General features: G+C 45.3%; 5 protein-coding genes across 5 annotated transcripts; all 5 read right to left on the bottom strand.

Annotated features, from left to right (window-relative positions):
- On the bottom strand, nt 3065–6037 carry LOC100737926 (PRAME family member 27-like). The gene is made up of 3 exons (XM_003481967.1): nt 5751–6037; nt 4671–5249; nt 3065–3647 (listed from the first exon to the last, which is right to left on the bottom strand). Exons 1-3 carry the CDS (start codon nt 6035–6037, stop codon nt 3065–3067), a joined length of 1449 nt encoding a protein of 482 aa, XP_003482015.1.
- Nucleotides 18572–21203, bottom strand: LOC100737881 (PRAME family member 12). Its single transcript, XM_005665016.2, has 3 exons — nt 20917–21203; nt 19933–20505; nt 18572–19145 (listed from the first exon to the last, which is right to left on the bottom strand). The coding sequence occupies exons 1-3, from the start codon at nt 21201–21203 to the stop codon at nt 18572–18574; spliced, it is 1434 nt and encodes a 477-aa protein (XP_005665073.2).
- C6H1orf158 (chromosome 6 C1orf158 homolog) lies at nt 35801–47783 on the bottom strand. Its single transcript, XM_003481965.4, is given in 5 exon segments — nt 35801–36162; nt 37382–37559; nt 41135–41226; nt 41229–41247; nt 47455–47783. Coding segments are annotated over 5 exon segments (588 nt in total). The 5' UTR covers nt 47569–47783; the 3' UTR covers nt 35801–35977.
- AADACL3 (arylacetamide deacetylase like 3) lies at nt 67205–72915 on the bottom strand. The gene is made up of 4 exons (XM_003127596.4): nt 72745–72915; nt 70515–70731; nt 69047–69110; nt 67205–67979 (listed from the first exon to the last, which is right to left on the bottom strand). Exons 1-4 carry the CDS (start codon nt 72913–72915, stop codon nt 67205–67207), a joined length of 1227 nt encoding a protein of 408 aa, XP_003127644.1.
- Nucleotides 102671–117928, bottom strand: AADACL4 (arylacetamide deacetylase like 4). The gene is made up of 4 exons (XM_003127603.4): nt 117761–117928; nt 112443–112659; nt 109580–109643; nt 102671–103448 (listed from the first exon to the last, which is right to left on the bottom strand). Exons 1-4 carry the CDS (start codon nt 117926–117928, stop codon nt 102671–102673), a joined length of 1227 nt encoding a protein of 408 aa, XP_003127651.1.

The following is a 119955-nucleotide window of genomic DNA, read 5'->3' as shown; positions in this document are numbered from 1 at the left end:
ATCTTCCCTCAGTCTGTGGATTAAAATGCTAGTCTCGGAGTTCCTGTCGTGGCTCAGTGGTTAACGAATCCGACTAGGAACCATGAGGTTGCGGGTTCGGTCCCTGCCCTTGCTCAGTGGGTTAACGATCCGGCGTGCCGTGAGCTGTGATGTAGGTTGCAGACGCGGCTCGGATCCCGAGTTGCTGTGGCTCTGGTGTAGGCCAGTGGCTACAGCTCCGATTGGACTCCTGGCCTGGGAACCTCCATATGCCACGGAAGCGGCCCAAAGAAATAGCAAAAAGACAAAACAAATAAATATCCTGTGAACAGTGGGGAGCAGAGAAAGCTGATCTGCCAAGAAACAAGGGGTTTTCCTGCAGAGAGAAGAGACTGCACTGTAAGAGGGAAAGACTGAAAAACAGACTGACTAAAGAGGACTTAAAAAGAGAAGTAGTCAGAGAAAGAGTTTGATAAGTAGAACATATAGAGCAAGCAAGACTGAGTTCTATGAGAATGATGAAATAAAATTCCGATTTAAAAAATAAATAAATAAAAAATAAAATAAAATGCTAGTCTCTTCAAAAAACATCCTCCCAGGCACACCCCATATTGTTTTACTGGTTATCTGGGCATCCCTTCACCCAGCTGACTCATAAAATTAACCATCACAGTGGCTCTAAATAAAAGGTACCCACATGAAGTCTCCCTGTTAAGGAATCCGAGGCTAGTGTTGTGGGCTCAGGAGAGGAATGAGCATATAAGGGTGAAAGGACTTTAGGCAATAGCCTCCTTTTCTCATAAAATGAAGATAATAATGCATAATCATGTTATGGGATCTTAGCAGGATTCAATGTGATGTTGCTTATTGATGGCTTGGCAACAGACCTGGCATAGAGTAAGAGCTTAGCAATGGGGTTTTTTCCTTCTTTTATTATCTCTATCCCTCCAGTTTATCATCTATTCCTTACAACACCAAGGAGAGCAGAATCCAGGATGTGGAATGGGACCCAGCTTATAGCCTGTAGCCACCAATGAATCCTGATTCACCCAGGGTGCTTTAGCCAGTTCAGAGAAGGGGATGGGAAGGGCATAGAAAGAGAGTGGACTCATCTCTACTGATTATTTCATAAACATTCTGAGACTCAGACTTGCGGGCACCTGCTAGTAGATTAGACCAGAGGCTATAAATTAGTTTTGCAAGTAGGACTATATAGTTTAGTATTTTTCAAAAAGTCTGCTGTTATGTAAAGGACAGTTGAGTAAATAATGCACTGTGATTTATACAAATGATAAAGATATTAAAATTTTAATTATAAAGATAATTTAGTACTTTTGAAGATTTTTTTTTTTTTTTTTTTTTTTTGTCTTTTAGGACTGCGCCCAAGGCATATGGAGGTTCCCAGGCTAGGGATTGAATCGGCGCTGTGGCTGCTAGCCTACGCCAGAGCCACAGCAACACGGGATCTGAGCTGAGTCTGCGACCTATACCACAGCTCACAGCAACACCAGATATTTAACCCCCTGGGCGAGGCCAGAGATCAAACCCACATACTAATGGATGCTAGTCAGGTTCATTAACCGCTGAGCTGTATAGATACAGCTGAATCTTGAACAACTCATGACGGAACTGTTCAGGTTCCCTTAAAGGCAGATTTTTAAAATATTAGATATAGTTCTACACCATCAATAGTTGATTGCATCCATGGATGTGAAACTGAGGACCGGGAGGGATCACTGTGAGATATATGTTTTGTAATAGGTATTTTGTTATATATCCTGAAATGGAAGTCAAAACATGCCATACTAGCCTTCCCTGATAGGAAGATAGGAGGTATAATGGGATTAATATCAATCTCTTAATGGCAACACCTAGCATCCCCAAAAGATGCAATTATTAAAACATATACAAAAGTGCTAAAAGCAGTGTACATGCCTGGGAGATTTTAGTATTTTGCTAAAATGAATTTGGATGTCTTTACTGGCCACAACCAGAGTAATAGAAAAAGGACCACTACCCACCCATGACAGGCATGCATGGGTGAAGACCTGAGTCTGCAGCTAATCTGCAGTGTAGACAACGTCATCTTGAACTGGGGGTCTCGTCTTGTGCCTTGGAATCTTTTCTCAGCACACACAAAGCCAGAAACTGTGACTAATGGACCCACCATGAGAACCATAAGGAATGCTTGTGTACAGGGTCATGGCCTGAGTCAGCACTGAGGGCCCTGCCAAGATCTCTTCATTCCAGTGGTTCACTGAACACAGAGTAAGTTCTACTTTATGGGTATTAATCCACTGGACAGCCACAAGAACGAGTAAAGGGGGGAAGACACCACCTGGAAAGAAAAAAGAACTGATGGCAATGGTAGTATTTCAGATCATAGACAGCTCGGTGCCTTTTTTTTTTTTTTTTTTTTTTTGGTGTCTCAACAGTAGCTGGGAGTTCCCATCATGGCATAGTGGTTAATGAATCCAACTAGGAACCATGAGGTTGCAGGTTCGATCCCTGGCCTCGCTCAGTGGGTTAAGGATCCGGCGTTGCCATGAGCTGTGGTGTAGATTGCAGACGCAGGTCGGATCCCTCGTTGCTGTGGCTCTGGTGTAGGCTGGCAGCTACAGCTCTGATTATACCCCTAGCCTGGGAATCTCCATATACCAGCAGGAGCAGCCCTAGAAAAGGCCAAAAAAAAGGAAAAAAAAAAAAGTAGCTGGGGATTCCTGAGGTATAAACTGAGAAAACAAATTAGATCATGGAAGGCAGAAGTCTTTTTACACTGAGGGTCTCTTTATTCCTGACTATGTTTTTTATAACCATCCACAGAGGGATAATTCCAACATGTGTGTCTCAAGTCCATACCGCCCCCCAATGTAATTTAGGTTCATCTTGGTGATTCTAGAGGACACATGTTCCCCAAAGTAACATCAACGCCCCAAGTGAACATTTCCTCCTGCAATTCCGCACCCCCTCTGGATCACCTTAAGTTTTCCCATTCACACTGAGCAGATGTCTGAAACAATGGGTCACTGTGCCCTCAAGATGCAACTGGGCTTTTAGTGCCCAAGTTCCCAGAAGAAAGCTTTTGTTAGAGACGAGGCGGGCGTTTATTACAGTGGTATGTAACAAGCTCCATGTGATAGAATGTATCATCACCACAGTGAAGACAGGGGCTGGAGCTAAGCCAGATGATCCTGGGTCGTCCTAAAGTTCTCATAATCTCAATCAACTCAGCCTTAAGCTTAGCAAGTCTTCCCACGTGGAGAGTTCCCTGAGAGCCATAACTCTCCTGAGGGGCAGGATAAAACTCTTCAGTTAAGCTGGGCAGCCCATCAGTATGGCACAGCAGCTTCTCAATGATGGCCATAGAGAGAGGGTTCCCACGAATACTGAAGGAGCTGAGCTGGGAGCAGTGGCTCAGGGCAGGCAGGATGGCTTCCAGTTGGGAGTCCATGATCCCACACTCATCTAAGCCAAGCTCCTGGATGGTGGCTGCAACATTCTCCAGCAGATCTTTGAGGAGCTTGGGATTAAAGTTGGTCAGCTTGATGCCACTCAGATCCAGACTCTTTAGCTGACTGATGTTGGGGCACTGGGACAGATATGTCAAGTCTGACTCCATAAGCAGGAAGTGAGTTATTGAGAGGGTGTCCAAGGGGGTCTTCAGGCACCTAGGGAGAAATCAAAGAATTACTTCTGGGAAAGTGGGGTGGCAGGTGACCTCAAGTTGGGAAAGAAGTGATTTTCCCAAGACCAAGGTCATTCTGACCCTGTGATGAAGATCAATACTCAGGATACTCAGTCTCACTTTAGCCTGAGTCTTTTCACCTGCATTGTGTGACTGGGTCAAGTTTACCAAGTCTAGAAAGCTCTCTTTCCTCGTCTGTCAAGCAGGGTACAACATACTCCACTTCCTAATGGGGATAAATGAAAATAATGGAATATCTGGAACATGTTCAGAGGAGAGTCTGACCCCTGTGGACATCATGGGTGGACATCACTGAATTTTCACACAGGAAAGAAATCAAGGCAAAAAATGCTCTCAGCCCAGGCTTTCTTCAGCTCATTGCTTGGGCCCAACGTTTTGTCAACTCTGGGTCAGATAAGGAACCTGGATAACATGAATAATTAACCAGCCTGGGCAAGATCCCACAAGATCCTGGCTAAGGTCACCAGTCTGCAGGGGTTGACTTACATCCCTGCATCATCTGCAAACCACCCATCACTTTTTAGTATCCTTGGGTTTCAGCTCTCTTACCATCATTTCCAGAATCATGCATTTCCCATGTATTAATTACCTTATCTGTAGCAGAAAACAATATTTAATGGACAGGAATTTTGAGACAGACTGATTGTCACAAAGGCAGTGAGCACAGAGCTCCTCTTTAGAAATACTCGGGTCTGAGGTGGTTTCCCCTCGTCAGTGCCCTCTTTTCTCACTTATTTTTAGTCACCTGAATGAACACAGGCATCTCTAAGAAGAAACAGAAGAAACGGACAAACCCTCCCTCAGGACATATGAATCCCCTGATCTATAGCTTCCTAGCATGAGTCTCTCTATCCCACTTTGTCTCTCTAATTTGATTTGTGCAGTTATGTGATACCACACATCAGGTCATAGCAGCAAAGGAAAGAGTTCATCTGACATTCTAGTGTTGTGTTCATTGTAAAGGGGCCAGTGGTGCCATCCTCACCTGAGCATCTGGTCCAGGCGACCTTGGAGGAAGGAGGGAGTTTCCAGGTAGAGATCCCGGAGGTGGTGCAGCCTGAGGAACTGAGAGGTAAATTGGTCCATCTGCTGCTGCTGCTCCTCCTGCTCCTCCGAGGGAGACACGTGAAGAGGGGAGAAGAGGAGCCTCTGCACATTGCTCATCTGACCCAGGAAAGGAGCAAACCTGGCGAGGGTGGCCAGCTGCCACGTGCAGTTCACTTGCACCTCCTGGAGACAGTCCAGTGGCATCATACTCAGAAACTGCACAGTGCTTTCTATGGGCATTGACTCAATCTTCAGCTTCTTACAGCACAGGTGTATTGAATCTTTTCTTCTCGCCACCCACAGGAGGAGGTAGAGGAGGCATTCATCCATGGCTGCTTCACTGAGGCAAAGCTCTATGAACACTTCCAAGGGAGCCATGGCATGTTCTTTCCTTGAACTGTCCTCAGTCACTGGTGCCATCAGGGAGCCTGAGGACACATGGTCCTTGTCTCCTGACCACATGCTCCAGAAGTACTGTCCAGTATTCCTCAAATCCAGCACCCGCAGTTTGCACCTCCTATGGAGAGAGAGCAGATCAGTTGGGATGCTTTAAGATCCACATTGAACATGGAATGAAAACAGCTTTGAGATCCACATTGAACACAGAATGAAAACACAGTCTCAGAATTTAGGCAACACTCAGACTGCCCACCTGTGCCTTTATGTCACATGCCCGACATGGTCACATTCCTGACATCGGGTACTCCCTTGCCCTCTTCTTCTCTCTCTGCCTTGCTTACCTCCAGCTCCATTTCCCCTTCCAGCCTTCCTGTTCTCCACTTCTAGTGCCTTTAAACATTCCCGGGAGGACATGCGGGCATGTTCTTTCAGGTTCCCCTACATCTTAGGCATTCCTACACTTCTGTGTGTGTCTTCTTTCTTTCTTTTTTTTTGGGGGGGGGGCTGCACCTGAGGCATGTGAAAGTTCCCAGGCTAGCTGCCTGTCTATGCCACAACACCACCAACTGTCTCTTCAGGGACTCTCGGGACCCTACTAGGCTACCTGAATCAGACTCACCTGGGGTGAACCTTCTGGGCAAGCAAGGCATTAAGCCCATCCAGCACTGCTTTTAAAGTTCCCATGTGAGGCACATTCATCAGGCCCCCCAGTGGCAGGCGGACAAAGGGCCAGGCTTGCACCATGGCTGTCAGTGTCTCCCTGTGTCTTCCATAGAAGGCCTCCATGAACAGTGGTGGGAAGAGCTCCGTGGGTAGAAACTCCAGTGCAGCGATGGCTGAGGCCTCATCTCTCAGCAGATTCATTCCAGCCAGTTCCAGGAGTCTGAGTGGGGTCTGGACATTCATCCTGACTCTCTCGCTAAGGGAATCCTGTGGAAACTACCTGGGAATAAGGCATCTTTCTCAGGCCAAGCATGAGCATACCTTAGTCTGCCTCCCCCCCCCCATTCAGAGGAACCAAATCAGGACCAAGGTCATGGAGAGTAGAAGAGCATCCTCATTTTGCTCCAATTAAATTCGGAGCTCAGTGGGTACAAAGCCATAACTTTGCTTCTTCTGGCACCAGAACAGGCATCTCACATGTACCAAGGAAGAAGAACAGCAACCACTAGGCTCTTCATTTCCTTTCACTGTTTTGCCAAATCATATCCCACTGGGAAGGGGATGCCAAGAAGCCTGAAAGCTGACCCCATCTTTCCTGGGGGAAATCTTTCAATCCATTATTTAGGGCCATAACTATGGGAGTTGGAATGTCATGAAGACCAACAAACCCTGCATCCTCACTTACCATAGGTAACCTGACGGGTAAAGATAAAGAAGATACCTCAAATGAAGGCCATATATGCACAAAGGAAATATTTTAAATTTCTAGAAATGAAATTCCAGGAGTTCCCATGTGGCACTGTGGAGATGAATCAAACTAATAACAATGAAGTTGCAGGTTTGATCTCTGGCTTTGGTCAGTGGTAATGGGATCCAGTGTTGCCGTGAGCTGTGGTGTAGGTCACAGACATGGCTCAGATCCTACATTGCTGTGGCTGTGGCTGTGGCTGTCATCTGTAGCTTTTATCAACCCCTAGTCTGGAAACCTCCATATGCCACGTGTGTGGTCCTAAAAGGCAAAAAAAAAAAAAAAAAAAAGAGAGAGAGAGAGAGAGAGAGAAAAGAAACAAAATTCCAAACAGGGAGATTATTTTCATTAAAAAGAATATGTGATTGATTAAGACATTTAACAATGAAGTAAGTGAGTACACAAATCAATATGTTGGGGCTTAAGGCAAAACTAAATTTATAGGCAAAACCAAAGCCTTAAATATGTTTATCTGAAAAGAAAGACTCTTGCTTCCATCTTGAGTTGAATGCCACCATTCAAGACCCACCCATGGGTAAGATGAGGGTGTCCTTAACTGAAGCCAATAATTTACCAGTTCTGATGAGGTGGGCAGGGTGTTCAGACCTCAGATCTGGTGCAGAGCCCAGGCAGTGACTCCAGAGGGAGAAGTTTCTGAATCTCTTCCTTGGTGCCTGAGGGTTTTATAGACTTTTCTAAACACTTCTTCTCCCTTTCCAACTACTAATGTCCAATCAGAAAGTGATACCTGATTAGATCCTCGACTATCCTGGGGGCGGGGGGGGGGGGGTTTAATCCTGATTGGATTTTTGTCTTTCTTCAGATGAATTGACTGAATCAGAAAGAATAGGGAGAAAGGAGGGCATCAAGGCATTGTCCACTGAAGCTCTCCACAAACCTTCATTCAGTTTCACCAATAGTTGTAGCCCTGGGTATTAGATAGGGAAGGGTTTAATCTGTTCCTGTGGTTAGAAATAAAAACAAAAACATAATACCCAAGGCAATCTACAGATTCAGTGAAATCCCTATCAAATTACCAGGGGTATTCTTCACAGAACTAGAACAGTATATTTTAAAATTTGCTTGGAAACACAAGAGACCCCAAATAGCAAAAGCAATATCGAAAAAGAAAAACAGAAATGGAGGCATCAAGCTCCCTGACCTCAGACAAAACTGCAAAGCTACAATTATCAAAACAATATGGTACTGGCACAAAAACAGAAATATGTATCAATGGAACAGGATAGAAAGCCCAGAAATAAACCCAAGCACCTATGGTCGACTAATCTATGATAAAGGAGGCAAGAACATACAGTAGAAAAAAAGTCTCTTCAATAAGTGGTGCTGGGAAAACTGGACAGATACTTGCCAAAGAATATTAAAAGTCTTTAACATCATACACAAAAATAAACCCTAAATGGGTTAAAGACCTAAATATAAGGCCAGATACTATACAATTCCTTGAGGAAAACATAGACAGAATGCTCTTTGACATAAATCACTGTAGCATCTTTTTTGATTCACTCCCTAGAATAATGACAATAAAGACATAAATAAACCAGTGGGACCTAGTTAAACCCAAAAGCCTTTGCACAGCAAAAGAAGCCACTGGGGGGAAAAAAAAGATAACCTCACAGAATGGGAGAAAATCTTTGTAAATGATGTGACAGTCAAGGGCCTCATCTCCAAAATATACAAACAGGTCATACAACTCGACAGCAAAAAATCAAACAACCCAATTGAAAAATGAGCAGAAGACCTAGTCATTTCTCCAAAGAAAACATACAGATGGCCAAATGCTCAACATCACTAATGACTGAGAAATGCAAATCAAAACTACAATGAGGTACCACCTCACTCCAGTCAGAATGGCCATCATTAAGAAGTCAACAAATAACAAATGCTAGAGAGGGTGTGGAAAAAATGGTACCCTCAGAGTTCCCGTCGTGGCGCAGTGGTTAACGAATCCGACTAGGAACCATGAGGTTGCTGGTTTGATCCCTGGCCTTGCTCAGTGGGTTAAGGATCTGGTGTTGCCGTGAGCTGTGGTGTAGGTTGCAGACGCGGCTCCGATCCCGCGTTGCTGTGGCTCTGGTGTAGGCCGGTGGCTACAGCTCCGATTGGACCCCTAGCCTGGGAACCTCCATATGCTGAGGAAGCGGCCCAAGAAATAGCAACAACAACAACAACAAAAAGACAAAAAAAAAAAAAAAAATGGTACCCTCCTTCACTGTTGGTGGGAATGTAAATTGGTACAACCACTGTGGAAAACAGGATGGAGGTACCTCAGAATATAGAATTACCATATGATCCAGCAACCCCATTCCTGGGCATACATCCAGACAAAACTTTCATTGAAAAAGATACAGGCACCCATTATGCTCATCACAGCGCTATTCACAATAGCCAAGGCATGGAAACAATTTAAATGTCCATTTACAGATGAATGGATTAAGAAGATGTGGTACATATATACAATAGAATAGTACTCACCCATTGAAAATACAAACTAACGCCATTTGCCATTTGTAGCAACGTGGATGGAACTAGAGATTCTAATACCAAGTGATTCTAATACCAGAAAAAGAAAGACAAATACCATATCACTTATTTGTAGACTCTAAAATATGGTACAAATGATCTCTACAAAATAGAAACAGATCATGGCCGAGCAGAACAGACCTGTGGTTCAGGTGGTGAGGGTGGGGGTTTGGGGTTTTGTTGTTGTTGCTGTTTGCCATTTCTTGGGCCGCTCCTGCGGCATATGGAGGTTCCCAGGCTAGGGGTCGAATTGGAGCTGTAGTGACAGGGGGCCTATGCCAGAGCCACATCAACGAGGGATCTGAGCCGTGTCTGCAAATTACACCACAGCTCACTGGCAACTCCAGATCCTTAACCCACTGAGCAAGGCCAGGGATCAAACCCGCAACCTCAGGGTTCCTAGTCGGATTCGTTAACCACTGAGCCAAAACCCCAATTCGGATTTGGGGTTTTGGATGCAAACTGTTACGTTTGGAATGGATGGGCAATGGGGCGCTACTGTACAGCCCAGGGAACTATGTGTGACTGGGTCACTTTGCTGTACAACAGAACTTGAAGAAACATTGTATACCAACTATACTTTAACAAAAAAATAACACACACAAAGAAACAAAAAAAACATAATAGGATTATGGTGCTTTCCAAGGTAGGTGAAAGTAAAATGCAGGTCATACGATTGATTTTTAAATGGAATTATGCTCATATAATATTCCATACAAAAATATAATCAGATTATATTAAATTCTTTATTTGAAGAGACCTCTAAATCGGAAACATTTTAAATAACTTTTATAAAAAGTTGTTTTATTAGTATCTTTAAAAAATTAGAAAGTGGGTTTTTTTTAATATATATATATATATATATACACATATACTTTTATACTTATATAATGATTAACCTAAGATGTCGCTTAAAACTAATGAAATAAAAACTGGTAGTTGCTGTTGTGGCTCAGTGGGTTAAGGAACAAATGTTTTCTTGATGAGGATGCAGTTTCAATCTCTGGCCTCACACAGTGGGTTAAAGATCCAGCATTGCCAAAAGCTGCGGCTCAGATCTGGTGTTGCTGTGGCTGTGGCATAGGCATCAGCAATTCCTACTGGTGGAATTTCCATATGCCACAGATGCGGCTGTAAAAAGAAAACACACACACATAAACAAACAGAAACCAAAAAAACCCACAAAAACCTGTTTGGAAAGCTTTGTTTATAGTCTCAACTTCACCTCAGTGATTCTTACACAAGGTAATACTAGTTTTTGTTTCCCTAAAAAAAAAGACATCTTTTCTCTTTAACTACTACCTACAACAAGCTAGCAAAGTATACCTTTGTAAACAAAGATGAAGTTTACATCCCCCACTTTTTTGTTTTTTGTTTTTTTTTTTTTGCTTTTTAGGGCCCCACACACAGCATATGGAAGGAAGTTCCCAGGCTAAGGGTCGATGGGCTAGGGGTTGAATCAGAGCTTCAGCTGCCAGCCTACACCACAGCCATAGCAACATGGGATCCTTAACCCACTGAGCGAGGCCAGGGATTGAACCTGCATCTTCATGGATACTAGTCGGTTCATTACAGCTGAGCCACAGTGGGAACTCTGAAGCATTTATCTTTTTTTCTCTCGACCTGATCCCTCCAGAATTTGGCCCCTGACTTGGCTCCCCTGTGGACTTGCTTGTTTACTGTGACAAGATTACACCTTGTTCTACTAATCATTAATTTGTTCTCTCAGTTTTCAAATTATTTATGCCTTGTGCCTCTCTCTGCTGTACTATGAATTTATTAACGTTAAGCTTTATAACATATCTCACATGTTTTAAAAGATTATTGACTCTTGGGAGTTCCCATCCTGGCTCAATGGTTAATGAACATGACTAGTATCCATGAGGATGTGGGTTTGATCCCTGGCCTCACTCAGTAGGTTAAGGATCCGACCTTACCGTGAGCTGTGGTGTAGGTCCCAGCCGCGGCTCGGATCCCGTGTTGCTGTGGCTCTGGTGTAGGCTGGCAGCTACAGCTCCATTTGGTCTCCTAGCCTGGGAACTTCCATATGCTGCGGATGTGGTCCTAAAAAGCCAAAAAAAAAAAAAAAAGAGGAAAGAAAGAAAAAGGAAAAAACATTCCAAACAGGTTTTTCATTAAGAAGAAAAGCTTCTTGATAAAACTTTTTCAAATGACATAAACCAAAATACAAATGAAAAGATTTGGGATGAAGGCAAAATTACAGGCTTGAGGCAAAACCAAAACCTTAAATTGCTTCATCCAGAATGACGGAAGAAGGGAAACTCTCCGTGGCGTCTTGGGCTGCAGTCTACCTTTAAGACACACTTGCCATAGATGAGAGGTTGTCCTTAGCTGACCTCCGTAACTTACCAGGTCAGACGGTGATTGGTGGGTTCTCAGACCTCGACTCAGACGTAGGGGAGAATCCAGGCAGCTGACTAAGAAGTGTTGGCATCCCTTCTAGGTGGCCTGAGGCTTTTATAAAACTTCCTAATCCCATTTTCTCTCTTTGCAACTACTCACTTCCAATCAGAAAGCCTATAAGATTGAATTCCAGAATGCCCCTCAGGTAAATGCTGATTAGTTCTCTGTCAATTTCCATATGAACTGATGGAGCCAGATCTCCCTTCATGAAAGAGGAAGACTAAAGGGTGGGGAAATAGGACTCCCAACACTCATTACATTGGATCCACAAAATTGGATTCGTTTTGCAAATATGGACAGTTACAGCCCTGGGTGTGAGACAGGGAAAGGATTATCAGTTACTCACATTATACAAAAGCAAAACCAAAAAGATACACAAAAACTTGAAGGTATCCTCCTTGTTGGGGATCTTTGGCCATCTCAAACTTGGAAATGTCTCAAAACTAAATCAGCTTCATAAAAACAGTGTGTCATTTCCAAAGGAAACAAAATAAGCATCTATTTGAAATTGTTCTTTTAGTGCCATGTCTAAAACTTAGCAGATCATGAGTCAATTCAGGTACCAAAGCAAGTGCAATTGGGGATGTGATTGGTCATCCAGGCTTAACTCAGGGCTTTTCTGAAGGACATCAAGTCAAAATCACCATGAGAGTAAGAGTGTGTGCTGGGCAGTGTGGAGTTGGCCATTCCTAAAGGATGACTCAAACATCATATACCCTTTCCCCGCCTTGGGGAAGAGGAACATTAAAAGACTTCTCTAGATGGCTTTTAGAATCTAAACAGGACTGTCTAAGAGGAGACAGGGTCATCTTCAAGTGTGTTTCCTCCTAGAAATTTGGGATCAGGATAGCATATTGACATGAAAACACATGTGAGCAGAGGGAGACATGGCCACCCCTGTAAAAATAAGGGCATTTCCAAAACTGAAAGCCTCTGAGGGTGCTTTGGGAATTTGGAGCTGGGGGAGGGGGGGAAATAAACACGGATCTGTCACACCTAACCTGTTCTCTTTATGGCAGCTGCTGCCACTCAGCCTTTTCTTTTAAGTTCTTCCCCAGGAGATGCAATGCTGATGGCAATTACCTTCAGGTACATTCTAGGGCCTGGGGGCTGAAGCATAATCCCATTAACCCCTTTGAAGAATTTTTGATAGTCTTTACTCAAATATAGGTAAGGTCAACACAAATTCTGATCAAAGTGACACCATTAGGCACAGAAATAAAATTCTGGCTTTCTCTACATATGCAGCAGTGTTCACAAATTTCAACATGTTTCCCCACAAAATTCAGAAGGTTTATTTATGTTTAAAGATCTGCCATGGTGAGTTGAGGGAGGTCTCCCATCCTGGGCTGCATCATATGGAGATTCTTTTGAAGTTTCAGGACACAAAGAAAGCAAAACCCTTTCTCCACAGCCCTCAAATTTTCCATGTGTCTCTCTCCACACTCCCATTCAATGTGATGCTCAAACCATTCCTATAGACCACTGCCCACCAAGGCTCCAGTATTTGAAAAATAGTCTCCATCTTGGTACTTCCTGGAAGACCCCATTCAAATTGTATTTCTACCCCAAGTAAAAGTGGCCTTTGAATAAATTGGATTAAGCTGGATTGTACTCAAGAGACAGTTTAACTCCCAGGATAGCCACCACCTTTGTTAATGAGCTGTGGTAAAGTGAGATTGGGAACAGTAGTAATCATTATTGAACACAACCCAGGAGCAATGATGTCAGCCCTTGTCACTCACTACTTCAAATAGCCTTCCCAGAAAATGTAAATTTCACTGCTCTTTCCCCATTGGTAGGCTTGTGAATTCAGATCTGGGCTTGGGTGGGGAAGCTGTCTGCTTCCACCCAGTGAATAAGTGGTAGAGTCCTTGGGGTGAGGGGCTCAGAAGGACCCCCCTGTTCTCAGACTTCCTCAGTGTGGGAAAGAACTGACCTAGAGATTTCACATGAAGGTCAGTGGAAATGGGAAATTGCAGAGTCCAAGCTGGAGATGTTTCTATGGGATGCCAGCTTCTGTGAGATTCAGGGAGACAGGAGGATCAAAGCATTGGCATGTTCCAGAAATTATAAAAGCCCAACACTCTGCCTTCCCCCTGGGGTAAGGGGATCTCCTCCGTCCACCTCCACATAGAGCCTCTACTCAGAGGACACACAGGTCACACAGATGAGGCAAGAGCACATGTGCACAGAGATGCCCCCCTCCCCACCCAATATTTGGCCCAGCAGGACTCCCAGTTTCTGGTGAGAAGTCTGGATTGGTTTTTGCTGTTGCTGTTGCTGTTTTATGGCTGCACATGCAGCATACGGAAGTTTCTGGGCCAGGGACTGAATCCAAGCCATGACCTGTGCCATAGCTGCGGCAATGCTAGATCCTTTAAGGCACTGCTCTTGGGTGAGGATTGAACCCATACCTCTGCAGTGCCCCAAGCTGCTGCAGTCAGATTCTTCCCCCACTGGTTAAGCAATGAGGTCCTACTGTACAGCATAGGGAACTGTATCCAAACTCTTGGGATAGAACAAAATGGAACATAATATGAGAAAAAAATATAAATATATATATGATATATCACTATGCTGTACAACAGAAATTGACACAACAGTAAATCAATTATAAAATAAAATAAAATACTGTACCTAGTTAGCTAAGATGCAGAGCAAATGAATGACTTCAATAAGCCCAGGCTCTTGCATTTTTCCCATACATAGAAAGGCATGAAAATCATGAACTTGAGATGTATCATTTTTGTCACAGGCAAAAATCTTTTGACGTTTTTCTAATGTTTTTTCTTTAGCAAAAGATTCTGTATGTCTGGCTGCTCCCTTATCTCTTTAGAGCAGTTCCTCAGAGCTATCTCAGAGGCTACCTTTCTGTGCTGCAATGCTCTGTAAGGACACACACACACACACACACACACACACAAAACATATTTCTCAACGGTAAGGCTGTACGTTTTTTGTCTGTGGACATGCTCTCCCAAGAACTAATCTCAGTCCAAAATGCCCTGTCCTCACTCACCTGATTTCCAAGAGTTGGATGGAAATTCTCTGTACTTTCCATTCAGTTTTACTGTGACTCTAAAGCTGCTCTTAAAAGCAAAGTCTGCTTTAAAAAATATCATTGCAAAGCCTTTCAGCTCTAAAATTACAGTGATTTGTACATATATATATTTTAAAAGAAACCGTTCTTGTTTATTGATCATTAAGCCAAGTTAAACATTTTAAAAAGCACTCATGTGATTTTTTTTGCCATTTCCAAGGCATGCAGGAGCTCCCAGCTCAGGAATCAAACCCAAAAATACAGCAGTGACATCCCAAAAGCTTAACCTCTAAGCCAGCAATAAATTTCCTCCCAAGTAGTCTTTAAAAGTACTAATTACCTACTAACCCCACGCAAACTATTATTTTTGGAATGGATAAGCAATGAGATCCTACTGTATATCACAGGGAACTATACAAAATCTCTTAGGATAGAACATGATGGACGATGATATGAAAAAAGAACATGTATGCCTGGATAGATTTGCTGACAAAACATTGTAAATGCACTATATTTTTAAAAATAATATAAATAAATAATAAATAAATTTAATTAAAAAATACTAATTACCTTTATAATTTTAATTCTGTTTATAATTTTCAAAAAAATTTGTATTTTAATATTTCCATAAATCACTGTGCAAAATATTTATACTGAAGTAGCATTTATGAAATACAACATTTTTTTTTGTCTTTTCTGTCTTTTTAGGGCTGCACCCACAGCATATGGAGGTTCCGAGGCTAGGGGTCTAGTCAGAGCTGTTGCTGCCGGCCTAGGCCACACCCATAGCAAGGCCAAATCCGAGCCTCATCCGCAACCTACGCCATAGCTCGCAGCAACGCCGGATCCTTAACCCACTTAGCGAGGCCAGGGATCGAACCCACAACCTCATGATTCCTAGTGGGTTTCATTTCTGCTGCGCCACGATGGGAACTCCTGAAATACAACATTTTTTAAAATACTGAACTTTATAGTCCTGCTTGCAAAATTAATTTAAATCCCCTGGTCTGATCTACCAGCAGGTAGACCTGAGCCACTGAATATCTATCCTTAGAGATGAATCCAGTTTCTCCTATGCCCTCACTGCCCGCTCCTTGCACTGGCTGCTTGAGCAGCTTAGGTGGATAGGATTCAATGGTGGTCCCATGTAATAGCTGAGTCTCATTTTAGGACCCTGGGTTTTGCTATCGTCCCTGTTATAAGGACCCGAGGGTAAGCTAGAGAGATGAAGATACAGGTGGTGTCCACTAGGAGGGAAAAGAATGAAAAGGTCCTTCTATTTGAGCACTTACTCTGTGCTAGCTCCAGGGCCAAGCTTTCAACCACTGTCATCTCATTGGATCCCATTAAAATTCCCTAAACTGAGGGTGCATCACTATTCTCGTTGTAGGGGAAACTGACACTCTTGCCTCAGATCCCGTCAGCACATGTCCCTTCCCTCCTCCGAGTCAAGGATCCCAGCATCTGGATCCTTAGCAGGGAGCCTCCATTTCCGTGCGCTTTGTTTACGGCCACTGTGATGGTAAACTTGGTGTGTCAGCCTCACTGTGGGACGGCATGCCCGGACAGCAGGTCACACATTAATTCTGGGAGGATCTGTAAGGGCATTTCTGGAAGAGATCAGACTGGAATCAGTAGACTGGGTGAAGACACTCGACAATGGGAATGGCCTGGTCCTACCCTGTGGGGGCCTGAATGGAACAGGTAGGGCAAATGCTCTCCTCTCTCTTCTTGCTCATGACCATTGGAGCTTCTGACTCTTGACCTTGAGACTCCTGGATGAACACCGGTGGTCCCCTGGTTCTCAGGTCTTCAGCTTTGACTTGGAGCTACACCCTCAGTTCCACTGCTTTCCAGCCTTAAGACGTGGCTGAACTTACACCACTGGCTTTGCTAGTTCTCTGGCTTCCAGACAACCGAATGTGGGACTCCCCAGCCTCTATAGCTGTGCAGGCCTCTCCCAATAATGCATATCTGTCTCTACACATACACGCAACTCTCCAACAACATGCAATTGAACTGCTCAGGTTCGCTTACCCACAGATACCTTTCCACAGTAAACAGAGTTCTACAGCATCTGTAGCTGGCTGATTCTGAGAGTGTTGAACTGAGGATGGAGTGGGCCAACTATGAGTTGTATACAATACATAACAGGTACATTGTATATACAATATATAACATTGTACCTTCTGACATGCTGATGTCAAGACAAGATATACAAGTCTTCCCTGATATGAGAAACAGGAGTTGTAATGATAATAATGTCAATTCCTCATTGACATAACCCCTCCCTGAAAGCATAAAACTTTTGTATATTTTTAAAATTTTTTGCTAAACCCATGGCCTTCAGAAGTTCCTAGGCAAGAATGAAACCTGGGCCACAGCAAGGATTTTTTTTTCCCCTTTTTTTAGGGCTGTGGTTGTGACATATGGAAGTTCCCAGGCTAGGGGTCGAATCAGAGCTACAGTCGCCAGCCTGCACCACAGCCACAGTACTGAGGGATCCCAGCTGCATCTGCCACCTACACCATAGCTCACAGCAACACCGTATCCTTAACCCACTGAGCAAGGCCAAGGATCACACTTGCATCTTCATGGATACTAGTCAGATTCATTTTCGCTGCACCACAACAGGAATTCCTATATACATATTGCCAAACTTATGGCATATGGAAGTTCCTGGAGCTAGGGGTCAAAGCGGAGCTGCAGCTGCCAGCCTACATCACAGCAATGCCACAGCAATGCCGGATCTGAGCAGCATCTGCAACCTATGCTGCAGCTTGCAGCAGCAGCAGACCCTTAACACACTGAATAAGGCCACGGGTAGAACCTGCATCCTCATGGATAGTACTCGGGTTCTTGACCTGCTGAGTCACAACAGGAGCTCCAGATATAATTTTTAAGTGTGGTATAGTAATATTAAAACCATGTTAAATACCTGTACTACTTTGGGATTTTGCGATGGAATTTGGGTGTCTTTACTGGCCACAACAAGGTTAACTCAAGATGGACAATTGTCAACCCATCATAGGCAAGAGGTAGTAAGAACCAGAATATGAAGTTTATCTAGACTGTGGACAACACCTTCCAGAACTGGGGGCCTTGTCTTGTGCTCTGAAGTTCTTTGCTAAACATACAAAGGCCAGAAACATACAAAGGCCAGAAACAGTAATGGAGTCACCAGGACAATCATGAGGAACGCTCAGGACCAAGGTCATGGCCCGAGCCAGCAGTGAGGGCCCTACCAAGGCTTCTCACGCCAGTAGCTCATTGGCCACAGAGGATGGTCCCCTATGTGTGTGATAATCCAATGACCAACCACAGAAAAAAGGAAGGAGGTAAGAGATGCCCCAGAAACATTAGAGAACTTGCAGAAATGGGCAGATTGCAGGCCATAGACGATGTAGTGTCCTTTTGTTTTTTATTATTACTTTTTTTGATGTCAGCAACTGTAAACACTGAAGTATAAACTGAGAAAACAGAATCATACATCACAGAAGGCAGCAGGTATTTTACACGGAGGGTCTCTTTATTTCTCACCATTACGTTACAAACACCCACCCAGTGATAACTGAAACATGGATCGCAAGCCCATATCCACGTCCATAACATAGGCTATTTCTTTTTTTTTTTTTAATTTTTAAAATTTTTTTGTCTTTTTGCAATTTCTTGGGCTGCTCCTGTGGCATATGGAGGTTCCCAGACTAGGGGTCTAATTGGACCCCTAGCCGCCGGCCTACACCAGAGCCACAGCAACGTTTTTTTTTTTTTTTTGGTTTTTTTTTGGGTTTTTTTTGTTTGTTTGTTTTGTTTTTTTTCATAGGCTATTTCTGACTCTGTAAACACACATCCCTGAAAGTCCCATCATATCCCAGGGTCAACTGTTCCCCCTGCAATATTGAATGGCCTTCCTTTTTCCCATTCACATGGAGCATCAGTCTGTTTCCCCTTCAAGATGGACCGATGTCCTTGATGTCAGATTCCCAGCACCCAGAAGAAAGCATTTGATAGCAGCAATCACCTAGGCATGGGTATCAGGGCAGTACACGATGGGCTCCAAGTGATCACATATGTCATCGCCACAGTGGGGACAGGGGCTGGGGCTGATCCGAATGGTCCTGGTACGTCCTAGGTCTTTCAGAATCTCCAGCACTTCAGCCTGGATCTCCTTAAGTCTCCCTTCAAGGGGAACTCCCTGAGGGCTGTAACTCTCCTGAGGGGCGGGATACCACTCATGACTTAAATTGGGCAGCCGTGCCACATGTCGCAATATCTTCTCCATGTTGGCCATGGAGAGAAAGTTCCCACGTAGGCTGAAGTACCTGAGCTGGGAGCAGTGGCACAGAGCTGGCAGGATGGCCTCAAACTGGGAGTCCGTGATCCCACACAGATCTAAGTCCAGTTCCTGCAGGGTGGCTGCAACTTTCTCCAGCAGAACTTGGAGGAGCTCAGGGCTAAACTTGGCCAGCATGACACCACTCAGATCCAAGCCTTTTAGCTGCCTGATGTTTGAGCTCTGGGACAGATGGGTCATGTCTGATTCCGTAAGCAGGGTGTAGGTGATCGAGAGGTTGTCCAAGGGGTGATCCAGGCACCTGGGGACAAACCAAGCCATTAGTTCCTAGATAGCAGAGTGCCGGGTTACCTCCAGGCAAGAGACAAGCATTTCCCCAAGCTGAGGTTGTTCCGACCACCTGATGAAGGTCAACACACACGATGCCCAATCTGATTTGAGGCTGAGTCCCATCCCATTCCCTGTGGGACTGGGTCATGCTCTCAGAGACTTGAAACTCTCTTTCCCCATCATCAAGCAGAGTACAACATCCTCCACTTGCTTGAGGATGAATGCAGATGTTGGCATGTCTGAAATCTGCTCAGAGGAGAGCCTCACACAAAACCTCAATCAAGTCTGGGCATCACCGAGTATTAATATTGGGAGATAAGACAAAATATGCTTTGGATTCAGGTTCCTTCCATTCACGCTTGGCCCCTAGATACACTGATCTCAGCCCAGGTGGGGCTCCTGAGTCACGTGCCTAAGGAACCCACCTGGACAAGATCCCACAGCAGCAGCTGGAGTTGCCAGTCTGCAGGGGCTCACGTACACCCCTGCATCACCTGCCAACCTTCTACCACTTGTTATTCTCCTGTTGGCCCCAGCTCCCTTACCATCCTCTCCAGGACCACGTATTTCTTATCCAGTGATTGTCCTATCTGGGGCAAAACATCAACTTTTACAGACAGGGAATTTGAGACACACTTGTTGTGGTCACAAACCTGGTGAGCAGAGAGATTCTTTTAGAAGTGCTCTAGTCTGAGGTGCATTCCCTCCTCAGTGGACAGTTTGTGATCACTGTTCCCTAGCCCCTGGTCCACTCTCACCTGAGCATCTGGTCCAGGCGGCCTTCGAGGAAGGAGGCACATTCCAGATGGAGATCCCGGAGGTGGTGCAGCCTGAGGAACTGAGAGAGAATTTGGACAACATGCTGCTGCTCATGCTCCTCAAGTGCAGACATGAAGATGAGGGACAGAAGCAGTTTCTGCACGTTGGTCATCTGGCCCAGGAGAGGAGCAAACCTGGCCAAGGTGGACAGCTTCCAGGTGCAATTCACTTGGACCTCTTGGATACAGTCCAGCTGCACCTGAGCCAGGACCTTCATAATATTTTCCATGGGCATGGCAGAGATGCTCAGCTTCCTGCAGCACAGGAGTATGGAATCTTTTCTCCTCTCCACCCATCTGCTGAGGTAGGTGAGGAAGGGATCCAGGGTCCTTCTCTTCAGGGAAAGATCTATGAGCACCTTCAAGGGAGCCAAGGACCGCTTTGTCCTTGACCTGTCCGCAGCCACTGGTGCCATCTGGGAGTCTGGGGACACCTGAGTGCTGGATCCAGACCACATGTTCCAGAAGCTCTGGCCAGTATCCCGTAAATCCAGCACTCGCAGTTTGCACCTCCTACGGGCAAAGAGGTGATAGGTGAGGATGCATTAAAATGTGACACAGAATGAGAAGGCAGCCTCAGAATTTGACACAGATGTGCCTGCCTGTGCTTTTACTTCACCTGACCCTTGCCCCCTTCCTCCCTCTTGCCTCACTCTCCTCCATTTCCATTTGCACCTCCATCCTTTCTGGGTCTCAGTTTTTAATACCTTGAGCTTCACTGGGGCATGTTCTTTCAGGCCCCCGTGCATCTCAGGCACTCCTCCTCTTCCAGAAGGTATTTCCCACCGTGAGCCAAGGCCTCTGAGTTTCTTCACTGGCCTCGTCAGAACCCTCTGGTCCATCCCTTGTCCATCCACTTTCCCTCAACACAATTATCTCCTCGAGGATGCCCAAACCCCAGCAGGCTCCCCGGACCAGACTCACCTGGGGCGAACTTTCTGGGCAAGTAGGAGGTCAATGCCCTCCAGCACTGCCTGTAAGGGCCCCATATAAGGCATGTCTATCAGGCCCCCCAGAGGCAGGCGGACAAAGGGCCAGACTTGCACCATGGCCTTCAGGGTCTCGATGTGTCTCCCATCAAAGGCCTCCATGAACAGTGGTGGGAAGAGCTCCGTGGGCAGATCCTCCAGAACAGAAATGGCCAAAGCCTCTTCCCTCAGCAGGCTGGTTCCTGCCAGGTCAAGGAGTTTCCGTGGGGTCTGGACACTCATCGTGATTCTGCTCCTAAAGGAATCCTCTGGAAGCTGCCAGGAAACAGGGCACTCATTTCAGGCCAATCATGAGCACAGGGTCTCCCCACCCTTCAGAGAACCTCCCCAAGGTCACTGCTTTTGCAGGTATGGAAATGCCCCATTTAGCTCAAATTCCACTCTGAGGTTGGTGGGCACAGACCTATAATTCCCTATGAGATCCACAACGGCCTCTCACAAGCACCAGTGACAAAGAAAGGCCACCACTGGAGCATGTACTTCCATCTACTGCTTTGCCAAATTCATGTCACACTGGGACATGGGTACTAAGGACCCAGGATTTCTTGGGGAAGATTTTCAGACCATCACTTAAAGCCCTACTGAAACTGTGGGAATTGGAGTGACCCGGGAACCAGCACAGCCTATATTGTCAGTTACTGCAGTTAATCTGGCTGGTAATGTTTAAGGGGATACTCCTAAAATGAATGCTATTTGTGCACAATTATTTTAGGTCCGTGCCTGTGGCATATGGAATTCCCACGCTAGGGGTCAAATCAGAGCTGCAGCTGCCAGCCCAAGCCAGAGCCACAGCAACTAGAGATATGAGCCTATGTCTGCAACCTATGCTGCAACTCTAGGCAACACCAGATCCCTAACCCACTGAGGGAGGCTAGGGATGGAACCCACATCCTCATGGATACTAGTTGGGCTCCTAACCTGCTGAGCTACAACGGGAACTCCCAGAGTTTTTTGTTTGTTTTTTCTGATCTGTGCCATATGGAAGTTCCTAAGCAAGGGGTCAAGTTGCAGCTGCAGCTACCAGCCTATACTGCCATAGCCACATCTCATCCAGGCGATATCTGCAATCTTTGCTGAAGCTGATGGCAATACCAGAGTCTTACTCCTGAGCACAGATCCAACCTGCATCCTCATAGACACTATACTGGGTTCTTAACCTGCTGAGTCACAATAGGAGCTCCAAAAATAAGTATTTTAAATATCAAGAAATTAAATTCCAGATAGATGTTTTTCATTAAGAATATTTGCTTGGGGAGTTCCCATCGTGGCTCAGTGGTTAACGAATTCAACTAGGAACCATGAGGTTGGGGGTTCAATTCCTGGCCTTGCTCAGTGGGTTAAGGATCCGGCGTTGCCATGAGCTATGGTATAGGTCGCAGATGCGGTTCAGATCCCCCGTTGCTGTGGCTCTGGCATAGGCCGGTGGCTGCAGCTCCGATTGGACCCCTAGCCTGGGAACCTCCATATGCTGCAGGAGTGGCCCTAGAAAAAGGCAAAAAGACCGAAAAAAAAAAAAAAGAATATTTGCTTGGTTAAGACATTGAAAAATTATGTAAACGAAGCACAAATCAAAATGTCTGGGATTCAGGCAAACCTACACTTTGAGGCACAACCAAAATCTTAAATCTTGTCTGAAAACAAATAATTTTTCAAAAAGCTCCTCCTGCCATTCTGAGCTACATGCTCTCTCTTAAGGCCAGCTGACCATGGGGAAGAAGAGGGTGTCCTTACCTGAGCCTGGTAACATACAACTCTGAAGTGGCTGGCGGGGTGCTCGGACCTCGACCTCGACCTCGGACCTCGGACCTCAGACCTGAGGGACAACCCAGCTGACTGGGAGACTCCAAATCCAGAAGATTCTGTAGCTCTTCCTTGGTGACTGGGGCTTTTATAAACCTTTTTAATCAAATCATCCTTTTTGCATCTACCAACTTCCAATCAGGAAGGGATACCTGATGAGATTCCAGACGGCCCATCAGATGAGTCCTGATTGGATCAGATGAATCCTGATTGGATCATTTTCCCTCAGATCACTTGATTGAATCAGATATCCATTCAGGAGAGAGAAAAGCATGATGGAGGGGTGACCACAAACGCATTCATGGATTTGCGCCACAAGCACTGATCGAATTCTACCAACAAGGACCATTATATTCTGGGGTGTGAGATAGGGAAGGGATTATTGGTTCCTGACATCGGAAAATAAAAGAATAATTAAAAGCGTCATTGTTGGACAATCTTCGGCCATATTAATTGTCAAACTATCTGAGAATTGAAACACCTTCATGGAGATAGTGGTGTTGTTCTCAAAGGAAACAAAATTAAAGCATCCCTGTATCAACGTGTCACTTAGGTATGATGTTGGAAACAAGAGATCATGAGCCTAGTCGGGCGGCAGGGAAGTGCTGTTGGAGATGCGGTTGTTTTTGCAGCCTTAAGCCTCACTTTCTCTGATGGTGGACATGTCAAAATTCCCAAGAGATGCAAGGGTGGGGGCTGGACAGTGTGCAGCTGGGCATTCCTAAGGGACCGAGGGAGTGACACGGTCTGCAGTGTAAAATCAAAGTTTAAAATTTTTCCCTCTGAGGGAAGAGGGAGATTTAAAGACATTTCCGGTGGTATTTAAAAGTAAACGAGAGGAGTTCCCGTCATGGCGCAGTGGTTAATGAATCCGACTAGGAACCATGAGGTTGCGGGTTCGGTCCCTGCCCTTGCTCAGTGGGTTAACGATCCGGCGTTGCCGTGAGCTGTGGTGTAGGTTGCAGACGCGGCTCGGATCCCGCGTTGCTGTGGCTCTGGTGTAGGCTGGTGGCTACAGCTCCGATTGGACCCCTAGCCTGGGAACCTCCATATGCCGCGGGAGCGGCCCAAGAAATAGCAAAAAGACAAAAAAAAAAAAAAAGTAAACGAGAAAGGCTAAGAGGAGACAGTGTCATCTTTGAGAATGCTTCCTCTGAAAAAGTTGGAATCAGCACAGTAATCTGACACAGAAAGACTGGAGTTCCCGTTGTGCGAGACTCAGTGGAAACGAATCAGACTAGTATCCGTGAGAACACAGGTTCAATCCCTGGCCTCACTCAGTGAGTTAAGGATCCAGTGTTGCCATGAGCTGTGGTGTAGGTTGCAGATGTGGCTCAGATCTCACGTTGCTGTGGGTGTGGCGTAGGCCAGCGGCTACACTTCAATTCAATCCCTAGCCTGGGAACCTCCATATGCGGCAGGTACAACCCTAAAAAGACAGAAAACAAAAAAGCAAAAAATTAAATCTAGAGTGCCGGCTGTGACACAGTGGGATTGGAAGTTGGCAGAGTCTCTGTAGGCTTGGACACAAGTTCAGTCCCAGGCCCAGCACAGTAGGTTAAGGATCTGGTGTAGATTGGAACTGATCCCTGGCCCAGGAACTCTATATGCTGCGGTTTGGCCAAAAAGGAACAAAAGAGAGAGAGAGAGAGACTAAAAATGAGAAGGAGAGCAGAGGGAGAATTGTGAGCCTTGGGAAATCAGACATTCCCAGGACTGAGAGTCACTGAGGGTGAGCACGGTGGGCTCTTTGGGAGTGTGGATCCAGTGGAGGAATGACCATGGTTCATGCACACCAACCCTGTCATCAGGCGGCAGCTGCTACCTGGAGATATTTTCTTTAATTTATTTTTCCCCCCACGAAGAACACTTTCCAGATGGCACATAGCCCCAGCCATTTTCTGGGTACCTTGGCAGCCAAAATGTAAGCCCTGGCCCCTTTCCAAGTATATTTTGATAATTTCTGTTTCCTCAAACTTAGTAGTTGACACAGATTCTGACCAAGGAGACACCCTTAGGCACAGATATAAAACTGTTTTTCCTTTCATGTGAAGCACTGTTCACAAACACCAACACCTTTCCCACACTAAATTCAGAAGCTCTGTTTGGCGTTTAAGGATCTGCCATATTCAGGGATGACGCCTGCTTTGGTCTGCATCACCCGCAGATTCTGTTGAAATTTAAAGTCACGTACAATGGGAGACCCTTTCTCCACTCCTAAGAATTTTCTGTGCCCCTCTCCCATCCCATTTATTGACACCCAAACAATTCTTATGTACCACTGGTCACCAAGGCAGGGATTCTTTTAAGGGGGTTCTTCCTCTTGGTCACTCTCCAGAAGGTTTCTTTCACCACATTTCTGCCAAGGGTGTAAACAGCCTTTGCGTAAAAACGGTACAGCATAGGGAACTCTGTCCAATCTCTTGGGGTAGAACATGATGGAAGGTAGTATGAGAAAAAGATGTGTGTGTGTGTGTGTGTGTGTGTGTGTGTGTGTGTGTGTGACTGGGTCACTATGCTGGACAGCAGAAATTGACACAACACTGTGAATCAACTATACTCTAATTTAAAAAAATGGGTTTGAGTTCCCATTGTGGCTCCCAGCTAGTATCCATGGGGGGACAGGGAATGGAGTTCCTATCATGGCTCCGTGGTAGTGAACTTGACTAGTATCCATGAGAACTCGGTTTGGATCCCTGACCTTGCTCAGTGGGTTAAGGACCCTGCATTGCCACAGCTGTAGCATAGGCCAGCAGCCACAGCTCCAGTTCGACCCCTAGCCTGGAAATTTCCAAATGCCATACATGTGGCCCTAAAAAAAAAAAAAAATCATGTTTAAACTAGATTCTACTCAATAGACATTTAAACTCCCAGACCATCAATCTCTTTTATTAATGACATCCAATAGAGTGAGATTTGTAACAATGATAATCATAAACTTTTCTGTTTATTGGACACGAAGTGGGTGAGCACTTTGTATCCACCACAAATAACCTTCAGAGAAAATCTAAGCATCCATACTGTTCTCATGTTTAGTTTCATGAATCAAGGTCTCTGCTAGAGAGTCTCCTGCTCACATCCCTGTGGTGAACAACTGGTACATTCTCTTAAGTGACAGGGTCAGAAGACCCCCTTCTCCAAGGTGTCAGGTAACCTACATGTTGGAAAGGACGGAGAGTCTTCACGTCAGTGGAAATGGGGAAATGCCAGCGTCTCAGATGGGCATGTTTCTACGGGATCCCAGCTTCCACGAGATCCAAAAAGACAATTGGAGTTCCCATCGTGGCACAGTGGAAACAAATCCAACTAGGAACCATGAGGTTGTGGGTTCAGTCCCTGGCATTGACGTGAGCTGTGGTGTAGGTCGCAGACGCGGCTCAGATTTGGTGTGGCTCTGGCTGTGGAGGCTGTAGCTCCGATTAGACCCCTACCCTGGGAACCTCCATATGATGTGGGTGTGGCCCTAAAAACAAACAAACAAACAAAAAAAAAAAAAAAAGACAATTGTCTTAAAGTGGCAAGTTGTAACTAATGCTGTGGGGAAAAAATAAAAAACTCAAGGGATAATATGGAAAGCCACAAAAACCATCAGACTCCAAGTCGCTTACTCTCAGATATGTGGGAATTGAAGGAATATTCAGAATGAGCGTTCCTGCATGAGCAGGAATCAACTATGGGAGTTAGTGTCAGAGAAAACCAGAGACAGGCATATGTTTAACTGGTGCAGGCAAATTTTATTCAGGACTATTGCAATAGAGGAAAACATACCTCAAGGTGGAACTGGGCTTCATTCACAACTCAAGAGATACAAGTGGGAATTCTCAGCCGAGGAAAATTACTAAGAGGGGAATCAGGGGTGCAAAGAATTCTGGCTGAACTAATCTAACAGAATTCTTGCTGAAAGAAGTCTTGTATGATCCAGTACAAGAGAGAGCGTGAGGAATTTAGAGCAGATATGGTGGGTGGTCCGATATCAAGGATGGGGATTTTTGCAGAACTGCTCAAGGGTTCTTGTTAAAACTGGCTTTCGCAAAGAAGTGCACAGATAATCCTAGGAAAAGTTTCAGGATCCTGAATAAATTGTGGTCAAAGAAAGTTTGTCAGTTGAGGGGACTGTGTTGGGGCTCAGGCTGGACTGTGCAAACCTTAATGCAGTGACATGCCTGCACAATTAGGAACAGGATGGAGGGTGCAGACAGGTCCTGGGGATTTGGAACAAAGAGGGAATCATTTGGAAGCTTTCCATGATCTAATTAGTGCTCTCATCCTCACTGTGTTGGTTGCATGAAAATCAGCTATAGAGGAAAAATGGGGCAGGAAGGGAGGGGGGGATTAAAACACAACCCTCACCCAGGCGTATGGGCAAAGCTGCCATGTTGAAGACCCATGGAGGGGGGCAGATAAGGGAGGCACAGTAGCACTGGCCATTTGCAGGAGGTTTGGGTGTGGGTGTGGGAGAGGAGGATGCCCGTGGAATGCTGACCTGGTCCACTGCGATCTTGTCCCCTCTTTTTGGTGATGGGTTGCTATGAACTGAATTCATAACTTGAAAGCTTATTCATAACTTGAAAGCTTATTCCCTAATTTGATGGAAAATGGAGGGGCGCCCCTCCAGGAGGAGGTCATTAAGTCTGGATGAGGTCATGGAGCCCCATGATGGGGATAGTGTCCTTATCAGGGAATGAAGATATTTGACCTCCTCTACCCCCACCATGTGAGGAACCAAAGAAGCTGTCTCCCTCCACAACCCAACCTTGCTGCCTCCCTGATCTTAGACTTCCAGCCTGCAGAACTGTAAGAAATCAATTTTCCTTCTTCAAGCTACCCACAATACCCAGTCTATGCTATTCTGTTGTAAGAGCCTGAATCAACTGAGTCACAGATAAATGGGATAGAAACCGTGTGCAGGAGGCAAAATGGGCTTTGTGAGCTCATGATTTTTTAAGGGGGAGGGGGAGACAAGGTAAACAAGGTAAGGTGGTGCTGTCCATGGCAGGTTAATGTAAATTACAGGACACATAATTGACTTTATAATGTAATCCATTCTTATATAAAATTCTGAATGAATATAACAACTATTTCTTTCACTATTTTTGATCTTTTATTTCTCCCCCACTTTTCAGGGCAGAACCTACAGCACCTGGAAGTTCCCAATTTGATCCCTAGGGGTCAACTTGGAGCTGGAGCTGCAGCTGCCAGTCTACACCACAGCGACAGCAAAACAGATCCCACCTGTGTCTGCGATCTGCACCACAGCTCATGGCAACACCAGATCCTTAAACCACTGAGGGAGGCCAGGGATCAAACCTGCATCCTCATGGATAAGAGTCAGGTTCGTTACCACGGAGCCATGATGGGAACTGCTTGATCATATCTTATACATGTTTACCCTATTCCCCGGGGTTCCAGTAGGCTTGGATAGAGTTTAGGATGTGAAAGTTACATGGGTCCCATCTTTGTGGAAATGATGCCTCATAAGGCTAACTGAAACTAGTAACCAATAGAAATTCGTGGGAGTTCCTATTGTGGCTCAGCAGGTTATGAAGCCAACTAGTATCCGTGACAATGCAGGTTCAATCCCTGGCTTCATTTAGTGGGTTGAAGATCTAGCATTGCTGTAAGCTGTGGTGTAGGTCACAGACTCAGCTCCGATCCTGCATTGCTGTGGCTGTAGTGTAGGCTGGCATCTGCAGCTCCAATGTGAACCCTAACCTGGGAACTTCCATATGCTACAGGTCTGATTTGACTCCTAGCCTAGGAACTTCCATAAGGTGCTAAAAAAAAAAAAAAGAATCTTCCATGAGGAAAGAAAAATGGGAGTTCAGGTTTTTAGATTCCACATGTAAATGAGAATATACTGTATTTCTTTTTCTCTGACATAGTCTATTTTGTGTAAAGTCCTCAAAGTCCATCTTTTTGTGGAATGTGGTAGGATTTCCTTCCTTTAAGACATAATATATCCTATATTTATATACATTTGTGTATATATGCATACTTAAGATATTAAGAATTTCTAGCCCAGAATAACCTAGAACAAGAATTGCAATAAAGTCAACAGAACACCCATAAAAGCTAAAAGAATAAGGACATAGAGCAGATATAAAAGATTCCGTTCTCTTTGCAGCGCTGGCAAAACATTTTAATTACCACTTTAGAATAAAGAAATTAAGTATGCTGCATTCACAAATAGGCTCCATAGTATACATACTTCATATGTACATATATATTTAAAAGATTTACCATATATCAATAACTTTATCTTGAATAAGGTCATTATTGTTATTACATAACCCCATGTCATGATTAAATTGGAACACATCTTAATTATCAGGGTCAAAAAATTTAAAAAAAGAAAGAAAATGAAAAGACAAGTCACAGCCTGGGAGAAAATATTTGCAAGTCACTTTCTTAAAAGGATTTGTATCCATTATATACAAAGACCTAAATGAATTTTTTTTTTGTCTTTTTGCCATTTCTAGGGCCACTCCCACAGCATATGGAGATTCCCAGGCTAGGGGTCAAATTGGAGCTGTAGCCGCCAGCTTACACCACAGCCACAGCAACGCGGGATTTGAGCCGCATCTGCAACCTATACCACAGCTCACGGCAACGCCAGATCCTTAACCCACTGAGCAAGGCCAGGGATCGAACCCGCAACCTCATGGTTCCTAGTCGGATTCGTTAACTACTGCGCCACAACGGGAACTCCCTAAATGAATTATTGAAATGGGTCAATTTTATCATTTGTAAATTAAATCTCAATAAAATTTAAAAAAAGATTCCACATACAAATGAAACTACACAGTATCTTTCTCTGACATATCCTGCTTTGCATAAAGTCTTCAAAGTCCATTCATTTTATGAAATGTGCTAGGATTTCCTTCTTTTAAAAAAATATATCTCTATATTTATATATATATTATATATACGTATATAATACATATATATATTCCCTCCTCTCATATTTTCTCCAACATCCATTGAGGGGCGCTTAGGATGTTTCCATATCTTGGCTATTGTAAATGATGCTGCAGTGAATTTGGGGCTGCAGATATCTTTTTGAGAAAGTGATTTCATTTCCTTCAACGTATACCCAGAAACGGAATTGCTGGATCTTGTGGCAGTCCTATTTTTATTTTTTGAGGAACCGCCATCTCATTTTCCACAGTGATGGCACCCACTTTCATTTCCAACGACAGAGCACAAGGGCTCCCTTTTCTCCACCCCCCCCCCCAATACATGGTATCTCTTGTATTTTTGGTAACAGCTACTCTAAAAGGTGTGAGGTAATATCTCTTCGTGATTTGATTTGCATTTCCCTGATCAGTGATGCTGAGCATCTTTTCAGTACTTGGCCAACTGCATGTCTTTTTCTGCCAGAATGATACTTAGTATTAGAATGATTGTGAGGTCAGCAACATGCAGGTGGACTGTAGAAACATACGAGATGCAGGGTACACTGGGGTGTGTTTTCTGTAGGATAAGATAAACCAGGCAGAGAAATTGGGGTGGGGTGGGGGAGTTGCTTGCACTTTATGGTGAGACCCAGGAGATTCGGTTCATGCCCCGGCTGACACAGAACGGCACATGCAGCCAGACAGTGCCTGAGCTGGTCATCTGCTTTGCCTTCATCATAGTGCTTTCCTCTTGGAATACACACCAAGTCACAGGACAAAAAAAGCAGTCAACCAAAGTCACAGGGATCTGGGGGGGGGGTAATGATGCCCCCAAACTGCTGAAAAGAAGCCCCAGTCCTTGTCTCTAAAACAGGAATTTCCTCCCCAGCAGCCCCAGTTCTCACTGTGCACAGTCTCTGAGGCCACTCTTCCCACCCAGGTTGTCAGGACCTTGGAGAAGTGGACACTTGGGGCAGGCTGGGATGCTGCAAGGTTGTCTTTGGGGGCATCTCAGTCCCAAATCCCCACCCGTCATTTCTGTTAGTGTCACGGATCCCCCATGTCCCTGAGATGCCACATCTCTCTCTCTCTCCAGGGGCCCCTCACATCCAGACTCTGCCCACAGAAGAGAGGAGCCAGCAGGAAGGAGGTGGCTCAGAATCTAGGATCCAGGATGCTCAGTGTCCAGTCCTGCACAGACTGGACAAAGCTCTGATTGAAGGCCCTGGATTTGCACCTTAGGCCCATGCTAAAGCCAGCTGCTCTCCAGTTCCAGCCCCATTTCCATAACCCCCATATCAGGAGCCATCCCCGAGGGGCAGGGATTAGACTTTCCGTTCTCAATAACACATGTGGTCTTCTCCTAAGCTTTCACTCTTTCAAAACATTTTCAAATCCAGTGGCCTGTCTTCCTCCCCGTCTCACTCTTTGCCCAGCCGCCCAGAAGAGCTTGAGGCTCTGGCCACCAGGGGACACTGTGGGCCCAGAATTGGCTGCTGTCCATGGTCTCACAGGAAGGAGAGAGGATCTGTCTGGCCAGGGAGGAAAGCTGGGGGGGTAGGGTGTGACCACCCAGGCAGGGGCTTGCAAGGGGACCCCTGGAAGTTTGTGAGCAGGGTTTTGGCACGACATGATGCATATTTCCCTGGTCGCTGTTGGACCCTGCTGGGGAGTTAACAAGGAAGCAGGGACACCAGCAGAAAACCCTTCCATGCTCCTGGCATCTGGAAACAGTTTTGTGCACATCCTGGAGGCACACTCAGCAGCACTTGGCTTTCAGAGTGACAGTGAGGCAGCAGGGTAAGGCAGGGTTCCAGGAACCTCCTAGACCTTGATTGCGACTTCCTGAGACTGAGAGGAAAGGGAAAGAAATACATATGAAAAAGAAAGTGAGGGGTCTGTTGGGCCATTTTAGATTTCAGGTGATTACATCATTGAACGAAAGAAAAATCGAGTACAGAATAGCACATGCCATATAACTGTACTTATACAAAAGTCAAGATCAATTGGCAAATGATTCCCATGGACTTTGTATTCTACATCTGGGGTTGCAGGATTGTGGGGTACAAGGGCCATTCTAGCCCCAGCGATATCAAAGCCAGGCTTCTGACCAAGGTGAGTCTCAGGTCCAGAAGAGAAAAAGGTTGGGATTTCTCTTCCCACATCATCAGAGTCATTGTGAGTCAGGTCAGAGGCCATTTTGGGCGGTTTCCCTGTGTCAGAGGCTGCAGGGCGGCATCTCAAAAGCCAAATATGTCCCATAGACATCTTTCGGGATAATGTTTTTAAAAGTAAAATTCACAGCCAGAGGTTAAAAATTAAGTTTTATGGCAAAAGTTATTTTCCAATATTCCTTGAGGAAAAAGAAATATTAAAAAGAAAATGTTAAAAAAAAAAAGAAAGAAAGAAAAGAAAGAAAGAAAATGTAGCAACACTGAAGCTACATTCCTAAAGGGCATTGCTGACATGAACTCAGAGGCTGCATCATTGACATGGGTCCCTTGACCTCCAAGTCTCCCTGGTTCCTGTCTGGAATCCTTCACTCTTCCCCTCCCCCTGCCATCCCCCGCCCCCGGGGCCCTGGGAGAGGTGGGGTTCCTGTCTCTTGGAGGAAGATGCCAGACAGTTTACCTTGAGGCTTGAGGCTGCAGTGGGCAGTGGGTGGGAAGATCCCAGGGTGAGAGCTGGGAACTTGGGTTTCAGGAACCACATGCAGTCCAGCTTCTCCTTCTGCAGTGGCTGTGCGAGTCCAAGTTCAGAGAAAACCAAATCCAGCGTGAAAGCCAGATTCAGGAGTAACAGGGGCACCTACAGTGCCCCTGGAACCTTAGAAACCCTTCCTTTCCCAAACAAAGAACCTGAGCCCAGGGCATGAAGTGAGCTGTCAAGAAGGTAATGTCTGGCTGGAACTGGGACCTCAGAGTGAACCCCAAAGGGTTGCAGGTCAATAGGGCTTAGCCTTCCAATTCGGGCATGAATTCTCTGAGCATCCGTACACCTACATTCACCAACAGGCCCCAGATGTTTTCAAACAAACAAACAAAAAACCCAGAAAATCCCTGGGTGTGGAAATCTGATTCTGATTTATGTTTACATCTGCTCCCTTGGCCAGAGAATCCCTGAACCTGAAGCTAGAGCCACCAATAAATAATTGTCAAATTGGCCACTAGGGGGCAGGCTTGTCCCAGCCAATGGGCTCAACTCCAGGTGAGTGCATCCAAGCTTGACTCCTACCTTGCTGGGTTCCACAGTCAAGCCATAGCTTCTTGGCAGGGGAAAGCGCTGGCACGTGAGTGGACCCTGCCTCAGGTCTGCATCATCTGATGTGGCTTTGGCTGTTTTCTTGATTATGCTTCTGGTCTTTGAATGTCAAACAGCCCTGCCATTTATGGAGGATTTATTCTACACCAAATTCTGGGCTCAGTGTTTTATCTGAGTTAGAGATTATATGGATTCAGTAGCAGAAAAGAGGTAGATTCATCGAAGGACAGCAACTTCTTCCAAGTCACCCAGCCCTGTCAGTGGTGGAAGTGGAAGCTCTGTTCATCAGTGCTCTTGAATATTGCACTATGCCGTGCCAGCACCTGGCAGTGTGCTGCCCTTTTTAACTTTGTAATGAAATTCTGGCATCATGGGCTCTCTTGCTGGAGGAAGCCTGAGAGAGGGTGAGGTCCAGATGTTTACCACATGATTTTCCCTGCAGAATCTGTTATTCCAAAAATTGCTCAGGGTGTGTCCGTCATGGCTCAGCAGTAATGAACCTGACTAGCATCCCTGAGGACGGGGGTTCGATCCCTGGCCTCACTCAGTGGGTTAAGGATCCGGTGTTGCCATGAACTCTGGTGTAGGCTGCAGATGAGGATCAGATCCCGCGTTGCTGTGGCTGTGGTGTGGGCTGGCAGCTGCAGCTCTGATTCAACCCTTAGCCTGGGAACCTCCATATCATGTGGGTGATGCCCTAAAAAGAAAAAAATTGATCAGATAAAATAAAAGTGGATTAGCTCCACCTACTGCAGTGGTGCCCAGCATGAGCATCCCTGAGAACTTGTTAGAAATGTGTTTCTTCAGCCCCACCCAGACCTGCTGATCCAGAAACACAGAGCCTGGGGCCAATGTCTGTGTTTTGATAAGCATCTCTTGGGACTTCCCTTTTGTGCATTGGGTTAAGGATCCCGCGTTTTCGCTGCAGTGGCTCAGCTCGCTGCTCAGGAACTGCCTCGGGTGTGGCCAAAAATAAAAAGCATCTCTTGGAGTTCCCGTCGTGGCGCAGTGGTTAACGAATCCGACTAGGAACCATGAGGTTGCGGGTTCGGTCCCTGCCCTTGCCCAGTGGGTTAATGATCCGGCGTTGCCGTGAGCTGTGGTGTAGGTTGCAGATGTGGCTCGGATCCCGCGTTGCTGTGGCTCTGGCGTAGGCCGGTGGCTACAGCTCCGATTAGACCCCTAGCCTGGGAACCTCCATATGCCGCGGGAGCGGCCCAAGAAATAGCAACAACAACAAAAAAAAAAAGACAAAAAAAATAAATAAATAAATAAATAAAATAAAAATAAAAAGCATCTCTTTCCATCTCCTGCTACTCCCACCAGCAATTCTGAAGCTCCTCACCTTTGAAAGTCCAGGTGAAACAAGGATGCCAGAAAAAGACCTTCAGCATCTCCATTCCTCCCACCTTCTCTCTCCTTTAGAGAAGGTAAGAAAATCCTCCCTTGGCTGGGCCACTCCTTTTGGTTGGGGAGCCCAGCTGTTCATCTGGTAGCAAAGTTTAGTCTGACATTGAACACTTAGTAATCCAGCTCAAGAAATTCTGGGCCCTGCTGTGTTAACAGTCACTTTTCAGACTGTGTGTCCATGTGTGTAAGCTCCCAGAGTGCTGACCAGGTGTGGGCAGCCAGAGGTCCTGGGATCGATGCCAGCCATTGTACCTCCACTTTCTCAATAGCCTGGAAAGGACTAGAAGGATTGAGGGTTAAGTGATGGAACCTGTGTTGAGCACAGAGAACTCCCGCCTGGCATGCAGGCTCCAGATGAAAAGATCCACATCCCTCATCCCTGGCACCTGGAAATACGTTCATTTATATTCAAAAGGAACTCTGTGGTTGTGATGGAGGGTTTTCATATGGGGTGGGGATTGTGCTGTTTTATCCAGGGGGCTGATGTAAGCACAAGGGTCCTTGTAGAGGGAGACAGAGGGAAAGGAACGTACCCTGATGCTGGCTCTGGAAGTAGAGGAAGGGGCCACGAGCCAAGGAATGTAGGTGCCCCCTGGAAGCTGGAAAGGCAAGGAAATAATTCACCCCTAGAGCCTCCAGGAGGAATAGGGCCCCAGGATCCCCTCTGGTCATGTCACCACTAGAGCAGTAGGGGAACAAGCTTGTGTTACTTGTAAGACACTAAGTTTATGGTATTTGCGACAGCAGCAATAAGACCTAATACAGCATTGTTCTGGGCCTTTAACAAACCTGCCAAATTTCTTCCCAAGTCAGAGGTGACACAAGCCATTCTTGCAGCCTGAGCCACCCTATCCTCCCTTCCACCTGTTCTGACACCTGGCTCATCCCTCTTAGAATTCTGACCTCAGCTTACATGTCCTCTTTCCTGACTAGGTCATGTCTGCATGGCCCCCTACTGCTCTTTCATGCACCCATTTATTTAATAACATTCTCAGGGATCCCCCTCATGACCCACTGGCCAAGTTCCCCACATCTGTAAGCCCATCCCCAACATCATGCTGTCCTATCAGTATTTGTTCAGCGTCCCTTTCCCGCTGGACTGAAGGCTCTGAAGCCAGAGCCTGGCTTGCTTATGGCTCAGTGGATGTGTGTAGGATGGACAGAGGACTGCAGGAGGTGTGAGGAGGTCAGCTGGCTCCACCCCAAGCTGTCACTTTGGTCTCCTACCACAACCTTCCTCTATTGCCCATTTATTTATCAGTTATTCATTCAACAAACATGGTACCTCCTGGAGGGGGGTACCAAGATGTGAGAACTTGGAGTCATGTGACTTCTCTGGGCCTCAGTTTCCCCTTGTGTGAAATGCGGGAACTCAGGGGTCCTTCCACCTTCTCCTAATGCTCAAGCCTCTCTTCTGCACACACATGGCACTCCTTGTGGCAAAGGGCTTTATTTGTGGGCTGGAAAAGAAAGGCATCTGTGAATTGGGAGGAGGTGCAGGAACCATAAAACACAGATCATGATTTGTGTTTGGGGATCCCAAGGGCCCCCAAGATGGGCTGGGTTAAAAACTCTGCAGGTGGAGTGGGTCTCCAGGTGATTCCCCCTGTGCTGGGTGGGTGGCAAGTCTCAGAAGCGTGGGACCGGCTGCAGGCGAGGGGGAGGCACCGGAATCGCATGCTCCCGCCGGGACATAGCACCTGACGGTGGTCTGGGGTAGGAGCAAGTGTACATGCTTTCCCTCAGGGTGGCCTCGGGTGGTGGGAGCCATCGCTGCTTCAAGCGCTCATAGAGTCCGTAGTTTGTAGGCGGAGCTGCAAGACAAACCAGGGTCTGAGTGAACAGGGCTTCGTGGAGCAGGCCAGCCTTGACTAGGCAGAGGGAGGCAGGGCCCTGGAGGGCCTCCCGGGCCGCTGTACCAGGGAGCTGAGCAGGCAGGGCACTGGAGGGAGAGGCTTCAGGAGAGTTTTGGTTCTGCCGAGCCCTGATGCCTCGGGGTGCCGCTGCTCCCTATGTACTCAGGAGGGACCAGGCACTGCCAGAGGCCTTGACAAGTCAGCCCCATGACCTGACTGAGGGTGGCCGCATCAGCTCTCAGGCACCTAACTGTCTGACCCGAGGGCCAGGAACAGTGAGCCTGTGAGAACCATCTCCTGAGAAACCCTTGCAAAAGTCACGCATTGTGACAAGCAGCTCACTCTCTGCCACGTGTCCCTTTGCACTAAAGGGTAGAACTGCCACAAGATGCAAAGGATGGGGACAGTGTGAAATGTACCTCAGATCAAGGCACGCTCCTGGTAAATCTGATCAGTCTTGTTACTGCAGGAAGAACAAAATCCACATTCCCTCTCTTGGCCAGTGAGCCCCTATGTGGACTTCCTCCACCCCTGCCTTGCAGCTTTTTCACTCGCCATCACCTCCTCTGGAATGCTCTCTCTGCCAATTCCTGCATGGCCCCCTCTTTCCCAACTCTGCTCTCTCCTCCAGAAAATTATCCTAAAGGAGATTCAACATACCCACTTCATTTTCTCTCCATCACCCGTTTTCTTTACTTCATCCCACATACCCCAGTCCAGCATGATGGTATTTACTGGATCTTTGGTTATGTTATTCATTAATGGGGTTTTCTCTGTGTCCCATCCCCCCGGGATGTCAACTCTCTGAGGGCAGGAATTCCTCCCTCTTTGTCGCTGCTATGGCTCCAGGTGCTGCAATAGGGCAATACTCAGTATTTATGGAATGGATGACTGTTGTGAGCATGTGTGATGTTCTCCCCATCACCTGTGCTCCAGGTAAACACCCTGCTGCAGGTGAGGGCTTCGTCACACAGCGACATCCTCCAGTGTCACAGGGAGAGGGCAGGTGGCCTGGAGGGCAAATAGGGCTCTTCCCCTATCTTCTCATTCTCATGTTGAGCTGCGGCCAGGGTCACCTGCATGGGTCCTCCCGCATAAGGCAGGCCAATCTCAGCCCTTTGTGGTTATGGATCCCTTAGAGCCCAAGGCAGGGGGCAATGAGGGATTATAAAAATACCAAGCAGGGGGAAGTCGGCTTTCTCTGGGAGCCACAGCAACTTATGTTTATTCCACGTGCGGAGGAGGGGTAGGCCCGGGTTATAGTTGTGCCGGTTGTAATGGTCATCATAGGTGCTGATCAGATGGTGGTGCGAGGGCTCCTGGTGGTGGGTGATCAGGTGTTTGTACGGGAGCCCCTACAAGGACAAACACAGTGCACATGTCAGTGGCCCAAGCCAGGCATCTACCTGGCTGTGGATGGAGGCAGAAACTGCTCCCCATGGAGGACTATGATGCTGATGGAGAGGGGGTCTCCACTGGGGGTCTCCATGGGGGTGCGACTGCCTCAGCCAATGGGAGACATGCTGATCAGTCTTACCCTGACCCACCTCCCAGCTCAGCTGCAGTCAGTTCCCGCTCTGTATGAGCGGCCCCCAGCCTACGCCAACTCAACTCATTCCTAGAATGAGCTATGGGGACACATTAGAATGACAGCCAGGACACCCAGCGGAACAGGAAGAGTCCAAGCCACCTCACTGCGTGCCCTCGTGTGCTGTCATTACCTCCCTTGATTTGTCTCAAGTCTCACCCATCCAAGTGCCTGTTTCCATGGCAAGTGAAAGGGGCTGAATACGGAGCCCCATGTCTGCACTGTCTATTTCAATCCATTACTGTGGGAAGAGTCAGAGAATGCTCCATAAATTGCCTTCCCCTGCAAAGGATTTATGGCTCCCCCAGCTGGAAGCTCAGGGAGTGATTTCTTTGGTGGGGAGTTATTTACAGGGAGAAGAAAGTTGAGTTCTCCTGACTCTGGGACATTTGCCTGATTCAGTGCTTTTCCTAAGAAAATCTTTTGGCGCTGGAAGGGAGTCCTAGGGGACTGGGCTGATTTACAGGGGAGGATAATGTGGATTTCCATGCTCGCCCTCTTGTCTGGAGCAGGACGGGGAGATCTGTGTCTGCTCTGGCCCCCAAACACTGACTGCACCCAATATTTCACGTGGCAGTCCTATAGATCAGTCAGATCACAATGCTGGAGGGAGACGAGGGGGATGGGCACGGATATCAAGAAGGGTTCCCAAAAGCCACATCACCGGGTGTCCGGAGTATATTTCCAAGGTCAGGGAAAGCAAGTTGGAGGGGTTCCCACCAACCACAGGATGTTCTGAGGAGGCAACACAGCAGGGAAAAAAAGAGAGGCCAAGAGGGATTTTCTTGCTGTTTCTCTTGGTTTGGGGCACAGCTCTGCTGTCTTGACCGTGTACACAGGATTTGGGTTTTGATCAGGAATGGTAAGCCGACAGCCCTTGGAAGAAGAGTGTGTTACTGACAATGCCCAAGAGAAGGGGGCAGGGCACATCACACAGGGCCACAGGGTAAGCCCCAGGGTCCATCAGGAGGCAGGAATGGAAAGAGAGAGTGTCCCTGAACCTTCGTTGTGCTTTCCAACAAAGGCGTGGGCAAGGCAGGGTAGGCAAGTTTGAGAAGTGTAGGGCTGCACCGTTTGAACACTTTCAGCAGGCTCTGGATCACAGACTGTCTCTGGTCATTGGTACCTGGCCCTGGAGTGACTTAGGGCCGGAGAATGTTGGCCAAGTATGGGAGATAAAGGAGGTGGTTGGAAAAATGGGCTCTCGACTGGTTGGTGTGCATCCGAGAGGGATGATGGTGGATGAGTTATTTATTGTCCCTAGGAATTAGCTAGCCCTGCCATGGGAAGGCTCTCCAGGATTAGCAAGGCCCCTACAACATCAAAGTAGCATAAAATACAGACAATAAAAAGCAGGACTAACACACCTGCCTAGGGGATGAAAAACCCCATCTACCCATGGTCAATTTGAAGAGTAGATGCAGCGTTTGCTTAAGAAGGGAGTTCCTGTTGTGGTGCAGCGGAAATTAATCCAACTAGTATCCATGAGGATGCATGCTTGATCCCTGGCCTCGCTCCGTGGGTCAGGGGATCCTGCATTGCAGTGAGCTGTGATGTAGGCTAATAGGAATAGCTTTGATTTGACCCTGATTTGACCCCTAACCTGGTAACTTCTTATGCCATGGGAGTGGCCCTAAATACAAGCAAAAAAAAAAAAGAAGGGAGAAGGCTGAAGTGGGGTGAGAAGAAAGGAAAGCCATCCCAAGAGGGAAGCACAGGATGCAACACACAGAAGAGGTGGCAGAACAGAGGCAGCGTGCGGAAGTGCTGCTGTGCCCAGGGTCCTCTGCACACAAACAGACTATTTGAACAGAGTCCCTAGGAACAAATATCCAATTGATTGATTCTATGTTTTGTGCATGTCAGAGGAGGTATCTTCATTTTAACTAAGGTTATCCTTTCATCAGGTTTGTGATGGGCCAACAAAAGTCTTCAAGAAAGGGCACCTAACGTGTGTTGAGAGCCAGGCTAAATGTCTCATATGCACTGATGGCTGGGGCCTCGGAGTCCCAGGGTGTGAGTTCTAATTTTGCTTTCCTTGTATTGAAATGCATTTGCATGTTTGCTGAACACTGATGCTAATGGTTCGCAGCCCCAGAGCATCAGCATGGTCTGAGGATGCCAGTGTGACCCAGAGATGACAGCACCGTCCAGGGTTGCCAGTGTGGTCCAGGGATGCCAGCACAGAACTGAGAAGCGGCACTGTTTTCCCTGACATGAATCCCCAAATGTGTAAGATGAAGAGTCAACACCAGCGAGTGATAAAGAGGAATCTGAGGAGACTCCTGGATTGATTTCTTGATTTGTCAGGCAGCCCCCAGCCTAGACCCTGACCAACATGCTACACGACTTCAGACAGGACACTCACCCACCGGCAACTTTTACCTGAAAACGAGAGTGCTGAGCTGGACAACCCCTTGGGTCCCTTCCAGCTCTAAAGTCCTCCATCCTGACCAATGTCCATCCCTCATTCCATGTCTTCCTGCACCCACCCTGAATTTGGGCAGAGGTAGAGTTATGTGGGGTGAGAGTAGGGGGGACAGAAATCACCTCTATGAGCAGCGGGCTGGCAAAAAGAAGCAATTTGGGGGAACACCCAAAGCGTAGAAGGGACATGGCTCAGCTGTGCTGCCCGTGGAAGAGCGCCTACAAGCTTACTCTCCTCAAGCTGAGCCTGGTAAGCAGTACCCACAAGGACTGATACAGGAGGAGGCTCTCTCTCCTCTTGCTGCAAAACCAGGATCTCTGCGCTTCCGACACACCTCTCATGTAATTTAATGAATGTCTTGAATGCCTGGTTTTGGGCGTCGGAGGTGTGCTCTGAGTGCCCTGCTCCTCCCTGGAAAAACTGGGAAGCCTGGAACACAACCACACACACACAAACAAGCCTCTAACCAGTGAAAGCGTGCTGATCAGTCCTTTACTTTTCATACAGAAGAACGGGAAGCTTATGCATAGACAATGCACACACTGTCCATATCTCCACTGCTTACTACTGGGGCACCTTGCGTGACGCCCAACTACATTCACCTTAGCACTTACCTTTGTCTGTTTGTTTCCCCACATCCTTTGCCTGTATCCTATCGGAAGAGTGTGGAAATGGGGGAAATGGTGCAGGGAAGTGCTGGGATGTGGGAGAAGGGGAACTTTACCAGCTCCAGATTAGAGGGACATCTGCTCATCCAGGAAATAAGGGTAAATGATACCGGCAGTCCCTTGGCTGGGGAAGGTATTAACGAGACCACTCCTGTGTTCCCAAGGAGGAGCTGGGCCTGGAAGAGTCTGGCTGTTGGAGTGCTGGGAGGAACCCAGGCCTGAGTGTGGGGCCCCGAGCCCTCTTACCTCAACTCTCCTCTTGCTGTACCACCTGGAGATCTGGTCGGGTCTGTGGCCTGGGAAGGGAACGTACTCTTTTCTGTAAATGCTCTGGGGGTCTTCTCAGTGGCTTTAGTGAACTGGAAGAGACCAAATATTCAGGACTGTTTCTGTGATGCCTCTTCTCAAACTTCTACTGCATCCCCTCAGCTCCCGGCCGCTGGAAGCTGGACAGAGTGAGGGTAAATAAGAACACCAGCGCATCCCGAGCAACCCAGGCTCAACTCCCTGACCCCAACCCTCCCTTTCAGTACTTGGAAAGGAGTGTGTTCAGGAACTTGGCACCCCTCCCTCCAAGACCCCTCGGAAAAGCTGTTTTGGTGCCATGTGACCACGTGTCAGGTGTGCACCTGTTCCCTTCTCCTCTCTCCGTGCTCCTCCCTCCTGCTTGCCTTCTCCCTTTCTTTTCCCCTTTACTCCTCACTCTTTCCCAATGTACTCCTTCTTTCCCCTATTAGATTACATTTTTGGTTGATTTTTTAAAATTCCTTACCATCAAATATGCCAAATAGAATTAGCCATTTAAATCATTTTTCAGTGTACAGTTTGTTCAGTGGCATTAAGCACATTCTCACTATTGTACAACCATTATCAACCATCCTTTCCAGAACTTTTTCATCTTCTCAAACAGAAACTCTGTTCCCGTTAAGCAACAGTTTCCCATTCATTCTTCACTAGATTCTTTCTGCCTTTCAGCTACTGTGAATAATGCTGCTAAGAACATGAATGTGCAAATATCTCCTCTTTTCAAGACCCTGTTTTCATTCTGTTGGTAGTGTTGATGGTATTCTGTGATGTATAAAATTTTTGATTTTGGTGATTCCAGTATATCTTTTTTTCTTTTTTGCTTTTTAGTGCTGCATCTGCGACATATGAAGGTTCCCAGACTAGGGGTCGAATCAGAGCTGTACCTGGGGGCCACAGCCACAGCCACAGCAGCGTGGGATTCGAGCTGCATCTCTGATCTACACCACAGCTCACGGCAACGCCAGATCCTTAACCCACTGAGTGAGGCCAGGGATCGATGGAACCTACATCCTCGTGAATCCTAGCTGGGTTTGTTAACCGCTGAGCCTCAAAGGGAACTCCTCCAATTTATCTATTTTTTCTTTTGCTGCCTGTGTTTTTTATTGTCACATCCAAGAAATCACTGCCAAATTCATATGTCATGAAACTTTTTCCATATGTTTGCTTTTAAGAGTTTTATAGTTTTAAGTCTTACATCTAGGTCTTTGATCCCTTTTGAATTAATTTTTTTTTTTTTTTGTCTTTTTGCCATTTTCTTGGGCCGCTTCAGCGGCATATGGAGGTTCCCAGGCTAGGGGTCAAATCGGAGCTGTAGCCGCCGGCCTATACCAGAGCCACAGCAACTCGGGATCCAAGCCGCGTCTGTGACCTACACCACAGCTCACGGCAACGCCAGATCCTTAACCCACTGAGCAAGGCCAGGGACCGAACCCGCAACCTCATGGTTCCTAGTTGGATTCGTTAACCACTGCGCCATGATGGGAACTCCTGAATTAATTTTTGTATGTGGTGCAAGGTATGGGTCCAACTGCCTTCTTTTGGACAAGTATGATATTTGCCGAGGGCATTTCATATATGGTCTTTACTAAGTTAAAGTAGTTAAATGCTAAGTAGAATTTACCAGTGAAGCCACATAGTCCTGGGCTTTTATATGGGGGAGGTTTTTGATTATGGATTTAATTTCCTCACTAGTTATAGGTCTATTCATATTTTCTATTTTTTCATAAACTTTTCTTCAATACACACTTTGGTTCTTGCAATTTTTTTTTTTTTACTTAAAGTCTATTTTTTATGTCAGTAGAGTCACTCCATTCTCTTTCGGTTAGTATTTGCAGGAGATGTCTCTTTCTCTCCTTTCCTTTTAACCTTTACACGTCCTTAGATTTAAAGGCAGCCTCATAGATAGCATATGGGTGAATCTAGGACTTTTTTCCCTAATCTGCCAAAATCTATGCCTTTTGATGAGTATTTAACCTATTTACATTTAAAAAAATTACTGTGGCTTCCTTTTGCCATATTGTTATTTGTTTCCTTTTTTGTCTTATAGGGCTTTTGTCCCTCATTTTCTCCATTATCACTGTCTTTCTTGGTGTTTAGTTGATTTTTTCGGTAGCAGCACATTTTTTTTTTTTTTTGGTTCCTTTCTTATAGATTCTAGAGATATTTTCTTTGCAGTTATCGTGGGGATTACATATAACTTCTTAAATTCATAACAATCTATTTTAAATTGATACTGACTTAACTCCTTAATGAAAATTCTACTCCATTATACCTGCATCCTCTCCTGTTTTGTGTTACTGATGTGACAAATTACATCTTGATACACTGCACACCCATTAACGTGCTGTGTTAACTTGTTTTATGCAATCATTTTTTTAACCATGTAGAAAAGAGTGGAATTACAAAACAAAGCTACATTAATAATGCTTTTTATATTTGCCCGTGCATGTATATTTACCAGAGGGCCTTATATGTTCATGCGGTTTCAGGTTACTATCTAGCATTGTTCCATTTTCAACTTCAAGGGCTCTCCTTAGCATTTCTTATAGAGCAGATCCAGTGGTAATGAAGTCCCTCAGCTTTTGTTGATCTGGGTATGTTTTAACTTCTCCATTTTTGAAGGATAGTTTTGTTGGCTAATGCAGTCTCAGTTGATTAGCGGGTTTTTTTTTTTTTTTTTTTTGAGCCCTTTAAATATATCACCCTACTATCTTTTTTTTTTTTTTTTTTGTCTTTTTGCCATTTCTTGGGCCACTCCTGCGGCATATGGAGGTTCCCGGGCTAGGGGTCGAATTGGAGCTGCAGCTGCCAGCCTACGCCAGAGCCATGGCAACGCAGTATCCGAGCCGCGTCTTCGACCTACACCACAGCTCACGGCAACGCCAGATCCTTAACCCACTGAGCAAGGGCAGGGATCGAACCCTCAACCTCATGGTTCCTAGTTGGATTCATTAACCACTGTGCCACGACGGGAACTCCCCTACTGCCTTTTTAAAATTTTTATTTTTATTTTTTTTGTCTTTTGTCTTTTAGGGCCCCACTCGTGGCATATGGAGATTCCCAGGCTAGGGGTCAAATCAGAACTGTAGCTGCTGGTCTTTGCCACAGCCACAGCAATGCCACATCCGAGATGCGTCTGTGACCTATACAACATCTCATGGCAAGGCCAGATCTTTAACCCACTGAGGGAGGCCATGGATGGAACCTGCCACCTCATGGTTACTAGTCGGGCTCGTTTTACCACTGAGCCACAACAGGAACTCCACCCCACTGCCTTTTGACCTGCAAAGTTTCTGCTGAGAAATTTAATGATACCCTTATTAGGGCTCCCTTTTATGTGATAAGTATTTTTCTCTTGCTGCTTTCAAGATTCTTTGTCTTTGACTTTCAACAATTTGATTATAATTGTCTCTGTGTGGGTCTCTTCGGGAATTTATTTTTTCTTTTTTTGTCTTTTTAAGGCTGCACCCTTGGCGTATGGTGGTTCCCAGGCTAGGGGTTGAATCGGAGCTGTACCTGCTGGCCTACACCACAGCCACAGCAACACAATATCCAAACCACTTCTGTGACCTACACCACAGCTCATAGCAATGCCAGATCCTTAACCCACTGAGCAAGGCCAGGGATCAAACCTGCATCCTCATGGATGCTAGTCAGTCATTTCCGCTGAGCCATGACAGGAACTCCCAGGAATTTCTTATTTGGACTCCACTCAGACTCTTGGATCTGTGTCTTTTCTTCCAGTTTGTGAAAGGTAACAGCCATTATTTTTTCAAGTAATCTCTCTGCCCGTTCTCACTCTCTTTTCTTTCTCATAATCTGTGTATTGGTCAACTTGATGGTTCCCTGTAAGACTTTGGGTTCATGTTCCTTTATCCTTTTTTTTTTTTTTCCTCTCTCTCTGGACTCAGTAATTTCAAATGATCTGCCTTCAAGTTCTCTGATTCTTTCCTCTTCCTGTCCAAGTTGAATGCCTCTAGTGAAATTTTTCAATTTAGTTATTTTATTTTTCACCTCCATCATGTTTGTTTTGTTCCTTTTTATAATTTCTATCTTTCATTAATATTCTCACTTCGCTCACATATCATTTTCCTGATTTCCTTTAGTTCTTTGTCCAGATTTTCTTTTTGATCTTTAACCATATTTAAGTTTTTTTTTTTAAGTTTTTGTCTAATACTCCTGCTGCCTGTATTTCTTCAGGGACTGTTTCTGCCACTTTATTTTCTTTCTTTGAGTAAGCCAGATTTTCCTATTTCTTTGCATGTCTCATTTTTTTTCTGTTATTGTAGAACATTGAGGATTTGGAAAAAAAAAAAAAAAACACAAAAAAACAGCCATCTCTCCTAGTCTTTGCAAACAAATTCCATTCAAGGAAAAATCTCCACTAAGTACCAGGGCATGTTCTAAGTCTTGAAATCAGCCAAGTATGAAGGTTTAAGTTCTTCTTGGAACATTTCAGACCAAGAGCATGCATCCTGCCTAGGCGCGTGTGTGTGTGTATGTACACACACACTTTTTATTTCCCCTGTATACATGGATATGGCTACTTTAAAATGCCTTAATTTCCCAAGGCATCTCTCCTCAGCTTCTTTTCGGGGCCTTAGAGGTTCTGTGCCTTCTTTGCCTGTAATTCCCTGTCTCAGACATTTGCAAGTCTGTAGTCCCCTGGCAGCTTTCACTATCTGTGACCACTGCTGCTTTCTATAGCTTTTCCTAGCCTGAAATAGAAACAGTCCACTTTTCCCTGTCTGAGATCTGCATTAGGCAAAACAGAGACCAATCCATCAAGCAGCTTTCAGACAGGTTACAACGTTGCTCCATTTCCTCTGGACTGGGATCTGGGCCACTGCTTCCCCACACTGCACCATCACGTGCTGGGAAGGGAATGGAGAAAAGGTAACTAAAAATATCATGAGATTTCCAACCATTTTGAATGTGGCTTTTTCTAAATTGTGCATTTGATTTTTTTGCTATAGACCTTTGATTGTTTTCCAGAACACCTATATAGTCGTTTCAGTGTGGCTACAGTTGCTTTTTTAAGGTTTCCGTGGGAGAGCAAGGACCTGGAGCTTCTTAGTCTGCCATCTTTCTCACATCGCTCCAACTCTGCTCTTTCTCTCTCTCTCTCTTTTTAAGTGATTTTTATTTTTTCCATCATAGCTGGTTTACAGTGTTCTGTCAGTTTTCTAGGAGACAACAAGGTGACCCAGTCACACATACATATTCACATTCTTTTTCTCACATTATCATGCTCCATCATAAGTGACAGGATATAGTTCCCAGTGCTACACAGCAGGATCTCATTGCTTATCCATTCCAAAGGCAATAGTTTGCATCTTTTCAACTCTGTTCTCTTTATGCAATCTCATCTAGGTGTAGCACCAGCCTGTAATATCCCTAGGTACTTCTTTGCCCACAGAAGCCTGAAGGGATTGCTCAGCCAGTCCTCCTGACCTTGAATTACACACACCTGATCTCCACATGCAGTCAGAGCTTAAACTGGCCACAAGCCACATCTGGCCACAGGGGTGGTAAATACTTGTGTTCCCCATGAAGACAACTTTTTTCCAGTTCTCAGAAGTCAGCACCAACCTTCTCCACACTTACACCGAAGCTGCCAATTCTATCTCACTCTCTTTCCCTTGCCTATTTTCCAAGAAGACATGAGGATGTCTAGATATCCTTACATATATTTAAGGGGGTCAGTCTTGATTTCCACGAATGAATGTATTCCATTTTAAGTCTGGCAGTTGAGGCAAAGTATTTTGTGATGGCCTTTAAATCACACGGGAACACCAAGAGCCCATTTGTTCTGTTCTGAAAGTGAAAACTGAAATGAACAGGTAGGGCAAGTTTGTGCGCCAGCTGCCAGGGAGCAACAGTTGATCCCTGGACATCATTGTTATGAGTATTAAGTCTACCTTGACAGCTAACACATTCTGGGGGAGCAGATGTTCTTCAAATCAAGGTGCAGCAGAATTAGGGACAGGGAACATCAGATGCCTCAGAACACTCCTCTGAATATACTACTGTGAGGCACAGCCATATTGACACCTGTGCTGTGATGTTTTCCAGATATAACAGGGACCTTGACAGTTGCTTGAATGTAACACCCCTATGTATAGCGTAGAGTTCCTGATGCCACTTTCCAAAGATGCAAGCACCTACGACCCTTGCTTTGGAAATAACAATGCCCTCACCCCTACCTCTCCCTACCTAGGTCTCCCTATGAGCCCTCTGTCCACCTTCTCTTTTCTTACCTTCCTCCTCTCCTCCACCCAGTTTCCAGTGAGCACTCTGGTCGAATACTTGGTCTCAACCTTCCAGCTTGGAGTGGAGAATGACTGAGGGTTTACTGCCATGAAATACTGCATGGTAAGGACTTGCCCTGAGTTTCTTTGACTCGACACAGTTCAAGGTTTTGAGGATGGGGTGATGTTATATACGTGCTGAGTTTGGGGTGCCTTTTTTTTCTTTTTAGCAGTCCTGCCGTGTGGTAGAAGATGGCACCTGAAGTTAGTTATGCTAACTTCACAGCATAAAAGGGCCCTGAAAGTCCACTTTGAGCCTCCAGGGAGAGGTGACTTGATCTTGGATTCCTTATTGTTGACTGTCTCCATGGTGATAGACTCTAAGTATAAACACTCTCTTTAAGGGAGCAGCTGATTCTTCAGAAGCAAAATTGATTCCACAGAAGCAAATCAAGCCAACAAAGATCACCACCAAAGCAGGAGCCAGAAGGACTTGGTTTCTGTGTTGTCACCCCCTAGGAGTCATCATCCTTGCTGCATTTTCACAACCAGAATGAGTGGAGATGATCAGGTTCTACTATTTAATGAGTGATGCTGTGCTAGGCCCATGCTGACATGTTTACATGTATTCACCTATTTAATCCTCAAAGCAGCCCTATGAAGCCAATGCCATGATTATACCCATTTTATGGATGAGGGCACTGAAGCAGATTAAGTAGCTACCTCAAGTCACGCATGTGGAGAGCTGGGATTTAAATCCACTCGGATCTGATCCCTGGCTGGGAACACCATATGCCTTGGGGAAGCACCTCCCTAAAAAAAACTTTCAAATTTGGAGTTCCCATTGTTGTTCCGTGGATTAAGAAACTGGCACAGTGTCCATGAGGATGAGGGTTCAATCTCTGGCCTCACTCAGTCAGTGGGGTAAAGACCCAGCATTGTTATGAGCTGCGGTGTGGGTCACGGATGCAGCTTGGATCCTGGGCTTCTGTGGCTGTGCCCATGGCTGGCAGCTGCAGCTCCAATTCGACCCCTAGCCTGGGAACTTCCATATGCCCCAGGTGCAGACTTAAAAAGAAAAAAAAAGAAGAAGAAAGGAAAAGAAATTGTGGCATATCGTATACCAAAATACTTTGTAGCTGTTAAAAATATGCTGACATAGAAAAATGCCTGCTATACATCTTAAGTTAAAAAGGCAGTATACTGTAGCCTTGCTTGTCACAAATGAAGGCATTCAATTTCAAGCAGGCACTTCAGAGAAAGTTTTTCCCAATAGCCTTTAAACAAAAGCAGAGGAGCTTCAGGAAACTATTTGTTCCCACATTGAAATTAACCCTGTGGCAGGGGCAGAACATGGAAGACAGCAGAGCAAACCTCTTTTTAGCAGGGACCATAGTTGGGGCAGGGCTCAAGCCAGGAAGAAGGGTATCCTTCCAATCAAAATTCCGGAGAGCCATGTCTTCTGTACAATTCCACTTTTTAAATTTTATTGTAAATAGTAACACAAACCTAAAAAATAAATGTACAGAAAAAATGAATTAAAAAAAAAAGCCACAAAGCCAGCAGATAGGTCAAGAAACAAAACATGGCCAGCATCCCAAAATGTTCCCACATGCCTCCTTCCACTCCAACCCGACTCCTATGGCGATCTCTTCCTTGATTTCCCATACATGCTTAGCACAAAACGATGCGTCCCTAAACACTAAAGCTTAGTATTGCCCATATGTGGACTTTGAATAAATAGAATACTATAGCATGAATTCATTTGAATCTGGTTTCTTTTCCTCACTGTGGTTAATGTTTTTAAGAATCATCCATGTTGCATCTAGCTGTGGTTCCTATAAATTTCTGGACACAGAATATGTCTCCTGGTACCAAGATATCACCATTTCTCTAAAACAGTGGTTCTGAAATTTTCTAGTCTCTTAAAAATTATTGGGAACCCAAAAACTTTTTAAAATGTGGATAATATTAGTGGTCTAGAGCCAGATCATACCAGTTCATGAGAGCCAGTTATGCACATCCCTTCTCAAAACTCCATTCTTACAGCAGAAATTATCACAACTTTGTAAATCAACCATACTTCAATAAAACTTTTAAAAATAGGGGGAGGAAAAGCAGGAGTCGCAACACTCATATCAGACAAAATAGACTTTAAAACAAAAGACATAAAGAAAGACAAAGAAGGACACTATTTAATGATTAAGGGATCCATCCAAGGAGAGGATGTTACTATCATCAACATATATGCCCCAAACATAGGAGCACCCAGATACATACAACAAATATTAACAGACATAAAGGGAGATATTGATGAGAATACAATCATAGTAGGAGACCTAAATACCCCCCTCACATCAATGGACAGATCCTCTAGACAGAAAACCAATAAAGCAACAGAGATCCTAAAGGAAACAATAGAAAAGTTAGACTTAATTGATATCTTCAGGACACTACATCCAAAAACATCAGAATACACATTCTTCTCAAATGCTCATGGAACATTCTCAAGAATCGACCACATATTGGGACACAAAGCGAATCTCAATAAATTTAGGAGCGTAGAAATTATCTCAAGTATCTTCTCTGACAACAATGCCATGAAATTAGAAATCAACCATGGGAAAAGCAAAGAGAAAAAACCTACTACATGGAGACTAAACAACATGCTACTAAAAAACCAATGGGTCAATGAGGAAATCAAGAAGGAAATTAAAAACTACCTTGAAACAAATGATAATGAAGACACAACCTCTCAAAATCTATGGGATGCTGCAAAAGCAGTGCTCAGAGGGAAATTTATAGCAATACAGGCCTTTCTCAAAAAAGAAGAAAGATCCCAAATTGACAACTTAACCCTCCACCTAAATGAATTAGAGAAAGAAGAACAAAAAAGTCCTGAAGTCAGCAGAAGGAAGGAAATTATAAAGATCAAAGAAGAAATCAATAAAATAGAGACTCAAAAAACAAGAGAGAAAATTAATAAAACCAAGAGCTGGTTCTTTGAAAAGGTGAACAAAATTGACAAACCCCTGGCCAGACTCACTAAAAAGAGGAGAGAAAGAACCCAAATAACCAAAATTATAAATGAAAAAGGAGAAATCACAACGGATACAGCAGAAATACAAAAAACCATAAGAGAATACTATGAACAACTGTATGGCAACAAGTTTGACAATCTGGAAGAAATGGACAATTTTCTAGAATCTTACAGCCTGCCAAAACTGAATCAAGCAGAAACAGACCAACTGAACAGACCGATCACTAGAAATGAAATTGAAGAGGTCATAAAATCACTCCCTACAAATAAAAGTCCAGGACCAGATGGCTTCACAGGTGAATTCTATCAAACATATAAAGAGGAATTGGTGCCCATCCTCCTTAAACTCTTTCAAAAGGTTGAAGAAGAAGGAATACTCCCAAAGACATTCTATGAGGCCACCATCACCCTCATTCCAAAACCAGACAGAGATACCACCAAAAAAGAAAACTATCGGCCAATATCATTGATGAATATAGATGCAAAAATTCTCAACAAAATCTTAGCCAACCGAATCCAACAACATACCAAAAAAATTATACACCATGACCAGGTTGGGTTCATCCCAGGTTCACAAGGATGGTTCAACATATGCAAATCAATCAGCATCATACACCACATTAACAAAAAAAAAGTCAAAAATCATATGATCATCTCAATAGACGCAGAAAAAGCATTTGACAAAGTCCAACATCTATTCATGATCAAGACCCTCACCAAAGTGGGTATAGAGGGAACATTCCTGAATATAATCAAAGCCATTTATGATAAACCCACAGCAAATATAATCCTCAATGGGGAAAAACTGAAAGCCTTCTCACTCAAATCTGGAACAAGACAGGGATGCCCACTCTCACCACTGCTCTTGAACATCGTTTTGGAAGTCTTAGCCACAGCAATTAGACAAACAAAAGAAATAAAAGGCATCCATATAGGAAGAGAAGAGATCAAACTGTCACTGTATGCAGATGACATGATACTATACATAGAAAACCCTAAGGACTCAACCCCAAAACTCCTTGAACTGATTAATAAATTCAGCAAAGTGGCAGGATATAAGATTAACATTCAGAAGTCAGTTGCATTTCTGTATACCAGCAATGAAACACTAGAAAAGGAATACAAAAATACGATACCTTTTAAAATTGTACCTCACAAAATCAAATACCTCAGAATACACCTGACCAAAGAGGTAAAGGACCTATATGCCGAGAACTATAAAACTTTAATCAAAGAAATCAAAGAAGATGTAAAGAAATGGAAAGATATTCCATGTTCCTGGATTGGAAAAATCAATATTGTGAAAATGGCCATCCTACCCAAAGCAATCTACAGATTCAATGCAATCCCTATCAAATTACCCATGACATTGTTCACAGAACTAGAACAAACAATCCAAACATTTATATGGAACCACAAAAGACCCAGAATCGCCAAAGCAATCCTGAGAAACAAAAACCAAGCAGGAGGCATAACTCTCCCAGACTTCAAGAAATACTACAAAGCCACAGTCATCAAAACAGTGTGGTACTGGTACCAAAACAGACAGACAGACCAATGGAACAGAATAGAGAATCCGGAAATAAACCCTGACACCTATGGTCAATTAATCTTTGACAAGGGAGGCAAGAACATCAAATGGGAAAAGGAAAGTCTATTCAGCAAGCATTGCTGGGAAACCTGGACAGCTGCATGCAAAGCAATGAAACTAGAACACACCCTCACACCATGCACAAAAATAAACTCCAAATGGCTCAAAGACTTAAATATACGACAGGACACCATCAAACTCCTAGAAGAAAACATAGGCAAAACACTCTCTGACATCAACATCATGAATATTTTCTCAGGTCAGTCTCCCAAAGCAATAGAAACTAGAGCAAAAATAAACCCATGGGACCTCATCAAACTGAAAAGCTTTTGCACAGCAAAGGAAACCAAAAAGAAAACAAAAAGACAACTTTCAGAATGGGAGAAAATAGTTTCAAATGATGCAACTGACAAGGGCTTAATCTCTAGAATATATAAGCAACTTATACAACTCAACAGCAAAAAAACCAATCAATCAATGGAAAAATGGGCAAAAGACCTGAATAGACATTTCTCCAAAGAAGATATACAGATGGCCAACAAACACATGAAAAAATGCTCAACATCGCTGATTATAAGAGAAATGCAAATCAAAACTACCATGAGATACCACCTCACACCAGTCAGAATGGCCATCATTAATAAATCCACAAATAACAAGTGCTGGAGGGGCTGTGGAGAAAAGGGAACCCTCCTGCACTGCTGGTGGGAATGTAAACTGGTTCAGCCACTATGCAGAACAGTTTGGAGATACCTTAGAAATCTATACATAGACCTTCCATATGACCCTGCAATCCCACTCTTGGGCATCTATCCGGACAAAGCTCTACTTAAAAGAGACACATGCACCCACATGTTCATTGCAGCCCTATTCACAATAGCCAGGACATGGAAACAACCTAAATGTCCATCGACAGATGATTGGATTCATTGGATTCGGAAGATGTGGTATATATACACAATGGAATACTACTCAGCCATAAAAAAGAATGACATAATGCCATTTGCAGCAACATGGATGGAGCTAGAGAATCTCATACTGAGTGAAATGAGCCAGAAAGACAAAGACAAATACCATATGATATCACTTATAAGTGGAATCTAATATCCAGCACAAATGAACATCTCCTCAGAAAAGAAAATCATGGACTTGGAGAAGAGACTTGTGGCTGCCTGATGGGAGGCGGAGGGAGTGGGAGGGATCGGGAGCTTGGGCTTATCAGACACAACTTAGAATAAATTTACAAGGAGATCCTGCTGAATAGCATTGAGAACTATGTCTAGATACTCATGTTGCAACAGAAGAAAGGGTGGGGGAAAAACTGTAATTGCAATGTATACATCTAAGGATAACCTGACCCCCTTGCTGTACAGTGGGAAAATAAAATTTTAAAAAAAAATGGGGGGAGGATGTACATTCTGTAATCACCTTTGTAGACTGGAATCAGTCATGGCAGGAATATTTACACCACAGAATTGGCCAGCCGGATGAATTATATTCTATATTAATTAGTATTTATTAATGTGTAGTTAGATGTGTAGATGTGTAGTTAGAAGAGAGGGAAGTATTTTAACAGCCTTTGCAATTAATTGCGGATATTCTTTTGCTACTATACCAAAACTCAACTAGTGGCAGTTTCCTAAAGGTTAGTTGCAACATAAAATCTGAAAATATTCAGTGCACTCTTTGCGCTTCATTACATTAAAATTCACTGGTTAATCTTGGATAGATCTTTCACCCTTTAGTAATTTTGTAACATCATCGTGGTCATTTGGAAAATATTATTTTACTGAGCTGTGAGATCTTCCAAATGCTGACACCTTTCATTACACAATATCAAAATTTCCATTTTTTTAGTATCCCTGCTGACCTCATCAGAAAAGCACGTATTAGGAAGTTGACAAGCTCACATGGTAGACACAAGTTTTCCAAAAGTCCAGTTTTAGCTTGAAACCCCAAATTTTGTCTTCAGCAATAACTACTGTCCTTTATTTTCCTTGAAATGACAGCTTTCCATTACTCATTTTCTTCAGAATGTATCTGTCATATGTTCCCTTTGGAATAATCATGATTTGTCTGCTGTCATTCTTTCAGGTAAAAATGGTATTTCATTAAAAAAAATACTTAATTTCACTCATGACTCTTAACAATCTCATACACAGTGATTTTTCTCAAGCGAACCACTGAGCGTGGGTATGCAACAGCCAAGCTTTCTCCTGTATCCTTCCCATTTCATCATATAGCACGTGAAAAGACATCTGCTCAAGGGTCAAGATTTAATAAAATTAATCATCTTTACTTCTTCGTCAAGGACACTCTTTTTTTTTTTAAACATCCACACCTATGGCATAGGGAAGTTCCCAGGCTAGGGGTTGAATTGAAGGTGCAGCTGAAGCCTATGCCACAACCAGGGCAACACGGGATCCTTAACCCACAGATTGAGGCCAGGGATTGAACCCACATCCTCACAGAGACAATGCCGTGTCTTAACCAAGTCACTATGTGAATTCCTCATTAAGGACACTCATGTGAAACTAGCAATGTTTTTATGTGACGGTGAAGAATATGACTATTAATGGCACTGCCTTGATTTATGCACAGGCTCCAGCAAAGTTTACCCATCATCACTTTTGCACCGTCAGTGCAAATGTGAACACTGTGGAAAAAGGCAAATAATATCTTAATGCTACTAAGAAAATAGCATTGACCTTTCAGAGCCCCTAAAAGGAGCCTGGGAATCCCCAGGGGTCGGTGGACCATACTTTGAAAACCTCTGCTCTTAGGTATACACCTAGGAGTGAAATTTCTAGGTCACAGGGTATGTGTGTTAACTTTGCTAGAAAACACCAAACTATTTTCCAAAGTGTTACGTCAATTTACCTTCCTCCCCATCAGTGTATGAGTATTTGTTTCTATTACTTCGAACTTTTTTATCATCCCAAATTAAAACTCTATACCCATTAAGCATAACTCCCAGGAGTTCCCATTGTGGCTCAGGGGAAATGAACCCAGCTCTCCATGAGGATACGGGTTCGATCCCTGGTCTTGTTCAGTACGTTAAGGATCTGGTATTGCCACAAGCTGTGGTATAGTTTGCAGACATGGCTCAGATCCCACATTGCTATGGCTGTGGCATAGTCCAGCAGCTGCAGCTCTGATTCCACCCCTGGTCTGAGAATTCCCATATGCTGTGGGTGTGCCCCTCCCCCCAAAAAAGGAATAACTCCCCATTCCTTCTTCCTCCAGGTCCTGGTAACCTCTATTCTACTTTCTTATCTCTAAAAATTTGCCTACTCCAGGTACCTCATAAGAGTAGAGTCATACAAGTAGTTCCCATCATGACTCAGCAGTAATGAGCCCGACTAGGATCCATGAGGATGCAGGTTTGATCCCTGGCCTTGCTCAGTGGGTTAAGGATCTGGCATTGCCGTGAGTGTGGTATGGGTGGCAGATTCAGCTTGGGTCTGGCGTTGCTGTGGCTGTGGTGTAGGCCAGCAGCTATAGCACTGATTGAATCCCTAGCCTAGGAATTTCCGTATGCTTCAGGTGCAGCCCTAAAAAAAAAAGCAAAAAAAAAAAAAAATGAGTAGAATCATACAATATTTATCTTTTTGTCTTTGGCTTATTTCACTTGATCTAATATTTTCAAGGTTTATCCATGTTATAGCAACCTTGTTAAGTATCAATTCTAATAATTTCCCCATATATTCTTTGAGAATCTGCATGCAGGAGAACGACAAGTGCAAATAATAACGATTTTATTTCCTCTTTGCAATACTGTTTTCTCCTTGTCCTTTGCTTTGGCTAGGACCACCAGTACAATGCTGAATAAAAATGATATTGAGCAACTCTCATCCTATTCCAAATATCAATGGAAAAAAGCTCAATATTTACCATGAAATGCCATTTATTGAGCTCAAGAAATTTCTTTTTATTCTAAATTTGCTGAGACTTTTTCATGAATAAATGCTTAATTTTTTTCTTCTATTAAGATAATCACACACAAAAAAGATAATCCTACAGTTTCTTTCATTGAGTCCAATGTGATAGTGTGTTGATTGATTCTGAAATGTTAAACTGATCTTGCATTTCTAGTACAAACAACTTGATCACGATACAGTATCCTTTTTATGTATTTCTAGATTCTGCTTGCTAAATATTTTTTGGCCACACATGAGGCAAAGATGGAACACGCACCACGGCACCGACCCAAGCTGAAACAGTGACAATGCCCGATCCTTAACCCTCTGAGCCACAAGAGAACTCCTTGTTAAATATTTTTTAGAAATAGTTTTGTCCTATATCCAAGAGAAAGATTTTCATAGCCTGCAATTTTCATTTCCACTGTTTTTGTGGGGTTTTATTATTGTTAACTTCATAGAAAGAACATGCTTGCTTTTTACATTCTCTAGGACAGTTCATGTAAGATTAATGTATTTCTTCCCTGAATATTAAGTCAAGTCATCTGGGCCAGGAGATTTCTGTTTGTTTGGTTTTTTCTTTTTCTTTTTATAGCCGCACCTGTGGCATATGGAAGTTCCAGGGCCGGGGATCAAATCAGAGCTGCAGCTAGGACCTACACCGCAGCCACGGCAACAGCAGATCTGAGATGCATCTGTGACCTACACCACAGCTTGCAGCAACACCAGATCCTTAACCCACTGAGCAAGGCCAAGGATCAAACCAGCATCCTCACGGACACTATGTTGGGTTCTTAAGCCACTGAGACACAGCAGGAACTGGGAGATTTCTGTTTTGTTTTGTTTATCTTTCTTTTAAGGTTTTCATTTTGGAGTTAATATCTTTCATTAGTTACAAAATTAATCAGATGTTTTTCCCCTTTCTTTTTGTGTAAGTTTAGTGAGTTGCATTTTTCTAGGAATTTACACGTTGCACCTAAATTTTCAAATTTGGAGGCATATGTTGTTCATAATATCTCCTTATATCTCTAGGATCTGTTATGAAGGCCCTTCTTATTCCTAGCATTTACTATTTCTGCTTCTGCCTTTTTCCCTCTATTTGTCTCATGAGATATATCAATTTCATCCGTCTTTTCAAAGAGCCAAAATGGGGAATAGTTGATCTCGTCTATTGTAGGATTATTTTGTAGTTTCTGGATTTGCCCCAAGAGATAGAAAGAAGTGTGTAAAGATAAATATATTGAGAAGGAAAAAATACTTTTTAATATTTAATTGGTCAATCATTTCAGGAAATTTCCTGCCACGATATGTTCAAGTATTATTGCTTCTGCCTCTTTCTCCTGTCTTTCTGGAACATCAGTTGCCTATTTGCCACATCTTCTCACCAAATCCTCCATGACTCTTGCCCCTTCTCTGTATTTCCTATCCTTCTGTCTCTTTGTACTTGATTCTGATTCGTTTCTTCTGACCTATATCCCAGTTCACATACCCTCTCTCAAGTGGGTCTCATGTGAAATTAAACCCACCCGTTGAGTTTTTTATTTGATTGGTTGCATTTTTCAGTTCTAAATTTTCTGTTTAATTAATAATATATGTATGTCACTTTCTAAAGTTCCAAATGTTATAATTTCTGAATTATCAACTTACCCCTTTTTGCCTGCCAAATGCTCAAATCTATAGGTCTATAAATCTCCAGATTTACATATTATATATTATCTTTTAGACTCATAGATTACATTTATATATTATATAGAGATTTATATATTTTGTTTATATAGACTATAAATATATTTATATAGGTTTATCTCCTTGGATATGATAAGCAGAGCAATGTCACAGCCCTTGGTGGTTGTTGTTGCAGTTGTTTCTGTGGGTTCCTGTGGCTAGCTCTTCTCCCGTGCCTAGTATCTGAAAAATTAATTACAAAAACAGTATAAAGCCAAGGACAATATTATCATCCTCCAGATGTGATTGCCATTTGCTATGATGAGACATCAGAGGTGGATAACCACAAGACTTCTCTCCTCCTGGTCCAGAATGTCCTAGAAACATGTCTTCAAGATGAGCACTTGGCCTCAGGTTCTTGCACACAAAACAGTGTGGGCTTCACTGAATACTCAGGCAAATTTGGTCTGCTTCTGGTCACTCCTCTCACCAGCCAAGTTTTTTGTTTTTGTTTTTGTCTTTTTAGGGCTGCACCCGCGACACATGGAGATTCCCAGGCTAGGGGTCTAATTGGAGCTGTAGCCACTGGCCTACACCAGAGCCACAGCAACGCAGCAACAGAGCCACATCTGTGACCTACACCACAGCTCACCGCAACACCGAATCCTTAACCCACTGAGCAAGGCCAGGGATCGAACCTGCAACCACATGGTTCCTAGTCGGATTTGTTTCCGCTGTGCCACAACGGGAACTCCAAGCCAAGTTTTAACTTCAGCCAAGCCAGCCTCAGTTTCCCAATCTGTAAATTGGGAGTAAATATCACATACTTCCTAAGATGAGATTTTGAGAATTCAGGAAAATGTCACCTATAAAGCCCTTCATAAAATGCCTGTAATATGTAGGGGGTCAATAAACAATCAACACTCCCTTCCTTTGTGCCTAAACCAATTTTATTTTAGTAACACAACCCATTCCTTTCCTTGTATTAGAGGAGTAAATTTGGGAAATTGTGGCAGAAATATGCCAAAGGGAACACTTTTAGAGTCTCTTTGAAGAGAAGATTCTTGAACACAAAAGCAGAGGGAGACACTGTGAGTCTGCTAAACAGCACCTCTGTATCTACATCCAACCAACAGCAGATACCTATTCACAACTTACACTGATTTAGGCTGCTTTACACAAACACCTCTATGCACTAGATATGATTAATTCCATTTCAAGGCAAGAAAATTGAGGGACTAGAAGGTTAAGCAAATGTTGGACCTCTGATTGGCTCCCAACCACGGGTTCTCATCACTCTGCCTTCTGGAAGGGGCCTTGCAAAAGCAGCAGTAATAAACCCAGAATGTGTCTCTCCAACTTAAAATTAAAACTGTTCTTGCTGTGGCTGTGGCTGTGGCATAGGCCAGCTGCTGTAGCTCCGATTCAACCCCTAGCCTGGGAACTTCCATATGCTGCAGGTGCAGCCCCAAAAACAAACAAACAAACAAAAACTGTTCTATCCTTCGATGATGACATAGGCAAGGAGTTATTTCTTAGTAAGAGAGTCAGACCCTTGAGGGATTTTTCCTACAGCAAGAAATACTTTGAAACTGAGTCCCAGGCACGGCCTTATCTGAGTCAACCTTGCACAGCAATTTGCAAGACAATAGCGAGCCAGCCCTGGCAACCTGGGAACAGGGAGCCTAATCTGCGGTCTCTGGTGTCCTCGTCCTCTGCGTTGTTGGATGGAGTTAGTGTGTTAGTGGAAACACACTGGTAATTTTGCAGCCTGCCTCAACTCCTCGCCTGATTCTTGGAGAGGTTTATTTGACTTAAAGAAATTTCCCTTTAAAATACAGACCTGCCGGCCCACTCCATCCCACTCAACTGCTTGTCAGGCCAATCTATGTCCCTTTTGCTTTTGGAATTAGGGATTATATCCAACTACTTCCCTCTCAGCTGAGATCTGCTGGGGAAAAAGAACAAGGGAATGGGACAGGCACCTTAGTAACATCTAACCATATGTAAAATTTTGTGGGGTCAACTGTCCTTCTTGAATCTATCACAGAGAATCACTTATGCAGAAAGGAGGTGTTAGGAAGTTAGTCAGACATGAACGGGTCCCACCTCATCCCGGGCAGAGGCATCTTTCTCCCCCTCACCTTGACACTGACCAAGACACGCCCAGGGATCCTCCCTTTTGTGGTTAAGAACCACTAAATTCCCAGCCTTGTCAGACCCAAGGAGAAGGGCAAAAACACAGATGGGTTTTCCAAACTGCCAGCACCTGTCGGTGCACATGCTCCAAGACCTAAAAGGAGGCCCGAAACCACCAAGGTTCGTTATGCCGTATTTATAATCCATTAGCATTGCGGTTTTTGCTCCCCCGGTGGGTTTCCCTTGGGTGCTGATGGGTGAAAGCATCTGTGCCCAAGGAGAAAAGTTATATAACTTAAGGTGTCAATGACCTTGTCAATCCAATGATGCAGGACACAGGGAGGCACTTTCCACTGTTCTGAAAACCCAGCCCTCCCCTCACTGCTGGGCTGCTTCTCCTTCCCAACAGACAGCCCACTCTCTCCCCTCGGGGAACATAATTTAGCTTGCTTTGCTCAATAAAACCCCTGCTGGAGTTCCCGGTGTAGCTCAGTGGTCAGTAAATCCAACTAGGAACCATGAGGTTGCGGGTTCGATTCCCGGTGTCGCTCAGCAGGTTGAGGATCCAGCGTTGCCCTGAGCTGCAGTGTAGGTGGCAGACACCGCTTGGATCACGCATTGCCATGGCTCTGGCATAGGCCGGTGGCTGCAGCTCCGATTGGACCCCTAGCCTGGGAACCTCCATATGCCGTGGGTGCGGCCCTGGAAAAGACAGAAAGACAAACAAGAAAACAAAAACAAAACCAAAAAATCTTTGCAGTGTCCTTTCTTATCACATGACAAGAATAAAATCTGTTATGACAATTATAAATAAATAAATAAATAAATAAAAATAAAACTCCTGCTGCTTGAAACTGCTCTATGTCCTCCAACTGAATTTTTTCCTTTCGGAGGACAAGGACCGAGGAATTGTAACAGGGGGCAGTTGCAGCAATGTTTACTACCAGTTTGTTTCCGAAAACCTGGAAAGAGACAATACGTCCAAGTGGTTTAGTCTAAAGGTCTAAATGGCTAAGAAGTGTGATATAGCCACACCATGGAATACTAGGCAGTGTCAGAAAAGAGCAAGATAAATCGATATTGCTTTTTGCTTTCTTTTTGTGGCTATACCCATGGCATATGGAAGTTCCCAGGCCAGGGATTGAATAGGAGTGGCAGCTGCCTGCCTACACCACAGCCACAGCAATGCAGGATCCAAGCCCCTCTGCAACCTACACTGCAGCTTTTGGCAATGCCAGATCCTTAACCCACTGAACAAGACCAGGGATCGAACCTGCATCCACACAGACAGTGTCAGGTTCTTTTTTTTTTTTTTTTTTTTTTTTCTGTCTTTTTGCCATTTCTCGGGCCACTCCCGCGGCATATGGATGTTCCCAGGCTAGGGGTCTAATCAGAACTGTAGCCACCAGCCTACGCCAGAGCCACAGCAACGTGGGATCCGAGCCGGGTCTGCAACCTACAACACAGCTCATGGCAACACCAGATCCCCAACCCACTGAGCAAGGGCAGGGATTGAACCCACAACCTCATGGTTCCTAGTCGGATTCGTTAACCACTGCGCCACGACGGGAACTCCTGTGTCAGGTTCTTAATCTACTGAGCTACAACAGCAACTCCCTATATTGTTACTAAGATAGACTCCTAAGCTACACAGTTGAGTGAAAAAAAAAAAAAAAACTCAAGTGGCACAACATGTACAGAATAATACCTGTATGTACAACATATGGCAGAGCCTTCCTGCAAAATGTGTGGGCACATATCTGCCTATGAAAATGCACAGAAACAGGCTTTGAAGGATTGGAAAACTAACCTCCCATTCCCAGACCTTCCCCCAAAAAGGTAAGAGTGGATACATCCAGATACAAGGGAATAGAGGAGTCCCTGTTGTGGCTCAGCGGTAACGAAACCAACTATGAGGATATGGGTGTCTATGAGGATATGGGTTCAATCCCTGGCCTCGCTCAGTGGGTTAAGGATCCAGCATTGCTATGAGCTGCAGTGTAGGTTGCAGAGGTGGCTCGGATCTGGCAATGCTGTGGCTGTGGCTTGGGCCTGCGGCTGTAGCTCCAACTAGACTTCTAGCCTGGGAACCTCCATATACCGGGGGTGTGGCCCTAAAAGGACAAAAAAGGGGGGAGGGGAGGGAATAGAGTTGTGGGAGGGTGGTCAAAAGGGAACCTTGAGTCTTATCTCTAGTAGTTGAAGGGATTTTTAAAAGGAGAATATATTTGTGTACCACTTAGATAATTTAAAATTAATTTTTAAGGTAGAATGGGTATGAAAATATGATGACTGAGAGTGTGGTCAGCTGTGATATTGTCCGAAATTATCTGGGGCCCCTCTCTGAAGGGGATTACCCCTCTCTGTCCTGTCAACGTCAAGCTTGGCCACAGGACTTGCTCTGGCCGATGAAAAGGGAGCAGAAAAGGTGAGCATCACTTCCAAGCAAAAGCTTGGGGGGCCAGTGTGTGATTCGCAGTGTTTATTTCCCTCTGCCGTGAGACCGGAGCTATTTCAAATAGAGCCTGGGTCCAGGAGTAGACAAATGCGGAGCACAGCTGTCACTGAGCTTCGAGGGATGTGTAATGGGTCACTGAGCAGGAAATAGACCTTGGCTCTCATAAGCCACTGAGACTGGGGGGCCATTTGTCACTGCCATGGAGCCTAACCTGTAGGAGCCTGTATGTGCGCGTGAGCCCAGGGACAGGAGGAAAGAGCAGGCAGGCCCTCTGGAGCAGAGGGGGCGGGGGCAAGGGGAGGGTACGTGGGTGGGACAAGGTTAGGGTCAGACAGGCAGGCAAGTCCTGGGTGTGGTGAAGGGTACCCTAAGGAGGGCACAATTTTTTTACCTTGCCCCAAGATCTCATCCTCAACTGCCCTCCGACAAAAGAAAGCAATTTGTGATGCAATGCATTGTCCTTTATGTGACGGCTCTTACCCTGGGCTAACTGGCAAGTCCTGTGAATTTAAGGTGTGGAGGTGTCTGTCTCCCCTGAGCCAGATCAGGGGGGCACCTCTGCTGGGCGCTCCTGGAGGGGCCTATGGTTACCAGCTCCAAAGCCCTTCAGACTTAAAGAAAGTGACAGTCAAGGAAGCAAAAATGTATGTATAAATAAGAGTTCCCATCGTGGCTCAGCGGAAATGAATCTGACTAGTATGCACGAGGACGCAGGTTCGAACCCTGGCCTCGATCAGTGGGTTAAAGGATCTGGCATTGCCTTGAGCTGTGGTGTAAATCGCAGACTCAACTCGGATCTGGCATTGCTGCGGCTGTGGCGTAGGCCCCCAGCTACAGCTCTGATTCGACCCCTAGCCTAGGAACCTCCATACGCTGTGAGTGCAGCCCTAAAAAGACAAAAAAGAAAGATAGATAGATAGATAGATAGATAGATAGATAGATAGATAGATAGATAGATAGAAGACTTGACCCGATCAACCCGCCTCATATCAGATGGTAGCTGACACCTGATGGATGGGAAATAACTCACACAAGCTCATGTGGCTGGGTCATTCCATTGACTTTTTTTTTTTTTTTTTAGTCTTTTTGCCTTTTCTAGGGCCGCTCCTGTGGAATATGGAGGTTCCCAGGCTAGGAGTCGAATCAGACCTGTAGCCGCCAGCCTAGGCCAGAGCCACAGCAATGCAGGATCCGAGCCACGTCTGCAACCTACACCACAGCTCATGGCAACGCAGGATCCTTAACCCACTAAGCAAGGCCAGGGAATCAACCCGCAACCACACGGTTCCTAGTCAGATTCATTTAACCACTGCGCCATGAAGGGAACTCCCTCCATTGAATTTTAATTTTAGTTTTGAAGGATAGGAAAGAAAAAGGCTAATGGGCCATGTGGTTCCACAGAAAAGGTTTATTGTTCATCAGAGCAGGGTTGCAACGCTTGGCACTTAGCCAACTATGTGGCCTTGGGTAAACTACTCAATCAGCTGGCCTTGAACTTGACTGGAAAGAGTCGGAAATGAGTGTACTTATTAATGTCTCTGGACCTCAGTATCCTCATCTGTACAAAGGGCTTAAGAATAGCCACTTTATAGGATTCCTATGATGCACATGGACGGTGAGGTGCCAAGGAAAGGGGGGCATAGCTAGTGTATAAAATTAAGACTCTGCAGATGATGAGCTGCTGAGAGGGGGGTCGGCGGGGAGCTCCCCCAGCACCTGAACTCCCACTCTGGGGAAGCGAAAACCCCAGGGTCCTTTCAAATGAAGGTGAAGTTTCCACATGCTCACACAAAGGATGTAAAGGCACAAGATTTATTCTCTACAGATCTCAGAAATGGGGTGGGGATGCCATGAGCCGGGGGACGGACAATCCTCTGTTCCAGGTCACAAGTGAGCAGGAGGAGTTGAGCGGGGCCTCAAGCAAGCACTGGTTACTCACAAGATCGTTGGGGTGGAGGTCACTAAGTTTTCACAGGCTCAACTCTAAGTGGTTGGGTCTTTTTAATTTTTATTTTATTTTTTATCTTTTATTTATATACATATTTTTTCTACTATACAGCATGGTGACCCAGTTACACATACATGTATACATTCTTTTTTCTCACATTACATGTTCCATCATAAGTGACCAGACAGAGTTCCCAGTGCTACACAGCAGAATCCCATTGCTAATCCATCCTGAAGGCAACATTCTGCATCTATTTACCCCAAGCTCCCGGTCCCTCCCACTCTCTCCCCTTCCCCTTGGCAACCACAAGTCTGTTCTCCAAGTCCCTGATTTTCTTTTCTGTGGAAAGGTTCCTTTATGCCGTATATTATATTCCAGATATAAGTGATTGTTGTTTTAAAAAGTGACCCACCAGGGCAAAGCCAAAGCCGAGACTTGTGGTGGGAATCCTACGCTCGGGTCTTTATCGAAATGTCCAGACTCTGAATGGGACCAGGGCTGTCATAGGGTAAAATGCCTAGGCAGCAGCCCAGCTTGGTGGTTTTCTCATCACAATGAGGTGGAAGATTTATTTATTTATTTATTTATTTATGTATTTATCTTTTTTCCTTTTCTAGGGCCGCTCCCACAGCACATGGAGGTTCCCAGGCTAGGGGTCCAGTCGGAGCTGTAGCTGCCGGTCTACGCCAGAGCCACAGCAACACGGGATCCAAGCCTTGTCTTCGACCTACACAGCAGCTCATGGCAAAGCCGGATCCTTAACCCACTGAGCAAGGCCAGGGATTGAACCCAAAACCTCATGGTTCCTAGTCGGATTCATTAACCATGGCGCCACGATGGGAACTCCGAGGCAGAAGATTTAAACAGACACGTATGGAGTCTTACATGCCGTTGGGTCTCGGTAAACAAGATTTCCTATCCCTTTTCCATGCCCTGAGCCTTATGGATGGGTTGCAGGAAGGACAGTGATGAATTGATTAAAGAGAAAAGAGGCATATGGAGCCCCCAAATCAACCCAATCAGTCATCGTGGATGAAAATGCTTCATCTCTCCAGGATCTGCAGAAGGAAACAGCCTCAGAAATGAGCCCACTCGGTGGTTCTCCCAGGCCCTAAAGTGTAACCCACTCATCTCCCCTGGGCACCATCTTCCAATGGCTCTCCTACTCCTCATCACCCCACCACACAAGAGCTGATCACCCAAATTTCCAAAAGGTCAGCTCATGTCCCTCTAACCCATCTCCAGAGGCAGGGGTGAACCAATGCCACACTCCAGGAGGGGAATCCCACCTACCCTCACCTTGGAGACCTGTGTCAGAAGGGGCAATGCTCCCCAACAGCTGAGTGGCCACCAAATGGTGTGCTTTCAGTGAGGGGTTCTTCTTTCTACAGCAAAGCCATCTGTGGATCTTGTAAATGGACTAAGAAACCAGCCAATGGGATTCCTCTCTGCCCTATGTTTCAGCACGAACATTCCACTGAAAGTAAGGGAAAGGCAAACATGGGACCCTTTGTGCAGGAGACTTGGATCTTGGCCTATAAAAGTCACTGGCCAACCAGGAGCAGAGCCTCCTGAAGACGAGGTAGAGCCAGCATGGGAGCCTGAGCCATCCTTTCCAAGGCCTTTTTCTTCCTAAGTGGCAAGTGGTCAACTTGCCCAGTGGTCCTTGACTCAGGATTCAGTTTAGCATCCATAACTGGTAAGCACTGATGTCAGGGAGGTACTCCCACCCTCCCCATGCCCAGTCCAAGCACCAGTTGGTTGACTCCACCTTCCACTTCAAGAATGGCATGGGACTTGGCCTGGTCAGAACATTCCATTCTCTCACTCATAGAAACTGGATACACCATTCAGAAAGCCAACAGAGCCATCAGGCTGTAAAGTGATTTCTGCTGGGACTGCTGAAAATGAGTCAAGTTCATAATAATGGACTTGACTCTGGGAGAATATAAGCATGGTGGTACTTGGGGCCACCATTCACACAGAAGAGCATAAACTAGAAAAAAGAAGAGAAGGCAGCTGGTGACACTCTTTGAGTTCCTGGATCAATCAATGCCTAATTTACCCCTGGAATTTGTAGCTACATTAGCCAATACATTCTCTCTTTGAATTAGGCCAATATAAGTTGGCTCTGTGTCTTAAGACAGAAATAGCCCTCACCAATACATCTTCTGTCCCTTGGGCCCTCCTTTGATTTCCACCATGGACACGCTCGAGTTTGGTCAGACTTCATCTTCGTGGGTCTCTGACTCAGGACTCAGTTTCCCTCCCTCTAAACTCCTTTCCCCAAACACTTAACAGTGTTGCTTCCAGGCTCTTGGTTGGAAGCCTGACTTTGACTCCAAGAGCTCCAGGGCTCCCCCAATCAAGTGGCTTCATCTGCCACTAGGTGTCAACCACCATGGAAAACCTGCCCATTCAGTCTTCACTTTTCCATCCCAGGGAGTTGAGACTCTGAGGCAGAGGAACAGCAGGAAAAGTGTCACCGAGTACCCAGAGGAGGGTGAGACCAGTTTCTCTACCTCTACCCAGCATTAGGATATCAAAGCTCTGCCCTTTGAGCTAGATTAGAAGAAGTTTTGAGATTGCACATGAGGCTCTTGGGTTATTCCAAGGCCCAGATAAGTAGACTCTCTTGTGGCCCATACCCTAGATCAGCCTAGGCCATCTGAACTCTCCCACGGAAAGGCCATGAGCAGTCGCTACATGCTTATTCACTCTTGCAAATGGCCACTGAAGAATGTCAGCTCAAATTTTCCTGATGGTGATCACAGAGAGCCCCATCCTCCCCCCAAAACCTGTCTTGTCCACTGCTCTCCCTTTTGATAGCAGGGTTGTGCATTCTATGATTCTAGAACCTGGTACAAGAGGAGAAGGCAACCTTGACACTCTCCCCAGCCTTACTCAGCATCACCTACATCAGCAACAGGGAGCCCCAGTAGCAAAAGGATGAAGGCAGAATCCACACTCTTGCAACTTCAGTAGGAAGAAAAGATGGTCACAAGCCCTTTATGAAATGGACCACAGCATTCAGAATCCTCCTGGAGCAGGGGAAGTACAAGCAGCCCATGTCAAGGGTGGTAAACACTCCGTGAAAACCATCCTCCATGTGGTGCCAAGTCACTGGAACCCCGAGATCCTCCAGCCTTTTCTTGTACAACAGTGAATGGTCCCGGAGAAGATCATACTCACAGCTCACGATACAAGCTTCGGGGAGCCGAGACACTACTTCATCCCCTGCGATCAGGGGTGAGTTCAACAAATCTAAAATTAAGTTTGTCTCCAGATAGGCAGCCTCATTCAGGGGCTCACAGGGCATTGGCAGGTAGCCTCTCTTCTTAAACCTCTCCGGGATGTTTTCTGCACCCAACCACTTTCTGTACTTTTCCCAGACCTCGGTGGGCAAGTGGGTGCCTTTAAATACACTGCTTTTCCAGGCAGGGCTGATGTCCAGGTAATGACACCAACAGTAGAAGGCAAAATTCTGGCTGAGCAGTGGAACATTCTTGTTCTGCTGATAGGAAGGGGACTGGAAATCCATGGCTTGGAGAGCCGGGTAGACCAGGATCTGAGCACGGATTTTGGGGAGATCTGAACTGTCCACAAGGTTTTGACAAATTATCACAGCCACGCCCCCACCCACACTGTCACCGCAGACCAGGACCCGGGCTGGGTCCACCCCATACTTATTCAAGGACTTCAAGAAGTGAGTAGTGGCCACCATGCAGTCTCTTATTGCCACTGGAAACCTATGCTTGGGCACTTTGCGGTACCTGAAAAGGAAGCAAGGAGCAGTTGACACTCACTGCCCCTGCAGAGCCCTAGGCACCTGTGCCTAGCATCCTTCAGTGCAGATTTCTTTCATTAACTCTCTGGTGAACTATACTCAATATTTTGTAATAACCTATAAGGGGAAAGAATCTAAAGAAGAATATATATTTTTATATATAAGATATACATTTTATATCTTCTATATAATATATTCCATATATTCTTTGAGATTATATATTCTTTTATAGAACATATATTCCATATATCCTTATATATATATTCCTTTATAGAATATATATTCCATATATCCTTATATATATTCCTTTATAGAATATATATTCCATATATTCTTTTATAGAATATATATTCCATATATTCTTATGTATTAATGTATTCTTTATAGAATATGCCTTCTATATATTCTTATATTCTACATATAAGAATATATATGATATATTATTTTATATATAATATATAGAATATAAATTATATATATTCTTATATATATATATATATTAACTTAATCCCTTTGCTGTGCACCTGAAACTAACATGACCTTGTAAATCAACTATATTTCAATTCAAAAAAACTTCTTTCTGAAGCCTGAGCAGGTGAACTTACGGTAGGAGGCTTAAGCGAGGTAGTGGACATGAAGCCCTGAGTGCTGGGCACATAGGCTCAGTAAGCTGTAGCTGCTGTTTCCATTATCGCAATGCCAATTGGGGGAACAGACTGTGACCCCAAAAGCCCTGTCATCCAGCTACTAGTCAACAACATAGCAATCACCAGCACAATCCCCAGCTTTCCGAACCTACCCAATGGTGCTTCCTTCACTCTAACCTGTTCCTTGCTTTTGTGACTCTTTTAGAAGCAAGCCCAGGCTTGTCTGAGAATAAATTCTAAGTGATTCTCCTATGATCACAAGTTTTGCAGGAGGATCTTGAGGACTTAAATACCAACAGGAGCCGGCAGATAACTTAGGGGCCCCTCCAGATCAGCCATGCCTATTCCAGACCACGGCTCCCCGCTCAAGGTCACACCCCGATCTCCCCACCCTCATTTTACTCACCCAACTGCTAGAACCACTGCATCACTCTCCTTGGACAAATGACAGCATACGCCATGGTGAGTTCCTAGAAAAGAAAAGGTTAGAAACATTCGCGCCAGGAAGGCTAGTGGGCTTCCTTTGCCTGCCGTCCTCAGCTGCCCCTTCTCACAGATAACCACCACGATGGAGTGCCTGGGTTGATTTGATGTCTGGACAACTTCTTCTAAGACTCGCCCCCATCCCCAACCCCACTGATTCTACAGGTCATTCACAGTATCCGAGAAGCTGTCTGGCTGTAGAGCACAGCAGTTTAGCAGGTGAGCTCTGGATTCAGACCTGAGTTCAGATCCCAAATTTGAACTCCTTTTAGCTTGAGCTGAAGTAGTAAGGGGCAAGTTGCTTTTCTACCCTGAGGCTCAATTTTCTCTTCTGTAAAATGGGGATAATGATATGTGATAGGGCTGTTGGGGGCTTAGAGGAGGTGATCACGCTTATAAAGTGCTTCCACAGTGCCTGCCATGTAAATATCAATATTAATAAATATAAATCAATCAATATTAACTATTACTATCATTGATTAGGCAGACCAAACAGTGATGTTAAATTCCTTATTCTCAAAAGCTACAGCAAAGGGGCCCTGGCATTCCATAGATTAGCAAGCACTACATAAAGGTGGCTTTTCTCCCTAACTCATTCACCAGGGAGCATGGGGTGGTGGCAGGGGATTAAGATAATAAAATTGTTTCAATTTTGAGTTTGTTCCCTCTCTTAGATTTTCCTCAAATAGTTGATCCTCCTGTCTATCTGTACTAGAATTTGTCTCAAGCAATACCTGTCATGAAACACAGCTATGTGTTTAGGCATACCCTTGCGGCACAGCACGTTAAGGATCTGGCACTCTCCCTGCGGCGGCCTGGGTCTCTGCAGTGGCGCGGGTTGAATCCCTGGCCCAGGAACTTCCACATGCCTCGGGCACAGCCAAAAATAAATAAATATAAATAAAAGAATTGTGCTTTTAGTTATTTTCCTTTTTGAAAAATCCATATTTACAACTCAATAGAGATGGTGGTCATACATTTGGATGTACTAAATACCACTGAATTGTATACTTTAAAATAGTGAAATTTTATGTTATGTGAATTACATATATTATACATATACACACACATACATGTGGATATGTGTATTACACACGTGTGCATACATTATATACACACATACATGTACATATGTGTGCTACATATGTGTGTGTATTACATGCATGTGTGTCTATATGTGTCTATACACAGCTTTACTTCCAGGAAGAGATCAATACATTCCATAACTCTACCACCTAAACGAGCTGGGCCCCGCTAACAGTCCTGGTCATAACCGCAGCTTTTAGACCCCAGGGAGATGACCAGCATGCCACCTCCCGACTGAGACCACCCAGCTCTACGCTGGGACCATCACTCCGGAGGGGCGGGAGGCCTGAGGGAAGGGCTCTTACTCAAGCTCCCTAAAATGCCTCCGCCGCCGTGGTAGAACACGATGCCAGTCCTGAGGGCGCCTGAGGACGCCTTGGGCTGGTACAGCCGCACGGGGATCGTCCCAAACCAGAGGTCCTTGACCACGACATCCGGATCCATCTTTAGCGGCGCAAGGTCGTGAATGAAACGAACAAATTGAGGCATAGAACAGATTCTCAGTTTCTCAAAAATTGTCCCCTGTCAGTGAGAGAAGAGGAAACGGAGGGCGCGCGGCGGTGGGGGGGGGGGGTCCTTAGTCTGTGCTGTGTGGGAGCCTTGCGGCCGCCAAGCCCCCCACAGAGCGGCTGGAGGGCAGGCTGGACCGCAGCGCTGCTGCTTCCCCGCTGTGCCTCTGTCACTGGCAGAAAACCCGCTCGCCCAGGCCCACGCTGCCCCAGCACCGGCCCCTCCCAACCCTCTCTCCCCAGACACTCCTGCCTCCGCAAACCAGGTTTCCCGCCACCCCTCCAGAGTTCTAACTGGAAACACCCCCGCCTTGGCCTGGACATGATGTCTGTTCCCAGAAAGGGCCCTTCTGGACCACCCCTTCTCTTTTTTTTTGCTTTTTGGGGCACACCCACAGCATATGGAGTTTCCCAGGCTAGGGGTTGAATCGGAGCTGTAGCCACCGGGCCTACACCAGAGCTACAGCAACGCGGGATCAGAGCTGCGTCTGCGACCTACACCACAGCTCATGGCAATGCAGGATCCTTAACCCACTGAGGGAGGCCAGGGATCGAACCCACAACTTCATGGCAACTAGTCAGATTCATTTCCGTTGCGCCACAACAGGAAATTTTACTGCCATTTTTAAGACTGGGATAACTGCATTGAAGTTATAGGTTTTAAAAAGGAATGGGGGGGCTGTTCTTATTTTCTAGAGGTACCCACTGAAATATTTTTGAATAAAGTAATACAGTGCCCAGGATCCATTTTCTAAGGAAATGGGAATGCAGGACAAGGTGAGGGTACGGATGAGATGAGATTGGCAGGAAATCAATAACTGAATTCTGTGGGTTGGGTGCCTGGGGCTTCTTTATCCTATTCAGTCTCCTTTGGTTTCTGTCTAAAAGTTTGCATGAGGGGTTCCTGCTGTGGTGCAGCAGGTTAAGGATCTAGCACTGCTGCAGCTGCCCCTTGGATTCGATCCCTGGCCCTAGAACTTCCATATGCTGTGCGTGCAGCCAAAAAATAAACAACTGAAAGTTTGCATCATAAAAATAAATACAGGAGTTCCTGTCGTGGCGCAGTGGTTAACGAATCCGACTAGGAACCATGAGGTTGCGGGTTCGGTCCCTGCCCCTGCTCAGTGGGTTAACGATCCGGCGTTGCCGTGAGCTGTGGTGTAGCTTGCAGACGCGGCTCGGATCCTGCGTTGCTGTGGCTCTGGCGTAGGCCAGTGGCTACAGCTCCGATTCGACCCCTAGCCTGGGAACCTCCATATGCCGCGGGAGCGGCCCAAAGAAATAGCAAAAAGACAAAAAAAAAAAAGAATGCTTTGGCCCCTGGATTCTCCTCTACCAAAGTTTTCCATGAGAACAGGTGCTTGAAATCACTTTTCATTAGGTAAGAGACTTAAGAAACATATTTTCTATATTTAGTCTTCTTCAACCCTCTGGAAAAGTGCTGCAAATCCTTATGGGCAAATTTTACGCCATCCTCACACGCACGATATACTTACAAGGATTTGATTAAATTTGACACACTAGCAACAAGGAACAAAATCTGACTATATTACAGGCACAGTTTTCCATCCCTCCAAAGCAACAAAATATTTTTCTAAAATGTCACATCGTAGCGTTTCGCTCATCTCTATGAACTTGCCTGCTTGTGCTACGTCTCTTTATTTTGTTGTTGGCTGGTTCTAAGTAGCAGGGAGGTGGTAACCAGGGCCCCAAAGTCAGAAAAATTACTCCTATCTTTATGGCTTCGCAGAGTGGTGGGTGCTGTAAAGAAAGTAAGACATGGGTAGGGTGGAATTTCACCTGAGAAAGTAAATTCTTTGGGTGTTGTGGCTCTTAGCCCAGACCAGCTTAAGAAACACCAAGAAAAGGTTAAGAACCTCACGACCCAATAGAAATTATTTGGGTTCGATGATGGGCTGTCAGCCCATCACCATGATAGGACTGTTAATTCGACTAGAAGCTTCTGGTATGTGTTTTTCCCTCCTTCATCCTAGAGAGGAGAGGACAAATAAAACTTAAAACTCACCCAGGTCACCAACAGCTGGAAGATGCAATGGAGGACCCGCAGCTTCACGGGGTGGCCGATGGCTGCAGGAATGTCTGCGGTGAGGAAGTGGTCGCAGACAACATACAGCCCGACCCCCACGGAGAACGTGTAGGCGGCGGCGAGGACCAGGAGCAGGAAAAGAACCTCCATCCTGCTGCTGCTGCCACGGGAGAGGCGGAGAGGAGGCTGTGCTCAAGACGGGTGATTTAGGACATGGCTGGGAGCCTTGAGACTTCCTCCACTTTATACATCACAACCTGCCCTACCACCTTCCCAGGTCCTGCAAGCATTGTTGCAGCCAGGTGAGTCACAGACTCAGGTGAGGCTCTGGTTCCAGGACAGGGCTCATACAGTGGAGACAGTGGCTCATGCACCCTGACCCAGCTGGAAAGGGGAGCGCCAAAGTTCCAGCTTACATCCTTGGCATTGCTTCTAGAAAGTCACCATGGCCATCACAGACACTATACGCTCTACCTGCTCTCTGACCTCAAAACCACCTCCTAGTTCTACTCAGGCCATGCTTGCGGATCCTCAGCCTGCCAAGGAGCTCCCAGGACCTTGGCACTTACTATTCCTTGTGCGACATTCTTTCCTCAGACTCCAGGGGGCCTCAACTCCCATCCCCACTACTGCAGGTCTCTGCCCAGATGTCACCTTCTGAGTGAGGCCGCCTTATTGAACTTCGTGGGTCCCCCCAGCCTTAGTGTGCATATCCCGCTCTCACTTTCATGCTGTGTCTCTATTATGTATCACCACCTAAGATACCACACGCTTTGCTTGTTGTTGTTAATTGTCTGGACCATAACCTCTGTGAAGACACAGATCTTTGCCTTGTTCCTTGTTTCTCTTCAAAGACTAGACCAGGGTCTCACACTTAGTGAGTGTTCAGCAATGTCTATTGAATGAAGGAATGCATAAACAGGATTTGTCCTTTCCATCGTAAAGCGGAAGAAAACTGAGCTCGCTGGCCTTTCCAGGCGTTGGGGTAGGGATTGATATCAACGTTCAAAATCTCCCCTAAGCACAATGTCCCACGTTCACGGTGATAGTGACGCGCTCTGCCAGCTCTCCCCTCTCCCCAGTCTGGTGTCAGAGCGGGGGTTCTCAAACAGGGAGATTTTACGCCCCCAGGACACATCTGGCCTCATCTGGAGAACTTCTTGCTTGTCGCAACCCTGTGAGGGGCAGGGACTGACACTGGCAGCTCACGGGTCGATGCCAGAGATGTTGGGAAGCACCCTACAAGGTACAGGGTCCAGAACAAGGAGTGATCTGGTCCACTGTGTCAGTGATGCTGAGGTTGAAAAACCCTGAGTTAGCCCGACTTGGATTTGACTCCTCCTGACTCTGCCAAATGCCAACACTCTGATCATGGGCAAGTTACAATCTCTAAGCCTCAGTTGCCAAATATGGAAAATGGGAAGAAGAAGAATAGTACCCCATGGAGTTGTTGGGGGCATCAAAGTCACGGTGTCTGTAAGCAGCTCCCCTGAGCGTGGGTGTGGGGACCCCTGAGAGATGTCAGTGAGGGAAGCCGAGACACTTCCACATGCTCTCCAGACCCCTCACTTTCCTCACGGGCACACATCACAGGCACACAGGGAACAACACTTTCTAGCCCCTGCTGCTTCTGCAGGGCCCAGGGGTGTGAGTGGTCATGCTGCCCCCATGTCCAGGCCCAGTCTAGAGTGTCCACACCATCCTGCACACCTCCATCAGCCAATACCTGACAGGTGTTTCCCCTCTCCGGAAGGGAGAAATACCGACGGCTCTCCTGATGGCTAAGCCTCACAATGGCAGAGGCTGGAACCCTGTGTCATTCCTGCAGGTGAGATCCCAGGAGGGGGACCCAACCAGAAGCACCTGTCAGTTGCTGCCTGATGAAGGCATGCAGGGTCCTGGGGTTAAGCTACTGCGATGGGGGATTATTTGGCACAGCCCCTAGCCCCTCCTGAGTCATACAGCTCCACGACAGCATGAAAGCTGCAAAAGGGCATCTGCAACACCAAAGTCTAAATTCACTTTAATTCGCATAACTCTTACTTATTTCCTTGTGCTTTTACCCTTTGACCACGAGACACCAGACTCCCTCCCAGTCAAGCCCGTTTGAGCCCTGTCTTTACCAACCTCTCAGGGGAGCATGAAGGGACCCACCAGCAGACACCCTGGCGCTCTTCCGGCTCTGCCCCTGACCCAGCACAACAACATTGGGCCATGTATTCACCCTCTGACTGCGGCAGCCTCTTCACTTGTAAAACGAAGCTGGGGAGTTCCTGTCGTGACTCGGTGGAAACGAATCTGACTAGCATCCGTGAGGACGCAGGTTCAGTCCCTGGCCTCGCTCAGTGGGTTAAGGATCCGGTGTTGCCGTGAGCTGTGGTGTAGGCCATAGATGAGGCTTGGATCTGGCATTGCTGTGGCTGTGGCATCTACAGCTCCGATTCGAGCCCTAGCCTGGGCACCTCCATGTGCCTGGGGTGCAGCCCTAAAAAGACCAAAACAAAAAAACAAAAAAAAATGAAGCTGGGGGCCCTGCCCTGTGTCTGTTGCTGAGCCAAACCCTCTGCATGGGTTAATGCATTTTTCCCTCTCATCAACCTTTTAGGTAGACCTAATCTTGCCCTCATTTTATGGATAAGGAAAATCAGCCTCTATGAGGCTAAGTAGCTTCCCCAAGGTCACGAAACTCGTAAACAGAAGTTGTGTTGGGGGGGGGGCTGATTTTGAGCAACACCAAAATGTCAGTGAACAAAGAAAATTCTCGGCAAATCTTACACCTTGACTGACCCATCTCCCATCCAGCCCCTGGGGAAACTTGACTGAACAGGAACAAACTCAACCGGAACTCCCAGCTCATTGCATAACTGGCAGCTGTGTTACAAATCTGGGTTAGGGTTAAGATTTATTTAACCCTGGAGATCCTGTCGTGGCTCAGTGGTTAATGAATCTGACTAGTATCCATGAGGTTGTGGTGTAGGTTGCAGATGCAGCTCAGATCCCACGTTGCTGTGGCTGTGGTGTAGGCTGGCAGCTACAGCTCCAATTCAACCCTTAGCGTGGGAACTTCCATATGCCTCGGATGTGGCCCAAGAAATAGCAAAAAGACAAAAAAAAAAAGAGAGATTTATTTAACCCTAATGGCAAAGAATAGTCTACCAGCTATTCAGACTTACTGATTTTTAAAACATCGGTTTTTTTTTTTATTCTGCAATTAATACACCTTCATTTTGGTGTGTCAGCATCCTGTCTTTTCTCCACGACGAAAGCTTAAGCTTCAGGGTCCCTTGCCTAGAGGATAGAGCTGTGCCACGCATTTAAATAACACTTTCTGGATTTTTGTGATGTTTGTTATGTTCAGTTTTTTAAAATGTGTAGTTTATCATGTTTACTTTTCTTGTTCTAAATGTATATTCACGTTTAAATCTGAATTGTCTTTGTAATTTTGCTCTTCTTTTCTTGAGGAAAATTCTCAAAATTGAATAAGTGGCACAAAACCTGATCCAACCCAGTGTGTGTGTGTGTGTGTGTGTGTGTGTGTGTTTAAATGGGAGCACATGGAATGTGTCCTTTTGGAAATGGTTCTCTTCACTCAGTAATTTTCCTCATCAATAAATGTAATTCTATAACATAATTTTCAGTTATTATAAAATATTTCATTATTCCGTCATTCATATATGCTGTAATTTAGTTAACCAATCCCTAAGACGTAAGACTTCTACATTGCCTCTGGGTTTTCTATATCTTTTCATAATTGTCAATTATTTCCATGGAGTAAACTTCTAAATGTGGCACTGATGGGTTAAACATAATAATGTTTTTTAGGCTTTTGATAACATATTAACATGTTACCCTTCAGAGAAGTCGTATCAATTTACACACCTCCAAAATTATTTTTTTCCAGTACTCTCACCAACCGTGGATATTATCATCGTGTTTGAATTTGGCCAGCTTTAATGTCTTGTTAAAATGATCTCTCAGTGTTATTTTCATTTGCATTCCTTTGGATCTAATGAAGTAGAGCATTGTTTCATATTTTACTTACTATTTGACTTTATTCTCTTATAGATTCATATGAATGGATTTTGTGTGTTCATATCCCTTATCTCTTTTTCTAGCGATATATGTTTATCTTTTGCATTGACTTATATGTGCTCTTCATATAGTCAAATCTTTGTTTTGTTCTTGAGAACATTTTTTTTTCTGGTTGTTCACCTTTTAACCTTAAGTGGTTTTTCTGCACGGTTGTTCATAATTTTTATAGGGTGAAATTTGTCCTCTATTCTCTTATTATGCTTAGAAAGTTCCTTTTACAGTACATGAAACTGTGTGGCCATGATTTTGAAAATGGAGGATTTCCTTGTCAAAATATAAATACCTGAATTTCACCCCAAAAATAGAAAATACAAATAGATTGATTATTATGAGAGAGATTGGAAACTTGGTTTCCAATGAGGTTTATAAACATTAAAATATTTGTATGACCAAAAAAAAAAAATACAGAATCTATGACATGAGCATGGCAGTATAGTTTCAATATTTTCTCCCTTATTTGTCTGGAAATCATACAAAAGTACAAAAAAAATGAGGGGATCTATAAGTATCAATACAGAAGCATTTTAGATTTCCTAAATGTATTAATTAGAGTAGGTAACATTAGCTGCTATAACAAATGAGCCTCACATCTCAGATATTGGTGGAATAAAGACTGATTTTTCCACTCACAGCATAGAGGTTTGGATGTCCAGTGAACAGTCTTATCACAGGGTGATCATAAGACTCATGTTCCTTCTATCTGTTTGTCTGCCATTCCCTAGGCCCTCACGCTGCTCCACCCTCCACTGCACCAGGAGACTGTACCTCACCAGGAGACTGAGAAAGAGAAAGGTCATGGAGCATAACTTCAGGGTCAGTCCTCAAAATGCATTCCAATGGCCAGAACACATTCTCATGGCTTCACCTAAATGCATGTGACTTTGGGAAAAGCAAATTTTCCATGTGCCTAGAGTGAACATAAAATGGAATTTGGTGAATTCACAGGATTTTTTTCTGCCACACAGGCTTTCTTCTCCCAGGCAGGAAGAGATTTAATATAGGGAATAGGACATTTGGGAAACTGTTGCGGGGGGAGGTCAAGAGAACAAAGGCTGGGGCTGGGGTGGGGGTAGGAGAGGCAGGCTTTCTGTAAACAGGAACTGCAGGTGTCACAGGAACCAGCTGCTATTGATTTCTGCAACATGAAGTATGTGCCTCTCTGGGGGACACCTGAAGCCAGGGCAAAACTTCAAGTCTTCTAACAGCCTATGCTCGCGTGTCCATGCTCAGCTTCTGCTTAGAAGAGTGGCTTCAGTTTCAGGCTGCCTTCCAAATCTTACAGCAAATTTTCTCCTGGGCAAGCTGGAAGATAGCTGGCAAGAAGAGTCTGAGAAATGCCAATCTCCTTCATCTAGCCCCTAGACACAGGAAAGAGCTTCAAACGATGGGGAGGGTGCCATGGGTCAGCATCCAGCACAAAAAAATAAATGCTATTTTGATCATGACATTTAGATACCTTGAAGCCCAACCATGACCTGCCTAGGAGTCCCTGGCATGTATATCCCTGGCATATATCAGTAACTATGCATTCATTAAGGAAATTCTAACAGTCTTTTCCTTTATCTACTTTGTTGCAATATTATTTGGCACAGAATTACATATTTATGGTAAAAGTTGCCTGTATCCGTTTGCTGGGGCTGCCATAGCAAAGTACCATAGACCATGCACAACAATTCATTGTCTCCCAGTTCTGGAGGCTGAAAGTCCAAAACCAAGATGACGGCAGGGTTAGTTCCTTCTCAGGGCCCTGAGAGAGATTCTGTCCCAGGTCTCTCTCCTTGGCTTGAACATGGCCATCTTCACCCTACGTCCCTTCATGGGATCATCCCTCTACACATGGCTCTGAGTCCAAATTTCTTCATGAGAACACCCATCATATTCGATGAGGATTCACTGTGTTGACCTCATTTTACCTTGGTTATCTCCACAAAGAACCTCTTTCCAAATAAGATCACATTCTGAAGTGCTGGGGGTGGCTTTCGACATCTGGGCTTAGGGTGACACAATTCAATCCGTAACTATCATATCAAATGGTATTCTTTTATGATGTCGTGTTTCCTGCCTTGAATTCTACTTGTCCGAAGGCAGAAGCTAGGAAGCATTTGGGGTACATCTTACCCCTGGGTTAAGGGGTTTCTAGAAGAGCAATACTCCATGCTCCCTCCGTTTCCACACTCATTCCTCCAAGGGAATGAGATGTGGCTCCTTTGAATGGAGCTCTTGAGAGAAGGAACAGGGTTGGCACAGCTGGCTGTGGGATCTACCTGCAGAGAAGGGGCAGGTGCCAGGTGGCTTCAGAGAGAGGCATGTGAATGTAATTCCCAATGTGGTGGTGTTTGGAGTGAGCCCTTTGAGAGGTGATTAGGTCATGAGGGTGGAGCCCTCATGAATGGGATTAGTGTCCCTTATAAAAAGATCCCAGAAAGCTCCCTCGCCCCTTCTGCCACCTGAGTACATACAAAAGGCAGCCATCCCTGAACCAGGAAGTGGGTTCTCACCAGACATGGAATCTGCTGACACTTTGATTTTGGACTTCCAGGCTCCAGAACTGTGAGAAATAAATTTCTGTTGTCTATAAGCCATCCAGTCTATGGTATGTTTGTTGGAGCAGCACGAATGGACTAAGACACTCACATTAGAATAACTTCATCAAGGAGCTGTGTGAAGACCCCACAAGATGGCACAGCTGGTAGCAGCAGGGCTCTGTTCCCTCTCCTGGAGGGGCAGATGTACAATGAGCTCCAGGCTGTGCAGAGAGGCTCCTGGTCAGCAGCTGAGCTGAGGCACACTTACCCATGGCAATCCCACTGAGACAGAGTAGAGGAGGTGAATCCCCCCCACTGTCACTTTTCCTTCCTCCCTCAACTCTCAAAGTACCCCTTTGCCCCAGTCCTTAGGAAAGCGGAAGGCAAAGGATGTTCTGATGGGATCCATACAGGTCAGCTTCCCAGGGCCCAGAGCAGGTGTACCTGGGAGATAAAGGGGAAATGTCCAGCATGGGGATATTTTCACCTCCAGCTCCTTGGCTCCTATTCTGGTTCCCAATTAGTCTAGACCCCGTGTGGAGGAAGGGAGGGTGAGGTACTAGTTTCCTGGCTGCTGCTGTAACAAATTACTACAAACTTAGGGGTTTAAAACCAGAGAATTCATTGTTTCACAGTTTTGGAGGTCAGAAGTTCTGAAATCAAGGTGTGGGCAGGACTGCCTTCCTCCTGGAGGCTCACTCCTGCATTTCTAGTGGCCACCTGCTTTCCTTGGTTCATGATCCTTCTTGGCTTCATCATCCTTTGGCTTCCATCATCCATCTCCTCTGAGTCTTACCCTCCTGCCTCTCTGTTATAAGAACCTTTGTGACAATGTTGGGCCCACTTGGATAATGCAGGATACTCTCCCCACCTGAAAATCCTGAGTTTAATAACATCTGTGAGGTGCCTTTTGCCATGTAAGGCAACATATTTACAGGTTCTGGGGACTAGAATATGGACATCCTTTTGGGGATGAGGGGTATTCAGCCTCCCACAGGGGAAAGGGCAGCTAACTCCTTCAACCCCCTTTAATATTAAGGGAGCTCCCAGGTGGTTCAGCAGTAATGAGCCTGACTAGTATCCACGAGAATGCTGGTTCAATCCCTGGCCTTGCTAAGTGGGTTAAGGATCTGGCGTTGCTGTGAGCTGTGGTGTAGGTCACAGACATGGCTCAGATCCTGCGTTGCTGTTGCTGTGGTGCAGGCTGGTAGCTGTAGCTCCAATTCAACCCCTAGCCTGGGAACTTCCATATGCCACACCTGCGGCCCTAGAAAGCAAAAACAAAAACAAGACCCTTTAGTATTAAGAAATAGGCACAAGAGGTTTGCTTAATTTATTTGTTTGCTTGCTTGCTTTTGGCCACACCTGAGGCATGCGGAAATTCCTGGGCCAGGGATCACACCACACCAGAGACCTGCTGGGGACCTGAGTGGCTGCAGTGATAATGCCGGACCCTTAACCCACTGCACCACAAGGGAACACTGAGGTTGGCTTCTGCAGTTGCCGTAAATATGTCTGTAAGAACTTTTTGCTATACCAGTTCACGTCTCCGATGTAACACCCCCCCTAAAACGCTTCCTTTAGTTTTCAGAGCCCTGTCTAAAGAGTTAGTAAGATTCTCTTCTTTCTCAAGATAAGATTTACCTGCCTGGTAGCTGCCAGAAGCAGGGATCGGGGTGGGGGCGAAATGAGTGAAGGTGGTCAACTTCCAGTTATAATAACTCCTGGCGATGTAAATGGGGCTATAATGAACACTACTGTATTGCATGTTTGAAAAGTTCCTAAGAAAGTAGTTGCTAAGTTCTCATCACACGCACACAAAATGGAACTGTGTGGTGATGGATATTAACTAAACTTACGTTGCTGATGATTTTGAAATAGATGCATGTAGCAATCATCATGTCGTACACCTAAAATTGATACAATGTTTTATGCCAAGTACATCTCAATTAAAAAATAATAATGATCTGCCTCGGGGGTGGCATATTGTTGGCCCTTTTAGGAGACATTTGTCTCTGTATTTTCATTCAGTCAGTCAGCTCGGTTTGTATTTTATTTTTATTTCGTTGCATGTGCTTTTGCTGTAAATGATCACAAATCCTCTGTGGAAAGAATCATCTTTGACGTCTTTTTTTTTTTCCATCTTGTGCATCAGTATAGGTGGAAGATAGGGGGAAAAAATCACTAGATAACCTTCTCCAGTACCGATTCTACCTTCAGAAGTCGCACCATAAGTAGGTACCAAAGAAATCTTTATTCTGTTCCCCATCCTTCACTATAGGGAAAGGGTTCCTGATCTATAAGGAATATTCAGATGAGCTATGAAGAGTGGGGGGTGGGGGTGAGGATGGAGGAGTTGGGGGTAGGAGAGGGGTACATTTTCGGACAAAAATGAGCTGAAACTTGGTTTCCTGAAAACATATTTCTGGACTTGAAGAAAAAGAGAGAGAAACACCCAGGTGGAAGCCCCTTGCACCAGATTAAGCCCCAAGCAAAGGGCTCTGAGGATGGTGTTGGGGGCAGGCTGACCTAAGGGTCTGCAGAGGCAGGAAGGCTGGGCTGAGACTGAGGAAGCTCCATCAGGTGACTTGACCCTTTGGTCTCTTCCTCTGATGCAGGCAAATCCAAATGATAACACTTGGGCACTATGCGGCAGAGACCAGAAAGCAGAGGGTCCCCGAATTCAAACTTGGACCGGATTCTAGCATGTCTTTGTTAGCAGGTTCATCGGCTCCAACACACAGCAAGGCGAATGCTGAGATGCATAGGCTTGCGGTAGAGAGTTTATTTACAAAGCAGCCAAGCAAGGAGATGGGAGAAAAAGTCCCAGCCCTGCCTCTCTGAAGGTGGAGAACTTGGGGTTTTTATAGGTGAAGGGTAGGAGGGCGATCATAGGCATAGGGAGAGGGACTGGAGGCAGGAACAGGTGCGGTAATCGGTGTATCTGATTGACATGCTCTTCACGGGATGCATGTTCAAAGGTGGAGGCACTTAGCATCATCTGGGGGTGGAGGTTTTGGTCCTCTGACATCGAAAGATCAGACACCTACCTGGGTGCAGTTTTAGGGTCAGTGAGCTCAACCAGTCTTAGGTGCCTCAAACTGGACAAGAGCTGACTCCAAGTTCTGAAAAATCAACTTATGTCCCCCATTACTATTTTCAGGCATGTTGCCACCAGGAATGGTTAACAAGTCCTGCCATATTACCTGGGCTACATGAGGCTTGGAGGGTAGGCAATTAAAGAAAAAGGAAACAATAACTAGAGCAAGCTTTAACAGTGAAAGCAGTTTCCAACAAGGGTGTGTGTGCGTGTTGCAGACACAACAGTGGTATGCAGAAGTTCCTGGGCCGAGGAGCAAAACAGCATCACAGCAGTAACCAGAGTAACCAGGGCCACTGCAGTGACAATGACAGATCCTTAACCCACTAAGCCACTAGGGAAATCTGAGCAGAGAGGTTTCTTTTTTAATATTATTTATTTATTTATTTGTCTTTTTAGGGCTGCACCTGCGGCCTATGAAAGTTCCTAGGGTAGGGGTCAAATCAGAGCTCTAGCTGCCGGCCTAGTGCTCCAGCGACAGCAACGCCAGATCCAAGCCACATCTGCAACCTACACCACAGCTCACAGCAACGCCAGATCCTTAACCCACTAAGAGAGGCCAGGGATCAAACTCGCATCTCATGGATACTAAGCTCGGTACTGCTGAGCCATAACAGGAACTCCCAAGCAGAGGGGTTTTAGCTAGCTATTCTCTTACCTGTTGTTCTCAAAAACAGGCTCAAGAATTTCTGCTCATCAGTAACCTCTATTCACTCTATGGGGCACAGTTTCACCTTGAGGTGCCCTTGGCAGCCAGGGGAAGCTCCTCCTCCATGTGGCTCCAAGGTGGAGCCAGATTTGGGGAAAAAACGTGTCTCTGCCTATGTGCAATTTTCCTTGCTTGCAGCATCAGAAATTGTCCTCATTCATTCACAAATATTTAGGATGCTCACTCTCCAAGCAGCATATATGGGAGGGAATCCCAGGCAAAGGTGCTCGGACTCTTCCTGAGGACGCTCCTGGGAAAGGAGGGGACCTGCCACTGCATTTCCACTAAAGCTTTCCCGTTATTAAGGATGAAGGCAAGGTCCCCAAATCGAAAGTGCCTAAACCTGGCTTAATCATCACAACAGCTTTAACACATATTAAGGTTAGACAGGTAGGTTGGCCCTGCAGGCAAACAAACAAACAAACAAAAAACCTCTTTGGAATCTTCTGCTCCTTCCTGACTACTCCCTTCTGGGGATTGATTATTGGTTTAAAGCAATGATTTGGTTTAAACTTTTTGTTTGCAGAATCCTCAGAATATGTTTTAATGCTTTTTTAAAGAACATGTTAAGTGATTTTATTTTATTTTATTTCTTTTTAGGACCACACCTGGGCACAAAAGCCTTTCTGTGTCCCCCATTTCTTGTTCTTAGGAAATGAGCCTCATTCAACCTCCATGGCCTTCTCTGAGATCCTAGGGGCAGGTTCAGACAGTTACTGATCAGGGAAGGAAGGGGATGCAAAGACAAGGGAGGAACAGTCAAGCAACAACAGCACAGCCTTGGAGCAGGATCCTGGTTCCCTCTCAAGGGATACACATACTAATATAAGCATCTTATATATCTAGGAGAAAAGTTACATTCATTATGCTTCTTTTAGAAATTAATACTTTTAAAATTGAACAGCTTAGAGTCCTTCCTTGTCCTTCTCCCTGGCTTAATTGCCCCCTAAATACAATTACCCATAAACTAAAGATTAGGCACCCTGAGCACAATTGCCTGTGGGTTAAAGATTATTAGCACATGATGTCTTTCTGGAACTTTTCTAGTTTGTTCTAATCTCTGATCTATGTGCCCTTTTTGAAATTACTGTTATTCTAGGCAATAACCCAGAAGACTGCCATCATGCTCTTACTGAGCTCTCCTGACTCCAGCTTTGATGACTAAGATCCCCCCCACTCAAAGAAAGAAGAATGCATATTTGCCCCAGTCCTGATTCCTATATGAAAACTTGTTTTTCTCCTTACTATAAAATGCCTTGAAATTCTTTCCAATGGGGGGGCACAGTCTTTAGGGCATTAACCTGCTGCAACCCTCCTTTGCCTGGCAAAGCAATAAAGCTATTTTTTCTCTTTCACTCAAAAATCTGTCTCCACATTTCTATTCAGCAACGGCGGACAGAGGCCAAGTTTCAGCAACACATGTGGCATATGGAAGTCCCCAAGCTAGGGGTTGAACTGGAGCTGCAGCCACTGGGCTACATATGCCATGGCCACAGCAATGCCAGATCTGAGCCACATCTGGGACCTACATGAGATCTTTAACCCTCTGAGCTGAGCAAGGCCAGAGATGAAACCCGAATCTTCATGGACACTATGTTGGGCTCTTAACCCACTGAGTCACAGTGAGAATGACTTTAAAAATGTTTTAAATAACTGAAAAACAGACATCGATTTACCAAAACAACCAATTATACTGAAATGGAGTTGTAGAGATGTTTTTTTCCCAATTTCAGTAGTAATTTAAATGCTTTTAAAAAAATAAATAAGATCTAGTAGCTGAGACATATTTTGAAGTAGTAATGAGCAAAAAAAGATGTTTTGTGTTATCTGCCATAACTGAAATACAATGCAAAAATATATACCATTTGGTGATAAAAGTCCTAAGCACTGGCAGTATTACTGTGGCCTATGGCCCACATTTGTATCAGAAATTCTAAGTTTCTATTAGAGGTTGATGAAAATAATACTACGATTTCTTTCCCCTTCTAAGTTTATGGAGTCCTTGACTGCGACACACGGAGCTCAGGGTGGAAAGTATAATAGTTTTGTTGAAAATATTTAAACTGAAAAATAAACTTTGGTGTTTCTGAAAGATAAGAAACCATGTTGGTTTCAAGTACTCCAAAAAAAGAAGTCTTTCCACCAGACACTAGAGAAGTGATACTTAACCTCTCTTCCCCAAATGAAATACAATCTACTTCCTTCTGTACCTACAAGTTGTTTAGGAGTTTGACATGTTTGAATTCTCATAACCAGTTCAGGATTTGAAAGGCAGTAAAGTACATCGTAAACCACAATTACCGGGCTCTCTTTTGCTATTTTTTCTTTCTTTTATTTTTCTTTTCTTCTTTCTCTGGTTTTTGTTTTTTGTTTGTTTGTTTTGGTTTGGTTTTTAGGGCTGCACCCACAGCATGTGGAAGCTCCCAGGATAGGGGTTGAATCAGAGATACAGCTGCTGGCCTACACCTCAGCCATGGCAATGCCGGATCCAAGCCTTATCTGCAACCTACACCACAGCTCATTGCAACGCCAGATCCTTAACGCACTGAGCAAGGCCGGGATCCACCCTGCGTCCTCAGGTTTGTTAACCACGGAGCCACAACAGGAATTACCTCTTTTGCTATTTCTTTTTGCAGAGTAGCTATATAAATCCAGAACAGATTAAATATCTTCAATGGAGAAAGTTCTCTTGTGGGGCAGTGGGTTAAGGATCTGGCATTGTCACTGCTGCGGCATAGGTTCGATTCCTGGCCTGGGAATTTCCACATGCCGTGGTTGTGGCCAAGAAAAAAAAATGTATTTCTTCTAATATTCTGAAATAGAACCAAATCAAGAAGGATGATGAGTTCTCTTTGTGGTGGAGTAGAAACAAATCTGATTAATATCTATGAGGATAAGAGTTCAATCCCTGCCCTCACTCAGTGGATTGTGAGCTGTGGTATAGGTTACAGGGTGGCTCAGATCCCACAATGCTGTGGCTGTGGCATAAATGAGCAGCTGTAGCTCCAATTTGACCCCTAGTCAGGGAACCTCCATATGCCATGGGTGTGGCCCTAAAAGAAAAAGCAAAAAAAAAAAAAAAAAAAAAAAAAAGTAAATAAAAGAAGGGTCAGGGTCAGTTACACAAGATAATGAGATTGTATAGAGAGTGGGGGGAAGAAAACTAATATTTAATGAGTATCTGCAATGTACACGGAATATTTTAGTTTGCTCTCAAAAATAATCTGAAATCCAGAGTTCCCATAGTGACTCAGTGGTTAATGAACCTAGTATCCATGAGGACATGGGTTCTATCCCAGGCTTTGCTCAGTGAGTTAAGGATCGGTGTTGCTGTGAGCTGTGGTGTAAGCCAGCAGCTACAGCTCCAATTCAACCCTTAGCCTGGGAACCTCCATGTGCCATGAGTGTAGCCCTAAAAAGACAAAATACGAAATAACAATAATAATAATAACAATCAGAAATCCAACACACTCTTATAATAAAAGCTCTTAACTAGAAGTAGGAAGAAACTTCCTCAATCTGATAAGGAGTTCCTACTGAAACCATCATGTTAGTGTTGAAATATTTGAAGTTTTCTCCTAAAATCTGGAATAAGACAAGGATGCCCATTATCACCAGATCTCTTCAGCATGGTACCAGAGGTGCTAATCAGTGCAATAAGGCAAGAAAAAGAAATAAAAGGCATAAAAGGTGAAGAAATAGAGCTGTCATTATTCATAGGCATAGAAAATCCAAAAGAACCTACAGAAAACTGGTAGAATTAATAAGTGAATATAGAAAAACTACTAAATACAAGATTAATATATAAAAATAAATTGTATTTTTATATCTCAGTATCAAACAAATAGAAAATAAAATTTTTGAAAAGATACCAGAGATTACTGAATACCAGGGACCAGGGGTGAAAAAAAGTGATTGACTTCAAAAAAAGAAAAAAGTCCCCTCAAAGAGGAAATTGTGAGAGTGACGGAGCTAATGCTACTCTACATCTTGATTTTGGTGGTGATGGCTATACAACTGTACATGCATTTGTCAGAACTTACAGAATTACACAGCAAAATGTGTTTTTTTCTGTTTGTAAATGTAAAAAAAGTGAATTAAAAGAATTGAAATAGATGCCATTCACAATATAATTTTCAAAACACAAAAAGCTATTAAAATATCTAAATATCTCTAGAAAATTAGGCAAGACCTATATACTGAAAGCTATAAAACATCATGGAGAGAAATTTTAAAAAAATACTAAACTACATGGAAGATAGCATTTTCATGGATTAGAAGATTCCATCACAAAAAAAAAGTCAATTTCCCCAAACAGATATTTTGATTTGACTCATTCCCAATCAAAGTCCCAGCTGTATTTTTTTTTTGCAGAAATTGACAAGTTAACTTTGAAATGTACATGGACATGCAAAGCACAAAGAAGACTTACACTATCAGATACCAAGATTATTAGAAAGCTACTGTAATTAAAAGAGCATAGATAGCCATAAGGATAGGCTAATGTAAAAGCATAGGGAGCCCGGAAATTTATCCATATATACAATGGCCACCCAATTTATGAGAAAGGTGGCATTGTAGTGCTGTGAAAAAGGCATGAGCTTCTCCATACGGTATAATACCCAAAAAATAAATTTCAGATGGGTTGCAAATCAAAATGTAAGAGATGAGAAAACAGGTGATATTTTTAGCAGGCTAGTAGGCTACTGCTGAGGCCAGGTATACCTGCTCCTGCGTCTTTCTGACAAACTAAGCATGTATGCTGATTCCAGACACACTCCATCTGTTGGGATCCCTCTGGTCCTCTTAACCACACCAAAGGGAGCGGAAGGTGGATGCAGCAGAGAAAGAGGACATGTCAATATTGTGTAATCTGGTGCGGAGCAGGTGCAAACCTTCCACCCCCTGGCACATTGCTCTACATGGGCTTATTCACCCACCTCTTTTCCCCTTGCTCCTTGCTCTGTTTTAAATGGACTTAAACTTTTTTATTAAGTGAACTTCCAAATTCCTTGTCTGATAGTAATTGGGGCTACTATTGCATCAGAGTAATTTCCCACAGCACACATGGCTGATCTTGAACAAAACAGTGAATTAGAAACTTCCCTATGACCCTTTGCCTTCTTTAGTATGCTGGTATGCTGTCCCATAGTCACCTGGATTCTCTCCATCAAAATCGGCTCTTTTCTCAGGTGATGAAACTTTCTTTCCTCTATACACTGTCTCATTTGCCAAAACATGTCTGTTTTGTGTGTCATTCCACCTATCCTCTTCCCACTATTGCCTCTAGCTCAGAGTTGTAGCATCAACCTTCAAAACATGTGCTTCTTGGAAATTTAAACCTGTTATTTAGAGTACGCCGCCACCAAGTGGCAGTGAAGCATAGAGTGTGGCTATATCTATCATTTTCATTCATGGAGTGAAAAGAGGGAGATGACAGGGTACCTAAGAGGAGAGCACAGACGCTTAGTAAGTGATTAAGATGGTTGTAGAGAAAGCAGCTGCAGTGAAAACCTAAAGGCAAGAACCTAAGACTTAAACAGAAGAGAACTTTGATCTTCCATACATAGAAATGGAAGACACTAGCTTCGCCTTGCCTTGGTGATGGATGTTTTTGGTATCATAGACCATGCTTAGGGGGCCTCTAGAGCTGGTCTGGGTTTAGAGGAGGGAGAGGCTAAGCGAATAGACCTCCTGTCTGTACTTCGATCAGACAACTCCGCTCTTCCCTCTTTTATACGTCAGGATGCCACATGCATTTTCATTTATTAAAACAGTCCTACAGTTGTAGAAGGAACAATTACCATATGTCAAAACCCTCTCAGAAGTTGTCATTCCATAGATGAGTTTTTATTATGATTATGAAAATTATGAATATTTGTTTATCCCTATCACCCAACTCTACGGAGGGTGGTCTGCAGCACAGGGAGGAGAGGACAAGAGTTTGGAGATGAGAAATGAAGGCAAGGACATGGAAGAGCCCCATGAACAACAATAGAACAGTGCTTGAGTGAGGAGCTAAGAGTCAGGACCAGGACAATAGGAGATCCTATGCTCCTCCACCCGAATAAACAGACAGAGAGAGACTCAGGCACACCTAAATCTTCCCTGGCACTTGTTTGGTTTCACCAGTATGAACACAATAAAGATTTTAATACATTCAGGAAAAGTCCGAGTTTAATGATGATGTTGATGATGGCAGTGACACTGTTAATGACTCTGACACTTAACTGAGTACATACGAAGTGTTAGGCATTGCTTTCCCATCCTAAACTAGACTCTCAGAACCAATCATCTACCTTCCATGACACAGGTCTAGTGATCAGAGCTAAGAGATTGCATATTTCTGACTCAAATAACAACTTAGCTAAGTTGTCTTCTTCAAAGGAAATAGGGAAGAAGAAATATCAGAAGAACTGTTTAACTTGAGCAAAAGAGTAGGACTGGGAGTTCCCATTGAGACTCAGTGGGTCATGAGACTTACTAGTATCCATAAGGATTCGAGTTTGATCCCTTCCATCCCTGGCCTCGCTCAGTGGGTTAAAGGATCTAATGTTGCCATGACATTGTAGATTGCAGACGCAGCTCGGATCTGGTATTGCTGTGGTTGTGCCATAGCAGCTCCAATCTGATTCGAACCCTAGCCTGGGAACTTCCGTATGCCCCTGGCACAGCCCTGAAAAGAAAAAAGAAGAAAGAAGGAAGAAGGAAGAAGAAGAAGACTGACCGGCCCCAAGTCAGAAAGCTGGGGACAGCTGCAATGTGTACCACAAAAGGAAGGGTGAACCCCAGACAAGCTGGGTGAAACCTAACAGGAAACAACGGTGTCCAAGTTAATGAAGAGTTAAGTTTGGGGAAGCAAATACCTTCCTGAAACTAGATGTTGTCAAGTAAGTAAAGTCAACTTCTGGGACCACATTTGTAAAGGATTTGTGGTTAGGGTCATATGCAGCCACTGACTGCAAATCAGAACCATTGCCATGTGTCCTATGTCACATAAATGTCTAGTGGAGGAGACACCTCCAGGCACTCAACGTCCGATCCCAAAGCTTGAGAAATTTTCCCAGACTTGGGATGGCTCCACCTGCCACAAACATCCAGGAACCTGCTAGGATGACAGCCCCCACAGGACCAAAGTGTTTTTCCTCTGTTCTGTGGCCAAGTATACTCCATGTGACAGGACAGTGTCTGGTGCGTGACGGGTATTCAATATACATTGCTGAGCCAAGCATATCATTGTCCGGGGCCACCTGTGTTTCACAGTAGAACCAGGACTTGAACCCTGCCCTGAATGGATAGTGCAGCCAGGATGTTTTCCACTGTGTCACATCGCATTAAGGATTAGTCAACAAACATGCACACCTGTGATTTCAATGGATACCACTGCTTGCTTTGCTAATATTCCTTGGAGAATAGTGGCCGGTCACACTGCTGCTGGCTATCCATTTGAGCAGACATGGAGTTATCTATGCGCTTAATCCAACCACTATCCTTAAATGTATGGACGCAGGAAAATTGCTTCCAGACACCTTGCTGCCTCCGCCCTTGTGAAAGCGCCCCCACCCCCGCCGCCCCCGCACCCCCCGCACCCCCGTGGCGGAAGAGATGAAGTGCATAAAGAAAATCCCTCCGCTGAGTGGCTTCTAGAAGAGCCTTAACGCACCTGATCCCAGGAGCTTTTCCTGGAAAATAAGGACGTTGGACTAGTGTCTGAGAACCCCTGATTAATCCCTCCATCCCAACTCCATTCACATGCCCCAGGCCCCCATCCCAGACTGGCCATACTGCCCAGAACCCCGTGCTCCGGGCCGACCTTAGCCAGGAAGGAGCTAGCTACATCTACCGAATGTTTTCAGCTGGAGTTCACATTCACAGCAAACCATCATGGGTCCTTACATGGCCCTTTATGCGGCCACTCTTATTTTCTTTCTTTAGTCCCCTTTACTTCTTTAGCTACAGGCATACATATGTTATCTTATAAAACACGTCCAATTGTTTGTAATTTTTAATTGACATAAATGTTATATTGTTGTTTCCTTTTGTTCACTACATATATTTTTTAACTCACTGAGTTTTTAAGATCTATGTCCCTGTGTCTATGTCTGTATGTTCTTTGTAGTTATTGAACAGTTTTCTGTAATATCAATGCAAGACAGTTTACTCTCTGTTTTCCAAGGTATGGAATCAGGTTGTCTCTGGATAGACACGGATGCATTTCTGCCGGTGCAGCCTGTCAGAGCACAGGGTGAGCGTTTGTCTGGAACACCAGCCCAGCGGTGGTTGGTTGGGGCTTCAGGTAGACGTGCTTAACAGACTAAACACTGCCAGAATCTTCCAGATTCCTGCAGCTCCCTAGGCAGCAACAAGCAATGATTTCCATTTCTCCACAACCTCAATAACTGCCCTCTTTCTCATTCTTGACAATCTGATAGGTTATAAAGGTGCATCTGACTGTTGTTCTAATTTACACTTTTTTATTGACACTGAGTTGGAACATTTTTTTCATATACACATAGCACATATCATTCTCATCCTGTGAGTTGCCTATTGACATCCTTTACTCCCCTTAAGCAGGCGTGTTCTGCCTTTTCTGCTGAGTTTTAAGAATTCCTTGTGTGTTCTGGACAGCTCTTGTTACTTTCAGACATCGCATGGTTTTTTTTCTCTGAGACCATCATTTTCTGATGAATTTTCTATGGTGTCTCTTAGAAATTTTTTGTTTGCTGTACAGAATATATCTTTTTCTCATATATTCCCTCATCATGTCCTATCTCAAGAGATTGGACACAGTTCCCTGTGTTATACAGCAAGACCCCATTGCCCAGCCATTCTAAATGTAGTAGTTTGTATCTACTAACCCAAGCTCCAGTCCATCCCACTCCCTCCTCCTCCCCCTTGGCAACCACAAGTCTGTTCTCTATGTCTGTGAGACTGCTTTTGTTCTGTAGATAAGTTCATTTGTGCCATATTTTAGATTCCACATATAGGTGATAGCATATGGTATTTGCCTTTCTCTTTCTGACTGACTTCACTTAGTATGAGAATCTCTAGTTGCATTCATGTTGTTGCAAATGGCATTAATTCACTATTTTTATGGCTGAGTAGTATTCCATGTGTGTCTATGTACCACATCTCCTTAATCCATTCATCTGTTGATGGATATTTAGGTTGTTTCCATGTGTTGGTTATTTTAAAAAAAACTTTTTAATTTTCGTGTAGCCAATCCACACCGTTTTTCAGCCCATGACATATGTTTTTTGTGTTTTATTTATTTTGCTTGGCGATTCTATGCCACAGAAATCTCCTTCATTTTCTTCTGGTAGATTTATAGTTTTATCTCTCATATTTGGGTTCTTAGGCCATCTGGATTCCACCTCTATACAAAGTGTTAAAAAAAGTATGAGGTCCTAGCCAACTTTTGTTTCTTCTTGTGCCTCAAATGGGATGTGCCAGCACCATCTCCTAAACAACCCATCTTTTCCTCATTGATATGGGGTACCAGTGACCACCTATCAAGTCTGTTTCTGAGCCCGGTATTCTGCCCATGAGTCTAGTTGCCAGTTCCAACACTGGCAGCATGCTGCTTGTATGACATGGCTATGCCTTCACATTGGAGTATCAAGTAGGGAAAATCCCTCCTTTTTGCTCTTCTGTCTCTGAACTGACCTAACTATTCCTTCCCAACTTCCCCCTTTTCTCAATGATGCTGTCTACTGCTGTTGACTCCAGGGTGTGGCGGTCAGCTCCATGCCACATGGAACTCCAACAGGAAGACCCGACCCCCTTCCTCCCTCCCTCACTTTCCTTGCCCATCAGCATCTCACCACTGCTCTCTCTCCCCCTGCCTCACTCACCCAATCAACAGAAGTACAGTCACATTCCTTGGACAAATAACCACACAGATCATGGTACATGCCTGGCAAACCAAGGGTGATCAATAGACTCAGTCTGGTTTTACTCAGTCCTATATCCTGGAGCCAAGACGGTATCTGACATGCCACAGACATTCCATAAATATTTGTATAGTTCAAAAGAGGGCAAAAATAATTAGTTTCATTCTCGGTTGTCAAAGCTTGTATTTGTTTTCTATCTCTGAGCTTTTTGCATAAATATCTGAGCAGAACCTGATCTCCTAGAGAGGCTGTTTGACAACTTCAGAGGGCTCCATTGCATTCATTCGCGAGAGAGCAGAATTAACATCAGACCTGCGATGATTATAATCAGGACTGGTGGGCAACCAGTGTTTGGTAAAGAGGAAAAGAACTACTCATAAGACACTGCCTTTTGCCAGAGTTGCCTGGAGTTTGGTTGTTAGCATAAAGGTTAAAAGGCTGATGAGAATTTCAAAGACACCATGCTAATTGCCAGTCAGGACCGGAAAGAAAGATCCAAAGGCCAGGAACATCCAATGCTGACTGTGAACAGCAAGTCCCGGTTTTTATAGCTATACATTTCAGACTATATGCTTCTGCAGACCTCTATCGTTAGATGTCCCAGAGTAGCTGTACCATTTGACACTCCCACCAGCGATGAATGAGTGATCCTGTTTCTCCGCATCCTTGCCAACGTTTGATGTTATCACTATTTTTTATTTTAGCCAACATGATGGAAGTATAGTGATTTCTCCTTGAAATTTCCTGTGTTTCTGATCATTTAGTAGCTATAACAAGTAAGTGGGAACTCTAGAGTACATATCAGCCCAGCAGGACACACGGAAATAACCCCACTATTACACCCATGAACATTTCGGCAACAAACCTATGAACATTCACATGGGTGAATAAATAAGGCCCATAGCTATCCTCATTCCAATTTAAATCTGAATATGCCAATGAATGAGCTTAGGTCAAGGGTGACCACCAAACAAGTTGTGAAAAAATTCTGTTTTCCCAATTGTCTAGATGTTGGAATTGCAGATAGAGAATTTGGGACCTGTTGATAAATAATTCTACATGGCCTAATTCCATTAAGGCACCACTGAAAATGAGTCAAGTAAAAAATAGGCTGGGAGAAGATACTGTTTATTTATTCTCTTATTCATCCACCAGACAGGTACTTGGTCAGTATCTACCATATGCCAGCTCTTCCTATATGAAGGGAAGCTCCTTATCCAAAGGCTTGAGAATACCCCACCCCCTCCAGGGTAGAAGACGATACCTCGCTGGGGCTGGGGGACATGACCTTGGGTGGGAGCAGCCTCATAGGTGTAGTTGAGGGCCCTTTTTATCCTCATGCTGTCATGTACAAAATGGACAGACCTGGGACTGAAGCAATTTCCCAAATTCTCTAAAATACATCCCTGGGAGTTCCAGTCATGGCTCAGTGGTTAATGAATCCAACTAGGGACTGTGGGCTGTGTTGTAGGTTGCAGATGCCACTCGGATCCCACGTGGCTGTGGCTGTGGTATAGGCTGGTAGCTACAGCTCCAATTGGACCCGTAGCCTAAGAACCTCCATATGCCGTGGGTGCAACCCTAGAAAAGGCAAAAAAAGAAAAAAGAAAAGAAAAGATATTCCTTTTTGAAAGGGGGACAGAGAGAGCACATGGATTGGTTGCAGAAGGAAGTGATTCTTTTCACCCAGCTGGTATTGCCCAGACTTGCTGCCTATTTCAAATGAGGTTTTTGCACAGATAAAACTGCCACTTTGGATGTGGCTTTTTCCCTCTCACAAGTGATTGTCAAAAGCTCCTCCTAAAACACTAAGAACTGAGGTGGATGTGAACCAGAAGGAAAAGGGAGTGATTCTTTCTTATTGGACAGAATTTCCTCTTGGCCTCCATGCAAAACCTGCTTGGCCCATTTAGCCATGATTTTATGCTGGCTCCTAACTCTATCCTAACTATCTGGTACCTCATTTACAAGATATTTTGATGTCTTCATTTCTCTTCTTTCTTTCTTTTTTTTTTTTTAGGGCCACACCTTCAGTATAGGGAAGTTCCCAGGCTAGGGGTCAAATCAGAATAACAGTCACCAGCCTAAGCCACAGCCACAGCAACACGAGATCCAAGTCGCATCTGTGATCTACACCGCAGCTCACAGCAACGCCAGATCCTTAACCCACTGAGCAAGGCCAGGGATCAAACCCACATCCTTGTGGATATTTTTCGGGCTCGTTACCGCTGAGCCACAATGTGAACCTCCTTCATTTACTTTTTTATCTAATCCTTCAGCAAATGTTTGTGGAAGGCCACTGTTTCCCTAGGCCCACAGCACACGATGACTTCCGTGGACCCGAGGCACCTCTGCCTTCATAGGCCCCTTTGGGCACACAGACTCCACAGCTCGGCCACATGGCTGACCCAGAATTTGCCCTTGCTTTAGGCCCCTGGTAGCATAGACTTTGCAGATGGAAAGACCTGTATTCTGCCTCCACTTTTGCCTAAAGCTCTGTGGCTCTAGCTTAATCAATTACACCCTTCATCCCAGTTACTTCATCCGCAAAGAGAATAATTAAGTGTATCTCCAAGGGCTTCTAGGCAGATTAAATAGAGTTATGTATGGAAATTCCCATAGGACACACTCAGCAAAGGTAAGCTGCCTTTCCCATGACTTCTTGGACATCCACCATGCGCCTGGCAGGAACTTAGCTCGCGCTCTCTAGATGTGGCAGAGGCAGTGCTCAAGGCTACAGTTCCACAGAGTGAGGCCACTGTAACATGATTCCTGAGCTGGAAAGGGTAGGGCTAGGGAGTTCCCTGGTGGTTCAGCGGGTTAAGGATCCAGCATTGTCCCTGCTGTGGCTCTAGTTACAGCTGGCCCGGGAACTTCTGCATGTCATGGTCATGGCCAAAAAAAAAAAGGAAAGAAAGAAAAAAAGCAAAGATATGACTGGGAACTGGTGTCCACAAATGCTCTGTGGAAATTAGTTAATTTTCTCTGCCTCCAGCCAATGAGGAAGCTCATTCATTTATTCCACACTGAGGGCCATCTGTTCAAAGGCAATGCATAGGGAGTTGACTCCAGTTGGCGTAAATAAACCTGTGGACTCTCCAGGCAGCTTCCCGTGTCACTCAAGGCAACACCGCAGGCCTTCAAAGATCCTCAGGGCCCTCCACCATCCCCCACCCCTCTCACCACTCCCTCCCTGTCCCCTGCCTGCTCCTCAGTCCTAGTCACACTGGCTTCCTTGCTGTTCCCCAGGCACAGGTGCCCTCTGGACCACTCTTCCCTCAAAATGCTCATGGACCTCTTCCTATATGAAGGGAAGCATCTTATCCAAAGGCTTGAGAATACCCCACCCCTCCCAGGGTAGAAGAAGTTGCCTTTTTGTGGTTGGGGGCCATGACCTTGGGTGGGAGCAGCCTCATAGGTGTACTTCACTCCCTCACCTCCTCCAACAGTTGCTTGAAGGGCCACCTCTCATCAAGCTCCCTGCCTCCCCACCCCCACTGTCAACCCCAGGCCAGGTGTTCCATTGCCCTGCCAGCATTTTCTCCTCCACAGCACCCGGCCCCACCCAGCACACGGTCTATGGTTTAGTGGGCTGCCGAGTACACTCATTGGCTGTCCATCTACCACCAGCAGGTGAGCTCCATGTGAGACTTGGGTGCTCATCCTTCACCACTGTATCCCCAGCACCTTGACAGGGCCCAGCCCAGAGTATGGGTCCCATACACATTTTCTGAGTGAGGTGAAACTCGATGGCTCTCCATTCCTATCCTGGAACCTCTGTCAGCACTGCCCTTGGCTCAGAGGATGTGCACGTTTATTTTTGTTTTAAAAAATTGGAAAAGGTTTGTTTTTTGGTTTTGTTGTTGTTTTTTTGTTTTTTGTTTTTTGTTTTTTTCCATTTTCTTTCTCAGTTTGTCCCAAGAACAGAGGAATTCCTGAACTTTGTCCTAGGACTGGGCTGGCCAGGCCTCGGCCTTCCTGCCACTTATTTCCAGATTACCCCTCCCTGCGTCCTACATTCAGCAGAGGTCCCTGCAAAGAGCAGGTGTCTGATCAATGCTCTTGTTTCTTGACAGGGAGCAGAGGAAAAAACTGTCACCTGGAGAAGGCTTAGTGTAACTCTCTCCTCTCTCCCCTGCCGACCCATGACCTTACAATTTGCAAGGTAGCTCCAAGGTCTGTCTCTCCCCTACAGGCAGAGGCTTTGGCAAATTCCAAGTGTCCCCATGTTAAGTATCAGAGCCATACCTGGGGAGGCCCTGTCCCCGCAGGAGTGGAGCCCTGCCACCTTGTCCCCAGGGGAGGTGTGCTAAATCATGCCATCTCAGTCAGGAGGTGGCTATAGGGGACCCTTCTGGGTGACAAGCCCATACCTTGGCTGGGCTCCTGGGAGATTGGGAAAACTTGCAAATGTTACATCAGATGCCCTGGGGCTCTTCTCTCAGGTGTAAAGTCAGAGCCAGGAGAGCCAAGGTCAACATGGGTGAGAGGGACCAGATCCTGGGGTGTGAGGCATTCACCTGCCCCGTTTTCACCTCTCCCATCCTTACTGGCCTGATCTTCTCAGGCTGTGGAATCACTTCATAATTACGCCTGTATTAACCATGTTTTTTTAAAAATTCTTCTGCCTTCTGACACTTTGCTATCTGGGGCCCTGCTGACCCAGAAGGGACTCCCCTTCCCAGGCTTAGCCAAGTCCTAAAGACAGCAAACAACTGACCTGTGAGTGAGCTTTTCAAATGCAAACCAGCCCATCCAGAGCCCACACCCCCAACCTCCTCCTCTATCCAGCTGTCACACTCTGGGCCACTATACCCCTGGCCTAAGCACCCCGAGGGTCAGGCATCAGGTAACTAGAGGCAGCCCCTTTGCCCCAGAGCCCATGGAACTTATTCAAAGTAACCAATCCTAGGCCTGTTCACCAGGCCTCACCTGATCCTTCAATAAACCACAATAAAGAATCTTATCCACCATTCCTCCATCTCTTCCTGCCTCCTGACCGACCCCAGTGCTTCCCCAAGTGGACAAACACCACCACTTTGGTCCCCTGGTCAAGATGAAGTCTTGCCTCAAGTCCAACTATCAGGGGCCCCACTGGTCCACAGGCTCAGGCTCTTGTATCCCTGGTTCTCTGAAAGCTTGACTGGAAAGGACATCCTTGGAAACTGGTAGAGTTCCCACATTGGCCCTCTGACCAAAGAGCGCAGGGTCAGAGGGTAGGAAGGGCTAAATTGGAAGGCCCTGGTTCTTCCCCTCCGTATCAAGATCACTGCAGAAAATACTTCCAGCATAAAAGACGAGAAAGAAGCGCCTACAACACCCCCAATTAAACCCACCAGTTTGGAATGTGCAGAAGTCAAAGGGATCTTGGAGAAGGGATATTCCTGATCTTACTCATGCAGTGAAGCCATTTACTGCTGCTCTCCCAGCTCTGCCTCTTGACTGGAGCACATAAACCCAGCCCCTGGAGCTTGGTGTGCAGCCACTGACCTGGATGATGCCTTTTCTTTTTTCCTTTTCTCTTTTCTTTTTCTTTTCCTTTTTTTTTTTTTTATTTTATGATGCCTTTTCCCCCATAGCAGTTGGTAAGGAATATCGGCGCCATTTGCCTTTATCTGGTAGGGTCAACAGTATACTTCTCCTGCAGCATATGGAGTTCCCAGGCTAGGGGTCTAATCAGTGCTGTAGCCATCAGCCTACACCACAGCCACAGCAACACCGGATCCTTAACCCACTGAGCAAGGCCAGGAATCAAACCTGCAACCTCATGGTTCCATGGTTCCTCATGGATTCGTTAACCACTGCACCACAACGGGAACTCCAATGACTCACTTCTTTTTAAAGCCGAATAATATTCTGTGGTCTAGACATATTAATTTATTTCTCCATTCCCCTACTGAAAAATATTGTGATTACTTCCAAGTTTTCAATTATGAATAAAATTGCTATAAACATCATGTACTTGTTTTTGGTGTGGATGTAAGTCTGCAATTCATCTGTTGAGACATCTTTCTACTTCCTTGATAAAATTGCAACTTTCTTCTCTCTTCTCTGTCCCTACAGCCAATGTGGTCCTTCCATTCCTCCATCTCTTGTTCCATTCTAGTGGGGTGGTTTTGGTTTTATGTGTGTGTGTGTGTGTTATGGGGTTTTTTGGTTTTGCTTTTGCTTTTTGAGAGGATCAGGGAGGGACAGGGAGATTGTCGTAACATTTGAACTATCCATTCAGCCCTTTGCAACATGTTTTTCCAACTTCCTCCACCACCATTTTTCTAAAATATAAATCTATTCGTGTTGCTTCTCTGATTAAAAAAAACATTAGTTTCCCCAAGGCTTCAAGTTAAGCTCTAAACGCCTTACACTGCCTACAAAGCTTGTGTGAGCTATCCTTTGCCTGATTTTTCATACACTTTTGCCACTCCTCCCATTCAGGCATCTAATGTCTCTGAGTGACTCTGGGTGAATCATCTCACTCTTAGAGCATCTGTTGTCCCAATTGCAAAATGATGGGATTAGATTAAAAGAGACATATCTTTGCCCAGCCCTTAGAAAAATCTATGATCCTGACTTTTTACCTATCAAATCTTCTCTTGTGATGTATTAAGCTCTCTGGATCCCTTGTGTGTCCACAATTCCCTATAAATGTTCCTGGGTGTAAGTTTTAGGTAGAGCCTTGAAGGCGGAAAAGGTCTTAAGATTTTATTGTACTTGAGGCCAGTAAAGACTCGCAAAAGACACAATATTGTAAATCAACTCTACTTCAATAAAACTTTTTAAAATGCAAAGAAGTTCCCACCGTGGCTCAGTAATTAATCAGACTAGTATCCACAAGGACACAGGTTCAGTCCCTGGCCTTACTCAGTTAGGGATCCGGTGTTGCCGTGAGCTGTGGTGTAGGTCACAGACACAGCTCAGATCCAGTGTTGCTCTGGCTGTGATGTAAGCCAGCAGATACAGCTCCGATTTGAACCCTAGCCTGGAAACCTCTATATGCCGCAGGTGCAGCCCTTAAAAAGCTAAAGAAGAAAAAAAAAAGAAAAGAAAAGAAAAAAGGAGACTAGTGATGTGATTTCCTTCTCCTGATTGGACTTCGACTAGTGTGAGAGCACTGAGTTTATCATAAAAATAGACTGGGACACTATGCTGTATAGCAGAAATTAATTCAACACTGTAAATTGGTTATACTCTAACAAAAAAAGAAAAAAGAGAGAAAGAAAGAAGGAAGGAAGGAGGGAAGAAAATAAACTGGGGGGGAACCTATAGCTGAATCATTTTGTTGCATGGCATAAATTATCTCACCATTGTAAATCAACTCTACTTCAATAAAACTTTAAAAAATGAAAATGAGGAGTTCCTGTCATGACTCAGTGGAAGCGAATCCAACTAGGAACCATGAGGTTGCAGGTTCAATCCCTGGCCTCACTTAGTGGGTTAAGGATCTGGCATGGCCATGAGCTGTGGTGCAGGTTGCAGACGTGGCTCAGATTCTACATTGCTGTGGCTGTAGCATAGGCTGGCAGCTGTAGCTCTGATTACACCCCTAGCCTGGGGACCTCCATATGCCACCAGTGGGGCCCTAAAAAGAAAAAAAAAGAAAAGAAAAGAAAATTTTAAAAACAAAAAAATAGACTGGGAAAAGACTAGAAGAAGGTCCCTGTTACTCCCTGGGGAGACCCGATGATGATGATGTGGCAGGAGTCAGGACTGCGGAGAGATGAGAGGACCTTTCCTGGGGGAATCTGTGGGGGAGAGTCTCAAGACCCAGCCCAGAACCACTACAAAGTCAAGCAGTGGCTGCAGACCACCCTGTGTTTCTTAGGCAGAGAAGTTGTGTTGACTGTTCTTCCCATCCCCTTTTGGAGAGACCTTTTGTGGTGGACAGATGCTACAGTGGTCCCTATGATCTCCACACCCTGCTGTTCACATGCATGTATGATCTCCTGTGTGGACCAGATCTATGCTTTGCTGCTAACTAGCAGAAGAAGGTAAAGGTGATGGCATATACGTGATGACATGTCTGTGACCACATTGCTTTAGATCATCATGGCTACCTTGCTGAAGTCTTCGTTCTCCCTTAAAGGGAGTAAGGGAGAAACAGCCAACTGGGGAACCTCACATGCAAAAAACTGTGGTGGCTTCTAGAAGCTAAAAGTGGCCTCTGGCCAACAGCTAGCAAGAAACCAATGCTCTCAGTCTTAGACTTCAAGGAACTGAATCCTCCCAACAACCTGCCTGAGCTTCAAAGTAGATCCCTCCCCAGTCAAGCCTCAGATGAAACAACAGCCCCAACACCTTGATTACAGCTAAGCTGTTCCCAGACTCCTGACCCACAAAAACTGAGATAATAAATGTGTGTTGTTTTAAGCCACTAAGTCATGGCAGTATTGCTACACAGCAATAAATGATGAACACACTTTTCCATCAAAGATGCTTGCTTACAAAACATGGATCATGTTGCATGCCCATGCTCCCAGAAGCCCTGTCCAAACTGCTTATGTAGATATCTGCCCCCTTTGCAGAGATCCAAGACACCTGTAAGACCCTCTCCTCCACAGGTTGCAAATGAGATCCCTGCTGCCAAGAGATGCTATGGTTGCAGAGAAGAGAGAACCTCCAACTTTAGCACTTGGGTGAAACTAAATAGCCTTGAGACCTGGTGCTATTACAGACATATCTGGCAAATACAGGCCAAGGGCAAAAACTGGTGTGAACTGCCCCCAGCACGCAATCCAAATATTCTCTTCCCTCTTCCTGTAAGCAGAGAAAGGCATGTGGGCTAAGTGAGGGCACACTTCTTTGTAAAAGTGGAATATATATGCCCACCAAAGAAAGACACCTTACCGCTTTAGGGAATACAGCTGCCATATCCTAGATGGCACCCAGAGATTCCTTGCCTCTGGGTAGCCAGTGACCTGACCTTGGAATTTCGATTAAAGGCTTGAGCCCAGAGAAACCTCCCAGCCCACCCTTTTCCTCACTGTCTCTCTCTTGTCTCTTGTCACATCTCCCTTTCCTATGACATCCTAAAATTTCCTTTAGGCCAGCCCAGACGTGGCTATGTTGAGGGGAGAGTTTCATACAAACAGCATTTCTCAGGCCAACTGGAACCAATCTATAACCAACCTGTTGGAATTTGACTGGTGACCGCTGACCTCAGGAAAAATGAGGCGCCCCCTCCTCCAACCAGAACGTTGACCCCAAGCAATGTTCAGCATAATGGGTGTAGGCCCACCAGAGGCAGGAGGGCCAGTTGTGGGCATTTATTCTGCACAGGCCTCATATGTTAAGGCTTTGAGAAATTTTAAAGGCACTTTTTTTTTCTCCATGGAATATTTATTGCGTCCGAAGGAGAATGTTAGAGAATGTTGTTAGATCCAGAATTGAACCTGTGGGCACTGAAAGGAAACAGACACGGTGCAGTTTTTCTCAAACACTAAAAGCAAAACGATTCTTAGTCTACTTCCCATCCTCCCCAAGCAGGGTAGGCATTGACTGAGCATCTCCTTAATCAATAAAATATAATTCATCAAAGGACTCAGCTCGCAGTAGAGTCTCTACACGCCATGCCCTACTCAGGGCCTCAGCATTACAGTATGCCCCTTATATAAGTGGTTACAGCATTCATAGTTTTCAGGGAGCATGGGAAAGATAATGGCTGCTTATCAAATAATATGAGGGCTCCATGAAAGCCGTCCTCCACATGGTACCACGTCACGGGAACCCCCTGGTCCTCCAAGCGCTTCTTATAGAGCAAGGTGTCATCACGGAGGATGTCATTCTCACAGCTCACCAGGAAGGCTTCGGGCAGCCGGGCGAGAGTCTCATTGTCCCTTAAAAGGGGTGATATTTCCACGTCCAAAAAATGTTGATTTTCCAGATAGGCATCCTCATTAAAAGGGGCAGGAAACACTGGCGGGCAGCCTGGCCTCTGGAACCTCTTGGGGATGTTGTCCCTGCTGAGCCACTTACTGTACTTCTTCCAGACTTCCGGGGGAATAAAAGCACCGCTCAAGATGGCATCCCGCCAGGAGAAGTCAACAATCAGGTATCTAAACAGACAAGTCAACATCAACTTCTGGGTGAGGAAAGGGACGTTTTGGTTCTGCTGATAGGATGGCAGCTGCAAATTGATGACCTGGAGCACTGGATAAATCAGGACCTGGGCCCGGATCGGAGGAAGATCTGATCTGCCCACCAAGACCTGGGAGATCAAGGCCCCATACCCACCCCCTACGCTGTCTCCACAAATCACCACCCGGGAGGGATCCACCCCGTAGGTTTCCAGAGCCTTCAGGAAGTGAATGGAGGCATTCAGGCAGTTCCGGAAAATGACAGGGTCATGGTGGTCAGGAAGCTTGCGGTACCTGAAGGGCAGGCAGGGAACAGAAGCACGGCATCATGAACAGGGGTCGCCAAGAAGCCATTTTAACTGTGTCCCCAACTCCCCCTTGCAATGCTGCAGTGGAATAACCCCATGACATAAGGACTTTTAGCCCCATTTTTGGCATAGGAGCACATGAAACCTCCCCCCTCAGTCTTGCAGCCAGGGATCCTTGACTCGAAAGCTGTGCCGTCTGCTTCCTACAGATGTAGATGCTGCATACAAGATTGTACAACCTAGAAAGCTATTCGCGTTGAAAACAAAACAACCAGCAATGTCAGGAAAGGCAAATGAAGCTACTGCCCATCAGGAGAGAAAGTGATGGAGAAACCAAAGTGAAAATCAAGGAGAAATTTCTTTTAGACAGGACTTTTTTAGAAGTCTAATGATCAAGGTTTGTTCGCACCAATGATTCAGAGCTGTCTTCTTTTCTGGGGCTGTGGGAAGGAGGAGAGGGGTGAGGAGGTGTTCCCAAGGTGAAGGGGCAGAGAAGGTAAGCAGATAGGAAAATGACACAGCTCAGGCTGGTAGCAGTGGGCGAGGGGGAGCGTGATGGGGGTTGGGGGGACAACCCAGGTACAAGCAGCTGGTGATCAGCATCGTGAGGGTTGGTCTGAGCCCACAAAGTGTGCTCTCCCAGAGGAATTCAAGAGCAAAGAAAAGAAACTTCAAAATGACCTACTAGATAGTCCATATAAAATGGAATGTTATCCAGCCACAGGAAGAAGGATATCCTGCCATTTGCAACAACTTGAGTGACATGAGTAAATTATAGCAGGTAAAATAAGTCAAAGACAAACGCTATAAAACATCACTTATAGGAGTTCCTGTCTTGGTTCAGTGGTTAACGAATCCAATTAGGAACCATGAGGTTGCGGGTTCAATCCTTGGCCTTGCTCAGTGGGTTAAGGATCTGGCATTGCCGTGAGCTGTGGTGTAGGTCGCAGACACGGCTCGGATCTGGCGTTGCTGTGGCTCTGGTGTAGGCCGGCAGCTACAGCTCCAATTCGACCCCTAGCCTGGGAACCTCCATATGCTGCGGGAGCGGCCCAAGAAATGGCAAATAAAAAAAGAAACAAAAAACAAACAAACAAAAAATACTGTATCATATACTAGACAGTTGCTAAGAGAGTAGATCTTAAAGGTTCTCATCACAAAAAAGAAGTGGTAGGGAGTTCCCGTCGTGGCGCAGCAGAAACAAATCCGACTAGAAGCCATGAGGTTGCCAGTTCGATCCCTGGTCTTGCTCAGTGTGTTAAGGATCTGGCTTTGCCATGACTATGGTCACAGTGTAGGTTACAGATGTGGCTCAGATATGGTGTTGCTGTGGCGCTGGCGTAGGCCAGCAGCTATAGCTCCGATTAGACCCCAGGCCTGGGAATCTCCATATGCCACGGGTGCAGCCCTAAAAAGCAAAAAAAAAAAAAAAAAAAAAAAGAAGAAGAAGTGGTAATTATGTGACCTGATGGTGATGTTAGCTAATACTGCAGTACTAATTATTTTAGCTGGGGGAGGATGAACTTCTGAAAACTGTAAAACACAAGGTAATTAATGCACTCATCAAGAATGGACTAATAATAATAGCCAAGACATGGAAGCAACCTAAATGTCCACCAATAGATCAATGGATTAAGAAGAAGTGGTCCATATATACAATGGCATACTACTAAGTCATAAAAAAGAATGAAATAATGCCATTCGCAGCAACATGAATGGAATTAGAGATTCTCATACTAAGTGAAGTTAAGTCAGAAAAAAAGACCAACGCCATATGATATGACTTATATGTGGAATCTAAAACATGGCACAATGAGCCTATTTCAAAACAGAAAGACTCACGGACATAGAGAACAGACTTTTGGTTGCCAAGGGGGAGGGAGGAGGGAGTGGGATGGACTGGACGTTTGAGGTTAGTAGATGCAAACTAGGACATTTAGAACGAATAAGTAATGAGGTTCTGTTGTAGAGCACAAGGAACTATATATATCCAGTCTCTTAGGATAGACCATGATGGAAAATAACATAAGAAAGGAAATGTGTGTGTGTGTGTGTGTGTATGACTGAGTCACTTTGCTGTACAGCAGAAATTGGCAAGCATTGTAAAGCAATGACATTTTAATGAAAAATTAAATTACATTCTACTTATAAGGTTAAACTGAGAAGATGTTCATGAGGAAAAATGACACCTTAGACTAGTGGCTTTCAAACTTCATTAGAAAAACAAAATTATTTTTTCCTACTAAAATGATACAAGGCGATCCACTGAATAAAATAAGCACGTGTAGTTGTTCTGGTTTTGCCCAAAGGTAAGGGACCCGAATCCCCTACTCCTTTGATCATTGTGCCTACCTCTGAGACAATGAAAGGAACCCTAGTACTCTAAGGAACCCAGTTTGAAAACCACTGCCTTCTATTTGACCTTGGATTTTGTCTCCTGTAAATGTTGTTCTAAAACATCATCTTTAATAATAGGGCCTGCTTGATGCCTGTACCTTTGCCACATTTCCTCAATGAGCAATACATTGATCAATAATTCAGTGTTGGAGTTCCCGTCTTGGCACAGCAGAAACAAATCCACTAGGAACCATGAGGACGCAGGTTCGATCCCTGGCCTCGCTCAGTGGGTTAAGGATCTGGCATTGCCTTGAGCTGTGGTGTAGGTCACAGACAAGGCTCGGATCTGGCGTTGCTGTGTTGTAGCCGGCAGCTGTAGTTCTGATTAGACCCCTAGCCTGGGAAGCTCCATATGCCGCAGGAGTGACCCTAAAAAGACAAAAGCCAAAAAAATTAAATTAAATTAAAAATTCAGTGTTATCAACACATGTTCCCCCTAGAACTCAAGCAAGACACCTGCTCCTCAGTAGGGCCCCCACAAGGTGATGGTTCCAGCACCTGGGAGCAGCAAGCACAAATGTCAGCTTCCGTTTTTCCACTTCTACTAAAAGTGAATACAACTCATTAAATGTTAAATATACAAACCTGATGTCATGAAAGAAATAACAAACATCATATGCTTTCTTTCTTGGTTGTGTGTTCATTCATTCAGTCTTTTTTTTTTTTTTTTTTTTTTTTTTTTTGGTCTTTTTGCCGTTTCTTGGGCTGCTCCAGTGGCATATGGAGGTTCCCAGGCTAGGGGTCTAATGGGAGCTGTGGCTGCCAGCCTACACCAGAGCCACAGCAATGTGGGATCCGAGTTGTGTCTGCGACCTACACCACAGCTCACGGCAATGCCGGATCGTTAACCCACTGAGCGAGGGGAGGGACCAAACCTGCAACCTCATGGTTCCTAGTTGGATTCGTTAACCATTGCGCCACGACAGGAACTCCCTAGCCTTTATTTTTTTTTAATTTTACTGGAGCACAGTTGACTTAGCATGTTTTAATTTCAGGTGTACAGCAAAGTGAATCAGTTATACATGCAAATATATCCATTCTTTCTTTCCCGTATAGGTTATTACAAACTATTGAGTAGATTTTCCTGTGCTCTACAATAGGTCCTTGTTTATCATCTGCTTTATATAGTAGTGTGTGTGTATTATTCCCACCCTCCCAATTCATTCTTTAAAGACTGCTTTTTGAGCACATACCACGTGCCAGGCCCTATGATAGGAATAAGAGAATAATACTCAAACATTGTCCTTAAGTCACTTATATTTAGCAAAGGAGAAAAATTATCCACAAAAATTATAATAAAGGTCAGTTATTAGTGACCCTTCTATCACAGTTATTTTTAAAGTCACATATAAATTTCTTGGCAAATGGATGAGCCAATAAAATTTTTAAAAATTTTTTATTAAAGTATACTTGACGTATATAAAGTTAAGATGTTCAGCATGTTGGTTTCATACATTTATATATTAAAATATGATTGCTCTTGTGGCATTAGCTATCGACTCTATCATGTCACATAATCATCATTTCTCTTTTTGTCGTGGGAATAATGGAGATCTAGTCTCTTAGCAAGTTTGATGCACTACAATATGGTTGCCCATCCTGTGCTTTCCATGAGCAGAATCCCAGACCTGCAGGAAAAAGCAGCCATGCCTATGCTTCCTTGGACTCTCTCTTGCCCACACAGGCAGTGTGAAGGTTCTACAGAACTAAATAGTTAAAAGGACCATCTCCGGGAACTTAGGCACAGAGCCTCCTTGACTCTTTTGTTTTAAATGTTATTAAAGTGTAGTTAATTTACAATGTTGTGTTAATTTCTGCTGTAGAGCAAAGTGACAGATATACACACATATATATATATTTTTCATATTCTTTTCCATTATTGCTTACCAAGGGACATTAAATATAGTTCCCTATACTGTACAGTAGGACCTTGTTTATCCATCTTACATATAATAGTTTGCTTCTGCTAATCCCAGATTCCTCATCCTTTCCTCCCCCTTGGCAACCACAATTCTGTTCTCTATGTCTGTGAGTCTGTTCTTGTTTCATAGATATGTTGATGTGTGTCATATTCCCATTATCTTTTTTTTTTTTTTTGTCTTGTGTCTTTTGAGGGCCACACCCATGGCATATGGAAGTTCTCAGGCTGGGGGGTCGAATCAGAGCTACAGCCGCTGGCCTACACCACAGCCACAGTAACGTGGGCAAACCGCATCTGCAGCCTATACCACAGCTCGCAGCAATGCCAGATCCTTAACCCACTGAGTGAGGCCAGGGGTCAAATCCATATCCTCATGGATACTAGTCGTTAACCGCTTAGCCATGATGGGAACTCCCCCATTATGTCCTGATGAGGAATCAGTGAGCATCCAAACCCTGACCATTTCGCCCTTACAGTGCCCTCAGGGCATTTTCCCCCACTTGCAGCCCTCTGGCAGCCTGAAGAATCTTACCTGCCTGCCTTCCTCTACCCGCCTCTCAATCAAAACCCATCTGGCCTGTGTGCCAAGGCTTTTCATCTAGAATCATGATATCTTCAGCAATTTCCTACGCGGTATTAACCAAGGTGCTTACTAAGACTTTTATGTGGTCAAGGGATGCTTTTATCATCACAAAGGCCTTCCAACATAGAGAATTTGATGGAAATTCTAAAGGTGGAATTTCAGACACAAGGCTCGGCCGGGTAGGAATTATGTCAAGTGCTGGAAAGATGCTGCCTTCCTCAGTCTCTACATGAAAACCAGAGATGTTAAGGAAGTTGCTTTAAGTCACACAGCTATAACCATCTACCCAACCTGTGGGCAGCCAAGGTTTGAGGTGGCTTGTTGCAGAGTTTGAAAGGGCAATTTCTAGTTTCTCTTGCTTGCCTTCTCTAAACTGTCTCCTTGACTGATTGTGATCTCTTGAATTAAGAACCAGAAGCCTGGTGAATGGGCACCATGCCCTCCCGCCATCCGCTCAAAAGGTCTCTCTCTCCTTTGCGTTTTCAAAGGAACTTGAGTGCCCAGAGTTGTGGCTTTCTAGAGACACTCCCAACACCAGTCCCTGCGTGGCAAGCAGTTAGTTAGTTAGTTAGTTAGTTAGTTAGTTAGTTAGTTAGTTAGTTTTTTGCAATGCAATAAAGCACCTGCAGCATCACTGCCCCAAACAGCCAGGACCTTGACCATGACCTTTAGCCAACTGTGTTACACCAACATCCCATCTCTGCCTCCCGCAAATGAGGGAACAGTTACCTCAAGAATCTTGTATCTATCATTCCTTTTCTTTCCTTTTTACATAGTTTCATTGTGTCTATGTCTATTCCATAAAGGTATTCTTTCGATTTTAGTTGGTTTTAATTTTACACAAAGACTACCTGGCTGCATGGAATTTTTTGAAATTTCTTTCACTTACTTTTGTACGGCTAAGATTTATTCACATCATGGGGTACCTTTCCGGGTCACTTATTTAAAGGGCTATGTCGTAGCCCATGACGCCTTAATGACTGTGTGATGTAACATTCACTGTGCAGTGAATGATTCACGCCCTTCTGCGGATGGGCATTTGGGTTGCTCCGGGTTTGGGCTGTTTTGAACAATGCTGGGCAAGTCTCTGTGGGTGCATGTGGAAGAGAGCTTCTCAGGGGTCAGAGCCTCTCCCTCTATTCTGCAAATCATCCTGGGCTTCAGCCATACCTTCTGTCACCCAGGCAACACCCACCAATTTTCTCCGGCCACTTACCCAACGGACAAGAGCACAGAGTCGGTCTCCAGGGACAAAAAACTGCACAGGTTATGGTATACATCTGTAAGGCAAAACCATCACAGCAGCAGCCCGTGAGTAGCCCGTAGGGAGATCGCTGCCCCCACGGGGCCCAGCATTGCCCCCCAGGCCCCAGGAAGAGCTGCCAACAGTGTGGGCCCAGGGTATGATGGCCTCTTCTTCCTCTTCCTGCCTCCCTCACATGACTCTGCACAGCTCTGCCTGGGCACCAGCAAAAAGCCATGTCAGGTGTTCCCGCGGTGACACAATGGGATTGGCAACATCTCCGGAGCTCTGGGATCCAGGTTCGATCCCTGCCTGGCACAGTGGGTTAAGTATCTGGCATTGCCAAGCTGTGGCGTAGGAAGCCACAGTAGCTCCGACCTGATCCCTGGCCCAGGAACTCCATATGCCGCAGGGCAGCCAAAAAAGAGAAAAAAGAAAAGGAATGCCAAAAATATCTATGACAAACAACATATCCAAAAAAAAAAAAAAAAAAGTTTTTGACCATGACAGCACAATGGGGAAGTTCCCAGGCCAGGAATCGAACATGCACCACAGCGGTAACCAGAGCCATAGCAGTGACAACACCAAGTCCTTAACTGCTAGGCCACCAGGGAACTCCCTCAACATATCAACATTTTAAACAGACAGACTTCTACTTTGCTTTTGTACCACTTACCCAGCCCTGGTATATCCCTTCTTTATATAAATGCCGGTAGATTGTTCCTCTTAGATTTTTTACATTAATTCTTTTCTTTCATGTTGCAGAAAAATATTATTGATTCCTGTGCCTTTTGGTGCTCCTTTAAATATGGAGCCCAAGGCAAGTACCTCACTTGCCTCACCCCATTCCTGGCCCAGCTTAGAGGGCTCTTTCCTGGTCTCTGTAGGGCTGGCTCCTCCTCATTGATTGAGCCTGGGCTCAGACTTTGCCTTCTTGGAGAGGCTTCCTCTGATTGGAAAAACTAGAGCCACTCCCCAGTCATTCTCTATTCCATCTCCCTGTGCTATCATCATGGGAAATCACCTACTCATTTGTCTCCCTTTCACTGTCCAGCCGCCTCCCTCGAGTCGGTATCCCCTGCACCTCAAAGACAGTCTGACACAACCTAAGTACTCAGTTTCAGCTGAGCGAGCCCTGATTTTACTTTTAAAAATAACATCATCCCTCCCCAGAGGAAGGGGAAGAGTCTCAGCCAACAGATGGGGTGCTCCGGAGCGGGGGCGGGGGGTGGCTCTGAAAGAGAAAAGTGACCTTGGACAAGGGCGAGGGCCCATAGATGGGAGATACTCCGAGTGAATTTCAGAAAAAGGGAGCACATCAGGACAGCAAATTCAGATATTGTTTCCACCAGCAGGGGGCAGCACACCCCAACCTCAGGGACGTTAGGTACCGGGAGAAGCCCAACTCCTCACCTGGGCAAACTTTCTCATGGGCATCCCGTCCATCCTCCCATCCATCCATCGGTTTGTTGGTTGATTCATGAAGATATCCTTTCACCCAGTTACGCATTCATCCACCCACCTATGTATTCTTGCACTCACACCTTTGTTGAAAAAAACAGAAATCCTCCCAGCACTTCCGGAATGTCCACTTTTTGTGGGGGCTGGGGGGGGCAGACAGTAAATAAGGAAACACACAGAGGAACGAGGTATGTTCAGATTTTTTGTGCCGAGTGCTATGAAGAAAATTTAGGATGATGTCAGGGTCGGAGACGGGGGCTGGGGATGGAGTAGGATGGTAGGGAGGGCGGGCAGGGAGAGTTCTTTAGGTAAGATGTCCAGGGAGGCCACTCGGCGGAGGGACACTGGGGACCCGACTAGAAGAACAAGCAAGGGGTAGCCAGGCGTGCCAAGGGGAAGGGGCACAAATTTGGAGGCTGAGGGAAACAGCAAGTGCAAGACCTTCCGAGCAGGCAGGAGCCTGGTGTGTCCAAGGCACAGAGAGACAGTGCAGCTGCAGCAGAGTGAGCGGCTGTGGGAGGTGGGAGACCCGGATGCCCAGGTCAGAGACGTCTGTAGGGCCAGCCCCGGCTGTGGGGAGGAGTTTGGGTTCCATCTAAGGCCCCTGGAAAGCCACGGGAGGGGTTTCAGCGCAAGACTGACAATCCCGACTTGTAGCTTTCGGAGCTCTTTCTGGCTGCTGGGTGAGGGGCGCGGGGTGAAACAGTGGCTGGGACGTGGGGGTAAAGGGATGCAGGCAAGAGGAGGTGACTTTGGATCACAGCGGTCTTGCAGAGCCTGAGAGAAACGCTTGGATTTGGGAAGTACTGTCGCAGGAGAACAGAGGGGACCAGCCAATGGCTGTGAGTGGTGAGGGAGAGGGAGGAGTCAACACAGCGGGGGGCCGTAACAGCCCCCCCGACCCCCGCCCCCACCCCGACACTTCACCACCCTCTCCTGGACCAAGATCACATCATAGAAAAGAGCGTTTTCGGAGTTCCCGTCGTGGGTCAGTGGTTAACGAATCCGCCTAGGAACCATGAGGTTACGGGTTCGATCCCTGGCCTTGCCCAGTGGGTTAAGGATCCAGTGTTGCAGGTCGCAGACACGGCTGGGATCTGGCGTTGCTGTGGCTGTGGCGTAGGCCGGCAGCTATAGCTCTGATTAGACCCTAGCCTGGGAACCTCCATATGCCCCAGGTGTGGGCCTGGAAAAGACAAAAAAAGAAAAAGAAAGAAAAGAGCGTTTTCACACCATCTTCTGACCTGAGCCCAAAGTCAAGGGCTCGCTATCAAAACCTCCGACTACTGAGTCCTCAGAGGGACTCCCACAAGGTTCTCCTGGGAGGGGTGGGTAAGGTTGTGCATGTAGATAAGCCCGCAGGGGAGCATCTTACCCAGGCTCCCACATACGGAGGCCCCTCCGTGGAAGAAGATGAAGCCACGCTGGGGGCTGGGGGAGGCCGCCATGGGCTGAAACAGCCTCACGGGTATGGTCCCAAAATGCAGGTTGGTTACCACAAGTCTATGGTCCTTCTTGATTCTCAAGGTGTCTTGCAAAAACTGGATAAACCTGGGCATGGAGCAAATTCCCAACTTCTCGGTTATATTTCCCTATTAGAGACAAGAGAAAGAGAGGAAGACGTGAGAAGAGGTTAGGACCTACCCGGATGGTAGATAACTCCTGCCATGGGTGACTGCTAGGATGTCTCTGCAGTTTCTCATCTGCCTCACTGGCGCGGACCTGGGGCTCCCCAGGATGCAACAGGCTCTGGGGTGTTTCCAGAAAAACGTTGGGTTTTCAGAATTTCCTTTCCTTTTGGTTGAAGAGTGGTATGAATTTGCCAAAGAGCTAGCCCACATTTGGGCTGAGTGGTGGGGCGTGAATTGAACGAAGCCAAGGCCACTGCTGGCAACCTCGCCCTCTGTGGCCCCCAACCTGAGATGGCAAAGACAGTTCACGCCCTGGGTCAATGTTTGCTGTTGCCCACAGAGCATCAAGCCCCCCTGGGTTATGGCAGATCTTCAAGTCACGTTTGTGTTCAACAGAAAAGAGCGATGGGATCAATTAAGGGTGACTTCCGTGTGCTCAGAAAGAGGGAGCAATGGCACAAGGGCTATTGGTTTGCCGAATGTGAAAAGTCCATTGTTTTTAAACTAATAAGCTCACTCGAGTTATAAACGAGCAAATATCGGAGTTCCTGTAGTGGCTCAGTAGTTAACGAACCCAACTAGTATCCATGAGGAGGCAGGTTTGATCCCTGGTTAAGGATCCAGCATTGCTATGAGCTGTGGTGCAGGTGGCAAACACGGCTTGGATCCTGCATTGTTGTGGCTGTGGCATAGGCCAAGAGCTACAGCTCCTATTCAACCCCTAGCCTGGGAATCTCCATATGCTGTGGGCGGGGCCATAAAAAGACAGAATATAAACAAACGAAAACAAGCAAATATCAATATTTCATGAGATAGAGTTGCAGGTACCATACCACATGTCCTAAATGCATTTCAGCTATTCTGGATCATCTCTTCCATGGACATCATGTGGAGTATGTGTTTTTATTACAAAGAAAACAGCACCGGGAGTTCCCGTTGTGGCTCAGTGGGTTAGGCATCTGGCATTGCCATGGCTGTGGCTAGGATCCAGTGCGGCTGTGGCTGCAGCATAGGCCTGCACCTGCAGCTCTGATTTGACCCCTGGCCCAGGAAATTCCATACGCCGCAGGTGCAGCCATAAAAAGAAAAAAAGAAAAGAAGAGAAAGGAGCATGGGGTGAACCTAGTAAGACTGGCTGACCCGTTTTGTCACCTACAACAGGCCAGTACCAGTCCGAGAGATTTGGATTATCAACTTGCTTAAACTTCTCAGCGACCCTTCTAAGTCCGCCACAATGATCAGCTCCATTTTACAGGTGGGGAGAGTGAGGCATACCAAGGGCAACGCCTTGGCCGTCAACCAACCAGATGCGGAACCTGTGTTCTCAACCACTACCCTGGAAAGGGCAGATGTGAATTCAAGACTTTCACTCTGTCTGTTATCAACTAACCGAAAGGGCCTGAGCATCACCATCTCCAAGCTTCCATTTTCCTCACTTATCAAATAAAAGCATGGAGTCTACAGTCCCAGGGGATGAGGCTGGGGAATTAGATGTAACCACCAGGGGGAGGGTGTCACTGGCGGGTCCTGGCAAGGGTGAGCACTACCCTGTCTCTTGCCGAAGGTCTCTGGGATGCCCAGGGCGTTCCCTCCAGGGAGACGTCCCCTCCCCCACCCCTGCACCCCACTGCCAAGGCTTAGGCTTCGCCAAAGGGAACTGCCCACAAAACCGCTACTTCCCCACTTGAGCTGGAGGAGAGCAAGGTGGCCAGTGAGGTGGAGACGACGTGCTTGGCCAGCCTCTGAGGAATCCATTTCCAGCATCTAGAAGAGGAAATGATACAGGCCTTTTGAACGATGCGATGTGGTGACAAACATCTCTCAGCACGACCCTGGGAACGCTCACTAGAAACAGCCAGGAAGCTGGGTTTGATTTGGTTTGGTTTGGTTTGGTTTGGTTTTTCCAAAAGGGAATCCACATTTCCCAGAGTTGATAACTTAGGACAGAGGCAAAGGAAGGAAGATTGACTATTACTTCTTATTAGTGATAATGTTATACATATTATTTATATATAAATATTATAAATATATTATGTCCATATAGGTATTGCAATATCTCTATACCATAGATATATAGCATAAGTAGTGTGCTATTTCTTTCTTTTTTTTTTTTTTTTTTTGCATGTGGCCGTCAATTTGTTCTACCACCATTTCTCAAAAACCATCTTTCTTTTTTTTTTTTTTTTGTCTTTTGCCTTTTCTAGGGCTGCTCCCGTGGCATATGGCAGTTCCCAGGCTAAGGGTCTATTCAGAGCTATAGCCGCCGCCCTACGCCAGAGCCACAGCAACTCAGGATCTAAGCCCCATCTGCAACATACACCACAGGTCACAACAATGCCGGATCCTTAACCCACTGGGCAAGGCCAGGGACTGAACTTGCAACCTCATGGTTCTTGGTTGGATTCATTAACCACTGAGCCACGACGGGAATTCCATTTTTTTTTTTTTTTAGCTATTTCTATATCATAACTACATTGTTTGTGTACATGTTACAGTACGGATGTATACATATTATAACTATAATATCATAAAATATTTTATTATGACTATTTATAAGACTGTATTTGTAGTAGTGTAAATGGGAACATCAGTCATATAGGAATGCCTGAGGTCCAGAACGTTAGACAGGTGTTGAGAGTCTTTTACAAAATACTCTAGCAGAGTTTGTCCTTTGAAATAAGATCAGTGGCATTTGTTATATTAGTCCCTATACCTTTTAGTAAGGCTGAAATCATTCATAACAGCTTTTAGGTCAATAATGTTGTTAGGACATGCTATATCTTTGCCTTCAAGGATTTGATATATATATATTACTAATAATATCCCTCTCTCTCTCTCTCTCTTTTTTTTTGGGGGGGGGGCATGCCCACGGCAAAAGTTCCCAGGCCAGAGATTGAACCCACACCTCAGCAGTGACAATGCGGAGTTCCTGACCACTAGGCCACCGGGGAACTCCCTGATAATCAATTTTTATAGAGTCCTTTCTAAGTACCCATCACTGTGTCATGTACCTTAAATGTATTTCTCACTCAATCCCCATAGCACCACTATGAAAAGCATCCCTTGCTCTCCTCATTTCTTAGAGGAGAAAATAGAGACTAAAGACATTGGTCCATGAAAACAGCAAGTGGAGATGCCAGGCTTGGACCCAAATATATCTGACCCCCAAACGAGGCACCTGATTTTTGGGCCATAGAATCTTTTTAAGGTTTTCCTACTTCTCTTTAAATCTCTTGTCCCTCTGGTATCTATCTGCCTTCTGGAATCCAGTGGACATTTCACCATCCTCAGCATCATCACCCTGCGGGGATCAGTGTGTCCCTGGGAGGGCTCAGTGCTGGAGGGACCAGGATGGGCCATCACAAGCCAAATTCGCCCTCCATAGCCAAGTTCACACCCATCTCAGAGCCTCCGTGAGCAGCTGTCATCAGCGGATGCTTGGCTCAAGGGTACCCTTGGGGAGAGACCATAAATGTTGGAAAGGTCTCATTTTCTCTGGGCCACCTGGACCTCCAAGGCCCTCATTTTTCAGTCCTGGGGCCTCAAACTAGTCTGTAATTCCACACGGATTGCAGCCACTGGTTTGAGACAGCTCGACCTCCAGCAAAGTATGTGGCCAGGATTAGTAAGAAAGATATCAGCCTATCTCCTTGGGTCAGTAGCATTCAGGTAATTAGAAACCAAATTTTTTCATTTCTCTGATCTTCTGTATTCCTAGTGAAACATCTCAGCATCACAGCAACGTAGTTGACCTAGTTACCAAATACTACCAAACAAATTAGCCCTTATCACCTGTCATCTTAATCTTTTTCCCAACCTGATGGGAGAGACTGTGCCCCTTTCAAAACACAGAGAGGTTAAGAAAATCACCCAAAGGGAGGTCCTATCGGGGCTCAGCAAAAACGAATCCGACTAGTAATCATGAGGACGCAAGTTTAATCCCTGGCCTCATTCAGGGGGTTGAGGATCTGGCGTTGCCGTGAGCTGTGGTGTGGGGTCACAGACGTGGCTCGGATCTGGAGTGGCGATGGCTGTGGTGTAGGCTGGCAGCTACAGCTCCGATTCAACCTCTACTTGGAACTTTCATAAGCAGTGAGTGTGGACCTAAAAAGACAAGAGAGAGAGAGAGAGAGGGAGGGAGGAAGGAAATCACCGCAGGCCGTAGAGCCATAGAGCCATGGGCTCTGCTCTCAGAGTTCGCATGGTATCCTCCTCGTCTCCTTTCCCGCAGGTCATTGGTGTGAGTGGTTCAGCTGCAATCGGTTTGGCTGCCATCCTGTTTCCACCTAGGGTTGGGATATCACAGTTAAATCAACTTGCCTGCCTCTTGCTCGATGCCAAACCATTGTTTCCAAATCTGCTCGCTGTAGGCATCTGCTGCCCTATTCCAGACCGCAAACACCTGCTCAGAGCCCAGCTGGCGTGGCCATTCTGACATGCTGGGTGAATTCCCTGGGGATTGGTCAGTAAATGGCAAGGAAACCCCTGCTTGGTGCCAGGCCCTAGGCAGAGATGGATGAGGGGGGGTCCCTGCCTTCCAGGTGCTTACGACCTATGCAGGGGAACACGCCCGTGTGTCACGAGGTGACTGAAGCCGGTTTGCTCCCTGTTGGCCCATCAGCCGTGTCAGGGCAAGGACGGGCTCTGAATTTGGGGATCTTCAGAAATGAGCCTGGGGAGGGACGCTCTGTCCATGTCTGCTGTTGAAGGAAGGAGAGGAGGGAGGGTGGGTGAGAGGAAGGGAGGGAAGCGGGGTGGGCGGGGGAGAGCAGACACAAAAGAAAGGACAGTCATCTGGGCCTCAGTATCCAGGGGCAACTGGCTCCAGGACCTCCTCTGCACCAACATCCTCAGATGCTCAGTCTCATACAGTTGACCCTCCATCCACGGGTGTGGAACCTGCGCTGGACAGCCCCCCACCCCCCCATGGCAAAGTCTGTCTCTCTTGGAAGAGTCTGAAGAGAGAGAGGCAAGGCAAATGAAAGAGGAAAAAGAGGGGCAAAGGACAGAGAGAGGGACAGAGTGAGTCCCAGCCCATGGTGGGGCCTGAGCGCCGACTCACCAAAGTGACCATGGAGAGAAACAGACAGTGCAGGAACCGCAACTTGGCGGGCTGTCGCAGAGTTGAGGGGACATCCGTGGTGAGAAAGTGCTCAGAGACGGCCCAGACGAAGGCCCCCAGGAGAATAGAGCACAGAGTGGCTAGCAGCACCAGCCCCGGGCCAACCATGTTCCCGGGACCGTGAGACACTTGGGCCCTTGTGTCAGGAGGACCTGGGCCTGTCATATGGGCTACCTCCTCCCTCCCACTCTTTCTGGGTTAACTTTGACCTGACCTGGCTTCTTACACAGAAACACAACCGGACCAATGGGAGCCAGAGGGAACCAACTAGGAATACAAGGAATACAAGGACCAGGAAAACTGATCCTGCCCAGCAAGGGGCGTCTTGGGGGATGGGCATCCCGAAGGTCGGCACAGACCAGGCTCAACAGCAGCTGCACCCGGGCATCGAGGGAGAGGCCTCTGTGGCCTGATCTTTCCACTGCAAAATAAGAAATGCACAGCCAGTGTCTGTGGGTCTGGTCAGGGTGGGCAAAGTGTCCCTCCTTCCAGTTGACTGCCCCAACCCTACTTTAACGCTCCAGTCCAAGCCTGGGGAGGGACAGCGACAGTGCCACCCAAGGCTAAAAGGACCAACCCACTCCAATGCCGGCCCGCCTGGGTCGAATCCCACCTTTTCCACTTACTGTGGCTTTAGGTCAGTACTGTCTCTTCTCTGAGTGTCCATTTCCTCTTCTGTAAGAAGGAGACGATTCGTTTAACGGAGGAATGGCAAACAGTGCTGCCGTGACCGTGGATATGCAAATATCCTCTCATTTTTCAAGTCACTTTTGCTGAGCTCTAAGCTATAAATGGATGCATTCATGTTTATGTGGGAACATGCTTAAATCGTAAGTATACAGCCTGAGGGATTTTCACCAAACAATCACACCCAAGCAACTCGCACCCAAACTAGGCTATCCGACATCTCTTCTCCCAGCACCAGCAGCCCCTCCTCCTATTACTACAGCCACCAGAGGTAAAGACCATCCTTCCTTTACCCACCAAGACTCATTTAGCTGATTTCTGAATTTTATTTTATTTTGCTTTTTAGGGCCACACCCAAGGCATTTGGAAGTTCCCAGGCTAGGGCTTGAATCAGAGCTAAAGCTGCCAGCCTACACCACAGCCACAGCAAGGCAGGATCCAAGCCGCTTCTGTGATCTCCACCACAGCTCACGGAAACACCAGATCCTTAACCCACTGAGCAAGGCCAGGGATCGAACCAGCATCCTCATGGATACTGGTCAGGTTCCGTAACCACTGAGCCACAAAGAGAACTCCTGATTTCTGAGTTTTATATACATGGAATCATGTAAGGGTTCCCTTTTGGCACAATAGGTTAAGGACCTGGCATTGCCACTGCAGTGGCTCAGGTCACTGTGGTGGCACAGATTTGATTTCTGGCCTGGGAACTTCCATATGCCATGGGCACAGACAAAAATAATAATAATAATAATTAATTAATTAATAAATAATGGGATCCTGTGGAGAGTGTTGCTTTATGTCTGGCTTTTTTCACTGGCCACTGTCTCTGTGTCTTCTGTGTTATATGTATCAGGTCATTCATTCTCATTCTGGTAAAGTGCAAATATACCACAGCGTTTAATCCTTTCTGCTGCTGATGGACATTTGAATTTTTGCTAGTTATCAGTTTATTGCCTCTCAGTTCCAAACATAATTTTTTTTTTTTTTTTGCTTTTGCTTTTTAGGGCCCCACTTGTGGCATATGGAAGTTCCCCAGCTAGGGGTCAAATAGGAACTGGAGCTGCTGGCCTACGTCACAGACACAGCAACACCAGATCCAGGCAGCTCCTGCAACCTACACCACAACTCATGGCAATTCCGTATCCTTAACCCACTGAACGAGGCCAGAGATGGAACTTGCATCCTTAGGGATACTAGTCGGGTTCGTTACCACTGAGCCACAACAGGAACTCCCCAAACTAAAAAAACACAGGCAAGAGAGACTGCCTTTGAGAGGACCCTGATGTCAGGCTTAACAAAGACATCAAAGCAGTTATAATAAATACATTCAAAGAGCCAGAGAATATCATGCTTATTTCATATTAAAAAAATCAACACTTTTTTTTAAAAAATCAAACAAATTATGGAAGTGGGTGAGTACCATAACAAATGAAATATTCATTATCAGG

The sequence above is a fragment of the Sus scrofa genome, chromosome 6, assembly GCF_000003025.6.
Source record: "Sus scrofa isolate TJ Tabasco breed Duroc chromosome 6, Sscrofa11.1, whole genome shotgun sequence".
NCBI classification, from domain to species: Eukaryota; Metazoa; Chordata; class Mammalia; order Artiodactyla; family Suidae; genus Sus; species Sus scrofa.
The sequence above is the reverse complement of the archived record's forward strand: the minus strand, read 5'-3'. Positions and strand labels throughout refer to the sequence as shown.

What these genes read in the sequence shown, in the direction of transcription:
- AADACL4 (XM_003127603.4), bottom strand. Translation starts at nt 117,928, where the DNA reads ATGGTTGGCCCGGGGCTGGTGCTGCTAGCCACTCTGTGCTCTATTCTC. An exon ending in CTCCGTATGTGGGAGCCTGG is followed by an intron (nt 109,644 to 112,442) that starts GTAAGATGCTCC and finishes TTTGCCTTACAG; the next exon opens with ATGTATACCATAACCTGTGC. An exon ending in TCTGTGCTCTTGTCCGTTGG is followed by an intron (nt 103,449 to 109,579) that starts GTAAGTGGCCGG and finishes CCTGCCCTTCAG; the next exon opens with GTACCGCAAGCTTCCTGACC.
- AADACL3 (XM_003127596.4), bottom strand. Translation starts at nt 72,915, where the DNA reads ATGGAGGTTCTTTTCCTGCTCCTGGTCCTCGCCGCCGCCTACACGTTC. An exon ending in TCCAGCTGTTGGTGACCTGG is followed by an intron (nt 70,732 to 72,744) that starts GTGAGTTTTAAG and finishes TCTCACTGACAG; the next exon opens with GGGACAATTTTTGAGAAACT. An exon ending in AGGCATTTTAGGGAGCTTGA is followed by an intron (nt 69,111 to 70,514) that starts GTAAGAGCCCTT and finishes TTTCTTTTCTAG; the next exon opens with GAACTCACCATGGCGTATGC.
- LOC100737881 (XM_005665016.2), bottom strand. Translation starts at nt 21,203, where the DNA reads ATGAGTGTCCAGACCCCACGGAAACTCCTTGACCTGGCAGGAACCAGC. An exon ending in GCCCAGAAAGTTCGCCCCAG is followed by an intron (nt 20,506 to 20,916) that starts GTGAGTCTGGTC and finishes CTTTGCCCGTAG; the next exon opens with GAGGTGCAAACTGCGAGTGC. An exon ending in CGCCTGGACCAGATGCTCAG is followed by an intron (nt 19,146 to 19,932) that starts GTGAGAGTGGAC and finishes GTTTGTCCCCAG; the next exon opens with GTGCCTGGATCACCCCTTGG.
- LOC100737926 (XM_003481967.1), bottom strand. Translation starts at nt 6,037, where the DNA reads ATGAATGTCCAGACCCCACTCAGACTCCTGGAACTGGCTGGAATGAAT. An exon ending in GCCCAGAAGGTTCACCCCAG is followed by an intron (nt 5,250 to 5,750) that starts GTGAGTCTGATT and finishes CTCTCTCCATAG; the next exon opens with GAGGTGCAAACTGCGGGTGC. An exon ending in CGCCTGGACCAGATGCTCAG is followed by an intron (nt 3,648 to 4,670) that starts GTGAGGATGGCA and finishes ATTTCTCCCTAG; the next exon opens with GTGCCTGAAGACCCCCTTGG.